Source organism: Brachyistius frenatus, unplaced genomic scaffold, assembly GCF_029030835.1.
Source record: "Brachyistius frenatus isolate BFR_SWC_R1_liver_20210118 unplaced genomic scaffold, ASM2903083v1 Contig_297, whole genome shotgun sequence".
Classification (NCBI taxonomy): domain Eukaryota; kingdom Metazoa; phylum Chordata; class Actinopteri; family Embiotocidae; genus Brachyistius; species Brachyistius frenatus.
This window is the reverse complement of record NW_027210896.1, coordinates 154,728-298,906: the sequence shown is the minus strand read 5'-3', so window position 1 is coordinate 298,906 and position 144,179 is coordinate 154,728. Positions and strand designations below refer to the sequence as shown.

At 43.5% G+C, this 144,179-nt stretch overlaps 4 protein-coding genes across 6 annotated transcripts in view; all 4 read left to right on the top strand.

Moving 5' to 3' along the window:
* The first annotated feature begins 47,246 nt into the window (after positions 1 to 47,246).
* Positions 47,247 to 77,384, top strand: prkx (protein kinase X-linked). Its single transcript, XM_069722604.1, has 8 exons — positions 47,247 to 47,857; positions 56,661 to 56,829; positions 58,876 to 59,139; positions 62,587 to 62,706; positions 64,648 to 64,743; positions 67,590 to 67,647; positions 74,805 to 74,882; positions 75,996 to 77,384. The coding sequence occupies exons 1-8, from the start codon at positions 47,710 to 47,712 to the stop codon at positions 76,119 to 76,121; spliced, it is 1,059 nt and encodes a 352-aa protein (XP_069578705.1). The 5' UTR covers positions 47,247 to 47,709; the 3' UTR covers positions 76,122 to 77,384.
* Positions 77,385 to 93,574: 16,190 nt separating this feature from the next.
* mxra5a (matrix-remodelling associated 5a) lies at positions 93,575 to 107,164 on the top strand. Its single transcript, XM_069722607.1, is given in 9 exon segments — positions 93,575 to 93,722; positions 93,957 to 94,173; positions 94,262 to 94,391; positions 95,010 to 95,400; positions 96,947 to 98,675; positions 98,677 to 100,943; positions 101,931 to 102,813; positions 103,605 to 103,931; positions 104,804 to 107,164. Coding segments are annotated over 8 exon segments (7,485 nt in total). The 5' UTR covers positions 93,575 to 93,722; positions 93,957 to 93,979; the 3' UTR covers positions 106,368 to 107,164.
* A 10,048-nt stretch (positions 107,165 to 117,212) lies between these two features.
* Positions 117,213 to 131,146, top strand: cd99 (CD99 molecule). 2 transcript variants are annotated; one of them, XM_069722605.1, is made up of 13 exons: positions 117,214 to 117,389; positions 119,292 to 119,324; positions 119,408 to 119,467; positions 119,614 to 119,652; positions 120,170 to 120,223; positions 120,323 to 120,364; positions 120,778 to 120,840; positions 121,016 to 121,093; positions 122,660 to 122,692; positions 123,139 to 123,159; positions 128,440 to 128,559; positions 128,757 to 128,810; positions 129,612 to 131,146. In XM_069722605.1, the coding sequence occupies exons 1-13, from the start codon at positions 117,311 to 117,313 to the stop codon at positions 129,638 to 129,640; spliced, it is 705 nt and encodes a 234-aa protein (XP_069578706.1). In that variant the 5' UTR covers positions 117,214 to 117,310; the 3' UTR covers positions 129,641 to 131,146. The 2 variants fall into 2 exon arrangements, with proteins under 2 accessions (XP_069578707.1, XP_069578706.1); XM_069722606.1 differs by lacking the exons at positions 128,440 to 128,559; positions 128,757 to 128,810; positions 129,612 to 131,146 and adding an exon at positions 124,533 to 126,561 and having other exon boundaries at positions 117,213 to 117,389.
* A 3,113-nt stretch (positions 131,147 to 134,259) lies between these two features.
* The window catches only part of gyg2 (glycogenin 2), a 10,781-nt gene continuing 861 nt past the window's right edge, over positions 134,260 to 144,179 (top strand). The window contains exons 1-8 of one of the 2 annotated variants that reach the window (XM_069722602.1): positions 134,260 to 134,376; positions 135,329 to 135,467; positions 135,554 to 135,728; positions 137,895 to 138,057; positions 139,380 to 139,506; positions 139,984 to 140,164; positions 140,601 to 140,696; positions 141,165 to 141,269. In XM_069722602.1, the coding sequence (XP_069578703.1) occupies positions 134,370 to 134,376; positions 135,329 to 135,467; positions 135,554 to 135,728; positions 137,895 to 138,057; positions 139,380 to 139,506; positions 139,984 to 140,164; positions 140,601 to 140,696; positions 141,165 to 141,269 (993 nt within the window). In that variant the 5' untranslated portion in view covers positions 134,260 to 134,369. Of the gene's footprint in view, positions 134,377 to 135,328; positions 135,475 to 135,553; positions 135,729 to 137,894; positions 138,058 to 139,379; positions 139,507 to 139,983; positions 140,165 to 140,600; positions 140,697 to 141,164; positions 141,270 to 144,179 lie in introns of those variants that run through there. The other variant, XM_069722603.1, reaches the window with a different exon arrangement.

Genomic DNA, 144,179 nt, shown 5'->3' with positions numbered 1-144,179 from the left:
TACCTGCTCACCTGGTTACCTGCTTCCCTGGTTACCTGGTTAACTGCTCCCCTGGTTAACGGCTCACCTGGTTACCTGATTACCTGCTCACCTGGTTACCTGGTTAACTGCTCCCCTGGTTACCTGCTTCCCCAGTGACCTGGTTACCTGGTTACCTGTGAAGTAGAAAACCCGGCTGTTGACTGGTGTCACTTTATTAATAAAACATATGAGCCTCTGATTTTCTGCCACTTTCATGTACGTCCATGTACAGTTTGGCACCAAATGAAAGATGATCTTGGACACTTTTATTTAGTCAAAGTATCTCTCGGAGGACAAAGGATGGAGAATATAAACCCTTCTCAGCTTCTTCTTCGTCTGAACGTGCCGTGTTCTCACTGCTGATAAATATAGTTTCAGAATGATTTTAAGGTGTTTCTTTCCTCTGGATGTTTCCAGGCCGAGACCTCAAAAACAAACCGCCGTCTCCTCCACGACGTGTTGACCCAGCGTTCGGTCCGGAGCTGAAGATCACAGCTGCTCCACCAATCACGGCTCGTTTGAAGCCATAAAGACACAATTGACATGCAGAGAAGTTGCTGTTTTTCTTCCACTTCCTCCTTCCTGCCTCAGATCTGTTATCTGCAGCGAGGCTATGTGTGGCATCAGTCCACGGAAAACCAGAGAAGGATGAAAGCGGGAGACGTGTGGTCATCGCTCTCCCTCAGGATCTCCTCTCGCCTGGTTATGAGGCAGGTAGCTGCACGCACTCATTTTCCACAAACGGTTTGATTCTCAGTGGCTTTCGATGTCAAGATCCATCATCAGCATGCCAAGCAGGAAGGAAGAGGAAGTCCTGCCTGGTAATTCATCTGCAGCATCGTCGGTGTCCGAGGGGATTGTTGGATGTATCTGTGAATATGAATCAGCTTTATATCTTTCATGAATTATGTCATTCATCACATGTTTGTTTGTCAGATAAATGATTTCAGAGCACTTTGTATGCGTTCATCAGCATGCTGCGTCCGCATGGAGACATCCAGCTCCACGCAGTCAGGAATCATAATCACAGTCTGCTGCAGCGCTTTAATGCAGCAAGGAGGAGCAACACTGTTAAACACCTGTTATATGTACAGGTAGTAACATGTTATCACTCACACACCAACAGCTGATCCTCATGAAGAGCTTGAAGCTGCAATACCAGCGAGTGCCACTAGAGGTCGGCTCCAAAAAGCCTCCGGCTCCATAGACTCCCATTCAACTTCTCTCATCAAATCCAAAGTGAATAAAATGTGTCCATCAGTTATCTCGGTGTTGTTAGCTAAAGTCACTCCTTCTTCTTAGTTTTCTGGAGGTCCATCTGAAAATAATCCCTCATTCATTAGAAAAGAAGATTCAAGAAGACCTGTTATTACTTGTATGTGCTGCTATAATGATGTAAGACTTGTAAAAGAGCATTCTGAAATCACAATGACATTTAATTCAATCAAATTCAGTCATTAGGAAAATAAATATCATTTCTAAAATTATTTCAAAAATAATTAGTTCATGTATATATATTATACACTTTATTTGCACTTTTAAATATGACACACTAAGTTTTCACATTTGTCAGCTGTGAGTGTAAATAAATGAATTATGTTAACAACAACAATAATTTAAACAATGTAAACAACAACAATAAAGACTAAAACTAGGTAAATAACAACAATAATAGTGTAAAACAACAACAATAATAACAACTTAAACAATGTCAACAACAACGACAATAACTACTAAAACCATGCAAATAGCAACAATAATATTGTAAAACAACAACAATAATCAAAGCAATGTAAAACAACAACAACAATAACAATGATTTAAACAATGTAAACAACAATAACTACTAAAACCATGTGAATAACAACAATAATAGTGTAAAACAACAACAATAATCAAAGCAACGTAAAACAACAACAATAATGCCTCACCCTGATTGGCTGATCAGTAACGATATCACTGCTGACTCAGCATCAGTCCCTGAGGCCCCGCCCTCAGCTTCATCTCCATGGCAGCGGGCCGCTCTGGTGTCTCTAACCCTGTTAGAGATGAAGATGTGATTCCTGATCTTTCCTGGATGTCGTCTCTTTTCTGCTCCTCATGTCACCGTCCTCCGAGCGTTGAGCATTGAGAATAATCTCACTCTCTACTACTCACTAGGACCATGTGTGAAACCCTCTCGTGTTCGAAGGGATTCCTCTCACTCCTCGTCTAGAGGAGGGTGAAGGAGGCGCGTTTATGTGCAGCAAATATCTGAAATATCTTCATTTGAAGCAGCTGCTGATAATGTTTTCATTAGAATTAAATATTAATGCCAAGAAAGCCACAGCTTCTGGTTTAAAACACCATTACTGGTACATACTGGTGCTTTATGTTAAAAAATGATTAAGTCTCTGGAACATTGTGTTTTGTCTGGTAGTCACATGGACAGACAGGTCACTCACTGATTGGACAGTTTGGAACTGCATCGTCAGCACTTTTTAAACTAGCAGGTTATTCGTTACCAAACCCGATGTGTTTATGTTCTCTAACTTCACTGATTGATCAGCATGAAGCCCTGCAGCGGTACAGTACAGGTTACCACGGTTACCAATGTACTCAGCATCATTTTATACGTCCTTCACTGACAGTCGTCATCATCTGAAGATGGGTTTAGTAAATTAATTCATAGGAATTTATTCACAAACAAACATCTGCTGTACATGGAGCTGAATTTAATTTTCCAAAATAATGAACAAACATATTGACTCTGTATCCATGGCAACAGCATACTTCCTGTTTCTGGTAAAAAAAATTAAAAAAAATACATTTAATCAGACATGTTGAATTTTAATGGGATATTTCCCAAAATGCACGTAAAAAGAAAACAACTTTAATAAAAGCATCGGGATGCTGGTTGCTAACTTAGTAATGCTGGGGATCAGTCACACTGTAAAAAATGTCAGTGAAATTAACAGTGGAGTGCTGCTGTCAAGATCTCTGTCTGACCCTGTGGTCACCTTTTGATCACCTCCTCATGTGAGTGAGTGAGATGAGGAGGATGAGGAGGGACAGAGGACACAGGAGGAGAGAGACAGGGAGGATGAGGAGGGACAGAGGACACAGGAGGATAAACTCTCAGGTTTTGGGTCCTGACTGTTCAGGAGGGTTGAAACCTGTACAAAAGCCTGCCATCCTGTGTCGGACCAAGGGAACCACGCAGTCCATCCTGCCATCTGTCCGGTGTCGGTCCACGGGGACACCCTCCCGACAGACACCTCGACCGGTCGTCCGCCGGTTCGGTCCGAACCCACGCAACCCGGTGTTGAGCGCGGGGGTGCGCACACCTTCCAGCTCGGGTGAACCTGCCCGAACTAGTCCCCTGTCCCAAAATAAAGACTGTTCTGTACCTGATTCCTGTCCTGTGGTTGCTGTTGGGTCCTGTCCCGAACTCTCATGACACTTGCTGTGAAGCACTTTGAGCTGCATTTCTTGTATGAAAGGTGCTCTACAAGTACAGATTATTATTATTATTATTATTATTATTATTACTATTATTATTATTATTATTATTAATGCAGTTTTCTGTCTCACTGACATTCTGACATTTGAAATACTGTCCTGTAAATTCCCCGACAGGAAGTGACCTGAAACCCCTTTTTCCTTGTACTTTATCCTGATTCCCAGAGTTCTGATGAAGAAACTTGTTATGATGTTACTTTGAGACACTGTGATGCAGTTTAATGACTTATTTCAGCTTCTCGCTGAATTAACGCTGTTTTTGAAACACTATGTAGTGACTTGAAAAGGCTTTTGCCATATAATTTATCTTAATTCCTATAAATCTGACCAGGAAAATTGTTTGTAAACACTTAGGCCCTGATTTAATAAAGGCTTGCAGGTTCAAACTCCACATCACCTGCAAACAGTATGTCCAAGCTGATCTACTGACGACGTGCAGCAAGGATTGCATCTTTCAAATCTGCCATTTTAACACACCTTGTCCATTTTGCGTGTTTGCCTGCATGCATATGAAATATTGGACGTTTCTACTCGAACGTGCAGAATATTGAGAGGAAACATGCAAATAGAACAATTTATCACCTGCAACGATATTTACTGAACCAGGAAGTAGAAACAGGAGAAGTGATTGTTGTGTATTTTAGTACAACTGAAGGTTTTAATCAGATGAACATCAGGAGAGACGGCTGCTCTTATTGTGAAGGAGACACAGGAAACCAGAGAATATGTAGAAATTACATTTTGGTGGTCAAAGGTCTGTGTGTGTGTGTGTGTGTGTGTCACCTCCCAAAATGGACTCCGTACCAAGAGGAGTGTTGGGCTGAGGACAAAGTGACACGTGAGACAAACTTCAGCATTGTTGTTTGTGGGAAAATGAATGATGGAATAATATTTGTGATGAGTCTTGGAGGAACATTGGAGATACCATGTGAGGGAGCAACTGAAAATCTGACGGTCCAGTGGTTGCAGGAGGATCAACGATTTTGGAGAAGAGTTATTAAGGACAGTATGACATTGTTGGTGAACAGTTCACAAGAAACAATCCAAAAGGTGGAAAATACATCAACTCTTCGTGTATCCAACATCAGAAACAAGAAGATCTACATGTGTCTGGTGATGAACCAACAGCAGTGTGTCAGCAGTCAAACTGTCGTGTTGTCCATGGTACCAGAGAAAATCATTCACTCAGTGGAAGAGACAGCAGCATTCACCCAGATTCATGAAAATAGAGCCTTCTGATTCAGTTAACTGAACTTTGCCAGTGAACATAATCCAGTCAGCAGCTAAATGCTGCAGAAGGTGATTTTTCCTTGTTTTAGATGGTTGAAGATTTGAACCTTCAGCGTTGGAAAATGTGTGATTGTGTCTCAGCTGCAAGGCACCTCGTCATGAATGTAATTCTTTATCCTCAAGAGTTAATGGGGAAGCTTTTATCTCTCAACATCATCAACTCCTTCATGTTCTCACAGAACAGGACGATCTCCGCGGAAACTTTCTCATATTCCTTCACTGTGAGGGAGGTAATGAAGTCAGGCAGCAGGTTGCATTTTCAACATGTTCCATCTGGTATTACACATGATTAAATCAAATAAGTGTGCTGGGAGGAAATGTGTTGCAGTGACAATCGAGGAGATAAAGGAGCCTCTGGATGACGGAGGACTCGTATTTGTGCTCAGGCTTCCTCACCTTATCTGACGCTCGCTCGTACCGGAAGGTTTTGGAAGAAAGTGGGGCAGGTAGACTTACAAAGGCCCGTCACATTCTTTATATAGTTCACAGCCCGTCCAGAATATAGATCAAGTTGCGGCAGCGAATCTGCTGCTTTCCTTCCGTCCTTGAGACGAGGAAACGGAGACGCGAGGATCTGTTCCATCGTGGACTTCTGCAAACGTTGGTCCATCTTCACAGCCACATTTCCAGAGCATTGATTGGAGGCAGATGGAGGAAACTGAATATCCATTGAGACCCAGCTTCTCAGGGAGCAAATACATGTCCTTGAAATATTATTTTCATATAACATCATTGGATTGTACCACAGGACAAGTATTCTGACCTCTTTCAGACATCGGAAATCAATATCTCACCTTCTCAGAGCTTTTCTTAAACGACTTCATCGAACATTTCTTCTTCAAATCTCATGTCAGTAAACTAGAAGAGGCTGATGGTCTTCTTCTATGACGTGGAAACCTGCAGCTACAACCACCATATATGTCTGGAAATACATTTCATCTATTTGTAGAATTGCCTGTTTTTTACACCTTTTAACTTTACTACCATCTCCTGGCCTCAGAGGGTAAATGTCTGGTCTGGCTATGTGAAGCTCCCTTCATGGGCTCTTCTCTGGCAGATGCTACAACATGTCACCAAGTTTTATGAAAAACAACAAACACCACCAAAAGTAAAATCAGCATACTAAAACTAAAACTAATTTTTGTACAATTTCATTTTGAATATACCGTAAGATACAAGTTTTAGATTGTATATAAAGATGAAAAAGTTAGTTGGTCAGTGCTGTTGACTGCAGAAGAATCATTTTGGGTTTGAAACAATTATAAATCACATATTTCCTGCTTTTTTTCCAGAAGTATTCAAAATCACCGGGATCATTTTACAGATCCAAATAAATGAACATTCAGCTCTCTTTACTTCATTTCTTCTCTTTTAAAAAAAATAAAAATAAATTTAAATCCAGACTGAAACCAAACAGATGTTAAAGTCCTGTGATGTCCGTGCTTTGGTTCACAACACTCCCACTGGTTGCGATTGGATTTTCCACCACTGAGGGTCCACTGGAGCCTCTCAGGAGCCATCTGACTGCAGTTGTATGTGATTTAATATATAAATGTTTACTGACATAATGTAATCTGATTCCTTCCTAATCAGCTCCATAACAGTAAACTATCATGGGGGGTAAAACTGTGAAATTATAGCATGTTAAAGTTTACCTTTTGGAGGACAGAGAGCTAAAGTATCAACATGAATGAAGGCAACACATTGGATTGAATTTCTGATATTAAGTGTTATTATTATGTGCAAACATGTTTCCCCGAGATCAATGAAGAAGACCTTCAATAAGCATCGTGTTCCGAGGAACAGAAACTAGAGGATTGTGGGTAGACAGGAAGTGATGTCAAGGTCTGAGCTCTCTATCTTATCTCATTGAATGCTTTGCAGGAATTCACAATGTATATTAGCAATGTTTGAGAAATTCTATCATGCCAAAGGTGCAGCATTCAAATAATGTGAATGAATAATGTTATCAGAGTAGAGCATGCGTGTGTGTGTGTGTGTGTGTGTGTGTGTGTGTGTGTGTGTGTGTGTGTGTGTGTGTGTGTGTGTGTGTGTGTGTGTGTGTGTGTGTGTGTGTGTGTGTGTGTGTGTGTGTGTGTGTGTGTGTGTGTGTACTGACTCCACAGACTGTTTATAAAAAGAGTTTGTATCTTCAGGTCTGTAAAATGGTTCTGATCCAGAAGTGTCTTCAGCTGCAATACCAGCGAGTGCCACTAGAGGTCGGCTCCAAAAAGCCTCCGGCTCCATAGACTCCCATTCAACTTCTCTCATCAAATCCAAAGTGAATAAAATGTGTCCATCAGTTATCTCGGTGTTGTTAGCTAAAGTCACTCCTTCTTCTTAGTTTTCTGGAGGTCCATCTGAAAATAATCCCTCATTCATTAGAAAAGAAGATTCAAGAAGACCTGGTTTGGGGGTGTGTCTGTTTGATTGACAGGCCTGTGGTGCAGTCAGGTTACAGCTATCGGTGGGCGGGACGTAGTATTGTCGGGTTTCCAATCAGATCGGTCAGATCCATCGCTGGCTCCTCCCCCAGCTTGTCCAAATATGGTCACTTCCTGCTCCAAACCACTCCTAAAAGTTTGATATGTTGGTTGTTTATCTCGAACAATTAAAAACAAAATGTCATTATTGCTGTTCTGTATGAAAATCAAAAAGAATGATTAGTTTCTGTTATGACTGCGTCACCTCGTCAGACTTCATGTTTCGGTACCCGTCAGAGATTTTACAGAACGGGCATCTTTTCTTCTTCCTCAGACAGCTTCCCTTCATGAGGTTCAGGAAGAAAGTGACCTTGCTCTATAATCTCTGTTGATGGACCACGTGGTGTTGCGGTCTTCTCTCCTCTCCGATCAGCAGGTCAGTTTTCCCTCAGAAGGAGATGAAGGTGGAGCCAGCAGAGGTCTGGGAGACGTCCTGATAACGCCGCAGCAGCGTTATCTGTCCGTGTTGGAGTCCCTGGCCTTGTTAGCATGTTAAATGATGGATGATCCTCCTGGAGTATTCGGGGCCTCCGGACCCCCGCGGCTCGGAAACCCCGGCGCCCTGCGGCCCGATGATAGATCACCGCGCCGTCTCAGCGGGCTGATTATTCCTCCTCTATCAGCCACTCGGAGGATGTGGTCACCTCCTAATGTGGCCTGGAATTATCCTGCGGTTGGTTTTCACCGTGTTATCAGCGTGGATTACACTCCTCAGTCTGTCGGTCTGTCGGCCTGTCGGCCTGTCCGTCTGTCGGTCTGTCGGTCTGTCGGTCTGTCCGTCTGTCGGTCTGTCCGTCTGTCCGTCTGTCGGTCTGTCGGTCTGTCGGTCTGTCCGTCTGTCGGTCTGTCGGTCTGTCCGTCTGTCCGTCTGTCGGTCTGTCCGTCTGTCCGTCTGTCGGTCTGTCGGTCTGTCGGCCTGTCGGCCTGTCCGTCTGTCGGTCTGTCGGTCTGTCGGTCTGTCCGTCTGTCCGTCTGTCGGTCTGTCGGCCTGTCCATCTGTCCGTCTGTCGGTCTGTCGGTCTGTCAGTCTGTCCGTCTGTCCGTCTGTCCGTCTGTCCGTCTGTCGGTCTGTCAGTCTGTCAGCCTGTCCGTCGCCACGTCATCACTTCCTGTCGCCGGCATCGTGCACTAAATATAATGAGGTGGATGAATCCGTAACATCAGGAGGATGAAGTCAACCGTCTATCAGCGCTTTATTAAGACAACAATCACTCACACAGGAGGACACTAATTAGCAGACACATTTCAGAGGAGGGCGGAGCCTGCTGTCAGATTATTACTGTCATTATTAATGAGCACAGCTGGACTGAATTAAACACTCGTCCTCCTGCTGGTCATCACTGTGGTTTCACTTCCTGATTCTTCTGTGTTTCAGGTGTTTTCTCACCTCAGTGACCCGGAGGAGGCTGACTGCTGCAACATGAAACAGCTTCATGTCATCACTGCAAGGCTGCTATAACGGATCATTTATCAGCTATTGTTGACCTGGTACAGAAGGAAACCTGGAACATCAACATGTGTGTTTCTGTGTTGGTCCTGTGAAGGACAAAATATTTCAAACAGGGAACGTGGACACCATAAAGTCATGAATAAAACAGTCATCAAAGGACAAAAGAGGAGCTTAATGAGGCAGTTTTTCTTAAAAATGTTGATGTAATTTGTAGAGTTTTGAATGAGTTTTTTGCTGACTTGTTGAAAATTTTAGAAAATTCAAGCCAATGAAATTTTTTTTAATTTTGTTGAGAACTACCTGCTAAAGACTAAAATGTGGTGACTTCCTGTGATAATATTCCTGTTGCACATCACAGATTTAATTCAGGTCTAATATTGTTTTGATTTTTTTAAGTGAACCATCACAGAGCTTAAAGTGATAAAAGAGTGTAAAAGTGAAGTATCTTTCCAGAACAGACCGTCTGTGACTAATATAAAACAAAGAATGCATCTGCCTTCAAAATAAGAGCTTTAGACTGGAATATAGAAACAAAGAATACATCTGCCTTCAAAATAAGAGCTTTACATGCTTTTAAATCACATTCATTCAACACTAAAACAAAATTCAGTCTCTTCCAGCTGGAAGTGGAGAAAACTCATTTAACATGTTCCTCGTTCCATCAGAAGACCACATTTCCCACAAACCCTGTCACATCCTGTTGTTGCAGTTACTGAGCAGCAGTTTGTTGTGATGGTGAGAGAAGGGGGCGGAGCCTAATTATTGGAAATGAACACTTATCTTTGGTAATAAAGTCAGTTTTATTTTGAAAGGAGACTTTATGATGTCATACTTTCAGCAGAGCTTCTGTTCATGGTGTTTTTTTCAGAAAAATCAAGGGAATTCTGGACGAGACTGCTTGAATTTCCATTAATTATTTTAATTAGAAGGTGGAGAGACTGACTTAAATAAATCTAGATGACAAACCGTAGGTGTTGCAAACAATATTTACACCAGACAAAGAGTAAAATTCCTTTGGAGGAAGAACAGGAAGCAGAAGTCTTTTGAATACTTCAGTAGATGAACTTCAGTCTATTTCCCTCCAGTCTGGAAGCGCCGTCATCAACTGGATGAATCCGATCAGATCTCCGCCTGCTTCATGGAGGAGGCTGACGGAGACCAGGGAGACTCTCACAGAAAAGTCTCGCTTCATCCAGCGTGACTTTCTTCATAAATCAGGTTCACGCTCCAAAATCAGGAAACAAATGTGTTGCGTCATCGTTGGTCAGAGAGCTGACGATGCAGTCTGATGATTACAGGCGTGTAACGACCAGAGCAGACGACAGACTGTCTGTACGAACACCGAGGAAACATGTAAATGTCTAATGAGGTAGGATGGACTCTTCACTCAACCTGACACGTTATGATGACGTGTAAAGAACAACAGAACATTTCATGTCGCTAAGATACAGCAGCTTTGAGTTTACGTCCTTCAGGTTTTATTTCTTTTAGAATATGATCAGAATTCATTTCAAGTCAGAAGTGAAATTATTCTGAGGGTGTTTATGGGGTACATGTTGGTGCACATGTGGTTACGTTGTAACCTTGGTTCTCTGAGTTAAAGGAGCTGCTCTCAGAGGTGTTCAGGAGACCTGGTTACTGGACTCTCAGGCCCTCGAGTCCCACCATCAACTTCTATTTAATGAACTGTTTCATGTTAAAGACTAAAGACAGGTTAGTTCGGCTCCACACGGTCACTAACCTACGACATGTGCTGTCATGTATATTAATACCATAATTACAGGATAGTGAGAGGAGTGCTATGATAAAGAATAAATGTAAATAAATGTGGAAATATAAAGGGGAATAATAAAGTAAATGTGGAAATATAAAGACCAATAACAAAACATAAAAGAGTAGTGTCTTTGCTTTTACTTGAAGGGACGAGCTGTCAATCAACTGGCATTGACTTCCAGTTTCTATGCTAGCGACAAATACCTGGAAGATTGTGATGTACCATCATTACATCATCAACAACATTCACACGTTCACCTGCAGACAGCAGACACGTTTCATGAAACCAGACTGGGAGCACGAGGCTTTTAGGAGCACGTCGTTTTTATTGTTTCGTGAAGTTAGTGTGACTACAAAGTGAACATGTGACATCACTGGTGACCAATCAGAACTCAGACTTTGTGGTAAAACAATAAATTATTATAAAATGAGGACGCATGTTACTGCCAGCAGAGAGAGAGAGTGTGTGTGTGTGTGTGTGTGTGTGTGTGTGTGTGTGTGTGTGTGTGTGTGTGTGTGTGTGTGTGTGTGCGTGTGCTCCGCCTCCTGTCAATCAGGTGATTGGCTGCACCTGATTTCAATCAGGAGCTCCAGATAAAAAGCTGGAGCATCATGCCAGAGCTTCCAGAGGGACATTTGTCACGTGGTTTTGTGTGTTTGATTGTATTTTTTTTAAATGTATTAGTTGAATTTTTTTTCTTCTTCTTTGTTAGCTTTTGGATGAATTAAACTCTTGAGTTTCCTTTTAAACATCTGGTACAACGTTCCTCTTTGTATTTCCCTGGTTTCTTTTTTTTAATTTTGTGACTCCCCCTCTTCTCTGGGAATGTAGCAGTTATTAAAATGAATCACAATGTTTATTTCCTGGTTAGTTGAATCTGGGTCCTAATAAAGCCACGCCCACACCACACCTGTCTAATCTATGATACAAGCAGAGGTCTGCAGAAGGCTGCAGTGATGCAGCAGCAGAGAATCTGGATATAGACCTCAAAGATATAGATGATATGTTTAAAAGGAGAAGCTTCTATTTGAATTCATGATGTTCATAAAAAGCACAAAACAAAACGTGTATAATTTATAAAAGTGTCAGTGTTCATTTATCACATCTCAGATTTAGTTAAAGATCCGCTCTGCACATTTCTTATTGGATCAATCATGTTGACACATTTCAGATTTTTTCAATCAGGCAGAAAGACAATATATATTTTCAATTAATTAAAATAACCTGTTTAATCTTTGTGGTGAATCTATATTATGCTTACAAATATGGAGTATTTAACAAGAAATTTAAATTATTTAATTGATCAACTGACAAAGGTACTTCATCACAAATTTAATCATCATTCATGAAGTAAAAGTACACACAAATATTTCAGCTCCTCAAGTTTTTGATTTTGTGAATTTGAATGGGTAATTAAATGACAAAACATGATTTATAATATTAAGAAGTTTTATATTTATTGTTGTGTCTGCAGCAGCTTCATGTGTTCAACATGTAAGAGCAGGTGAAACAAATAACAACACACTGCACATTATTTCAGCTGAGATGAGACGTGTCAGGAAAAAAAAAATGTCCATTTATTTTCACACACACACACACACACACACACACACACACACACACACACACACACACACACACACACACACACACACACACACAGGCCTCCAGTTCCATTCAGGACCCAATAACAGTCATTTTCGTCCCGTGTTTATCTCGTGTGCCTCCGCCGGCACCATGATTGCATGTACGGTGTTTTCTCTCCGAGCTGCACGTGTGTGTGTGTGTGTGTGTGTGTGTGTGTGTGTGTGTGTGTGTGTGTGTGTGTGTGTGTGTGTGTGTGTACAGTGGGGTGAAACATAAAGCCACAAAGTGAGCTGTAATAAAAACAAGCAGGGGTGAAATCTATAGAATTATTCATTGCATCGTGTTTCTGTCGAACGGAGAGCTACAGTGACACAAACACACATACACACACGCTACATTTGTAAGATGAGAAATAAAGTGAATCAATATTGCTGCCGTTGATTCAGAGATTGATGCTATGAAATATGCATGACCTTCTAAATCTTAAACTATTGTTTCTTTGTCCTGCTGCAAACTTTTAGATTGTGTTAGACTTCTGTCGGTCTCTGGTTGAATCACTGGATGAGTCACTGGATGAATCTCTGGTTGAATCACTGGATGAATCACTGGATGAATCTCTGGTTGAATCACTGGATGAGTCACTGGATGAATCTCTGGTTGAATCACTGGATGAATCACTGGATGAATCTCTGGTTGAATCACTGGATGAGTCACGAGATGAATCTCTGGATGAATCACTGGATGGATCACTGGATGGTTCACTGGATGAATCACTGGATGAATCTTGAGAAATCACTGGATGAATCACTGGATGGTTCACTGTATTAATCACTGGAATAATCACTGGATTAATCAACAGATGAATCAACGAATGAATCACTGGATTAATCACTGCTGTGATGCTGCTATCTCATGATGACTTCAAAGATGGAAGAACATCAGCAGTACTAATAGATTCTCAATTAGAATCCAACTCACCATTTTGAGCTATCCTTTCATAAGCAGGTACATTTTGACCTTTAACGACCTTCATTTCCAATCATTTTACAAACATGAAGATGTGAAGTTCTGACAATTTAATTATTTAAAAAATAAATCACCTTTAAAAGGTCTTTTTGATGCAAAACTGTCATCAGAGGATCGTCAGGTAACGTTGGTCCTGTTCACACCTGACATCAACATGTGACCTGAGTCATCCAATCACAAGACCCCCTGAGATCTGATCAGCTGGTCTGGGACAAGTTTAGACACATTCACTCAAGTCAAGAGTTTAGACATGTAAAAATGTGAAATAGGTCATACATTTATAGTAAATGGAGTATTAAAATGACTATAGCGAGAAAAGATTTTTTTTCTGAAAAACCTGTTCCTTCGAATCCTCATGTTTCTTCCTCACGTCCTTATTTACTGGTTTATTTAAGTTATGTACTTGTTTATTTTATTTTATTTTATAGAGCAGCGAATTTAATTGTTGTCCCAAAGACTCATAAATTCAGCTGCAGATGCAAACTTCAGCTGACTTTGAGTTCAATATTATCTGAATTTCAAAGTATGAAAGCAATTTTGTAAAATAAATTAATTGGATTTATTACAATTCACAGATTAGACTCCAAATATCTACTATATTCTATCCATTTTGGAGCAGAAGATTGACATTATTTTTTAATCTGTCTAAAACCACCTGTCAGACAACATTTCTGGTCCAACTTGACCGTAATGTGATTGGGTTGAGTTAATGAGTGAATAATGGTGAATTAATGGTGTGTTCACTTCCACATTAGATTGCTCCACATTCTTCACTCTTCTTCTTTTTAAAACGGTAGTTATGTTCAGCACATTCAGGCTATAAAGATCCTCACAGAAACAACTTTATTTATTAAGTACAACTCAAAATAAACGAAACAAATCACAGAAATACAAACCTAGAACTGACTGTGTCATCAGCAAAGAATAAATGTAATACAAGTAAGTCAGTCTTCATTAAGGGGGAGGGGATAAATACACGACAAGCTGTGGGACGCCCTCACCTCTCGACAACAATCACGTAACCATGGAAACAGGAGGATGTAGGTGAGATGCAGCAGCAGATGATATAGAGCCAGCATTATTTTTCTGGTTACATCACATTTGGCAGCATTGTAGTTGACTTTATGCAGGCAGAAATATGTGTCAGCAAAAACTGAATTTTAATCATTTATATTTGAATTTGGATTGCTCAACTTGAAATTTTAATTTTTAGTTTGAAACTGAATTTCAATAAACTTGAAAGTGAACGTTTTTAATTCTGAAGTTTAAATGTCACAGAAAATGCAGCTCTCTATATTCAGTTCATGAAATTAAAATTCAGTTTGTGGAGTTTTTGAGAGTGATGAGATGTCATTCATCACAGAATACAACATTTATCTTCTCTATAGAAAAACAAACACGTGTCACCAACATCATTTTAAACTGGTTTACTTCTTCAACAAACTCCACAACATGAACATGAAATGTTTTAATAGTTTTATAATCTGGATTACATAAGAAATTTGAATTCATATTTTCACGTTCACATTTCACATCCAAGATCTTCCATGTAACAGCTTTAAGTTTGCATGTTTACATTATTATCATATAATATTGATATTAAAACCAGTATGAGCTTTTTAAGACGTGCCAGCATTCGTTGGATTTGAACACGTGTATTCCCTAAACGATGCAGTGTGTCCTCGTTTCTCTCTCAGCGTGGATGTTGCACGGTTACCACGGAGACATGACAGAATAAAAGACAAGGAGGATAACCTACAAACTGACAACTTTATCGTGGAGAGAGATGTCACAGGGGGCAGAGTCCTGGGCTGAAGTCCAGCATGCCACTTGCACTGCCTCAGGTCCGCCATTCCCCTGCAGGAGAACGTCCCCTGTAGCTCTGCGATGGGACCCGACCTATCCTCTGTTCCCTTGGAGTACGCTGATCTTGGGGAGACTTTTAGTAAGGAACAGGCCCTTTCACTACCACCCCATCAGCTATATGACTGCGCCATCGAGCTGCTCTCTGGCACCCCGTTTCCCACTAGTCGCCTCTACAACCTGTCCCGACCCGAACGAGAGGCAATGGAGCTGTATATCACAGACTCTCTTGCCGCAGGTATCATCCACCCCTCATCCTCACCACTCAGAGCTGGTTTCTTCTTCGTGGCAAAGAAGGACAAGACCCTTCGTCCCTGCATTGATTACCGTGGTCTCAACCATATCACAACCAAGAACAAGTACCCTCTACTGCTGCTAGGAGCACTGCCACCACGTCCGTCAGGTCCTTCAAAGGCTCCTGGAGAACCGGCTTTTTGTGAAGGCAGAGAAGTGCAAGTTCCACGTTCTGTCGGTCCAGTTCTGTCGGTCCAGTTCCGTCAGTCCAGTTCCTGGGTTTCATCATGGAGGAGGGCCAGGTCAGAAAGGACCCTGAGAAGGTCAAAGCCGTGACCGAATGGCCTGTGCCCTCCTCCCGAAAGAGACTCCAGCAGTTCCTGGGATTCGCCAAGTTTTACTGGCAGTTCATCCGGGGTTACTGCTTCCCCTAACTCGACTCACCTCCACCAAGGTGGACTTTATCTGGACCCCTGAGGCCAACAAGACTTTTCTGGCTCTTAAGGAGCAGTTCGCCTCGGCTCCCATCCTGGCTCATCCCGACGAGAAACTTCAGTTCGTAGTCAAGGTGGACACCTCGGACACCGGAGTCGGGGCAGTGCTGTCCCAACGTTCTGCTCCTGATTCAAAGCTTCGTCCCTGTGCTTTTTTCTCCCGAAGACTCTCCCCGGCCCAGCGGAATTACGACGTGGGTAACCGCAAACTGCTGGCGGTAAAATTAGCCCTAGAGGAGTGGAGGCACTGGCTAGAAGGATCAGTGAAGCCTTTTATCGTCCTCACTGATCACAAGAACCTTGAATATATATATACACACAGCCAGACGCTTAAACTCCCGCCAGGCCCGCTAGGCACTATTCTTCGCCCGTTTTAATTTTTCCATTACCTATCGTCCAGGGTACAAGAACACAAAGCCCAACGCCCTGTCCCGTCAGTTTGCCCCGGACGATGGAGACTCAACCACTGACAACATCTTACCCCCCTCCTGCGTGCTAGGAGCGCTAACCTGGGAGATCCAGACAACAGTGCGTGAGGCCCAGCGAACCCAGCCTGACCCCGGAGGGGGCCCCCTTGACCATCTGTTCATTCCTCCGTCCATCCGTCCGTCCCCAGGTTCTGCAGTGGGCCCATGACTCCCGGCTCTCCGGCCACCCGGGTATCCGTCGAACCATACGCTGGCTTCGCCGCACCTTCTGGTGGCCGTCCCTCGAGGAGGACTCACGAGCCTACGTGTTGGCCTGCACTACTTGTGCCCGCAATAAGGCCTTGCACCTGTGGGGTTACTACGACCACTCCCTATTCCCCAACGTCTGTGGTCTCATATAGCCCTGGACTTCGTCACTGGTTTCACACCGTCCGACAGGAACACGGTCATCTTGACCATAGTAGACCGGTTCTCTAAGGCGGCTCACTTCGTCCCACTCCCCAAGCTTCCGTCTGCCCGGGAGACCGCTGACCTGCTGACCCTACATGTCATCCGACTCCATGGCATCTCCGCGGACATAGTGTCAAATCGGGGTCCGCAATTCACCTCTCAGGTCTGGAAGGCTTTTTGTCGGACCATCGGCGCCCCTTCCACCCTCAGACAAATGGACAAACGGAGAGGCTGAACCAAGAGCTGGAGGCCATCCTTCGTTGTGTAACCACCGCCAACCCCGCATCCTGGAGCCATCACCTCCCATGGGTGGAGTATGCCCACAACTCGCACACCTCCACTTCTATCCCCCTTCGAGGCCTCCCTGGGCTATCAACCTCCCCTGCTCCCTAGCCAGGAGGTCGAAGTGGCAGTTCCTTCAGTCCAGATCCATGCCCGCCATTGTAGGCGGGAGTGGAGAGAGACTCGTGCCGCCCTACCCCGCACAGCGGAGCAAAATAAGAGGGTGGTAGATCGACGCCGGGTTCCCGCTCCTGTGTACCAGCCTGGACAACAAGTTTGGCTCTCAATAAGGGACATCCCCCTTCACACAGAGTCGAAGAAGCTGTCCCCGAGATTCATTGGCCCCTCCCCTATCACTGCAATAATCAACCCTGTCACAGTCAAGTTACAGTTACCTACCTCCATGAGAATCCACCCTGTCTTCCATGTCTCTTTCCTGACACCCGTAGTCACCAGCCCATTAAACCCTCCGGCCGAACCCCCTCCACCCCCCCGAGTCATCGATGGCGGGCCCGCCAATACGGTAAATCGCCTCCTAGATGTCCGCCGAAGAGGTAGGGGGTTCCAGTATCTGGTGGATTGGGAGGGTTATGGGCCTGAGGAGCGGTGCTGGGTACCACGCTCCCGGATCTTGGATCCAGAGATGGTACGCACGTACCACCGACAGAACCCTGACAAACCTGGCGGTTCACCAGGAGGCTCCCATTGAGAGGGGGTACTGTTAGAATTCCTTTCTGATCCTAGTGTGTTTTCCTCTGTTTTACCCCCGATCACCTCTCCTTCGGTGTCCTGTCATTCCCCTGTCTGTTTGTTATTGTCTGCCATGTGCTTCCGTTTGTTTTTGTCTCTCCTGTAGTACCCTCCTCCGAGTTCCGTCATTGGCCACGCCCACCTCCATAGATCCAGCTGGATCGCATTCGACTAATCATCTCCAGCTGGATACAAATACTCCGGTCTCCCGTCTGTTCGTCGTCAGTCCATCCGTTTACCTACCCAACATTCCGTCTCGTAAGTCTGTCCGTCTCCTTGTCTGAGATTCCGGTTCTGATTCCGTCTGTTTCCTGTTTCCTGCCGTTCAGTGTCGAGCCACGGGCATTCACCTGAACGAAGAAGATTCCAGATTGTTCCACGGAGATCATCTGCTGCAATCTTGGCAATCCTGTGTCGAGCTTTGAGCGTCACACAGTCAACCCTGCCTTTCCGTCCAGTGTTGAGCCTCGGGTATCACCTGTACGAAGAAACCTTCCAGTTCGTTCCTCGGAGATCAGCTGTCGAAGGTTTGGCCATCCTGTGTAGAGCCTCGGAAGTCACACAGTCGACCCGGCCAATCAGCTGTGCTGGTGGAGAACCGCGGGATTCCCACCAAGCCACGTCAGCCTGCCACTCGCTGTGGAGAAGCCTCAGGATTCCCCAGCAAAGCTCCGCCCACCCAGCTACGTCAGCCTGTTGCTTGCTGAGGAGAACCATGGGATTCCCCCAGCAAAGCCACGCCCCGCTGCGTTCTGCCTGTCCGTCCGTCAGCCTGACAGCCGCATTCACCAACTTCCGGCTCGGTTTTGGACTCAGACTCTTGGTGTGTTTTCCTGTTTGCTCTCACTGCCGGGGAGAAATAAATACCTGGTTCCAAAGAGACTTTGCTGTGTGTCTGCATTTGGGTCCGTTTATCTACACACCCCATAACAGTTTTAACTGCAAAATTCTAAAGATCATTTGGTGATGTTTTTCAAAAAGTTATTTTGTAAAAACATCTTCACAATGTTACATGATAAAGAAAGATTGTTCTCAATGCAACATTCAGAAAGTGCTTTCAGGATGTTACTAAAGTGTTTTCATAAACCGTTCCCGTAATGAAATACCTTAACAGAGGTTGAATGTTTGGCTGCAACATACTGAGGATGTTTGAGGAGGCATTTCTAAGGAAAGCGATTGAATGAGTCATTCATATTAGGGATCGTCATAGAATAAGAAATGAAATACATGTCCAGGTAATGTGTTGGATCCAAGTTATTCTGACCTGAACAAGAAGACATCCAGTCTGATGCCTGAAAAACATGTTTTAGTGCAGGTTTGACATATTCTTCATGCTGTGAAATACAAATGTTTGTTTGATCATGATAAAAAATTAAAATCATATAATTCTAACTCACAGTCCGAATAATAAATGTGTCAATCTCCGTCATCAGGACAAGTGAGAACACCATTATCTGTAACTTAATTATCTTTATCCATAGCTGTAATCGGAGGGGGCGGGGCTTAATCCAGAAGTAAGTCGGAACTAACCGGAAGTTGTTCATTTAAATCTGAAATTTATAGGAGTTGATCATTATTGCAATATGTATTGTTTATTGTAAAACTATTTCCAGAACGGCCCCAGAATTGAGCTTCAAAGCAAAGATTGTATCCCAAGAGGAAGAGAACTATTTAGACAAGGTTTCATTTTATAAAAGTTACTATATTAATGGTTCTTGTTGAGCTATAGTGAGAAAAAAACAAATAAAATAAAATAATAATGTACTTTACTTTGCATTTTGTTCAGCAAATATTCTCGCTGAAAGCAGTCAGTCGAGTGAAGAGATGTTAATGATGTCAGAGCGCGACGACGGAGGAAAATAAGCAGTGAGTCACCAGCTGAAAAAAGTTCTCAGAGTAACTTGGCTGAAGATATTTTATACAAACCTGATTGAAATGAGCCGATGACAGCAATGAACCAGAGAGCTGCAGCCGTAGGAGGAGGCGGGGCTCTGTGTAGATGTGTGCATACAGCTAGTGTTTGTTAGAAGCCTTCATCAACACGGATATTGACACAATTACTCAGATGATACTCGTACTCATTAAAAGTCTATTATCTGTACAGGATGCTGGTTTCAGCCGAGTACTCGTCTCATCGAGTGAACAAACAAGAACACAAACAGGTACGAGAGGAGAGCATTTAAAGCTGCACCATTTTTTTTAATGTTTAAGAAATGTATGACATATTTCAAGTTGATAAATGTCTGAACACAGTTTTTGTCAGCTGATCTCCAACTTGAGGGGAGATTATTCAGAACTTTGCACAGCTGATGTTCGTCAGAAACGACACAACAGGAACTCAAAGTGTTTTTCAGAGAGGTGATGGGAGGCATGTTACATGTCAAATTAAACATCTACTTCAGATATAGAAATACAGAAAATACTTCCCTTAAGAATCAAGTTATATAATTAATTTGATAAGATAAAAAAGAGTCCATTATTCAACCACCCTGACTTAAATATAAACACAAATTCATGTCAGTAACATCTGATATTTGAGATAAGAATTGATGTCTGATAATTCGTCAAATTGGAAATAAATCGGGGACGTACAAATTTAAGTATATAAGCAGTGCTTCGAAACATCAATTATATCCTCAATTCACATAAAGATTTACATGGAAAACAATCACAGAAAAAAAACAGGAAGACCGTGAATCTACATTCATTTTCTTTTGTCTCATTTTCATCGTGAGGAAGAGAAATACATCCGTAAAGTCAGGCACATCACCGACGGCACTACGGTCACGTTCGAATGACGGGAACTCGCCACAATCTTAAAACCACCGTTTAATAAAGGCAATCTAAATAAATAAATATGGTTATGAAGTTTGTACTGTAATAAATAAAAGCCACAATAAAAAGGTATGTAAAGCAAATTATTATTAATTAAGTCCTGATGCTGAAACAGCTGTTTTATTGCTAATTACTCTCCAAGTTTTAATATTTAATTAGCTACTTATTCCATAAGCAACAAACGGTACCTACTAAATGCACCAACGAGCAGCCGATGTTTATTGTCCCAAACACATTTGAAATCTGTAACAGAGGTTTCCAGTGTTTTCAGTCACCTGCTGGCCACGCCCACCTCAACTGCTGACCACACCCTCCTCACCTGTATCAGTTCTCTGATCAGCCTCAGCTGCCCTCACTTACTGATCACCAGTCAGTATACAGTGAACCCTCGCTATAACGCGGTTCACCTTTCACGGTCTCGCTGCTTCACGGATTTGCATCGTGCATTGAAATCACATTACGACTATATGTAACGTAGATATATTTAATGTCCAGTTCTATCTATTTCAATTGTAAAATAAAGGTTACTACTTCACGGATTTCGCCTATCACGGTTTCTATTTGGAACGTAACCCCCGCGAAAAACGAGGGTTCACTGTATATCCTTACTGTCTCCTTTCCTGTCCATCCGTCCGTCCATGTGTCTGTGAGTCTGTCCATGCGTCCGTCCGTGTGTTCGTCCATGTGTCTGTCCATGTGTCCGTCCATGTGTCTGTCTGAGTGTCCAAGTGTCCGTCCGTCCCTGTAACCTTCAGTGTTTAAATTCTGTGTAAATCAGTTTGTCTCTTCGTCATCTGTTTGGTTTCCTGTTGTCTTCATTTAAAGGGACGTATTGTTTTGGATTTTTGGACTTCGCCCTGTTTCCTGTCCACCAGGTCGTTGTTCCACTTCGTGCTTCTCATTCAGCCGTTCCTTCCTGGTATTTTCCTCTCCTGGACTCAGTCTTCCTGGTGTTTGATTGATTTTTTGTTATCGCTGCCTCACCTGTTCTTCTGCACTTAAATGATTTCAGTCGAACACTTTGCTGTTTGAGAACACAAGTTGTGCTTTTAGGAAATGTGTTATGAACCCATTTAAACATGAGAACATGTCTTCTACACACTACGGGGAGACGCAGTAATGGATGTTACGATGAATGAACTTACAGGAACACAGTGTGATGAACAATCTATATATAATAATGGATCAGAGGAAAGACACATCCAACCGCAGAAGCTCTCAGAGAGGCTTCGTTAGTGGGCGGCGGCTTCACCACGGACATCCTGAAAATACTAGTGAGGAAGACCTCGGTCCAACTCTTCATCAGCAGTTTCACTTCTGTCTCCTTCACTGGAAACATGTCGATCAGCCGGTGACCCGTCTGTGTGGAAACACTGAAGAATATGTTTAAACGTGGAGAAATTAGGATATTTATAAGATTATCAGACTTTTTATTTACAAATATTATTATAATTTCATAAATTAACGGGGACCAAAAACCAAACTGTAATTTCAGCCTCAAAGGTGTGTTCGGTTGTAGGTGTTAGTATGAAAGACGTGGATGTGAGGTGGGACTCCAGTTCCTCCAGGACGTCCTCTGAGCTCTGAGGTCTGCTGCGTCCTCACTAGTCAGACAAGGATCTGTCTTCCAAGACAAACAGACATAAATACTGTTTCTTCAAATCTGTGTTTCATGAATTTCCATAACCAAGGAAAATGTCCAGAAAGCTCCCAGAGGAAACGGTTGTAGTTAAATAACGAGTCCTGGCTGATCCTCTTCTAAACCCCCAAACGCAGCATGCTGGATATTATTATTATTATTATTATTATTATTATTATTATTATTATTATTATTATTATTATTATCCAATGGGTAGTGTGAAGCAGATGGGAAAAGGACAAATACACATAAAGACATACATTCAAATGTCTGAAATTATACCTATATATATATATATATATATCTAACACCTCTCTAACACCCCAGCAACATGAACACGTCTCTCTAACACCCCAGCAACATAAAAACACCTCTCTAACACCCCAGCAATATGAAAACACCTCTCTAACACGCCAGCAACATAAAAACGCGTCTCTAACACGCCAGCAACATAAAAACGCCTCTCTAACATGCCAGCAACATGAACACACCTCTCTAACACGCCAGCAACATGAACACGCTTCTCTAACACGCCAGCAACATAAAAAACCTCTCTAACACGCCAGCAACATTAAAACACCTCTCTAACACCCCAGCAACATAAAAACGCCTCTCTAACATGCCAGCAACATAAAAACACCTCTCTAACACCCCAGCAACATGAACACGCCTCTTTAACATGCCAGCAACATAAAAATGCCTCTCTAACACACCAGCAACATGAACACGCCTCTCTAACATGCCAGCAACATAAAAACACCTATCTAACACGCCAGCAACATGAACACGCCTCTCTAACATGCCAGCAACATAAAAACACCTCTCTAACACCCCAGCAACATAAAAACGCCTCTCTAACATGCCAGCAACATGAACACGCCTCTCTGACACGCCAGCAACATGAACACGCCTCTCTGACATGCCAGCAACATGAACACGCCTCTCTAACACGCCAGCAACATAAAAAAACCTCTCTAACACACCAGCAACATAAAAAAAAACCTCTCTAACACGCCAGCAACATAAAAACACCTCTCTAACACGCCAACAACATGAACACGCCTCTCTGACATGCCAGCAACATAAAAACGCTTCTCTAACATGCCAGCAACATGAACACGCCTCTCTGACATGCCAGCAACATGAACACGCCTCTCTGACATGCCAGCAACATAAAAACGCCTCTCTAACACCCCAGCAACATAAAAACGCCTCTCTAACATGCCAGCAACATGAACACACCTCTCTAACACGCCAGTAACATGAACACGCCTCTCTTACATGCCAGCAACATAAAAACGCCTCTCTAACACGCCAGCAACATGAACACGCCTCTCTTACACGCCAACAACATAAAAACGCCTCTCTGACAAACCAGCAACATGAAGCATGAGGATGCATGTTGTTGCCGTGTTCATGCATCTCTTGCGTGTTGTTGCCATGTTCATGTGTCTCTTGCGTGTTGTTTCCATGTTGATGCATCTCTTGCGTGTTGTTGCTGTGTTCATGCGTCTCTGGTGTGTTGTTGCCGTGTTCATGCATCTCTTGCGTGTTGTTGCCGTGTTCATATTTCTCTTGCATGTTTTTGCCATATTCATGTGTCTCCTGCGTGTTGTTGCCTTGTTCATGTGTTTATTGCGTGTTGTTGCCGTGTTCATGTGTCTCCTGCGTGTTGTTGCCGTGTTCATGTTTCTCTTGCGTGTTGTTGCTGTGTTCATGTGTCTCCTGCGTGTTGTTGCCGTGTTCATGTTTCTCTTGCGTGTCGTTGCCATGTTCATGTTTCTCTTGCGTGTTGTTGCCTTGTTCATGAGTTTCTTGCGTGTTTTTGCCATATACAGGTGTCTCCTGCGTGTTGTTGCCGTGTTCATGTTTCTCTTGTGTGTTGTTGCCGTGTTCATGTTTCTCTTGCGTGTTGCTGCCGTGTTCAAGCGTCTTTGGCGTGTTGTTGCCGTGTTCATGTGTCTCTCTTGTGTGTTGTTGCCGTGTTCATGTGTCTCTTGTGTGTTGTTGCCGTGTTTACGTGTCTCTCTTGCATGTTTTTGCTGTGTTCATGTGTCTCTCGTGTGTTGTTGCCGTGTATATGTTTCTCTTGCGTGTTGTTTGCCGTGTTAATGTGTCTCTCTTACATGTTGTTGCCATGTTCATGCGTGTTTTGCGTGTTGTTGCCGTGTTCATGTGTCTCTCTCGCATGTTGTTGCCGTTTTCATGTTTCTCGTGCGTGTTGTTGCCGTGTTCACGTATCTCTCTTGTGTGTTGTTGCCGTCTTCATGCGTCTTTTGCGTGTTGTTGCCGTGTTCACGTGTCTCTCTTGTGTGTTGTTGCCGTGTTCATGCATCTCTTGCATGTTGTTGCCGTGTCATGTGTCTCTTGCATGTTGTTGCCATGTTCATGCGTCTCTTGCGTGTTGTTGCCATGTTCATGAGTTTCTTGCGTGTTGTTGCCCTGTTCATGCGTCTCTTGCGTGTTGTTGCTGTGTTCATGTGTCTCTTCTGTGTTGTTGCTGTGTTCATGCGTCTCTTGCGTGTTATTGTTGTGTTCATGTGTCTCTTCTGTGTTGTTGCTGTGTTCATGTGTCTCTTGTGTGTTGTTGCCGAGTTCATGTGTCTCTTGCGTGTTGTTGCCATGTTCATGTTTCTATTGCGTGCTGTTGCCGTGTTCATGTGTCTCTCTTGCGTGTTGTTGCTGTGTTCATGTGTCTCTCTTGCATGTTGTTGCTGTGTTCATGCGTCTTTTGCGTGTTGTTGCCGTGTTCACGTGTCTCTCTTGCATGTTTTTGCTGTGTTCATGTGTCTCTCGTGTGTTGTTGCCGTGTATATGTTTCTCTTGCGTGTTGTTTGCCTTGTTCATGCATATCTTGCATGTTGTTGCCGTGTTCACGTGTCTCTCTTGTGTGTTGTTGCCGTGTTCATGCATCTTTTGCGTGTTGTTGCCGTGTTCATGCGTCTCTTGTGTATTGTTGCCATGTTCATGCGTCTCTTGCGTGTTGTTGCCGTGTTCATGTGTTTCTTGCTTGTTGGTGCCCTGTTCATGCTTCTCTTGCGTGTTGTTGCCCTGTTCATGCTTCTCTTGCGTTTTGTTGCCATGTTCATGTGTTTCTTGCGTGTTGGTGCCCTGTTCATGAGTCTCTTGCGTATTGTTGTCATGTTCATGTGTCTCCTGCGTTTTGGTACTGTGTTCATGTGTTTCTTGTGTGTTATTGTCATGTTCAGGTGTCTCCTGCGTGTTGTTGCCGTGTTCTTGTTTATCTTGTGTGTTGTTGCCGTGTTCATGTGTCTCTCTTGTGTGTTGTTGCCGTGTTCATGTGTTTCTTGCGTGTTGTTGTCATGTTCTTCTTTCTCTTGCGTGTTGTTGCCGTGTTCATGTTTCTCTTGCGTGTTGTTGCCGTGTTCATGCGTCTCTTGCGTGTTGTTGCCGTGTTCATGTTTCTCTTGCGTGTTGTTGCTGTGTTCATGCGTCTCTTGTGTGTTGTTGCCGTGTTCATGTGTCTCGTGTGTTGTTGCTGTGTTCATGCGTCTTTTGCGTGTTGTTGCTGTGTTCATGTGTCTCTCTTGTGTGTTGTTGCCGTGTTCATGTTTCTCTTGCATGTTGTTGCCGTGTTCATGTTTCTCTTGCGTGTTGTTGCCATGTTCATGTGTCTCTTGCATGTGGTTGCCGTGTTCATGCGTCTTTTGCGTGTTGTTGCTGTGTTCAGGTATCTCATGCGTGTTGATGCCGTGTTTAGGTGTCTCCTGCGTGTCCGTGGGGCATTCAGGCACCCTGCGAACATTTCCAATTCAGTTTTGAACCTCTGTGGATGATTAGCGGCAGAATAACGATGCTAATTGTTTAATAAGCACTTTTCTCCTCATCAAAGGAGATTTTTCTGCATAAATTCAAAGCTGCTGAACGAGCGTCCGGCTGTGAAGCTTCTGAACGAGCGCTGAGGACACGTTCATGTGACGGCGTAATTAAAACGAGGTTATCAAAGTGGGAGCAGAGCGGTTTGTCATGTATTTGGCTGGTAAAGAGCTATAGGCTCCCGGTGCTGCGGGCCTCACATCTTAATTGGGTGCCGGTGTCGAGTACTTAGGCGATATCTAATGTGATTTAATTTATTCACTTTCTTCTAGACACAAAAACCCCCGGCGACAGCAGGAAGTCCTGCGATTGTCTTCTTTCAGATGGAGAGTTTGAGCTCTAATCGCTCTGCTTTTTGTCTCCTTGAAGTTCAGAGTAAAAACCGCCTCTGCTGCTACCTGCTGTGCAGCGTCTCCTGGGGGGGGCGTTTTTTTTTTTGGCGTGACAGAAGGAAGTGGAAACCCCTCAGAGGTCTGAGCTGACTGGCAGCTCATCGACAAGGTCGCGGCAGCAGAGGTGCTGCACGGCTGCGAGCCACGGCAGTAATCCTCTCAGTCCGCTGCCGTGACATCATCCGGCCCTCCAATGGAACCGAAGCACAAAGGAGCTGCAGACCACGTTCAGGATGAACTCTGACCTCTCAGAAAACCCCAAACCTCACCTTTAACTGCTGATGTGGTCACCTGCCAGTGGTTCATGCACAGTAGCATTATGTCACATTTTAAACAGAGAGGAAGTCCACGTTTCATGAATAGGATCTCTGTCATGTTTCTTGAAACCTCCACCTGCAGCAGCAGTGTGGCTCCACAGCGCCCTCATATGGCAGTGAGTAGAATGTCAGAGACGAGTCTGAGGAGGTGAAAGATGCTCTACATGTTTAGTTATTATGTAAGATGTCATCACGCTCTTCTGTGATTGACAGCAGGGGGCCTTCCTTCATCCTCTCGTTGATCCTCATCATCATCATTATCATCATCATCATCATCAGTCTCTCCTGCCAACATTAAACTGACAGTAAACATCAGTGATGCTTTTTTATCTTCTTGAAGATTATTATTATTTTTATTTAAGATGATCCATCATCCACCTTCCTACTTCTTCTCAAGTCTCTTAATTCAAACTGATGAACTGTTTCAGTGTAAAATCACTGACGAGCTGGTGGAGACCAAACCAGAGATAACGGGAGCCGGATTATTGATCAAGCAGCTTGGAGCACAACACGTGCCTTTTATCAGCTTCTCTGAATACATTTGGAAAACCTGCAGGCAGAACTCAGGGATGCAGAACAATGAGGCTAATATACTTTTACAATGAATATGCTTATTATTATTATTTAGTGTTTCCTTAAAGTGATGCAAGGATTGGAAGTCGAGTAAAGCTCCAAAATAATGAGAAAGAATCAGGAACTAATAAGGATATCTGTGCATGTAGAGCCCACAATCTTTCACCCTTTCACAATAAAACAACCACAGGTTGGGGATGGGTACCACCTGTGAACCACCTAAAGACCTGAGATTAACCAATTAACCAATTAACCAATTAAATCACACTTTTGCCAGATCCAGTATGACCTAATCAACACTACAATTTATCCATAATTATTTTTCATCTTATTTTGAAGGTTAAGATGTGACAGGGGACTTTTATGGAACATTTCACAGACCTGATTTCTGGGAGGTTCAGTGTAACATCACAACATCCTTTAACAATAAAACAACTGAGACATTTAATTTGTAAAAGATGACACTTAATGCTTTTAATTTGAAACTCCAACACGGAGCAGAACTATCTCCCTGACATTGGTCACCATCCTCCTGCTGCAACAGAGAAGCAGATAAAAACAGCTGCTATCTTCATCTTCTTCATCACTCGGACAACTTCCTGTATCGAGTGGTGCTGCAGCAGAAGAAACTAATTTCCTCAAACACCTGTTGGATATCTTTATCTGCCTTCTCTCAACAGGAAGTCTGCTTGTGTTCAGAGCTTTTAAATGCAGGGTTAGTCCTGGAGGAGGCGGGGTTAGTCCTGGAGGAGATGCAGGAGGTGGAGATAGCACTGAAAGAGATGCAGGAGGCGGAGTTAGACCTGCAGGAGATGCAGGAGGCAGGGGTCGTCATGAAGGAGATGCAGGAGGTGAGCACTGGAGGAGATTCAAGAAGCGGGGTTAGACCTGGAGGAGGCGGGGTTAGACCTGGAGGAGGCAGGGTTAGTCATGAAGGAGATGCAGGAGGTGAGCACTGGAGCAGATTCAAGAGGCAGGGTTAGATCTGCAGGAGACAGGGGTTAGCCCTGTAGGAGGCGGGGTTAGTCCTGACGGATATGGAAGAGGCGGGGTTATCCATCAACAATTCAACCAACCCAGGACAACCAAAGCACTTTATATAAAGGTTTTAAACTATACAGTGGGTATGGAAAGTATACAGACCCCTTTAAATTTTCCACTCTTTGTTTCATTGCAGCCATTTGCTAAAATCAAAAAAGTTCATTTTATTTCTCATGAATGTACACTCAGCACCCCATCTTGACAGAAAAAAACAGAAATGTAGAAATTTGTGCAAATTTATTAAAAAAAGAAAAACTGAAATATCACATGGTCATAAGTATTCAGACCCTTTGCTCAGTATTGAGTAGAAGCACCCTTTTGAGCTCGTACAGCCATGAGTCTTCTTGGGAATGATGCAACAAGCTTTTCACACCTGGATTTGGGGATCCTCTGCCATTCTTCCTTGCAAATCCTCTCCAGTTCCGTCAGGTTGGATGGTGAACGTTGGTGGACAGCCATTTTCAGGTTTCTCCAGAGATGCTCCATTGGGTTTAGGTCAGGGCTCTGGCTGGGCCAGTCAAGAATGGTCACAGAGTTGTTCCGAAGCCACTCCTTTGTTATTTTAGCTGTGTGCTTCGGGTCATTGTCTTGTTGGAAGGTGAACCTTCGGCCCAGTCTGAGGTCCAGAGCACTCTGGAAGAGGTTTTCTTCCAGGATATCTCTGTACTTGGCCGCATTCATCTTTCCTTCAATTGCAACCAGTCGTCCTGTCCCTGCAGCTGAAAAACACCCCCATAGCATGATGCTGCCACCACCATGTTTCACTGTTGGGATTGTATTGGGCAGGTGATGAGCAGTGCCTGGTTTTCTCCACACATACCGCTTACAATTAACGCCAAAAAGTTCAATCTTGGTCTCATCAGACCAGAGAATCTTATTTCTCATAGTCTGGGAGTCCTTCATGTGTTTTTTGGCAAACTCTATGCGGGCTTTCATATGTCTTGCACTGAGGAGAGGCTTCCGTCGGGCCACTCTGCCATAAAGCCCCGACTGGTGGAGGGCTGCAGTGATAGTTGACTTTGTGGAACTTTCTCCCATCTCCCTACTGCATCTCTGGAGCTCAGCCACAGTGATCTTTGGGTTCTTCTTTACCTCTCTCACCAAGGCTCTTCTCCCACGATTGCTCAGTTTGGCTGGACGGCCAGGTCTAGGAAGAGTTCTGGTCGTCCCAAACTTCTTCCATTTAAGGATTATGGAGGCCACTGTGCTCTTAGGAACCTTGAGTGCTGCAGAAATGATTTTGTAACCTTGGCCAGATCTGTGCCTTGCCACAATTCTGTCTCTGAGCTCCTTGGACAGTTCCTTCGACCTCATGATTCTCATTTGCTCTGACATGCACTGTGAGCTGTAAGGTCTTATATAGACAGGTGTGTGCCTTTCCTAATCAAGTCCAATCAGTTTAATTAAACACAGCTGGACTCCAATGAAGGAGTAGAACCATCTCAAGGAGGATCAGAAGAAATGAACAGCATGTGAGTTAAATATGAGTGTCACAGCAAAGGGTCTGAATACTTATGACCATGTGATATTTCAGTTTTTCTTTTTTAATAAATTTGCACAAATTTCTACATTTCTGTTTTTTTCTGTCAAGATGGGGTGCTGAGTGTACATTAATGAGAAATAAAATGAACTTTTTTGATTTTAGCAAGTGGCTGCAATGAGACAAAGAGTGAAAAATGTAAAGGGGTCTGAATACTTTCCGTACCCACTGTATATAACCACTATCATGTCAGATGATGAAGAATGTCCTGATTTAAGCTTTAAACCTTTGAGTGAAAGAAGACCAACATTTGTGACATTGTATTTCCCCTATCGGTGCAGCAGATTCAGGCCAGCGGCAGCAGCTTTGCTCTCCATGGAGAACACTATAGAAGACTTGTTTAGCACGAATCACTGCTGCTGCTGCTCTGCCTGGTTTCAACACGCTGACTCTGGAGGCTGTGATGCTGATGTAGCACCTTCTGATGTCTGCCAGGTGACTGAACGGTGATGAGCTCTGCTAGTGTGGCTTTAAGGTTTATTCAGCTGCTTGTGGACACTTATAACAACTATTACTCCTTCTTTTCCCAGACATCCAAAAGGATCTCACCAATGAGCAACACTGGAGCACAGACTGGATATAAGTGTTAAGTGTTATAAGTGTTCGAAGCTTCAGGTCTGCAAAATGGTTCTGATCGAGAAGTGTCTTCAGCTGCAATACCAGCGAGTGCCACTAGAGGTCGGCTCCAAAAAGCCTCCGGCTCCATAGACTCCCATTCAACTTCTCTCATCAAATCCAAAGTGAATAAAATGTGTCCATCAGTTATCTCGGTGTTGTTAGCTAAAGTCACTCCTTCTTATTAGTTTTCTGGAGGTCCATCTGAAAATAATCCCTCATTCATTAGAAAAGAAGATTCAAGAAGACCTGTTTTTGGGGGCGTGTCTGTTTGATTGACAGGCCTGTGGTGCAGTCAAGTTACAGCTATCGGTGGGCGGGACGTAATTCGGTCAGATCCACTGCTGGCTCCTCCCCCAGCTCGTCCAAATATGGTCACTTCCTGCTCCAAACCGTCTGAACTAGCAAAGATGGTGACGGACAGAATCTGAATCCAATAGGAGCGGTAATGCACTTTGAAGTTGGTCTGCCAACCGCCAAAAAATCCTAGAAGAAGACGAAAAGAGGATCTGGACTTGGCAAGACGTATCAACATAAAAAAGCACATTGAACAGGTGAAAAATAACCGTGAACTTCTGCTGCAGCTTTGTTCTTTGATACCAGGAGATATTCTGGTTACATCACACTGGCTGAATAAGAAGCTACTGATTTTTTTCAGCATTTTTCTGCAAAAAATAAAATGGATCAGAGGTCTTGTTTCACTTTGCTTCCTCAAATATTTTGCCCAAAATAAAATAGAGTAATTCGACATTTCGAATCTATGTTTGTTCCCTAAATGTAACAGCATTACTGAGAGACAGCAGCCGCTCTGCTGTCATGTATTACTCAGGAACACGTTCCTGATAAGAGCTGAGAATTAAACATGATTCTGGGATGTGAAGAGGCGACAGACTCATTCAGCGTCTTCCCAGATGCCTTTGACCTTTGTGCTTCAGTCTCAGTTTATCTCCACTCACCGCCAGCCTGCACAATATGTCTTTCACGCCACTCTGGGCTCTCCACGCCTTATCAGTTGGTGCGCAGAATAATGGTGCCAAAAAAAAAAAGGCTCTCTGTTTGAGATTGATAAAGGAAGGGAGACGGTTTTTCCCATCAAACACTCGGGGCTTATCTGAGAGGTGGCGGGATGGCGGGTACGCTCCGAGGAGCACGGAGGCTGAGCGCTGGAGAGAGGAGATGCATTCAGGGCCCATTCATTTAACATCAGGATGGCTGCATGATGATCACTGTGTTACTGAAACAACGAGTGGTGCTGGTCGGAACCAGGCCGACTCAGATTGGCCCTAAAACGACCTGGAGAACTGTTATTGTGCAGCGGAGTGCTGAGATCACATCTTCACATCAGTGCAGGTGTCCTGCTGTTTTCTACAGGTTTCATTTTTCTGCTCACATCCTCCATTTCTAAGGACGACCTGCAGCTGGACGGGAACACAGATCGTTTCCAAGAACGTACAGACACAATTTAGACTCCATGATTAAAATTGTTTACTGCCACAATATCTGTCAAAAGAAACAGTTGCGGTCATGAACAGGTTGACCTTTAATAGCTGATGTTTGACTCACTCATGGGTTGCTTTCTTTAGTCTGCACCAATCATGGAACTTTAAATGGAACCGGGCTAAAGCGTGCAATTCAACCGTCAGTGGCGTGAAAAGGACAGAAGAAGAAATAAAATAAAATTAAAGGACAATCTGTGACATGTTTGGTTAAAACGTTAAAAAAATTTACGAAACACTTTCAGCCTTTCAGTACGGTAAAAACAAAGACAATACGGTCAAATCAAAGACAGTACGGTCAAATCAAAGACAGTATGGTCAAATCAAAGACAGTACGGTCAAATCAAAGACAGTACGGTCAAATCAAAGACAGTACAGTCAAATCAAAGACAGTACTGTAAAATCAAAGAAAATTTGGGAAACATAAAAAAAAAGTAAAACCAATACAGGAAAAGCAAAGCAATATGGTAAAAGCAAATGCAATACTCTTTTTAACTTTGTTATTTGTCTTTATATTTCATCAATTAATTGATTGCCCCTTTATATTTCCACATTCCTTATTCTTTATTTTGGCACTGCTATCACTCCGTACTGAGAAAACTCCCACGGTAATATCTGAACATGAAGGCGGAGCAGCAAATCAAACACCCACATTAGACTGTAAAGGTCTCTCAGTGAGGTTAATTGAACCTGGATGGACTTAATGTTTGCATGATATCCAGATGTTGACTTCATAGACTCTAATAGAAGTGAAGAGATGAGGCCTGTGTAATAGACCCCTCACTGTGCTTTCCTATGTGATCACAACGGTCCACTGCAGGAGGAAATCACTGCTTCTTTTATGAACACATTCACATTTGTGTGTGTGGGCGGCTGCTAATTCTTCAACACAATTAACCTCGTTTAGATCCAGAGAACGAGGCTGTGAGAGGGCAGCGCCACTCATCATTTCTGTCAGACCCCTATTAATGAAAATCACATTTTTAACCTTGTCAACATGTCATTTGGGGTTTTTATTCCTCTGCAGCGAACAGACACAACAATAAGTATCATGTTTGTGTCTGTCCGTCCACACGTCCTGTTCTGCGGAATAATTTATTGACATTTGGCACCAACTTTCACTTGGTCCCGGGGGGTCAAAGTTCAAATTGACCTGAAAGCATTATGTAGGGATTGCCTTTTGGTAACTTATTCCTTCATATTTGGAAGATTTTGGTGGTCAGAGGTCAAAGGTCACTGTGACCTTATATCGGTTTCAATTCAGATATTTCAAGAAGGCCTTGAAGGAATTTCTTCACATTGAGAACATGTTTACTTGGACTGCCATGCATACTGAATCCAGTCAAATATGGAAAACTACATAGAAGTCACATTTCTTTCATAGAAAAACTTTTATTTATTTAATTTTAATGAAAGGAAGGAATTCCGCATTTTCGCATTATACATACAAAGTCCTAAGAACTGACTTGGACAGACTTAATTTGACCTCCAACATACCGACATTGGTATTTCTTTACTCTGACTGTCAGGGTCGGAGGTCAGCCGCCATCCTCATCGATCTGAACTTGTTCATCCAGAAAAGATGACAGAACTGTAATCTAATAGAGGTTCATTCATTCCTGTTTAATTGTGTTGCAGTAATAAGTCTTCATTGGTCTGTCTGAATCCCTCCAAAATGAATTAACCGTGGTATCAAGAGGTTTGGAGGATGTGCTGGTGGTTGTGGGCATGGCTAACAGTCAGCAGGTTTTTAATAGTTGTGTGTAATATTGTTTTCTCTTTACCTCACTAGACACTGAAAATGGAAATGAGCTTGTAGCGACATGTGGTACAAACCACCTCTCTTTTTGAGATGAATGTATTCTGCACATGGTCCCGACTATAAATATACTTTAACTTAAACTAAACTTAAACTTGTTCCAGTCATTTTTGTAATAAAACTGGACTGACAAATTTAACAATAAAGTAAACATTCAAAAACACACAGTTGACATTCAGTGACTACTCTCGTATGAACATAATCATCTCGGTTATTGGTCTTATTAGGTCTTTGAGTTTATCACAGTGTTTATGTAGGCAAATAACTATATTATTTTTGTATACTTCAGTCTCTCCCGTACTGAGGATTTAGGGCACTGAGTACGTTTACAGAAAGCTGGATCTGATATATTTAGCTTATTTACTATGCAGGTGATTCTGTGATAGACAACAAAATAAAGAAGCAGTAATAAAATAAAAAGTGTGTCTGATGAAGCTGCAGGGTTTCGATCCTCTTGGCCTTGTGTCTTACATTAATACAGATCTTACATGGTATAGTCATTATGAGTTATGATGTAAAATCTCTTCAGTGCATGTTGAACTAGGAATGTTCAGTTGGTGCTGGGACGGTTTCTAACACTCAGAAACAGGTTGGTCCCAAACTGAGGCTCTTAGACAGAACCAGCAGCAGCAGCAGTTCTTCAGAACATCTCTCCTCCTGATGGTAGAAAATATCAGGACAGTTTGTTCTGCACAGCGACGAGCTGAACAAAGTCTCTTATCGGATCAACACTGACAACAAGATGCACATGTACGTAAAGCAGAGCTGCAGGGAGGACGGTCCTAAAGAGGCTGCAGCTCCAAGTGAGCACGATGTCCTGAACACGGCGCTTGTCGCTCTGAAGTCCTCCCTGAAGCTGAGTCATCGTCGGTCTCTGAGGACATCAGCCGCTGCTGGAGGACGTGGGAAAGGAAAACACTGTCAAAACCTCCATAAAACAGCAAAATATTTTCTCCTTCTGTCAGATTCTCTCACATCTTTTAACCAGCTGCTCGCAGGCACCAAACGCTTGGCCTGAGATATTAAATTATTGGTAGGGAACATGCAGCTCGATGAATTTACCAGCAGAGGACTCGTCTACAGGAAGAATACGGCTGATGGAGTCTTTCTGTTACATATATTTATATTCAGGAGATTACTATCTAATGAAAGAGGGATTATTTTCAGATGGACCTCCAGAAAACTAATAAGAAGGAGTGACTTTAGCTAACAACACCAAGATAACTGATGGACACATTTTATTCACTTTGGATTTGATGAGAGAAGTTGAATGGGAGTCTATGGAGCCGGAGGCTTTTTGGAGCCGACCTCTAGTGGCACTCGCTGGTATTGCAGCTGAAGACACTTCTGCAACGTCCTCATTAAATATATAGATTAAACTACATCCTCTTCCTGTCATGTTGCACTCAGAGCAGACTGAAAGCTTTGTTTTTACCGTGCTATCTTTGTTGTTACCATGTTGTCTTTGATTTTACCGATTTGTCTTTATTTTTACCGTACAGTCTTTGTTTTTACTGTACTGTCTTTTTTTTTTACCGTATTGTCTTTGCTTTTACTATATTGTCTTTGAGTTTACTGTACTGTCTTTGTTTTAACTGTACTGTCTTTGTTTTTACCGTAGTATTTTTGTTTTTACAATACTGTCTATATTTTTACCGTAGTGTCTTTGGTTTTACGGTATTGTCTTTATTTTTACTGTATTGTCTTTATTTTCACCGTACTGGCTTTATTTTGACTGTACTGGCTTTGTTTCTACTGTACTGTCTTTCATTTTACAGGACTGTCTTTGTTTTTACCGTACTGTCTTTGATTTTACTGTATTTTCTTTGTTTTTACCATAGTGTCTTTGGTTTTACAGTATTGTCTTTGTTTTTACCGTACTGTCTTTGATTTGACTATATTGTATTTGTTTTTCACTGTAGTTTCTTTGAATTTACCGTACTGTCTTTCCTTTTACTATATTGTCTTCGATTTTACCGTATTCTGTTTTTACTGTACTGTCTTTGTTTTTACCGTACTGTCTTTGTTTTTACCGTACTATTTTAGTTTTTACTGTACTGTCTATATTTTTACCGTAGTGTCTTTGGTTTTACATTATTGTCTTTGTTTTTACCCTTCTGTCTTTGTTTTTACTGTATTTTCTTTTAATTTACCGTATTGTCTTTCCTTTTACTATTGTAGCGAACCCGCTTTGTAAAGTATCCCTGCCAGCACCACATCTCCTCACCGTTATCTCTGTGACCTTAGCAGTACCCACCAAGCTGATTTCAACCCCCACATGGCTGCAGGATGTGAACTTTTGGCAAATTCCTCTGGCCTCCTTTAGCACCCTTTTTCCTCATAAAAACCCAAACTTCTACCACAAGTGACGGTATCCAACCCTTTTAGGTCTATAAAACCTGTCACTTTGGAGATCACGTCCAGCCAGCCTTAAACCAAAGGATACCTCCTTTTAATCCCTTTTGGTCAAATACACTAAACCCAGAGTTGACACTTTCCAGATGCCAGATGACCTCGAGTATTGATCATCCCGGAAGATCCACGTCTTCCTCATGTGGTCAAATGTTACCAAAAACTCACAAACTATCAGAACAAATTATGGACTTGGTGATTCATAACTACATATACTGCTGTCCTGTATGCTATGATATTCTTCTACTAACAGTGATGTTAATCTGAAGTTTAGGTGTCACTAAAACTATATCCTGAGTCTAAGAGATGTGAACATTGTTTAACTCAAATTCTCTACCTCACTCTCTCTCACCTCTCTACCAGAGTAATTAGGTAAAATGACCTCATCATTTTAAATATGATCTGTGATAATAATAAACATCATAATACGTTGGTGAAGTGAAATAAGGTACTTCTTTTATACATAGTTTGAATCAAATCGTGTTGAACGTGGGCCCTCATGACACCTCCTCACGACATCTCCTCCTCTCCTGAGATAGGGTATCGACAAGGTGAAATTCGACACCCCGATCCTGGTTCATCCTCCCCACTTTAAAAGAGGGAGACTCGAGCTGATCATCATGATTCGCTGCAAGATTCACTAAAATTATTTTTTTCTTTCTTCAAGATTCGGTTTATTCTCTAAAAGATTTATTTTAAATTCACCTCAGATTCACTTTGAGATTCGTTTTAGTTTCAGTTATTTTTGAGTTTCACTAAGTTTTGACTTCGTCATTATTTTGATCTACCTTTTTGTTAAGCTTTTAGCGCACATAATAATCAAAGTCTCAGAGTACGTCAGCAACTTCGCTGATCACGTACTCAATTCAACCCATTTTGACGAGCCTGTATCACTATCAGTAATTTTGTTAACCCTATGAGCGAGGCCAGCTCTAAGCGCTCATCAGAGTTACAAGTAGTGACAATTAGTGAATCGCCGACCCAAGTCTCAACTGGCCGACGGCAGGTTGACCGAGACATTTTCCGCCTCTCTGCCTGGCGACCTCCACGCGAAGGAGTAGCGCCTCAACTCCAAGTTCCCTCCTGATGTCCGAGCTCCTTACCCGATCCCTAAGGCTGAGCCCGGCCACCCTACGGAGGAAATTCATATCAGCCGCTTGTAGCCGCAACCTCGTTCTTTCGGTCACGACCCAGAGCTCGTGACCATAGCTGAGGATCGGAATGTAGATCGCCCGGTAAACTGAGAGCTTCGCCTTACGGCTCAGCTCCCTTTTCACCAACACGGTTCGGTGCAGCACCTGTTGTACTGCTGCAGCCGCACCGATCCGCCTGTCAATCTCCTGCTCCATCCTCCACCCTCCATCCTCCATCCTCCGCCCTCCATCCTCCACCCTCCATCCTCCATCCACTCGTGAACAAGATCCCGAGATACTTAAACTCCTTCACTTGAGGCAGGCACTCTGTCCCCACCTGGAGGGAGCAATCCACCGGTTTCCAGCAGAGGACCATAGCCTCAGATTTGGAGGTGCTAACCCCCGTCCTTGCCGCTTCCCACTCGACTGTAAACCGCCCCAGTGAATGCTGGAGGTCGTGTTCCGAAGAGCCCAACAGGACCACATCATCTGCAAACAACAGAGATGCAACCTCGAGACCCCCGAACCCGATGTGCTCCTCCTCCCGGCTGTACCTAGATATCCTGTCCATGAAGGTCACGAACAGGATCGGTGACAAAGGACAGCCCTGGTGGAGGCCACGCCCACTGGAAATGAGTCTGACTTATTGCCGATTATACAAACACAGCTCCTACTGTGGTTGTACAGTGCCCCGGTTTCCCTGATCCGGGCGAGGTGAACTCAAACCTTGGGCTGCGCTTCATCAGGGTTTTGTGAACCACTCTTTGTCTGGGCTCTCACCTGAGACCAGTTTGCCTTGGGACACCGTAACAGGGCCCGATGCCCCAGACAATATAGCTCCCAGGATCACTGAGCCACTCAAACCCCTCCAAATCATTAAGGTGGCAATTTGTTTGCAGTAACATGCAAAACTGCACAGCAATACAATAACAAAGACCACAAGTTAGCAAACACGCATGCAAGAAATGAAGCATTGGTGCCAAATCCGGCATATGTCATACAGAAACAGCTGAACATCCATATTGGCCAATTAAAAACACAAATACATACAATCCTGATCAAACCTCAGGTCATGTATGTGATCCCATAATTCAACCACTTTCTGCTTGATGTGTTTAAAAACACTGCTGGTGTTTCATTTTTAAATATAAGCCTGTCACGGTCTTCATACATGAGCAGGCATTAGTGAATAATAATTAAACACTCCATGAGTTAATGCTGAATCACTGCTTCAGTAAAGTCACACAAAGATGTGAAATGAGTCTGTGATTAGTAAAGTGAGTATGAAGCATGAAGAGAAACTAATTCATAATTTATTTATAACACTGATCAAATATAGGACTAGTTAAATAAATCATCTCCAAAAACAGTTATTAATCTAATTCCGTCTAATCTCATGAGGTGACTGACAGGTCAGTCAGTGGGTTATTTACCGACTTCAAAAGATTAGAAGACAAAAAAAAAAACATACAAAGAAAGAACTGTATTCTTATTTTCAAATGTATTTTATCAATTTCAACACGTTAGATGTTATTATTTTTTGAAAGGAGTGGGGATTTATTATGTCGAGTAAAAGAGGCTCATTTCCTGCTCAAACACCCTGAAAAGAGAAAAGCTGAGCTGATGTTGGAGCTGCTCTCCGTTGTGTAATTCGTGGTTTAATTTGTGGTCTTGTTCAGTCATAGACTCCAGCAGAGCCTAGGGGTGCATATTTATTCATGTGAATCAGCAATTAAATCCTCCATTTAACACTTCCTGTGTACTAGTTTTTCCCTCGAAGGCTGAACAAGAATAAAAGTGGTGCCAGTACCAGCATGCAATGACTGAATCCAACAAACCTGCAGATGAATGACCCGGTTTTCCACCTCTGACCAGGTTTAACCCCAAACAGGTTGTTTTCTTAATTAGGTTTATGTCAGGAGTCCTGTTTTCTTCTGTTTTCCTCTGTTTTCCTCCCGATCTCCTCTCCTCCTGTGTCCCCTCAGTCCCCTGTCTGCTTGTTCTGTGTCCTCCTCTCCTCATCTCCCGTGGCCACGCCCCTCACCGGTCCCAGCAGCTGCAGTCACTCACCCCGGATCACCACCTGCAGGTGTGCTGCATCTCCCTGATCACCTCCCCGGACTATATGTACCCTGCCCCTGCACTCCTCTGGTTGTCGGTGCATTAGTTAGTATTACTACTACTAGCAACAGCTAGACGACGGCGAGTTACTGCGAGTTGTGCACCGCAAGGACCGCCAGTCACCCGTCCGTCCCCCGTCCGTCCCGTTCCCATTCCTCTGGCTCCTGTTCCACCTGCAGAGCTACCTGTTGGAGTCACCAGTCGGTTGAGTTTCCCTCCCGACTCGGAGGATATAGACTCTGTTTTTCCAACAGTCCTGTCCGCTGTTCTGTCCGATGTCCTGCCGGCTGTGTCTCCCCGGATCTGTCGGTTGAGTTGCCCTCCCGACTTGGAAGCCAAGTGACGTTGTAGGTACCGCTTTTTGTTTGTTTGTTTTTGTTCATTGAAATAAAGACTGTATTTTGGAACTGATACCTAAGTCTGTGAGCCTGTATTTGGGTCCTGGTAAACACCACCACATAACTGAATGCACCGACCCAGGAAGGACCCAGCGACCACAGACTTGGGTCCGAGGTACATGACTTTATTTCAATATTTTGTCAGTCAGGCCTGAATTCACGGACCATGGACGGGTGGGTCCATAATCCTAGAGCGGGGGAGCCAACATTGTTCTTCTGGACCGTAGCCCTCCCAGTCCACCAGGTATTGAAATCCACGACCTCCACAAGGTGACGAATGGAGTATACCGGACTGCCGTCGATGAGCCGGGGAGGGACGAGGGGGGACGGCCGGAGGGCTCAGAGGACTGGAAGTTACGGGTTTAAGCAGCAATACATGGAACACAGGATGAATTCTCATATCATTAGGGAATCTGAGTTTCACAGAGACCGGGTTGATGATTTCCAACACAGGGAAGGGACCAGTGTAGTGTGGGGCTAGTTTCCTTGACTCTATGCGGAGGGGAATATCCCGTGCGGAGAGCCATACCATCTGCCTAGGCTGATAAGCTGGAGCGGAAGCCCGCCGACAATCCGCCAAGCATTTGTTTTAGTCCGAGGTTCGGAGGAGCGCGGCACAAGTGTTCCTCCACATCCTCCTACAGTGCTGTAGGTTGTGCTGCACCGAGGGCACAGCAATCTCAGTCTCATGACTGGGAAACAACGGTGGCTGGTAACTGAGGGAGGCTTCAAACAGTGACAGTCCAGTGGCGGAGGATGTGTGGCAATTGTAAGCATATTCAGCCCATGGTAGGAGCGAGCTCCAGGATAACGGATGAGAGGCGGTGCTACAGTGGAGGGTGGCTTCCAATTCCTGATTCAACCGCTCAATTTGAACCATTGGACTGAGGATGGAAACCCAACGTGAGGCTGACTGTGGCCACTACGGTGAGGCAGAAAGTTTTCCATACTTGTGAAGTGAACTGGGGACCCCTGTTGGAAACGATGTCCACCAGGATGTCGTGCAGGTGGAAAACATGGAGCACCAGTAGGTCGGCAGTCTCATGGGCTAAGGGCAGTTTGGGCAGGGTAACAAAGTGGGCGGCCTAAGAAAATCGGTCAACTGAGTTGTTATTAGAGGGTAATCCGGTGATAAAATACAGTGCAATGTGGGACCATGGACGATGACGTACAGGCAGGGGTTGCAAAAGTCCAGCAGGGGGCCTATGAGAAGCCTTGCCTCGAGTGCAGATTGAACAGGCAAGAACATAGGCTCGAACATCAGCCTCCAGTGAAGGCCACCAAAAGGACCGGCGAAGCATGTTGATGGTGCGGTGGATTTCTGGGTGGCAGGAGATGCGAGAGTCGTGGGCCCACTGGAGCACTCGGGAGCGGGATGTAGGAGGCACGAACAGGCGGTCCACCTCCAGGATCCGGTTGAGTGCGTTGGACCTCATGAACTGCGGACTCCACTTACCAAGTGAGAGGACACAAGGTGAGGGGATGATGGTGTCCAGAATAGCGTCTTCGTTGTTTGGAGCAAACTGGATTGATAGAGCATCGGGCGTGGTGTTCTTTTGTCCTGGATGGTAGGTGATGGAAAAGTTGAAACAAGCGAAGAATAGTGCCCAATGGGCTTGACGGGAGTTTAGAAGTTTGGCAGTTTGTATGTATTCCAGATTTTTGTGATCTGTCCAGAACTCCACCGACTTCTCACCGGGGAGTGGGGGGTTGGTGCGACCACGCACTCAGCTCTGGTCTGGGCAGGATCAGGTGGGAGCCAGAGACACGGCAGGCAGGCTGGCAGGCAGGCAGGCAGGCAGGTAGCAGACTGGAGTGACTTGTGTGGTTTTCCAAGGTCTGGCACAAGAGGGCAGCAGACTGGATCACTTGTGTGGTTTCCCGAGGTCCAACACAAAAGGGCAGCAGACTGGATACTTGCGACACAGGTTAGCAGGCAAGATGAAGTGTGTGGTAGTCCACGACACGTTGCCAGCACAGAACGGAACGGAACAGGAACGGACGGATGGCCTGCTGGTAGCACTGGCGACAGGTTGTGGGTGAGGGGATGTAGCTGAGAGTATGGACCAACGCCTAATGACTGCAGGACCAGGGTTGATATAGTCTAGGGAGGTGATTAGTGAGATGAGCAACCTGCAAGTGGTGATCAGCAGGATTGGTGGCAGCTGCTCGGACTGATGAGGGGCGTGGCCATGGGAGGTGACTAGGGGCGGGCAGAGGAGGACACAGAACAACTCCAGAGGACGACTGTGAGGCAGGACGGACTTGAGGAACCTCTCCGGAGGACGACCACGAAGCAGGAAGGGCTTGAGGGACCTCTCCGGAGGACGACCGCGAGGCAGGATGGGCTTGAGTGACCTCTCCGGAGGACGACCGCGAGGCAGGACGGGCTTGAGGGACCTCTCTGGAGGACGACCATGAAGCAGGATGGACTTGAGTGACACCTCCGGAGGACTCAGTCAGAAGCTGGTGGCCTGGGGTTGGCGACTCGTCCTGTGACAGGAACAGGAGGGTAGCAGGCAGGATGAACTGTGTGGTAGTCCATGACACATCGCCGGAACAGTAACAGGAACGGACGGATGGCTGGCTGGTAGCACTGGCGACAGGTTGTGGGTGAGGTGATGTAGCTGAGAGTATGGACCGAGTCCAAGTGAAGGTTATCTTGGAAGAGGTGAGTCTGGTAAGGGGCATGGCAGTCTTGCTGTAGTTTCTGATGAATCTCCAGTAGAAGTTGGCAAAGCCCAGGAATCGCTGGAGTTATTTACAGTTTGCAGGGACGGGCCATTCTAACTCTGGCCACCTTCTCAGGGTCCGTTCTGATTTGTCCTTTCTCCAGAATGTACCCCAGAAACTGCACTGAAGTTACGTGAAATTCACATTTCTCAACCTTAACAAATAGCTGGTTTTCTAGTAGCCATTGTAGGATGAGGCGGACATGGTGGCGGTGTTCTTGGAGGCATGCAGAGTAGATCGGGATATCGTCGAGATAAACAAACACAAAGCGATTTAGAAAATCACGGAGGACGTCATTTACCGGCACCTGAAAAACTGCGTTGGTTAATCCAAAGGGCATAACCAAGTATTTGAAATGTCCAAAGGCAGTTTTCCACTCGTCTCCCTCCTGAATGCGGACGAGATGGTAGGCATTGCAGAGATCCAACTTGATGACTATTGTGGCATCTGAAAGGGGTTCAAAAGCAGACCTGATCAGAGGAAGGAGATATTTGTTCCGAAGCGTTATCTTGTTCAGTCCTCGGTAGTCGATGGAGGGGCGAAGACTCTTGTCTTTTTTCGACTCAAAAAATAATCCAGCTCCGAGAGGGGATGAGGAGGGACGAATGATTCCAGCAGACAAGGAGTCCATGATATACTTCTCCATAGACACCCGTTCAAGCTTGGAGAGGTTATATAGGCGACTGGAGGGAAACGTAGCACCAGGAAGTAGATCCATGGGGCAGTCATAAGGTCTGTGGGGGGGGTGGAAGAGATAGAGCACGTTCCTCACTGAACACCTCCTTGAGGTCCTGATACTCTTGAGGTACTGTAGCGAGGTTGTGGAGTAGATTCTGAAGCTTCGGGAGAGGCGTACACTACGCGGCGAGCAGAGCGAAGATAGCGAGGATGACAGGAGCAGCCCCAACCTGTGATTCTTCCTCCCGTCCAGTCCAATTGGGGGTTATGTTCCGCGAGCCAGGGGTGTCTGAGAACCAAAGGAGTCTTGGGTGAGGGAAAAACTTAAAAAAGGTCCTGGAGGTGAGCAGAGGCAGGGGACAGGTACGATGAGTGAGCTGGGCCAGAGAATTTCCATCGAGCACACTCACCAGGAGAGGACGATCCAGGACCTCAACCGGTATCTTGTGTTCCTGTACGAATGAAGAGTCCAGGAAACTTTGCTCTGCTCCAGAGTCTATGAACGTGGACAGGGAACCGGATGATAAACACAGGGTAGCCAGAAGTAACAGGTGAGACGGAGGATGGTGTGAAGTTTGTGGTCCGCTCGTCAGTATCGCTACTGACGAGCTCCCTCTTTTGGCCGGAAAGCGCAAGACGGGATGCAACTTCTGGGCTTCCCACAATAAAAACAATCTCCGGACCAAAAACGTCTCTCTCTCTCCTCCGAAGATAGATGGGCCCGCCCTAGTTGCATTGGCTCCTCCTGAGAGGTGGACGGAGTAGAGGAGACGAGGGAGGAAGAGAAAACAGGCTACTTGGTCGTGACGGGATCGGAAGACGGGATCGGAAGACGGAAGCGTGGAGCAGAGAACGTTGGAGGAGTTGAACTGTAGCTCTTCTTCCTCCGACACTCTCCTATCCGATTATCAAGTCTAATAGATAGCGAAATCAGTTCGTCGAGGGAATTGGACTCATCCCGCACAGCAAGTTCATCCTTGACATAATCTGAGATTGTTATGAAACACGCTCCTTAGAGCCATTTCATCCCATCCGGAATTCACCTCCAGAATCCGGAAATCCACCGAGAAGTCAGCTACACAGATGAAACCCTGTCGTAGCAGAAGCAGATGTCTCCCTGCGTTACCAGCGTGATCGCAATGATCAAGCGTCTTCTGTAGTTCCTGAACAAAGTTAGTGAAGGCGATTGATTCCTCTCGGGCGATCCTGGCCTGGGCCCAGTCCAAGGCTTAGTCACGCAGCCATCCCAACATGTAGGCCATCTTGGTACTGTCTGATGCGTAGGCGCGGGGCTGCAAAGTGAACACATGAGTGCACTGGAGCAGGAACCCTTTGCACGTCACTCGTGCTCCATCGAAGGGTTCCGGCGTGGGAATGCAGGCTTCTCGAGATGGAGAAACCAACTCCAGAGAAGGAGGCTGAACCGTAGGTCGGCTGGCGGAGAAGTCCTGCATCATCCAGCCAAGGTCTGCCACCTTAGACTGAAGGGATCACTGGTTTTCCAATAGCTCTTGGAGCAGATGGTGGTGTTGCTCCAAGAATCCACCTGGCCCCGCGAGTGTCCTCTGCAGCTGATCCACAGAGGGGCTTGTCGTGTCGCCTGCTGGGTCCATAATGGTCAGTCTGTTCTGTCACGATATGTGGTGAGAGTGGATCCAAATGCAGCACGGACAACAGTTGGATTATCGGTAAGAAGATTTATTTCCAAACAACAGGTTATCCGGTAGGTTGACTGTATGGTTCCCTTGGGTTAGGGTTAGCAGTAACACTACAATATCCTCACACATCACTTTAAGCACTTAAATAATTGTTTACCTCCTGATCACTGGAGTGATTTTAATAAACAGAGTGTCAAATGTGAGATCATTGGTTATCATGTGAAGATAACTCCTTCTGTGCCAGTAGGTGAAGCCCTCTAAAGCCTATCTGAGGTTGAGCTCTGCCTCCAGCCCTCTTTGTCTGTTTGACAGGTAGCTTCAGAGCAGCCAAATACTTTCACAGCTTAAGGATGGGAGTGCAAATGTTGGCCACCTCTGTCTAAATCAAACGCATCACTATTCCCTTCATGCTGCAGTTTGTGTGGAAAAAAGCCATCTGCACCATGAATACTAATCGCTCTCACTCTGCTTTGCATCGCTAATGTGGTCCGAAAACTTTCAAACTACCTGAATGTGCAAATCAGGAAATCTGAATTGTGTTTGATTAGAATTAATGTCCTCTCGTTACACACACTAAACTATTCAAACAGCTCTGATATGCAGAATGAGCTGGATTTATCCGGGCAGGTGTCACTGAATGAGAGTTATGTCGGCGTGAAACTCAGTTGAACCTCAGATGCTCCACCTGCAGCCACATTTAAATGATGAGCTCCCAGCATGCACCATGACGGGAGGAGGTGCAGGAGCCCCGAGGCCAGCTGACTCAGGACCGACTATTTTAGGTTGGTGGCACATGTGTCTTCAGTTTCCTCTGCTGCCCGCTGATAACTTTAACCTCCTGTAAGAACAGCCGCTCAGACACGAGCTGCTTCAATGACGCTGACTCACTCGGTTTGGAGGAGCAGCGCTGGTCTGAGATCAGCAGACACACAGAATCAGCAACTCTGCAGCTGCACACAGCTGTTAGAAATCTACACCGCAATCAGTTAAATCCTCATTTAGAAGCATTAATATTATTATTAATTACTGTTTATGGGTGATAGGACTTTTATTATTCAACAGTTTAAGTGCTATACGTGAATCCATCAGCGGTTTGGAGTAGGAAGTGATCATATTTGGACGAGCTTGGGGAGGAGCCAGCGGTGTATCTGTCTAATAGATAGCTGATATCTAGTCTGTAGTTTCATATCCAGTCTGTAGTTTTATATCCAGTCTGTGGTTTCATATCCAGTCTGTAGTTTTATATCCAGTCTGTGTTTTATATATTACATCTTTATTATTACCAGACACAAACACAGTTTGTCACTCCGTTAACCAGTTAACACCAGAAACGTAGAATCAACTGTGCTGAAACACTGAGCACGGTTACACCACCATTTGCACTATTTCTATCTGTATATGTGTATTTATGCCTCTTTTGCTGCACGTACATTGAGAGCAAGTTACAACCAGATAGAATTCCTTCTATGTTTAAACATACATGGTAAATAAAGAAGATTCTGATTATTTTACTCTTGTTACCTTAATTTTATTATTAATGTATTAATGTATTGTTATTTGGCTGTTTTATTCTCACCTGAATGATATTTTTTTTATTTTTTTTATTTTATTGTTTATACCTTTTACGTTTTACCTTCATATCCAATAAAATTGATAGATCGATTTTGTTTGTCTACTTTAAGCAGCCTGATTTCATTTGAATTTATTGTGATAAATTTGTTAATCAGAATTTTCCTTTGTATGTCTCCATACAAGTTTTATTTTTACATTACATTTCATTTATCTGACTCTTTTATCCAAAGCGACTTACAATAAGTGCATTTCAACCATGAGGGTACAAAACCAGAACAACAACAATTAAGAACTTTTTTTTATTTTGAACTCTGTTCCACAAATAAAGTTCATCACGTGAATGTCAGAACGTTTACAAGCACGTTTAAAATGTATTTTACGTGAGATGTCATTTGATCGTTTTAAAACGATCCTCGAAACTGCAGTATTTTTGTTTTTTCTCCTTCCTCTGTTCATTCTACCGGTAACTATAACCACGCCCTTCCTCACACGCTATTGGTCAAACTTCCGGGCAGCTTCGTTCTCATTGGCTGTGTGTTGTCAACATGCAGTCGCTGTCTTTAGCTTCCGTCAAGGTTCTAACAGTCAGACAGGACAGACAGGAAGTTGGATAGTTTGGCACAACATATATTTCTTCTTTTTCCATTCACAACATTTTTTAACAACAATATTAATTGAATTTCGACTGGAACAAACGTATCATAAAAGAAAACAATGACATTATCTCGGTGACTTTGTTATCTCCGAGTAGACTGAGCAGTTATCGCTTTTGTTTTGAAAGTCCGGACAGGAAGTGGATCGACCGCCGATCCGGTGTCTCTTCCTGGTTGATGTGGACAGGAGGACGGAGCAGCTGGGTGAGGTCTGTTGTTGTAGCTGAGCAAATAATGGAGGAAGTCGGTAAACGTGAGTCCGAGAAGCGGTGGAATGTATGATGTTTTTGCGGGCTCAGAGTCTTCCACCCCGGGGTACACTCCTCGCTTCCTCCGCTGTCGCCGTGCCGTTAGCCGCCTGTTAGCCGCTAGCGCCCCACGCCGGTGCACCTGTCTCCGGCTTCTTTGTCTGAGTGTCGGTGACTCCGCGCCTCATTCTCCGGTAGTTATCTGAACCGGTGAGCTCCTGTCCTACTCTCTCTGGTCCCGACGTGTGGAGACAAAGACGCCGACCTGTGGCTCCCTCCGTCCAGAAATGTCTGATGTGACCTCGGCCGGTGTCCCGCTGCAGAGTTCAACACCCGAGTAGACACCAGCTGGTCCCCAACTCAGACATGGCGGCTTCCAAAGCCAAGACAGGAGGCAACAGTGAGACCAACTCCCTGAAGGAGAGCAGGAGCCACGGCAGCACCTCGGCCGGAGAGGCGCCGCCGAACAACCGGAGCTACAGCCTGGATGAGCTGGAGACCATGGCCACCGTGGGTGAGTCCTCAGCCCGCCGCACGGGGCTTCTGTCCGGCAGGGACGCACACAGAGGAGCCGGTCCCAGGACCAGGGTTAGAACAGGTGGGACAGACCGGGGTTAGAACAGGTGGGACAGACCAGGGTTAGAACAGGTGGGACAGACAAGGGTTAGGACAGGTCGGACAGACCGGGGTTAGAACAGGTGGGAGAGACCGGGGTTAGGACAGGTGGGACAGGTCGGACAGACCGGGGTTAGAACAGGTAGGACAGGTCGGACAGACCGGGGTTAGAACAGGTCGGACAGACCGTGGTTAGGACAGGTTGGAGAGACCGGGGTTAGGACAGGTCGGACAGACCGGGGTTAGAACAGGTGGGACAGACAAGGGTTAGGACAGGTCGGACAGACCGGGGTTAGAACAGGTGGGACAGACCAGGGTTAGAACAGGTGGGACAGTTAGGACAGACCAGGGTTAGAACAGGTGGGACAGGTAGGACAGACCAGGGTTAGAACAGGTAGGACAGACCAGGGTTAGAACAGGTGGGACAGACCAGGGTTAGAACAGGTGGGACAGACCAGGGTTAGAACAGGTGGGACAGACCAGGGTTAGAACAGGTGGGACAGGTAGGACAGACCAGGGTTAGAACAGGTAGGACAGACCAGGGTTAGAACAGGTGGGACAGACCGGGGTTAGAACAGGTGGGACAGACAAGGGTTAGGACAGGTCGGACAGACCGGGTTAGAATGTCTGACAGCAGCTCAAAGAGGATTTTAATCAGTGAATGATGATATAATCTGTTGATCAGTGTTTTCCATCATCTCTATGAACAGCTGTTTCGGCCTTCGGTTACCGTGGCGATGAAGTTATTAACAGAATCTGCAGCAGAGAACGGTTAAAATAAGAACTGACGAAAAGCTAATGACTAATAAACGTATCAGTGATTTCTCTCATTTTGTTTACATATTCTTTGACCAGATTTTTGTTTTATTAAACTAGATAACTTTTTAACGTGAGAAAAGGTGTTTTTTTTACAGGAGCTGCTTGTGTTGAAAATCAAACTATTGTTATCAGAAGTTAAAATATTAAATACAATGAATAAAACATTTATTTTTAGATAATCAGTGATTACAGTTGTGTTAAAACTGGTACTTGGTGTTACAATGTGTTTTCTGAAGCTTCTTGAAGATGTTTGACTGACAGGATGTTAACTTCCTGTGGGGTTGTTACCATCTTAAATATCTGTGATTATTAACATGTGAAGTTTTCTGTCGAGCTGAGTAACGTTGACAAAATCAAACATCAAATCAAACTGTTTCTATAGAGCTTCACATAATGGATATGAAAGATTAGTAGGTTGGAAGAACAAACTGTTTCTAAAAGAGTTCGTAGCTTCAGGTCTGTAAAATGGTTCTGATCCAGAAGTGTCTTCAGCTGCAATACCAGCGAGTGCCACTAGAGGTCGGCTCCAAAAAGCCTCCGGCTCCATAGACTCCCATTCAAGTTCTCTCATCAAATCCAAAGTGAATAAAATGTGTCCATCAGTTATCTCGGTGTTGTTAGCTAAAGTCACTCCTTCTTATTAGTTTTCTGGAGGTCCATCTGAAAATAATCCCTCATTCATTAGAAAAGAAGATTCAAGAAGACCTGTTTTGGGGGCGTGTCTGTTTGATTGACAGGCCTGTGGTGCAGTCAGGGGCATAGTATCGTCGGGGTAATCCTGTAGCATGAATCCTAACACCTACAGCCGAGTGTGAAAGCAGTTCATCCTCTCATTAATTCCACATCATGTAATGACACATGAACTCCTTCACATGTCTGGAGATAAACAAGCAGCTGACAGAAGAATTCTCATATCAGGACGCCGGGACCTTATCAATATGTCAGCCGCTTCCAGCTGACCTACTTCATCCATTATCATCCCTCCTCTCAGCACGGTGTGTGTGCCTCAGACCAGCTGCAGGGCTCACACACACACACACACACACACACACACACACACACACACACACACACACACACACACACACACACACACACACACACAGTCTCTCACACACACTCACAGTCACACACACACACACACAGTCACACACACACTCACAGTCACACAGTCACACACACTCCACATTAAAACACTGTAAATATTTAAACGTGTGCACTGTCATCACAACATTGAGCCATTCAGACTTTTAAACATGGTGATTGTTAGTTTGAACTTCATGATAAACTGTCCAGCAGAGTTTGGTTGTTCTGAGTGAAACAGAAACTCCATGAGGAGGCTGCTCATGTTTTCTCTGAACTCGGTGCTTGTGGATGAGTTTTCATCGCCATGACGATGATGGTGTCAGAGAAACACGAGGTCATGCTCCAAACACGAGAGGTGTGTTCGCGGAGGTTCAGGCTTAGTCATCTCGGTCTGACGGGTCACCACCCGCTTCATGAGAACATACACCATGTTACTCAATCAGACGGCTTCCTTGAAAAATAAGAATCATAAAGTAAATATAAAACTAGAATATGCATTTATCAGCTTGCACTCCATAAAATGTCAGAAACAGGGACACTTCACTCACAGGTGACCTGAAGTTAATCGTACTGAGTGTTCAGTTCACAGTGTGCTCTGTAAAGGCCCTTTTGGAAGGATAATGTACAATTAAAGGGGCATTTCACTGATTTTGCACATGAAGTCGATGACATTATCTGCATCATGTTTTATGTTATCATGGAGACACCAAGGACTCTTGTTTTAAGGATCCTACATGAGTCACCAGACTGATGTTCAGTGATAAATGGACTAGTTTCAGCTCAGAGTTTTGTAGCAGATGATTTAAAATGAAGAGGACATGTTGTACTTGGCACCGACCTGAATCTACACGTCTCATCCTGAGTTGCTGCTACACACCCTCATGTCTGTGGACAGATCACATTGGCTCTTCATTTTCAAATAGTCATTGTCATAAAAAACGGATAGTTCAGGCAACTAGTATCTTGTCTTAACAAAAACGATTGTCTTGTCTTAACAAAATAACTGTTTCCTTGTTTTTATCTGCATTGTGTAGTAATGTGTTGCTGCTGCCAGCAGGGGGCAGTAATGTGGATAAGGGGGTGTTGATAGTTAAATATCAGTCATTATCAAACAGTATTTTTCCTTCGTGAATATTTTCTGATTCCACACGACAGCCGTTGAATCTCGTGTTTAAATCACAGCTCATGCAGGTGGCTGTGATGTTTTCACAACAGTCTTGAGTCCGACCCCTGTTTGACCCCTGTTTGAGTCCGACCCATTTGAGTCAGACCCTTATTTGACCTGTTTGAGTCCGACGCCTGTTTGAGTCCGACCCCTTTTTGACCCGTTTGAATCTGACCCCTGTTTGAGTCCGACCCCTGTTTGACCCGTTTGAATCTGACCCCTGTTTGAGTCCGACCCCTGTTTGACCCGTTTGAATCTGACCCCTGTTTGAGTCCGACCCCTGTTTGAGTCCGACCCGTTTGAGTCTGACCCCTGTTTGAATCCGACCCATTTGAGTCTGACCCCAGTGAGTCTGATCCATGTGAGTCTGACCCCTGTTTGAGTCCTGTTTGAATCCGACACCTTTTTGACCCGTTTGAATCCGACTCCTGTTTGAGTCCGACCCGCTTGACCCGTTTGAGTCCAACGCCTGTTTGACTCCTGTTTGAGTCCGACCCGTTTGAGTCCGACCCCTTTTTTAATCCAACCCCTGTTTGAGTCCGACCTCTGTTTGGATCCGACCCCTGTTTGAGTCCGACCCCTGTACGTTGGTGCATTCTCGGTTTTCCATCATGTTTTCTGCGGTTCTGATGGATTAAGCTCTGGTGTTGGCCTGATGGACGCCCTCCACATGGTACTGGTCACCTGTCGGTCTGCCATGGCAGGACGGCTGCAGACCGACAGGTGACCAGTAAACCGGTCCTGAAGTGAACTCCATTTCCTCATAATCCAGATTGAATCCTGTCTGACCCACCAGATTTTTCTCCTAGAATAAGACCTGGTATGAAAGTCCAACTGTGTCCGACCCGTCTCCAGATGCAAACCATGACATAACCGCAGCTCTGCCCCCGCTCCGCTTTGTTTACATACTGTTATTGTAATTATTCACATCAAGTTCATTATTGGATAAATAAGTCGACATCTGAGCGACAGGGATTTTTTTGGGCTCCTCTTTTTAATTTCCATTTACAGTGATGATTTCTGACCACATGATGTGGATGATTTCAGATTCAGAGAGTCCTGGTCCTCCTCCAGCTGGTGAAACACTGCATTTACATGTATTCAGCTATCCAATCAGAGAAATGTTGACTAAAAATTTAGAAACTGAAAGAAGACCTGCTTTCACTTTATTTATTTTATTACAAAATGTAAATCATAATATATTTACAGCTGAACTCACAGTTTATAGCCTTCAGCCTGAGCTGCTGGGAGGAAACACTCCAACGCTCGCAGCAGGAATCCAATTTGCTGATCCATTTTGTCTGATGAGGGATTTGCTGCCTAAAACAAACCAGCTAAAGCTCTTTATCTGCTGCTGCTTTAATTGTTATTGAAATCATGAGGCGGATCTCCTCCATCACCATTCTCCACCCAAACACATGAAACCATCACCATCCTCCATCCAAACCTATGAATCCATCACCATCCTCCATCTAAACATATGAAAACATCACCATTCCCCATCCAAACCCATGAAACCATCACCATCCTCCATCAAAACCCATGAAACCATCACCATCCTCCATCAAAACCCATGAAACCATCACCATCCTCCATCCAAACACATGAAACCATCACCACCCTCTACCCAAACCTATGACACCATCACCATCCTCCATCCAAACACATGAAACCATCACCACCCTCCACCCAAACCTATGAAACCATCACCATCCTCCATCAAAACCCATGAAACCATCACCATCCTCCATCCAAACCCATGAAACCATCACCATTCTCCACCCAAACACATGAAACCATCACCATCATCCACCCAAACCTATGAAACCATCACCATCCTCCATCCAAACACATGAAAACATCACCATTCTCCATCCAAACCCATGAAACCATCACCATCCTCCATCAAAACCCATGAAACCATCACCATCATCCACCCAAACCTATGAAACCATCACCATCCTCCATCCAAACACATGAAAACATCACCATTCTCCATCCAAACCCATGAAACCATCACCATCCTCCATCAAAACCCATGAAACCATCACCATCCTCCATCCAAACCCATGAAACCATCACCATCCTCCACCCAAACCCATGAAACCATCACCATCCTCCATCCAAACATATGAAACCATCACCACCCTCCACCCAAACCCATGAAACCATCACCATCCTCCAGCCAAACCCATGAAACCATACCATTCTCCATCTAAACACATGAAAACATCACCATTCTTCATCCAAACCCATGAAACCATCACCATCCTCCATCAAAACCCATGAAACTGTCACCAATCCTCCATCCAAACACATGAAACATCACCATCCAAACCCATGAAACCATCACCATCCTCCACCCAAACCCATGAAACCATCACCATCCTCCATCCAAACCCATGAAACCATCACCATTCTCCACCCAAACACATGAAACCATCACCATCATCCACCCAAACCTATGAAACCATCACCATCCTCCATCCAAACACATGAAAACATCACCATTCTCCATCCAAACCCATGAAACCATCACCATCCTCCATCAAAACCCATGAAACCATCACCAATCCTCCATCCAAACACATGAAACCATCACCACCCTGAAACATCACCATCAAAACCCATGAAACCATCACCATCCTCCATCAAAACCCATGAAACCATCACCATCCTGCATCCAAACACATGAAACCATCACCACCCTCCACCCAAACCTATGAAACCATCACCATCCTCCATCCAAACACATGAAACCATCACCATCCTCCATCAAAACCCATGAAACCATCACCATCCTCCATCCAAACACATGAAACCATCACCACCCTCCATCCAAACCCATGAAACCATCACCATTCTCCACCCAAACACATGAAACCATCACCATCCTCCACCCAAACCTATGAAACCATCACCATCCTCCATCCAAACACATGAAAACATCACCATTCTCCATCCAAACCCATGAAACCATCACCATCCTCCATCAAAACCCATGAAACCGTCACCAATCCTCCATCCAAACACATGAAACATCACCATCAAAACCCATGAAACCATCACCATCCTCCATCAAAACCCATGAAACCATCACCATCCTGCATCCAAACACATGAAACCATCACCACCCTCCACCCAAACCTATGAAACCATCACCATCCTCCATCCAAACACATGAAACCATCACCACTCTCCACCCAAACCTATGAAACCATCACCATCCTCCATCCAAACACATGAAACCATCACCACTCTCCACCCAAACCTATGAAACCGTCACCATCCTCCATCCAAACACATGAAACCATCACCACCCTCCACCCAAACCTATGAAACCATCACCATCCTCCATCCAAACACATGAAACCATCACCACCCTCTACCCAAACCTATGAAACCATCACCATCCTCCATCCAAACACATGAAACCATCACCACCCTCTACCCAAACCTATGAAACCATCACCATCCTCTATCCAAACCCATGAAACCATCACCATCCTCCATCAAAACCCATGAAACCAACACCATCCTCCACCCAAACCCATGAAACCATGACCATCCTCCACCCAAACCCATGAAACCGTCACCAATCCTCCATCGAAACACATGAAACATCACCATCCAAACCCATGAAACCATCACCATCCTCCATCAAAACCCATGAAACCATCACCATCCTCCGCCCAAACCCATGAAACCATCACCACCGTCTACCCAAAACTATGAAACCATCACCATCCTCCATCCAAACACATGAAACCATCACCACCCTCCACCCAAACCTATGAAACCATCACCATCCTCCATCCAAACACATGAAACCATCACCACCCTCCACCCAAACCTATGAAACCATCACCATCCTCCATCCAAACACATGAAACCATCACCACCCTCCACCCAAACCTATGAAACCATCACCATCCTCCATCCAAACACATGAAACCATCACCACCCTCCACCCAAACCTATGAAACCATCACCATGCTCCATCCAAACACATGAAACCATCACCACCCTCTACCCAAACCTATGAAACCATCACCATCCTCTATCCAAACACATGAAACCATCACCACCCTCCACCCAAACCTATGAAACCATCACCATCCTCCATCCAAACACATGAAAACATCACCATTCTCCATCCAAACCTATGAAATCATCGCCATCCTCCACCCAAACCCATGAAACCGTCACCAATCTTCCATCCAAACACATGAAACATCACCATCCAATCCCATGAAACCATCCTCCATCCAAACCCATGAAACCATCACCATCCTCCATCCAAACCCATGAAACCATGACCATCCTCCACTCCAACACGTTACACTCTAAAGCTCTTATTTTGAAGGCCGATGTATTCTTTTTTCTATACTACAGTGTTAAGCTCTTATTTTGAAGGAAGACTTATTCTTTGTTTTTATAGTATATTCTAAAACTCTTATTTTGAAGGCAGATTATTTCTTTGTTTGTATATTACAGTCACAGACGGTCTGTTCTCAAAAGATTCGTTGCTTTGGAGAGGCTGGAGGAGATCCTGGAGGGAGATCCTGGAGGGAGATCCTTTATGTGTGAATAATATTCCCAGTCTGACAGTAGATGCCATCATCAGATGTGTTGCAGGTCTGACATGACTCTACATTTAACACCTCAGAAGTTGGATATAGAGATAACAGCTGTTCACCTGGCTGTTTCTTTGTTGCTATGGCAACAGTAACAAGAAGGTTGTATTTAAAGCAGCAGAAGCCGTTTCATTAGGAAGTTCACGTTGTCTTCAGACACTCGTCGTCCTCCTCGCTGCTCATCAGCTCTGCAGGAAGGAGGCGCAGAGCGCTCCCCCTCGTCTGCAGGAGGAGAACCGCTACGAGCCTCCGGCCATTACTGCCCACTCTCCCATCATGCACTCTGTCTGCCCTCCTCTGGCTGCTCGTCCCACAGAGACAATGATAGTTAGCTTTCATCTCACAGCACCAGTAAACACGTTTGAATGGAAGTAGAAATGAGAAGCATCTCCTCCTGTTTGTTTCTCATAGATCAGATCAGAGTTCATATCATGACATCATGACAGGAGACCAGATATCTTCTTAGATCTGTTCATCATCATATCTTGATCAGACATTGTGCCAACGATGACATTGAAAGACCTCCAGTCTAATATCACCATGATACGACATCTAAATACAACATGGAGTCCAAATGTGTTCACGTGGAGCAATTCACTCTCAATATTAAAACTCCTCCTCTCCCTCCTCCCTTCCCCCTCCTCCTCCTCTCCTCGCCTTCTCCTCCTCCTCTCCTCTCCTCTCCTCCTTCCTCCTTCCTCCTCCCTCCTTCTTTCCCTCCTCCTCTCCCTCTCTCCTCCCTCTCCTCCTCCTCCCTTCTCCTGTCCCTCTCTTCCCCTCCTCCTCTCCCTCCTCCCCTCCCTCTCCCCCTCCTCTTCCCTCCTCCTCTCCCCCTCCCTCCTCCTCTCCTCTCCTCCTTCCTCCTTTCCCTCCTCCTCCCTCCTCCCCTCCCTCTCCTCCTCCTCTCCTCCTCCATCCTCCTCTCCCTTCTCCTCTCCCTCTCCTCCCCCTCTTCTGTCCTCTCCCCCTCCCTCATCCCTCCTCCTCATCCTCAGGTACGGGGACCTTCGGCCGGGTCTTCCTGGTGCGGGACAAGAAGAGCCGGACCTTCTTCGCCCTGAAGCAGATGAAGATCCCCGACGTGATCCGCCTGAAGCAGGAGCAGCATGTCCACAACGAGAAGGAGGTGCTGACGGAGGTCAACCACCCCTTTCTCATCCGACTGTGAGTGCCTTAGCCAGGGGGGGGTCAAAGGTCAGCGTGTGGTCTGAGTCCCGACGGGCGGACTCCCATTATAAACACAGGTCCACAGTTCTGAGGGATTTATCTCCTTCAGCGTTAATGAGATATCGATCCAGTCAGACGATGTCATCAGGGTCCTGAAACAATATCACAGTCCTCTTGAAACGATGTCATCACAGTCCTCCTGAAACGATGTCATCACATTCCTCTTGAAACGATGTCATCACAGTCCTCCTGAAACGATGTCATCACAGTCCTCCTGAAACGATGTCATCACATTCCTCTTGAAACGATGTCATCACAGTCCTCCTGAAACGATGTCATCACAGTCCTCCTGAAACGATGTCATCACATTCCTCTTGAAACGATGTCATCACAGTCCTCTTGAAACGATGTCATCACAGTCCTCCTGAAACGATGTCATCACAGTCCTCTTGAAACGATGTCATCACAGTCCTCCTGAAACGATGTCATCACAGTCCTCCTGAAACGATGTCATCACAGTCCTCTTGAAATGATGTCATCACAGTCCTCCTGAAACGATGTCATCACAGTCCTCTTGAAACGATGTCATCACAGTCCTGATGATTCATCAGAGCTGCATTCAAACAGCTGGACTCCCGTATCAACACATTCTTCTCGTGGCACCAACACGTGATCTCAGAGTTCATTTCGTTTTACGAGTACGAACTCAGACAGGAATGAAGGTCGGTCTCCACAGGACCAACTGATGAGTCAGCATCGTGTAGATAAACTCTTTCAACTATACTTCAGAATCGTTTGATGGACAGTTGTACGGGTTTCCATGGTAACACAGTAAGACAGCTGATCACGTTGTTGGATAGTGGAGCTCGGACCAGCGCTGTTATGGAGTCACCTGCTGAGGATAAAACTCATCATCAAATAAATCTGACAGAAAGTTAAATGATATAAATCCAATATAATTTGCAGACTGAGAGAAATCATCAGAACTTGACTTGTGTAATAAAATATTTCATCTGTATCTATATCCTCCCCTTCCCTGAGGAGGAAGCAGTTTAATGTCGTCCTGTTTCCTCTTCTGAATACGTTTCTTTATTTCTGCTTTTATTTCTTGATTCAGTCTTGAACCGTGTCTGAGTTTGTAAATTTATTAATTTAAATCTAAAAACAGTTGTTGAATAATCCTGTAAAGATATTATTGTTTTTTTAAGCTGTTTATATGAAACTAAATATAATCCGCTCATTTCAATAGAAAAGCTAAGTTTTATAATTAATTTAGCTAAAAAACAACTGAAGTGAAGTAAACAACTACCAGCTAACAACTACCAGCTAACAGCTAACAACTACTAGCTAACAACTAACAGCTAACAACTAACAGCTAACAACTACCAGCTAACAACTACTAGCTAACAACTACCAGCTGCCAGCTAACAACTACCAACTAACAGCTAACAACTACCAGCTAACAACTAACAGCTACCAGCTAACAACTAACAGCTAACAACTACCAGCTAACAACTAACAGCTACCAGCTAACAACTACCAGCTAACAACTAACAGCTACCAGCTAACAACTACCAGCTGCCAGCTAACAACTAACAGCTAACAACTAACAGTTACCAGGACTCGGACGGTAGAACCAGTAGAACCTGAACAGGAACCGACTCTGGATTTATGGATCAGTCTTCATATTAAAGTGAACGTTGTTGTGATGTTGTTCCTCCCGGGTCTCATCCTCTCTTCCTCACTGATTCAACACACTCTTGTCTCGCCATATCTATTTTCTGCTTGACATGTTTTCCAAATATTGAACGTGGAGCGTCTCCTGTGACGTATGATTGATTGACAGCTCCTGCTGGCGCAGCGTTGAGCGGAGGATAATGAGTTGTTGGTAACCACAGAAACAGGAAGTGGAGAGCGGAGCTGTGGTCGTCGAGGTAACCCTAGCGCCCCCTCCATCTCCATCAGGGACGGAGCGTCCCGTTTCCTTCCTGCAGACCTCAGCGAGGGTGAGACAGATGTCTAACAGGTGTCTCTGCGCTGCAGGTTCTGGACTCACCATGACGAGCGCTTCCTCTACATGCTGATGGACTACGTGCCGGGCGGTGAGCTCTTCAGCTACCTGCGCAGCCGCGGCCGCTTCAGCAACGCCACCGGCCTCTTCTACACCTCCGAGATCGTCTGCGCCATCGAGTACCTCCACTCCAAGGAGATCGTGTACCGAGACCTGAAGCCCGAGAACATCCTGCTGGACGGGGAGGGACACATCCGCCTCACCGACTTCGGCTTCGCCAAGAAGCTCTCCGACAGGTGAGTCCCATAACACCTGTTCACTCCGAGTTCGTTCTTATTCCAGTACGAAATAAAACAACTTCAGCAATGAAGCTTTCTATACATCTGGAGAGAATTCAAGCCAAATCTTTTCTGTCCAGACTGTTTAAAAGGAGCAGTTTGTCTGGTAGTTGGACTGAAGTCACCTTGTGATGGATCTTCACCAGCAGTCACATGTTGTATCTCCACACACCTCTAGGGGGAGCTGTTGCTGCCATCATGTCACATTGACCTCTTGTTCAGCAGCTCCAGGACTCACTCACAGCACCATTATCTCTGCTTCCAGTTCATTTGGACTCACGGACCAGTAAAACTCAACATGTGCAGACGGAGCTGACGTGACAGGATTATTTCTACATTTTCACAACTTTTCTTTATTCAGTTTGCGTGTAAGAGATTTGAATTAAGAGACACATTCAGTACACTGAGGAAGAAATGAAATGAGATGAACATCTAAAGCTGTGTACTTACCGTGCAGCTGCCTCAGTGACAGCTGTCTGAACAGAACCTGCAGCAGGTCGGACCTCATCGTCAGCATCACCTGTTGTTGTACATCACACGGGAAGCAGTCCGCCTTCCTCCTCCTGGCTGCTGATGAGTGACAGGCGGGGTGGCGGGCTCTCAGCTCCGCGTGGTGGACGGGTGATTGACTGTCAGTAGAATGTGAATGACAAATCAGCTGTCACTCTCCACTTGTGCACACTGTCTGCCTCTCAGCTGCACTGTGTGGAGTTGCACAGAATACATCTCCATGGTAACCAAATCAAGGCCGAATTCAGCCAGGAAAACGTCTCAATCCCTTCTCCAGGTTGAGTGAATCAGCCCTCTGATATCTGTTGATTGGACATCTTGACACATATGGGTATGATTGGACGGTTATGATGTCGTGGTGATGGCCGTATAAAACCTTCCTCTCCTTTCTGTGTTTCTCTGACAGACCAGAGATGTTTTACATGTTTCTGTGTTGTGAGCAGCTTTTCCTTAATTCCAGAGGTTTGTGTCTGCACAAGTGAGATTACAAAGAGCAGCACAAAGCCTGTCCTTGTCTCTGCAGCACGGCCCCCTGCTGGCTCTCCGTTCACGTCTCAATCCCCGCTAAAGGCCCTCAGCAGGTTTCACATGATGCTCTTAGGGTGTGTGGAGGTGTGCTGGTACAGAGGGTTTAAACATCCAGCTCTGACAGAGGAAGTGTGTCATTTGTTCAGTCTGTCATCTCCAGACTCCAGAGACAGGAACGGTGATGAGCTGCAGAGATCAGGGAGGCTTCTCCCTCTGTCTCCGAGAGAGGACGCTCATCTGCTTCACGGGATTCCTAGAGAGCCCCGGAGTGGCCATAGAGAGGAAAAAAATGTAGTACGAAACACTAAATCGAGACCACGAGATGCTAAATCGCGCGCTGGATTTATCTTGTCGTGCACACGATGAGAACGTTTTTCTCTCTGTGGCCACTAGGGGCTCCGTACCTCCCCGTTTGTTGGGAGCTACTGAAGCTGCTGACCTGATGGAGGAGATCTGCTGCTGGTGTGTAGTTGGTTCAGTCCTGCACTTCACGACAGGATGTTACAGAGCTGATATGGACATGAGTTCAGTCTCATGTCGTCCTCTGGGAGTTTCAGCAGCAGTCTGAAGGACAACACTCGTCTCTCAGTGAATCAGAAAGATGCTCATTGGAGGAGGACATGTTTTTGTGAGTGCTGCAGTGTTTCTCCCAGCGCTGCTCTGACCCCCGCTGACATGTAAACATAATGGAGTAAGATTACATTTCCCCTCAGATAGATACCTCTGTGATGTGCGACTGACCCACTTCTATAAATGGAGGGCAACAGAATAGGAAGACAAGCGCCTCGTTGCCACCAGCTGTCTCTCGTACCCTCCATGTTCAGGATGTGAACGCTGCCACACTGCCCCCTGCCGGCAGACACACACCATGACACCCTGAAGAGATCCTCTCCATGGATGCCACGCCCCCACCCTGCACCCGGCAGTCCCCTCATCCTCCGCCAGGACCAACATAATTTCCATACAAATTACCGTCGCCATGGCAACTGGCCGAAAGAGGTCATTACCCAGGTGATACCAGTGACAGACGATGAAAGGCTGGCGCTGGGCCAAGTGCACTTCATCAGAGGACGAGTGTCTGCACGGAGAGCGGTGTGGTGGTGTTAGTCAGCTGTCTGTCAGGAAGCAGAGCCACATCATCTACTTCCTGTTTGTCTCCTTTGTCCACACACACCCTCATAGTGATACAGAGAACGGGTCGGGGGACAGAAGCAGATCACTTTGCCTGCAGATGATCACCTCAGATCACGTGACACGAAATGACAGTGGAGGATGTGTCTGAGCCCTCAGCATCACTCTTTAATGAAGGGAACTACTTCATCTGGAAAACAATCGACCAGAAAAAGACTCGGCAAACAGTGAGTTTAAACCAATCAGCAACCAGCAGTGATGTCATCATCCATCAGTGATGTCATCGTTGGTTTGTGAACGTTATGAATCCTCCAGTTCAGATTCTGTCCATCACCATCTTGTTAGTTCTGAGCGGTTTGGAGCAGGAAGTGACCATATTTGGACGAGCTGGGGGAGGAGCCAGCGGTGGATCTGATTGGAAACCTGACAATACTACGTCCCGCCCACCAATAGCTGTAACCTGACTGCACCACAGGCCTGTCAATCAAACAGACACGCCCCCAAAAACAGGTCTTCTTGAATCTTCTTTTCTAATGAATGAGGGATTATTTTCAGATGGACCTCCAGAAAACTAAGAAGAAGGAGTGACTTTAGCTAACAACACCGAGATAACTGATGAACACATTTTATTCACTTTGGATTTGATGAGAGAAGTTGAATGGGAGTCTATGGAGCCGGAGGCTTTTTGGAGCCGACCTCTAGTGGCACTCGCTGGTATTGCAGCTGAAGACACTTCTGCATTACCAAGAGTAAATACTTTTAATCGTGTAGAAGAGAACAACTCTTGTGGTCAAACTGGTTTGAAAAGTATCAAATAAATTGTTCTAATATCAGATTTAATTAATAATTTTTGGTCCAGCTGTAAATGTAGTATTTATATTTTTGACCTGATGTTTTAAAAAGTAAAGCTCATCCTCACCTCTGACTGCTGCAACCACAGAAAGTTCAATTTAGTATTCAATAAATGCTGGAAAAACTATTGGATCAGTTGGCTAAATATATATATAACTTTAAAAACCAGAAGTTCTGTCTGTAGCAGTTGAAATGGAGCTAAAAGTGACTCATAAATGTTGAAGTCCAGAGTGATCAGTGCTTTGATCCCTGCAGGTGTAAACTGGACCAAACATGTCACGTTAAAATCACTTCATCTCAACCAATAAATGGGATCAGTGAACAACTCGAGATAATGTTTCATACATGTGCAGCGTGTTTTAACATCCCCTTGTCCCCCCCCAGGACGTGGACCCTGTGTGGGACCCCTGAGTACCTGGCCCCCGAGGTCATCCAGAGCAAAGGACACGGCCGGGCGGTGGACTGGTGGGCTCTGGGCATCCTCATCTTTGAGATGCTGGCAGGGTGAGTGGTGCAGGGAGCAATGTACACACAGGGGGGCGCTGTCCTCCAGCACAACACACACACACACACACACACACACACACACACACACACATCTCACACACACACAGATCTCGCACACATTCTCTCACACACACACTCAGAACACATTCTCTCACACGCGCACACACACTCACACGCGCTCACACACACACGCACACTCACAGACTCACACACACACACAGATCTCACACACACTCACACAGATCTCACGCGCACACACACACACACACAGATCTCACACACATTCTCTCACACACACTCACAGACACTCACACACTCACTCACACACTCACTCACACACAGATCTCACTCACAAGTATTTGGACAAGCAGGACAGATTAGATTCACAGACTGGAACCTAACCCTAGCTATATCAAACTATATCAAACACAGACTGGATATAAACCACAGACTGGATATTAAACTACAGACTGGATATAAAACTACAGACTGGATATAAACCACAGACTGGATATAAAACTACAGACTGGATATTAAACTACAGACTGGATATAAAACTACAGACTGGATATAAACCACAGACTGGATATAAAACCACAGACCGGATATAAACCACAGACCGGATATTAAACTACAGACTGGATATAAAACTACAGACTGGATATAAAACTACAGACTGGATATAAACTACAGACTGTTTCTAAAAGAGTTCATAGCTTCAGGTCTGTAAAATAGTTCTGATCCAGAAGTGTCTTCAGCTGCAATACCAGCGAGTGCCACTAGAGGTCGGCTCCAAAAAGCCTCCGGCTCCATAGACTCCCATTCAACTTCTCTCATCAAATCCAAAGTGAATAAAATGTGTCCATCAGTTATCTCGGTGTTGTTAGCTAAAGTCACTCCTTCTTCTTAGTTTTCTGGAGGTCCATCTGAAAATAATCCCTCATTCATTAGAAAAGAAGATTCAAGAAGACCTGTTTTTGGGGGCGTGTCTGTTTGATTGACAGGCCTGTGGTGCAGTCAGGTTACAGCTATCGGTGGGCGGGACGTAGTATCGTCAGGTTTCCGATCAGATCAGTCAGATCCACCGCTGGCTCCTCCCCCCAGCTCGTCCAAATATGGTCACTTCCTGCTCCAAACCGCTCCTAAAGGGTCTAATGAGAGTTATGAGGAATATAAAATAATATAAAATGATATAATCTGATGTTTCTGTGTTCATCGTTTCCTGTTCAAACACAACTAAAGTCAGAAACACTCTCATCTCATCATCTCACATCCTGCTACACTGACCCAGATTCCTCAGCTGTGACATCATCAGTGTTGGAAAGCACACACACACACACACACACACACACACACACACACACACACACACACACACACACACACACACACACACACACACACACACACACACACACACACACACACAGAGTGGAGTCAGTGGTGTTCCCAGACGTCCCACAGTCTCCAGTCTCTGGTGATGTGTGTCTGTGCCTTCAGAGGCTGCTGCCATTATGTAATTTGTGGGTAATGACTTGTCCAGACACTCTCACACACACACACACACACACACACACACACACACACACACACACACACACACACACACACACACACACACACACACACACACACACACACACACACACACACACACACACACACACACAAAGTGAACAAAGGCAACCCTGTCTGCAGCAGAAAATGATCACAGACACATTCCAGATGGATGGAGGCCTCTGCACATGCTCAGTCTGCATCCTGTCCACAGGTGTGTGTGTGTGTGTGTGTGTGTGTGTGTGTGTGTGTGTGTGTGTGTGTGTGTGTGTGTGTGTGTGTGTGTGTGTGTGTGTGTGTGTGTGTGTGTGTGTGTGTGTGTGTGTGTGTGTGTGTCCTTGCGTCATGCTGCAGCTCCGTAACTGATGTCTCTCATGTCAGATATCCTCCGTTCTTTGATGACAACCCGTTCGGGATCTACCAGAAGATCCTGGCTGGAAAACTGGAGTTCCCTCGACATCTGGACTTCTACGTGAAGTAAGCAGCAGACACACAACTACACTACTACACTACCACACAACTACACAACTACACTACCACACAACTACACTACCACACTACCACACAACTACGCTACTACACAACTACACAAATACATTACCGCGCTACTACACAACTACACTACTACACAAATACATTACTGCACTACTACACAACTACACTACTACACAAATACATTACCGCACTACTACACAACTACGCTACTACACAAATACATACACAACACTACTACACAAATACATTACCGCACTACTACACAACTACACTAACAAATACATTACCGCACTACTACACAACTACACTACTACACAAATACATTACCGCACTACTACACAACTACACTACTACACAAATACATTACCGCACTACTACACAACTACACTACTACACAAATACATTACCGCGCTACTACACAACTACACTACTACACAAATACATTACCGCACTACTACACAACTACGCTACTACACAAATACATTACCGCACTACTACACAACTACACTACTACACAAATACATTACACTACTACACAACTACACTACTACACAAATACCGCGCTACTACACAACTACGCTACTACACAAATACATTACCGCGCTACTACACAACTACACTACTACACAAATACATTACCGCGCTACTACACAACTACACTACTACACAAATACATTACCGCACTACTACACAACTACACTACTACACAAATACATTACCGCACTACTACACAACTACGCTACTACACAACTACGCTACTACACTACTTCACAACTATACTACTACACAACCACAACTACACTACTACACAACTACATTACCGCACTACTACACAACTACACTACTACACAAATACATTACCGCACTACTACACAACTACGCTACTACACAAATACATTACCGCACTACTACACAACTACACTACTACACAAATACATTACCGCACTACTACACAACTACGCTACTACACAAATACATTACCGCGCTACTACACAACTACACTACTACACAAATACATTACCGCACTACTACACAACTACGCTACTACACAAATACATTACCGCACTACTACACAACTACACTACTACACAAATACATTACCGCACTACTACACAACTACACTACTACACAAATACATTACCGCGCTACTACACAACTACGCTACTACACAAATACATTACCGCGCTACTACACAACTACACTACTACACAAATACATTACCGCACTACTACACAACTACACTACTACACAAATACATTACCGCACTACTACACAACTACACAAATACATTACCGCACTACTACACAACTACACTACTACACAAATACATTACCGCACTACTACACAACTACGCTACTACACAACTACGCTACTACACTACTTCACAACTATACTACTACACAACCACAACTACACTACTACACAACTACATTACCGCACTACTACACACCATGTTCTATGACTTTCAGAAATCACATGTTTTCCTGTGACTGGAGGAAGTCTTGTTTGTGATTGTTTTGATCTAAAATGTTTCATTTTGCTGCGGATTTTTAAAAAAAGAATTCAAAGTAATTTATGGAGTTTTAAGTGAGTTTTTTTGCGTTAAATTGCAGGAATTAGAAAAAGTTGCAAATTCAAAAAGAAAAACGTAAACAAGCTTCAGATGCTGTTTAATTCATGTTCATTCAACACATAGACCTGCTGGATGAAACAAACAAAGAGACGTCTCTGACAACTGGACATGTGGAGAAAACTCATTTAACATCCAGTAATATGGAATCACTTCCTTTGATCACAAACATTTAATCATCATTTTAAAGTGAAGAACACATTTCCCACAAACCCCGTCACTTCCTGTATAATTTGGTGATGAAAACATGAGCAGAGACTTTCTGGTTGTAAATGAGGAGTTAGTTTTGTTAATAAAGTCAGTGTTGTTTGAAAATATTTACTTTATGTTTTAACACTTTCAACACAGATTCTTTCTTTTTTTTTTTTTTGTGGAAAAATTACGGGAATTAAAAAAAATTACTTGTTCCCGCAAATATTGCAGACTTTGCTTGAATTTGAGTTCATTATTTAGATTTCCTGAAGGAACTGAATGAAGTCAAAGCTGAGGAGCAGATCAGAGTGATGATCATGTGACCAGCAGGGAACTCATCCAGATGAATGGACAGGACTTAACATGAGGACTTGCAGCTCAGAGCAGATGTGATGTCATACACAGTGTTTACAGAAGAAACAGCTGAAACAGCAGGTTATACTTGTGAAAATACACACCCTGAAACACACACAGTTCAAACTGCAGCCAGCTGTGAGTTTGTCTTAAAAAGGTTTGATTAGTTATATTATTTAATAAATAGTATTTTTGTTGGACTGCAGGAAACAACGAGGCTTCATGTCACTGAAGATAAAGATGGACATTTAATATTGAAAAGACAGGAAAACTGGATAAAACAAACAGAAAGTGAAAAACTTTGATTTCAAATTGACGAATTGAAAGCTTCATGAGCCTGATAGGAAATGTAAAATAACAACAGGGCTCATGGATTCATGTTTCTCCTGGATGTGATGATGTGGTTCCTCTGTGATCCAGACAGGAACATCTGGTGATGTGTTTCTTATGATGTCAGCAGAAAGCTCAGTGTTGATGAACAAGAAGTGTCCGCTCGTCCTCGTCCCTCTCAGGATGTCTTCATGTTCACATTTATAGTCTCATGATGAAAACATCACTTTCCTAAATCTGCTGACGAAGCATTTATCACTTGAACAGCTGGGACACTTTTCAGAGACGCACTCAGTCCCTCACGTGTTTCTTTCCCCTCCAGAGACCTCATCAAGAAGTTCCTGGTCATCGACCGAGCCCGACGACTCGGCAACATGAAGGTGAGTCTCTGCTAACACAGCAGCTCCTGTTCATCAGCAGACCGCATTAAACCACTGGGACACTGGAACACATCACTGGAGGAAGAAATCCAGCTGCAACGTCCAAATATGGTCACTTCCCGCTCCAAACCACACCCACAGACAGAATCTGAACTGGAGGCTTCATCACCTTCACAAACCAATGATGACATCACTGATGGTTGATGACATCACTGATGTTGTAAATCTCCTTTCAAAAAGAAGCAGTTTCTGTCCTGTAACTGAGCGACAGCTGTTCATAATGTCTGTTTATAACTGAAGGAGTAAAAACAGATGAAGGTCGGTCGTCTAAGAGCTCCAACATCACGGAGGAGATCTGGAGGAGATCTGCTGGAGGATCAGACAACAGCCTGAGTGAGTTGTGTGATGGTGTTGGCCCTGCTGGGCCTCCGTACGTCCCTCGATCAGTGATGAGTCACTAAACGAGGTTTTCTGTTGTCTAATCCTCCTCCAGATCTCTGATAATAAATGATAATAGATGATAATACTGATAATAGATAATAATACGGATAATAGATGATAATAGATAATAATACTGATAATAGATGATAATACGGATAATAGATAATAATACTGATAATAGAGTATAATACTGATAATAGATGATAATAGATAATAATACGGATAATAGAGTATAATACTGATAATAGATGATAATAGATAATAATACGGATAATAGATGATAATACGGATAATAATACTGATAATAGATGATAATAGATAATAATACGGATAATAGATGATAATAGATAATAATACTGATAATAGATGGTAATACTGATAATAGATAATAATACTGATAATAGATAATAATACTGATAATAGATGATAATACTGACAATAGATGATAATACTGATAATAGATAGTAATAGGTGATAATAGATAATAATACTGATAATAGATGATAATACTGATAATAGATAATAATACTGATAATAGATAATAATACTGACAATAGATGATAATACTGATAATAGATGATAATACGGATAATAGATAATAATACTGATAATAGATGATAATACTGACAATAGATGATAATACTGATAATAGATAGTAATAGGTGATAATAGATAATAATACTGATAATAGATGATAATACGGATAATAGATAATAATACTGATAATAGATAATAATACGGATAATAGATGATAATAGATAATAATACGGATAATAGATGATAATAGATAATAATACGGATAATAGATGATAATAGATAATAATACTGATAATAGATGGTAATACTGATAATAGATAATAATACTGATAATAGATGATAATACTGACAATAGATGATAATACTGATAATAGATAATAATACTGATAATAGATGATAATACTGACAATAGATGATAATACTGATAATAGATAGTAATAGGTGATAATAGATAATAATACTGATAATAGATGATAATACTGATAATAGATAATAATACTGATAATAGATAATAATACTGACAATAGATGATAATACTGATAATAGATGATAATACTGATAATAGATGATAATACGGATAATAGATAATAATACTGATAATAGATGATAATACTGATAATAGATGATAATACTGATAATAGATAGTAATAGGTGATAATAGATAATAATACTGACAATAGATGATAATACTGATAATAGATGATAATACGGATAATAGATAGTAATAGGTGATAATAGATAATAATACTGATAATAGATGATAATACGGATAATAGATGATAATAGATAATAATACTGATAATAGATGATAATCAATGATAATACTGATAATAGATAATAATACTGATAATAGATGATAATACTGATAATAGATGATAATACGGATAATAGATGATAATACTGATAATTGATGATAATACTGATAATAGATAATAATACTGATAATAGATGATAATACTGATAATAGATGATAATACTGATAATAGATGATAATACGGATAATAGATAATAATACTGATAATAGATGATAATACGGATAATAGATGATAATACGGATAATAGATGATAATAGATAATAATACTGATAATAGATGATAATCGATGATAATACTGATAATAGATGATAATAGATGATAATACTGATAATAGATAATACTGATAATAGATGATAATACTGATAATAGATAGTAATAGGTGATAATAGATAATAATACTGATAATAGATGATAATACTGATAATAGATGATAATACTGATAATAGATGATAATACTGATAATAAATGATAATACTGATAATAGATAATACTGATAATAGATAATAATACTGATAATAGATGATAATAGATAATAATACTGATAATAGATGATAATACTGATAATAATACTGATAATAGATGATAATACTGATAATAGATGATAATACTGATAATAGATGATAATAGATGATAATACTGATAATAGATAATAATAGATGATAATAGATAATAATACTGATAATAGATGATAATACTGATAATAGATAATAATACTGATAATAGATGATAATAGATAATAATACTGATAATAGATGATAATACTGATAATAATACTGATAATAGATGATAATACTGATAATAGATGATAATAGATGATAATACTGATAATAGATAATAATAGATGATAATACTGATAATAGATAATAATAGATGATAATAGATAATAATACTGATAATAGATGATAATACTGATAATAGATAATAATACTGATAATAGATAGTAATAGATGATAATAGATAATAATACTGATAATAGATGATAATACTGATAATAGATAATAATACTGATAATAGATGATAATAGATGATAATACTGATAATAGATAATAATACTGATAATAGATAGTAATAGATGATAATAGATAATAATACTGATAATAGATGATAATACTGATAATAGATGATAATACGGATAATATATGATAATAGATAATAATACTGTTAATAGATGATAATAGATAATAATACTGATAATAGATGATAATACTGATAATAGATAGTAATAGATAATAATACTGATAATAGATGATAATACTGATAATAGATAATAATACTGATAATAGATGATAATACTGATAATAGATAATAATAGTGATAATAGATGGTAATACTGATAATAGATAATAATACTGATAATAGATGATAATACTGATAATAGATAGTAATAGGTGATAATAGATAATAATACTGATAATAGATGATAATACTGATAATAGATAATAATACTGATAATAGATGATAATACTGATAATAGATGATAATCGATGATAATACTGATAATAGATAATAATACTGATAACAGATGATAATACTGATAATAGATCATAATAGATGATAATAGATAATAATACTGGTAATAGATGATAATACTGATAATAGATAATACTGATAATAGATAATAATACTGATAATAGATGATAATAGATAATAATACTGATAATAGATGATAATAGATAATAATACTGATAATAGATGATAATACTGATAATAGATGATAATAGATGATAATACTGATAATAGATAATAATAGTTGATAATACTGATAATAGATAATAATAGATGATAATAGATGATAATACTGATAATAGATGATAATAGATAATAATACTGATAATAGATGATAATAGATAATAATACTGATAATAGATGATAATACTGATAATAGATAATAATACTGATAATAGATGATAATACGGATAATATATGATAATAGATAATAATACTGTTAATAGATGATAATAGATAATAATACTGATAATAGATGATAATACTGATAATAGATAGTAATAGATAATAATACTGATAATAGATGATAATACTGATAATAGATAATAATACTGATAATAGATGATAATACTGATAATAGATAATAATAGTGATAATAGATGGTAATACTGATAATAGATAATAATACTGATAATAGATGATAATACTGATAATAGATAGTAATAGGTGATAATAGATAATAATACTGATAATAGATGATAATACTGATAATAGATAATAATACTGATAATAGATGATAATACTGATAATAGATGATAATCGATGATAATACTGATAATAGATAATAATACTGATAATAGATGATAATACTGATAATAGATCATAATAGATGATAATAGATAATAATACTGGTAATAGATGATAATACTGATAATAGATAATACTGATAATAGATAATAATACTGATAATAGATGATAATAGATAATAATACTGATAATAGATGATAATAGATAATAATACTGATAATAGATGATAATACTGATAATAGATGATAATACTGATAATAGATGATAATAGATGATAATACTGATAATAGATAATAATAGTTGATAATACTGATAATAGATAATAATAGATGATAATAGATGATAATACTGATAATAGATGATAATACTGATAATAGATGATAATACTGATAATAGATAATAATACTGATAATAGATGATAATAGATGATAATACTGATAATAACAGATGATAATAGATAATAATACTGATAATAGATGATAATACTGATAATAGATGATAATACGGATAATAGATGATAATAGATAATAATACTGATAATAGATGATAATACTGATAATAGATAATAATACTGATAATAGATATATACTGATAATAGATGATAATAGATAATAATACTGATAATAGATGATAATACTGATAATAGATAGTAATAGATAATAATACTGATAATAGATGATAATACTGATAATAGATAATAATACTGATAATAGATGATAATAGATAATAATACTGATAATAGATGATAATACTGATAATAGATAATAATACTGATAATAGATGATAATACTGATAATAGATAATAATACTGATAATAGATGATAATATTGATAATAGATAATAATACTGATAATAGATAATAATACTGATAATAGATGATAATACTGATAATAGATAGTAATAGGTGATAATAGATAATAATACTGACAATAGATGATAATACTGATAATAGATAATAATACTGATAATAGATAATAATACTGATAATAGATGATAATACTGATAATAGATGATAATACTGATAATAGATCATAATAGATGATAATAGATAATAATACTGATAATAGATGATAATACTGATAATAGATAATACTGATAATAGATAATAATACTGATAATAGATGATAATAGATAATAATACTGATAATAGATGATAATACTGATAATAGATGATAATACTGATAATAGATGATAATAGATGATAATACTGATAATAGATAATAATAGTTGATAATACTGATAATAGATAATAATAGATGATAATAGATGATAATACTGATAATAGATGATAATACTGATAATAGATGATAATACTGATAATAGATAATAATACTGATAATAGATGATAATAGATGATAATACTGATAATAACAGATGATAATAGATAATAATACTGATAATAGATGATAATACTGATAATAGATGATAATACGGATAATAGATGATAATAGATAATAATACTGATAATGGATGATAATAGATGATAATACTGATAATAATAGATGATAATAGATAATAATACTGATAATAGATGATAATACGGATAATAGATGATAATAGATAATAATACTGATAATAGATGATAATACTGATAATAGATAGTAATAGATAATAATACTGATAATAGATGATAATACTGATAATAGATAATAATACTGATAATAGATGATAATAGATAATAATACTGATAATAGATGATAATACTGATAATAGATAATAATACTGATAATAGATGATAATACTGATAATAGATAATAATACTGATAATAGATGATAATATTGATAATAGATAATAATACTGATGATAATAGATAATAATACTGATAATAGATGATAATACTGATAATAGATAGTAATAGGTGATAATAGATAATAATACTGACAATAGATGATAATACTGATAATAGATAATAATACTGATAATAGATAATAATACTGATAATAGATGATAATACTGATAATAGATGATAATAGATAATAATACTGATAATAGATGATAATACTGATAATAGATAATACTGATAATAGATAATAATACTGATAATAGATGATAATAGATAATAATACTGATAATAGATGATAATACTGATAATAGATGAGAATACTGATAATAGATGATAATACTGATAATAGATAATAATAGATGATAATAGATAATACTGATAATAGATAATAATAGATGATAATAGATAATACTGATAATAGATAATAATACTGATAATAGATGATAATAGATGATAATACTGATAATAGATGATAATACTGATAATAGATGAGAATACTGATAATAGATGATAATACTGATAATAGATAATAATAGATGATAATACTGATAATAGATAATAATAGATGATAATAGATAATAATACTGATAATAGATGATAATACTGATAATAGATAATAATACTGACAATAGATGATAATAGATGATAATACTGATAATAGATAATAATACTGATAATAGATAGTAATAGATGATAATAGATAATAATACTGATAATAGATGATAATACTGATAATAGATAATAATACTGATAATAGATGATAATACTGACTGATAATAGATAATAATACTGATAATAGATGATAATAGATGATAATACTGATAATAATAGATGATAATAGATAATAATACTGATAATAGATGATAATACTGATAATAGATGATAATACGGATAATAGATGATAATAGATAATAATACTGATAATAGATGATAATACTGATAATAGATAATAATACTGATAATAGATAGTAATAGATGATAATAGATAATAATACTGATAATAGATGATAATACTGATAATAGATAATAATACTGATAATAGATGATAATACTGATAATAGATAATAATACTGATAATAGATGATAATACTGATAATAGATGATAATACTGATAATAGATAGTAATAGATGATAATAAATAATAATACTGATAATAGATGATAATACTGATAATATTTGGAGACTTTAACGTGTGGAGACTTTAACGTGTGGCGACTTTAACGCGTGGCGACTTTAACGCTTTAACGTTTGGAGACTTTAACGTGTGGAGACTTTAACGTGTGTGTTTTTCAGTCTTCATGTACACTTCCATGTTCATCTGTTTCAGAACGGAGCTGACGACGTGAAGAAGCACCGCTGGTTCAAGACCATCGACTGGGAGGCCGTTCCTTTGAGGAAGCCGAAGGTACACCTTCATCATAACATACAACACACAGCAGTCTTCATCATAACATACAACACAAAGCAGTATTCATCAGAACATACAACACGGAGCAGTCTTCATCAGAACATACAACACGGAGCAGTCTTCATCAGAACATACAACACACAGCAGTCTTCATCAGAACATACAACACGGAGCAGTCTTCATCAGAACATACAACACACTTCATCAGAACATACAACACACAGCAGTCTTCATCAGAACATACAACACACAGCAGTCTTCATCAGAACATACAACACGGAGCAGTCTTCATCAGAACATACAACACACAGCAGTCTTCATCAGAACATACAACACACAGCAGTCTTCATCAGAACATACAACACACAGCAGTCTTCATCAGAACATACAACACACAGCAGTCTTCATCAGAACATACAACACACAGCAGTCTTCATCAGAACATACAACACACAGCAGTCTTCATCAGAACATACAACACACAGCAGTCTTCATCAGAACATACAACACACAGCAGTCTTCATCAGAACATACAACACACAGCAGTCTTCATCAGAACATACAACACACAGCAGTCTTCATCAGAACATACAACACACAGCAGTCTTCATCAGAACATACAACACGGAGCAGTCTTCATCAGAACATACAACACACAGCAGTCTTCATCAGAACATACAACACACAGCAGTCTTCATCAGAACATACAACACACAGCAGTCTTCATCAGAACATACAACACGGAGCAGTCTTCATCAGAACATACAACACACAGCAGTCTTCATCAGAACATACAACACACAGCAGTCTTCATCAGAACATACAACACGGAGCAGTCTTCATCAGAACATACAACACACAGACCAGTCTTCATCAGAACATACCACACAGAGCAGTCTTCATCAGAACATACAACACGGAGCAGTCTTCATCAGAACATACAACACGGAGCGCTCTTATATTAATCGGTGACTAACTGTTTTTCAGGATTTTCTATCTGTGACATCGATATTTCTATTCGGGTTAAATTATTGTCATAAAAGTTGAAAAATGTGCCAAGAGTCACCTCTGACCTTTAACCTCTGACCTCTGTCCTGTCCCTGTCCTCAGCCTCCCATCGTCCCTAAAGTTTCCCACGATGGCGACACGTCCAACTTCGACGTGTACCCGGAGGAGGACTGGAAGAAGGACCCCCCCGTCCCTCCCAAGGACCTGGAGGTCTTCCACAACTTCTGAGCCGCTTTATTTATGGACCAGCTGCTGTTTATCAGACGCTGTGACATCATCACCACGAGACCCTTTGTTTTATTTATCTGACTCCAGTCAAACCTCTTCTTCTTTGGTTTTCTTCTTTTGTATCATGTTTTTCTCTGAACCTGCTGATATGCAAAAAGAAGAACAGACTGTTAGTTTGTGGGTTCAACCAGAGAACATCAGGTCTGTTTTTATAGCTCATCTTTTATATCCTTCTCTTTAAAACTCTTTGATTGACATACGCTGGTGCTGCTCGGCCCGCCGGCCTCGGGTCGACCCGGACCGGCTCCACTGTCTGCAGGGCCACGCTTTATTTTGAAATGCGTGACAGGAAGCACTTTGTTAAAAGGTGCCTTACATCAGTGTGCAGCAGAACCCCTGGTCTGCAGACGACATCCTGTCTTCATCTTCATCATCATCATCATCCTCCTCCTCACTGAGAGCTTTAATATTAACTCCTCCCACTGCAGTCTCCCCCTTTCAAAATAAAACTTCCTGTCATGTGACGTGTGCCTCACCGCTCCTCCAAAGCCGTTTAAATACGGCAATATGTATTATTATTATTAGTCATTTGATCAATTTGAACTTGTGATTGATGCATTGTGTTTCCGTGGTGACGACCACATGTCAGACACTGATGACGGCAGCATGCTCTGACAGTTCATCCTCACCGTCGGCTCTCTGCACCTCCTCCACCTGCACCTCCTCCCTGGAACCCAGAAACACCTGAAACGCTCCAACGGTCCACCCTGATGACCTCACCACACCCCATCATCCAATCACATCCACCCTGATGACCTCACCACATCCCATCATCCAATCACATCCACCCTGATGACCTCACCACATCCCATCATCCAATCACATCCACCCTGATGACCTCACCACATCCCATCATCCAATCACATCCACCCTGATGACCTCACCACATCCCATCATCCAATCACATCCACCGTGACGCCGTCGACCGACACGCCTCCTCCGAGTGATTTTATCATCTGATTAACTGACTGATCTTCTTCTTTATCTCATTATAACATAAATTATTATAAAAAGACATTTCACTGCTTCTAGTAAACAAACTGCATTCTGTGACCAGCTGCCATCATTTTTCAGCTCCGTGTGATCATGTGATCTCAATTGTTAACACAAATCCAAACAATTTTTTGCAATATTTGCAGGAGTTTGTAATTTTTGCTAAATTCCCGCCATTTTTCTGCAAAACGTCAACAGAAGCAAACAAAAATAACTCCTTTACAATCATTTATAATTCATCTGTGCATGCATTTTATTCTCTGCAAAAAAACTCACGTAAAACATGAATTTATGATGAAAACAATCCCAGAAGAACTACAGTCATGTCTTCATGCTAGTTTGTACAGAAGTGAGTCAGAGCTGCTTCACATGATGATGCTTCCACTGACCAATCAGAAAGCTGCTGACTCGGCAGGAAGGTCCGTCAGCTGAACCCGTCCGACGACATGACGGCAGCTCGTCACTGTAAATACATCACCTGTCTCATGCTGCTGCCTGTGATGTCACACCACCTGTCAGCCAATCGCCATGTCCCTCTGTCGCGGCTTTTTCTTCCTTGTTCCAACCTGATGCCTACATTACCCACAATGCACCTCCTCCACTTGCAGTGTAACCATCCCCCTTTAAGACTGTTAAACACATCCTGAACTGTTAAATGAAGCCTGAACTGCATTTAGAATAAATGTTTATACCGACATATGATCATGTCAATCAATAATATAAATAATATCGATCATAACATTTAAAGTATTGGTACAGAATTTAAACACAAACCTGTCTTTATACCTGAAGCTTTTTCCTGCTGAGTCGACCAACATGCTGCTTCGTTTTGTTTGTGTCCTGTCAATCATCATCGTTTTCTAGCCGGTACATAACGATGCCTTTTAATACCCACGGACTCCCTTTATACTGTAACCATGGTAACCATGAGCAGTGACATGTTTGTATGAAGACTGAAACCTGAAGAAAAAAACACATCCTGTCTCTGGTCCCGCCTTGTCCTTTCACCCTCCTCTTCCTCATAGCTCCTCCTTCCAGCTCCGCCTCCGCCTTGCTCCTCCTTCTAGCTCCTAGCTCCCCCTTGTCGTAGCTCCTCCTTCTGTCTCCTCCGCTTCCTCGCTCTGCCTCCTGCCGTCACCTGAGAGCCCCTGAAGGTCGGCCGCCCTCCTGAAACCCTTTTTATTTATTATTCTTTAATGATGAGCTATAAGAGGAAATATTCTCTCATCGTTTTCCACATAACAATGATAGAAACATTCCTGCAGTGACCTTTATTTGACCTTTATTTGACCTCTATCTGGTATTCACAGTTACAGACCAAATAAAAGGCTTTAAAATGACATGATTGGAAACAGTCAAAACGTTAAATCATTATTGGATTGGTAGAAATTAACTGCCATTATGAGTAATTAATTCATTGTTTTTGTCATTTTTAAAGTGAAAATATGAACAGTTCTCGAGGTCATTTGATCCACTTTTAATACAAAATATTAATCCATGCAGCTTTAATTTGTCTCAGAAGTTTTCCGTTTCTTGTTTTCATCTACATACATTCAATAAAACAAAGTTTCCTGGAAAATAAATGTTTTAAATTTCTATCCAATCAGATTCAAAGACATCCTGCCCCATTGTGACACGTTAGCCAATTAGCTGTCAGTACTTCTTACACCAGCGACACAGCAACATCTGGGATATTAGCCGGCTAGCAAACATGCTACGAATTTAACAAAGAAAAGGCAGAAAGGATTAAATTTGTATGAAAAATGGGAAACAGTTTTATTTCACGACTGTAAATGACGTTCCCCGTTAACATTCACGATACGTTTGGGTTTTCAGGTCTTTCCAGCCGACTGTCCCACCGGCTGATCAGCTGACTGCTCCTCTCTTCACAACGTCCATCACTGATGTCCAGCTGATGTTCTGCTACCTGGTTCACTGAGGAACCATCTGACGCTGCAACACGTTCGTTATGTCCAAACAACCAAACCTCATCCAGGTTCAGATCAGCAGCTCCTCCCATCACCCGCCAGGTTTCTCCATCCTTGAAGTCTCCCACCGACTCCTCCCACCCACTCCTCCCACCCACTCCTCCCACTCACTCCTCCCACCGACCCCTCCCACCGAGGACTCTCCCGAGACCATCTTTTCTTGGGAGGCGCGACCAGGAGCTGATGCCCCGACAAAACAATCGAATAAAGTTTTCTTAAACAGCAAATGTGTTTCAGACAAAGTTCATGTTTCATCTGAAGTGTCTGAGACGCTTTAACAACATTAAGAGGTCAGGAAAACAGACGAGTGGCTCAAAGCTGGAAGGAGGAGTTCCCTTAACTTTTCCCTGAAGTATCGAATCAAAGCTGACTTTGAAAACTTCCTGAAACTGGTCGCTGTGTTTCTTCTCTCTGAACACGTTCGGACCTCTGAGTTGAGGAGGAAATCATGAGTCATCACTGCTGCTGCAGTTCCTGTGACGGCCAGGAGGGGCTGCCAGAGAGCAGCGCTGCCTCGTCGTTCCAGTCCAGCTCAGATGGTTGATATTAGGAGCTGTTGGTCTTAATTAAGAAGGAACGGTGTTGGTGGTTGTTTGGTTAACCGCCTCACCAGGAAATACCGACTCTGCGTTTTCCAGTCGTTAGAGGTGAGACCGTCTCCATCCTTCAGTTCGATGGTGTTAATGAAGTCGTTACGTTTCCAGTGGAAACATGAGTCATGTTGTGTCTGGAGTGTCTCCGTCGCGACCGTCTGACTAATAAAAACCCTCTGTAGAGCCTTCAGGCAGCGCTGAGCTACCGCTGGCCTATAAGGCCTCACTGACAGGAAACGCCAATAAAAAACTTTAAACGTTTTCTCTCCTGAACCCGACTCGTCTGAACTTTTCCTTCCAACGATGCACAACAGGAAGAATCCATCACTGTTCTGATGACATCACGTTTCAAGAGGGGCGGAGCTTCACTGTCTGAGACCGGAGGAGGATCGTGAGCTCAGGAGACACCAGCTGGGACCGTCTGAGGGGAAACATCCACTGTGGACCAACTCAACTGTGTTGCCATGGCAACAGGCTCCTCGTTCTGCCTCAAACACGGCCTGTTTGCAATTTAGGATACAAACTAAAACTCTGTTTCCAGAAGTCCACTGACGTGTTTGTTTGGAGTTGTTTTTCTTTGATGAGTTATTTCAAGATGTTAAAAAGTTGATCTGATCCAGTCTTACTCAGTCTGACCCAGTCTGACCCAGTCTGACCCAGTCTGACCCAGTATAACCCAGTATAACCTGCAGGTGAGATTAAACCTGGAGAACATCAATATAAATTAAAACTGCAAACAGTGATGTACGGGCCCTCGCACTCCGGCACGCCGCCTCCCCGAAGCCGCCTCCCCGACGTGCAGCACGTGAGGGACCGCGTATACCCGCTTAAGGTTGCTATTTTTGTCTCGTTTCCTGTCTCCAGCAGGGGGTGCTGGCGAGCCGTTTGGCCACGCCCACTCGCAAAACACACCAGATGTATCGTCTCTCCACGCCGGATGTATGTGACACGTTTCATGAGGTTTCAAACATCCTTTGACCTTAAACATCAACTTCCTGTGTCACGGCGAGACATCAAACTTTGCCGCATCGTCACGGTGACACCCATTGACAAAGTCGAACGCATGTCTCAATATATCATCAGCTACATGTTTAGGTTATTGTGACCCGACTTTACGTTCATGGGATCAACCAGCTAGAATGTGAAAGTATGAAAAGTGTCATTTCCAGTGGCCAACAGGGGGCGCTATGACTATGAGCGAATATTACCCCACAGGGGTCTTCAGGGCGGGGCTGTTATCATACCTGTGATGTTTGGAGAAGGTCGGTCCATATACAGTGGGTACGGAAAGTATTCATACCCCTTTAAATTTTTCACTCTTTGTTTCATTGCAGCCATTTGCTAAAATCAAAAAAGTTCATTTTATTTCTCATTAATGTACACTCAGCACCCCATCTTGACAGAAAAAAACAGAAATGTAGAAATTGGTGCAAATTTATTAAAAAAGAAAAACTGAAATATCACATGGTCATAAGTATTCAGACCCTTTGCTCAGTATTGAGTAGAAGCACCCTTTTGAGCTCGTACAGCCATGAGTCTTCTTGGGAATGATGCAACAAGCTTTTCACACCTGGATTTGGGGATCCTCTGCCAATCTTCCTTGCAGATCCTCTCCAGTTCCGTCAGGTTGGATGGTGAACGTTGGTGGACAGACATTTTCAGGTCTCTCCAGAGATGCTCCATTGGGTTTAGGTCAGGGCTCTGGCTGGGCCAGTCAAGAATGGTCACAGAGTTGTTCCGAAGCCACTCCTTTGTTATTTTAGCTGTGTGCTTCGGGTCATTGTCTTGTTGGATGGTGAACCTTCGGCCCAGTCTGAGGTCCAGAGCACTCTGGAAGAGGTTTTCTTCCAGGATATCTCTGTACTTGGCCGCATTCATCTTTCCTTCAATTGCAACCGGTCGTCCTGTCTCTGCAGCTGAAAAACACCCCCATAGCATGATGCTGCCACCACCATGTTTCACTGTTGGGATTGTATTGGGCAGGTGATGAGCAGTGCCTGGTTTTCTCCACACATACCGCTTAGAATTAACGCCAAAAAGTTCAATCTTGGTCTCATCAGACCAGAGAATCTTATTTCTCATAGTCTGGGAGTCCTTCATGTGTTTTTTGTCAAACTCTATGCGGGCTTTCATATGTCTTGCACTGAGGAGAGGCTTCCGTCGGGCCACTCTGCCATAAAGCCCCGACTGGTGGAGGGCTGCAGTGATAGTTGACTTTGTGGAACTTTCTCCCATCTCCCTACTGCATCTCTGGAGCTCAGCCACAGTGATCTTTGGGTTCTTCTTTACCTCTCTCACCAAGACTCTTCTCCCACGATTGCTCAGTTTGGCTGGACGGCCAGGTCTAGGAAGAGTTCTGGTCGTCCCAAACTTCTTCCATTTAAGGATTATGGAGGCCACTGTGCTCTTAGGAACCTTGAGTGCTGCAGAAATTGTTTTGTAACCTTGGCCAGATCTGTGCCTTGCCACAACTCTGTCTCTGAGCTCCTTGGACAGTTCCTTCGACCTCATGATTCTCATTTGCTCTGACATGCACTGTGAGCTGTAAGGTCTTATATAGACAGGTGTGTGCCTTTCCTAATCAAGTCCAATCAGTTTAATTAATACAGCTGGACTCCAATGAAGGAGTAGAACCATCTCAAGGAGGATCAGAAGAAATGGACAGCATGTGAGTTAAATATGAGTGTCACAGCAAAGGGTCTGAATACTTATGACCATGTGATATTTCAGTTTTTCTTTTTTAATACATTTGCACAAATTTCTACATTTCAGTTTTTTTCTGTCAAGATGGGGTGCTGAGTGTACATTAATGAGAAATAAAATGAACTTTTTTGATTTTAGCAAATGGCTGCAATGAAACAAAGAGTGAAAAATTTAAAGGGGTCTGAATACTTTCCGTACCCACTGTATATAAGATTTAAAGCAACTCCCAGTTTCATGGCGAGACATTCAAAATGGCCCCCTCTTACGGGCACACACATCGACGAAAACAAATTATTTTGATAACTTTTAATCCCAAACACGTTTTCTATCCAGAGAACCTAAATTCAAGTCGGTCCGACAAAGTACAACGTGTCAGAATCGCCCAAAATGGTGACTAAATTCAAAATGGTGGACTTCCTGTCAAGTTAACATAACGGTGCAATGTAACTTTTTTGTGCGTCTAGGTGTGATACACGTGTCCACCGGATTTGGTGAATTTAGGTAAATGTGGGCGCCGGGGCATCTCTTTAGGGGGCGCTCTCGAGACGTTTGGCCACGCCCACTCGCGACTCCACCAGAATACGAAATGTTTCACCGGGAGACAAATGTGTTTCCACTTTCATGAGCTTTTGAATATGATGAAGCCTCCAAAAAGGAAAATCACTTTACGTAAGAAGAAGAAGAACGACCAACATCCTTACAAAATACAACAGGGCTTTCGCACCGATTCTCGGTGCTCGGGCTCTAATAAAGTGGAAGTGAGCTTTGATTGACAGCATGATGTCTGTCTGAAGGTTGAACTCGTGACATCACATTAGAAGGAATGTACAGACTGTGAATCAGCTGAAGCTCCACCTGGCCAAACAACAGCTTGTTTGCGTGTCCTGTGATGTGTCGTAATGACAGGTCAGCAGCGCTCGTGTTCGCAGCGCTCGTCGGGGTTCCTGTCATCAGTGGGGGTCCTGAAGGCACCACACCCTGCTGGGGGAGGAGAGGACACTGAACTCACACACCCAACCATAGATAGTCCGCCACCCGCCTGGCCTCCTGCAGTCTGGATGAAGAAGATTCAGAAGGTTTCACTGCATTCAAACATTAACGGCCTGTTTTCCTCCCAGTATGTTTTGAAAACATCAACAAGTCACCAGTTAAAGCTCCTGGTGGATCTGCTGTAATCTGCTCTAAAGACTAATGAGAGGGACGACAGCGTGTGCTGAACCCGCCCGGCCGGTCGGTGACGCCCTGGGGGGTCCGATGGTGGGACACCTGCACAGGTACCTCAGACTGCTTCTACCTGCAGGCATCTCTATTGTAAAGGTTTGGTTGAAATCTCCTCTTTCAGTTGGATAACTGCATGACCTTTCACCTCAGCGCTGGGCCCGATGACCTTTCACCTCAGCGCTGGGCCCGATGACCTTTCACCTCAGCGCTGGTCCCGATGACCTTTGCATGTTTTACTCATAAGTCATGAGTCAGCAATTCTGATTCTTTCCACCGGGTCCGAACATGTTCACAAATGTTCTTTAGAGTTCATTTAAACCTATTATCTTTTTATAAACTAAAAACACATCCTGGAAAACACAAGATACAAAACAACATGTGACAGTATGTTTATTTTAGGAGCAGAAATAAAGATGGTGAATTTAGTGACGTAGTTAAACTGGTTAAATGTCGCGAAATTACACAATGTTCCTTTACTTTCGGCTCCGTGCTCTGATTGGTCGGTTAACAGAACCAGGCTCAGAGGTGGGCGGAGCATCTGTTACCAGAACCAGGATCAGAGGTGGGCAGAGCATCTGTTACCAGAACCAGGATCAGAGGTGGGCGGCCATCTGCCTCCACTGGTTGGTGTGAGAGGAGAGCAGAGACAGAAAAGGACAGCATAGAGATAGAAGAGAAGAACTGTTGGTGGAGACGACAAGCGCAGAGCAGAGACATGCAGCTCCATGACGGGACATCTGGAAAAGAAAGAACAGAAACTATACGAGCGAAGGAACTGAATGGAGACAACAGACAATAAGAAGAAACTATGAGAGAGAAGAAGATGGTGAGGTATGAGTCAGTTAAAGAGTAGGAGGAAAGAAAAGAAGCTCAGCATGTAACGAGGTCCTCCAGCAGCCTCGGCCTATAACAGCATAACTAAGGGTTGGTTCAGGTCTACCTGAGCCAGCCCTAACTATAGGCTTTATCAAGAAGGAACGTTTTGAGTCTAATCTTAAAGCTAGAGAGGGTTTCTGCCCCTCCAACACAAACTGGGAGCTGGTTCCACAGGGGAGGAGCCTGAACACTGAAGCTCCGCCTCCCATTCTACTTCTGGAAACTCTAGGAACCACAAGTAGACCAGCGTACTGAGAGAGAAGTGCTCTGCTAGGATTATATGGTTCCATAAGATCTCTAAGATATGATGGAGCCTGGTCATGTAGAGCTTTGTAAGTCATCAAGAGAACTTTAAATTATATTCTTGATTTCACAGGAAGCCAGTGAAGAGAAGATAAAACTGGAGAAATATGATCTCTCTTGTTAAATCCCATCAGTACTCTTGCTGCAGCATTTTGGATCAGCTGCAGGTTTTTAAAGAGTAATTTGGACATCCTAACAACAAGGAATTACAATAATCTAGTCTAGAAGTAACAAACACATGAATGAGTTTTTCTGCGTCACGCTGAGGAAGGATTTTCCTGATTTTATTAATATTAAGTAGATGAAAGAAGGCAGTTCTGGAGATTTGCTTTATATGGTGTCTAAAGGACAAATCCTCATCAAAGATGACTCCAAGGTTCCTCACAGTTTTGCTGGAGGCCAAGACAATGTCATCTAGAGTAACTAAGTGATTACAGAAAGAGTTTCTGGGGTGTTTAGGACCAAGTACAAGAACTTCTGTTTTGTCTGAATTTAGAAACAGGAAGTTTTTGGTCATTCAGGCCTTTACGTCTTTTAGACAGGCTTCAAGTTTTACTAACTGATTAGTTTCATCTGGTTTTATAGAAAGATATAGCTGAGTGTCATCTGCATAACAATGGAAGTTGATGCAGTGCTTCCTGATGACATCTCCTGAAGTTTATGTAAGTGTAGATCATGTAAGGACTTTACATTATAGTTTATATAAATTTAGGTCATGTAAGGACTTTACAGTCGTTTATATAAATGTAGGTAATCTCAGGACTTTACAGTCGTTTGTATTAATGTAGGTCATGTAAGGACTTTACAGTAGTCTATATAAATGTAGGTAATGTGAGGATTTTACAGTGTAGTTTACATAAATGTAGGTCATGTGAGGGCTTTACAGTGTAGTTTATATAAATGTAGGTCATGTAAGGACTTTATAGTGTAGGTTATGGAAATGTAGGTCATGTAAGGACTTTACAGTGTAATTTATGGAAATGTAGCTCGTTTAAGGACTTTACAGTCGTTTATATAAATGTAGGTCATGCAAGGACTTTACAGTCGTTTATAGTCGTTCTATCTAACCATACTGGTTAGGTACTTGTTAGATAGTGGTTATAAAGTGGTTAGATACTGGTTAGATAGTGGTTAGATACTGGTTAGATACTGGTTATACTTTCTGTCCCTTGCAAAATTATATCAGTTGGTAGCGCCCCAGTAGTATTGGATTTAATCTCTCCATCTCTTCCGCTGTCTTCCTCTATTTGTTTTGCCTTCTATTGGTGTCCATGTAGTGATTTCTGTACTCCATCTTCCATCCGTTCGCCTCGCCAAATGACCTGCCCAAGTCCACTCTTTGTTTTTGATGGTTTTCATGATGTCTAGCACTTTAGTTTGTTCCCTTATCCACCTGTTTGTTTTTCTATCTTTGTATGTGATACTTAGTATGCTGCGTTCCATATTGTGTTGAGCTGAGGAGAGTTTATTTTCCATTTTAGTTGTCAGTGTCCATGTTTTTGAAAGATGTCATGACCGGTATGATGCACTGGTTGAATATTTTTCCTCTTTAGACATATTGGGAGGTTTCTCTTCATGATTGCACTGTGTCTCCCAAATGCTTGCCATCCTGCTTTTATCTGCCTTCTTATTTCATTCTCCTGGTTTTTCTCAGTTAAGGTGAATCTTTGTCCCCAGCAGATGTATTCTTCCACGTGTTCTCGTTGTATAACAGTTACAATTATTGTCTTGGGTGTCGTTACGGTGCCTGCCATAACGTTGGTCTTTTTAGTGTTCATTTTTAAGCCGCATTTCCTGCTTGCAGTATCAAGGTTTGGAGCATTGTTATCTGATACTAATAGCATATCATCAGCAAATTTGAGATAATTAGATACTGGTTAGATAGTGGTTAGATACTGGTTAGATACTGGTTAGATATTGGTTAGATACTGGTTAGATACTGGTTAGTTACTGGTTATTAACTGTTAGATACTGGCTAGATACTGGTTGAATACTGGTTAGATATTAGTTAGATACTGGTTAGTAAGTGGTTAGATACTGGTTAGATACTGGGTAGATAGTGGTTAGATATTGGTTAGATATCGGTAAACTGATCCTTCATCCCTCCTCTCAGCTGCAACTGAAACAAACTAAAGTGTTTGTGAATCAGCCTGCAGCTCTGCACTGCAGAATACGCGCTGTTCTCCTGCAGCTGCTCTGGAGTGCTGAACGTGATTCTCTGGAGAGCGATCCTCCGCTGATGGAGACTAATGGGTCTGGCTGCCGGCCTCTTCCTCAGCTGAGGAAACAGAGCGTCTGACTGCAGCCCAGGAGGACGCTGCTCCGCCAGGAGGACGCTGCTCCTCCAGGAGGACGTTGCTCCGCCAGGAGGACGTTGCTCCGCCAGGAGGACGCTGCTCCGCCAGGAGGACGCTCAGGGAGGGAGATTTAACTGTGGCTTTGACACTGAAACCTCGGTGGGACCAGCAGGAGCAGCGATGTCAGTAGAGAGCAGGAGTCATCCTCTACACATCGCTGTTGTTCAGCTGTCAGAGGAACCAGGAGATCATTCAGGAACATGACAGAGAGGAGCAGGTGGTCACCATGAAACTGGAGCCTCCACGTCCTTATTACCATGCATAGTTTCATCATGATGGAGCTCCCTACAGCTCATCTGGTACAGAGATCAGTGCCTGTGTCACTCTGCAGCTGAGTCCTCTGGATTCATAGAGACAAAACATTTCATAATACACAATAATTAACACAGATATTTGTAGGAGGTTGCAATTTTGGTTGAACAGAGGAGCAGCTAGATGTCCTTTTTCATCTTGTATATAAAATCATCCAGGATTTCCAACAGCTTTCAAACTTTTATTGTTCAGGTCTTAAAATAAAAGTAAGTTTCTCTAGTTTATCAGCAAATGTAACTTTTATATATTTTGTATGTGTATTTCTTCCTCGTTGAATAAAATCGAGCCTCTAATCTGACACAGGAAGCTCTCAATGTCCCTCTACAGGTCTGCTGCACACACGTGTGTGTGTTTAATGCATGTGAGCCGTCCACATCCCTGTAATTAGTATGTTTAATGTTCCTGTGGTTCTCCAGCTGGCAGCCAGTCGCTCCTCTCAGCTGCTATTAGTTTGTTACTGTCGGCTGCATGATGCTCTTCTCTTCTGACCAGCAGCCAGCTGACAGGAGACAGAGTCCGTCTGCTGCACAGCGGGAGAGAACAGTTTGTTCTCTTCGGAGAACAGTTTGTTATCTGGAGTCGGAGAACAGTTCATAATCTGGAGTCGGAGAACAGTTTGTTATCTGGAGTCGGAGAACAGTTTGTAATCTGGAGTCGGAGAACAGTTTGTTTTCTGGAGTCGTAGAACAGTTTGTAATCTGGAGTCGTAGAACAGTTTGTAATCTGGAGTCGGAGAACAGTTTGTAATCTGGAGTCGGAGAACAGTTTGTTTTCTGGAGTCGGAGAACAGTTTGTAATCTGGAGTCGGAGAACAGTTTGTTTTCTGGAGTCGGAGAACAGTTTGTAATCTGGAGTCGGAGAACAGTTTGTAATCTGGAGTCGGAGAACAGTTTGTTTTCTGGAGTCGGAGAACAGTTTGTTTTCTGGAGTCGGAGAACAGTTTGTTATCTGGAGTCGGAGAACAGTTTGTAATCTGGAGTCGGAGAACAGTTTGTAATCTGGAGTCGGAGAACAGTTTGTAATCTGGAGTCGGAGAACAGTTTGTTTTCTGGAGTCGGAGAACAGTTTGTTTTCTGGAGTCGGAGAACAGTTTGTTATCTGGAGTCGGAGAACAGTTTGTAATCTGGAGTCGGAGAACAGTTTGTAATCTGGAGTCGGAGAACAGTTTGTAATCTGGAGTCGGAGAACAGTTTGTTTTCTGGAGTCGGAGAACAGTTTGTTTTCTGGAGTCGGAGAACAGTTTGTTTTCTGGAGTCGGAGAACAGTTTGTAATCTGGAGTCGGAGAACAGTTTGTTTTCTGGAGTCGGAGAACAGTTTGTTTTCTGGAGTCGGAGAACAGTTTGTTATCTGGAGTCGGAGAACAGTTTGTAATCTGGAGTCGGAGAACAGTTTGTAATCTGGAGTCGGAGAACAGTTTGTTATCTGGAGTCGGAGAACAGTTTGTAATCTGGAGTCGGCCGCTGGCTGGAAGAACACTGAAGGTTTAAAATGGAGGACGATGACCCGACAAACTGGGACTGAGCAGGTTTGTTGGAGTATCAGATGTGTGAATAAATCCTACCTCACCTCTGTCTGGAAACAGACTGAACAAGGATGAAGCGTTGATCTCTTCACCTCCTCCTCCTCCGTCTGCATATGTCCAGGTCTTCACCTCCTCCTCCTCTGTTCTGCAGATGTTCCATGTGTCCATCGGGAGATCAGGAGATCAAGAACCACATGTACAGGGAGCCTCTTTCTCTCCTTCTTTTACTGCCTTGAGTTTATTTTCAGCCGGGTCTCGGTACCGGTCGGGTGCAGAGGATCCACATGTTACAGAGACCAGCTTCCACGGAGAAAAATAACAGAATAAAGACTGAATAATAACGGAATAATGACTGAATAATTACGGAATAATGACTTAATAATAACTAAATAAAGACTGAATAATAACGGAATAATGACTGAATAATAACGGAATAATGACTGAATAATGACTGAATAATGACTGAATAATAACTGAATAAAGACTGAATAATAACTGAATAAAGACTGAATGATAACTGAATGAAGACTGAATGATAACTGAATGAAGACTGAATAATAACGGAATAATAACTGAATAAAGACTGAATAATTACTGAATAAAGACTGAATAATAACTGAATAAAGACTGAATAATTACTGAATAAAGACTGAATAATAACTGAATAAAGACTGAATAATTACTGAATAAAGACTGAATAATAACTAATAACTGAATAAAGACTGAATAATTACTGAATAAAGACTGAATAATAACTGAATAAAGACTGAATAATTACTGAATGAAGACTGAATAATAACAGAATAATGACTGAATAATTACTGAATAAAGACTGAATAATAACTGAATAATAACTGAATAATGACTGAATAATAACTGAATAAAGACTGAATAATAACAGAATAATGACTGAATAATTACTGAATGAAGACTGAATAAAGACTGAATAAAGACTGAATAATACTGAATAAAGACTGAATAATTACTGAATAAAGACTGAATAATTACTGAATAATGACTGAATAATGAATACTGAATAAAGACTGAATAATAACTGAATAAAGACTGAATAAATAAAGACTGAATAATAACTGAATAAAGACTGAATAATGAACTGAATAAAGACTGAATAATGAATAAGACTGAATAATAACTGAATAATGACTGAATAATGACTGAATAATGAAATAACTGAATAAAGACTGAATAAAGACTGAATAAAGACTGAATAATAACTGAATAAAGACTGAATAATTACTGAATAAAGACTGAATAAAGACTGAATAATAACTGAATAATAACTGAATAAAGACTGAATAATAACTGAATAAAGACTGAATAATGACTGAATAATTACTGAATGAAGACTGAATAATAACTCAATAATGACTGAATAATAACTGAATAAAGACTGAATAATTACTGAATAATGACTGAATAATGACTGAATGAAGACTGAATAACAACGCAATAATGACTGAATAATAACTGAATAAAGACTGAATAATGACTGAATAATTACTGAATGAAGACTGAATAATAACTGAATAATGACTGAATAATTACTGAATAAAGACTGAATCATTACTGAATAATAACTGAATAAAGACTGAATAATAACTGAATAAAGACTGAATAATTACTGAATAATTACTGAATAAAGACTGAATAATTACTGAATAATAACGGAATAATGACTGAATTATTACTGAATAATAACGGAATAATGACTGAATTATTACTGAATAAAGACTGAATAATTACTGAATAATAACTGAATAAAGACTGAATAATAACTGAATAAAGACTGAATAATAACTGAATTACTATATAACTCTGATTCAGATCTTTGATTCAGATCTCTGATTTTAGGAAGTTGACTGTTTCCAGAACTTGTCCAGTCTGATGAGAAGTGTTGTTCATCATCATCTCCTTCTCACCTCCTTCTAATTCTCTATTTAATTAAATAATATTAATTACTGTAAAATCTAAAAACACAGTTCCAGCAGCTGAAACTCGACCTCAGTTACAGAAGAATAAAAGTCAGACTTACAGAAACGGATATTTCCACATCTTCAAAACGGTTCCACGTGTGTCGCTGCATCATCTGGCAGGATGAGAGATGCTGAAACAGCGTTTACAGTCGCAACTATTATTAGAAACAGACGTACAACAACCATCAATCAGCAGCTGATCAACAGCATGCTGCGCTTCACACCAACTCAGAGACCAACATCAGGACAAACCTCAGAGAGTGAGTGAGTGAGTGAGAGTGAGTGAGTGAGAGTGAGAGTGAGTGTGTGTGAGAGTGAGAGTGAGTGAGTGAGTGAGTGAGTGTGAGAGTGAGTGAGTGAGTGAGTGAGTGTGTGAGAGTGAGTGTGTGAGTGAGTGAGTGAGTGAGTGAGTGTGTGAGTGAGTGAGTGTGTGAGTGAGTGAGTGAGTGAGTGAGTGAGTGAGTGAGTGAGTGAGTGAGTGAGTGAGTGAGTGAGTGAGTGAGTGAGAGTGAGTGAGTGAGTGAGTGAGTGAGTGAGTGAGTGTGTGTGTGTGAGTGAGTGAGTGAGTGAGTGAGTGAGTGAGTGAGTGAGTGAGTGAGTGAGTGAGTGAGTGTGTGTGTGTGTGTGTGTGTGTGTGTGTGTGTGTGTGTGTGTGTGTGTGTGTGTGTGTGTGTGTGTGTGTGTGTGTGTGTGTGTGTGTGTGTCAGAGAGTGATTGTGAGTTGGTTGTGAGACTGGTTCTGGTTCCGTTCTGGTTCTGTGTGTCTGTGTGTGTGTGTGTGTGTGTGTGTGTGTGTGTGTCTGTGTTCTGGTTCTGGTTCTATTCTGGTTCTGGTTCTAGTTCTGGTTCTGTTCTGGTTCTGGTTCTGTCCTGGATCTGGTTCTGTTCTGGTTCTGTTCTGGTTCTAGTTCTGTTCTGGTTCTGGTTTTGTTCTGGTTCTGTTCTGGTTCTGTCAGCAGGAGTTTCACGTCCAGAAACTGGAGTTAAATGAGGTTTCAGGCTGCAGAACTTTGATTTCCTCTCTGCTGGAGGAAGTGTGTCCTGTTCACCCTCACCTTCACGTTCATCTTCACCTTCACCTTCATCTACCTTCACTTTCACCTTCATCTTCACCTTCACCTTCATGTTCATCTTCACCATCACCTTCATCACCTTCACCTTCATCACCTTCACCTTCACTTTCACCTTCATCTTCATCTTCACCTTCACCTTCACCTTCACATTCACCTTCCCGTGTTCATATTCATGTGTTCATAAAGTGTTTATGTTCATAATCATGTCTTCATATTCATGTGTTCATATTAATGTGTTTATCTACCTTCATCTTCACCTTCACCTTCATGTTCATCTTCACCATCACTTTCACCTTCATCTTCATCTTCACCTTCACCTTCACATTCACCTTCCCGTGTTCATATTCATGTGTTCATAATGTGTTTATGTTCATATTCATGTGTTCATATTCATGTGTTCATATTCATTTGTTTATGTTCATATTCATGTGTTTATGTTCATATTCATGTGTTCACATTCATGTGTTTACAGTCATGTGTTTATGTTCATATTCATGTGTTCATATTCATGTGTTTATGTTCATATTCATGTGTTCATATTCATGGAGGTTCCTGCTTGAACAGTCTGTCTGATTTAGATCGATTGTGAAGCTGAACCTCCAGATTCAGTGATTTGAGGTCTGAGATGTCGACATGTTTACAAGAACTGAGTTTACTGTCACAATTACAGTACGAGTTACTTTACACTTTTCTGCTGTTTTATGGAAATGATGCATTTCGATAGCTGAATATTTTCTATATAATTAAATAAACTACATTTGGCCATTATAGATCAGAGCAGGATTTCCCCGAGGCAGCAAAACTCATCACGACCCTTAAACTTCCCAACTAGCCCAAAAATACTTTGTACATACAACGTTTGTGTCTCGTTAATTAAAGGAGCTGAAGTTCAGGCTGCAGTGGACCGACGTGTCCTCTCAGTGTTGTTAGGTTCTTTGTCCTCTCAGTGTCCTCAGGTTCTTTGTCCTCTCGGTGTCTTCAGGTTCTTTGTCCTCTCAGTGTCTTTAGGTTCTTTGTCCACTCAGTGTCCTCAGGTTCTTTGTCCTCTCGGTGTCTTCAGGTTCTTTGTCCTCTCGGTGTCTTCAGGTTCTTTGTCCTCTCGGTGTGTTCAGGTTCTTTGTCCTCTCAGCTGCTCCTGTTTTCATCTTTTCTTTCCAGTTTATCTGACTCAGCGTTTACAGTCTCTAACTCATCGTTCCTCCGGGGAATGTTTGACGGTATCTCAAGAGTCATATTGTGAGTCAGTCCCCCTCCTCCAGCTCCTCCTCCAGCCTCCTCCCGCTACTCCTGCAGCCTCCTCCAGCCTCCTTCAGCTCCTCCTGCAGCCTCCTCCCGCTACTCCTGCAGCATCCTGCAGCTCCTCCTTCAGCTCCTCCTGCAGCCTCCTCCAGCCTCCTCTCACCGGAGCAGCGCACTGAGCTCCTGAGTTCGACCCAAACTTCCCTCCTTCTGGATTCTGCATTAAATGTGTTCAGTTCTGGACTGTGATCGTTTCCAGTCTGAAAGTCACCGTCAGAAGTTCCGTTGAGTTTAGTTTTTTTGTCTTTACGCGCATAGAAATGGAGCACGAGGAGTTCAGTGCGGGGAGGACATCAGGCTTTTAAGGTAGGAGCGTCTGTATTTTACTGCAATGATTTAAGAGGAAGTTCATGGAACATTTCGAGAGCTCTCAGGCTGAAACCTGCCCGGTTTACCGGACTCATTCACCGGGATGGAGTCGGCAAAGTTTCCGCCGGAGCGCTGCAGAGACCAAAGTTCTTCATAAAACTTTCACGAAGACGTATTTTTAATTCCTAAATTCCAAAATCCTGAAGTAAAGCAGCCGCGTTGTGTCGGTAGTTCCTCCACATTCAGCTCCAGGGATGACGATGGATCCTCCTCCCGCCCGCTGCGTCCTGCACACTCTGCTGGTTCTGGTTCTGTTGGACCCCGGCTCAGCCGCCCCCTGTCCCCGGCCCTGCTCCTGCCCGCAGCCCGCGGAGCTCCACTGCACCTTCCGCTCCCTCCTCACCATCCCGGCGGCGCTGCCCCGGCACGTGGAGCGCATGAACCTGGGGTCAGTCCGCTTTCATTTCATGTGTTATATTCGGTTTATATTTATATTTCATGTTTGGCAGCGTGTCCTCTGGTTTCGTGGTTTCCAGCTTCAACAGCATCCAGCAGCTGACAGACGGATCTCTGGCCGGTCTGAGGAGGCTGGAGCTCCTGATGGTTCACGGCAACGACATCCACAGCCTGCCGGATGGGGCGTTCAGGGACCTCAGCTCACTGCAGGTTGGAAGGAAACTGCTCACATTTATTGGCTTCAAGCACAATATGGAGGTTTCCATCAAAAATGTTTGAAATACGGCGGATTTTTATTTTTTAAAAATTGCGATTTAATTTGGTTTAAGTGAGTTTTAAGTTTGAATTATTAAAATGAAAAACTTACAATTCAGAGAAAAGATTCAAGAACAGAAAACATTTAATTTCTTCTCTAATTTTTTTTCTCTCATGACTTTTACATCCTTTACTTTACTTTGACATCTTGAATTGTAACGTTTCAATGCTGAAAATGAACCTGAAATCCGATCTCATTTCTAGAAGTGAAAGACATCTTTCAATGTGAATCTAAAGGAACGTGTAAAAGGATCTTTGGAATAAAGACAACAATAGAATCTTAATGTACATTTAATCTCTGCTCTCTTTGTAAAAATGATTGAAGTTTAAACAGATTTGATCCTCTGAAATGTAAACACAACAACCACATACACGTGTATGAATGAAACATCACACTAAGTGTAATATTCTGTGTTTTTGAACAAAAGATAAAAGGATCTTCTAGCTAAGATGTGATTGGTGATTAGGTCGATGATGTCATCACCAACACGGACTGTCTTCTTGTGTCTTCAGATGCTGAAGATGAGCTACAACAAGCTGCAGGAGATCAGCCGTCTGTCCCTGCAGGGTCTGTGGTCTCTGACCCGGTTACACCTGGACCACAACCGTCTGCGGTTCATCCACCCGGACTCCTTCCAGGGTCTCACCTCGCTGCGGCTGCTGCAGCTGGAGGGCAACCGGCTGCAGCAGCTGCACCCGTCCACCTTCTCCACCTTCACCGTGATGGGAGTCTTCCACGTCTCCACCCTGAGGCACCTGCACCTGTCTGACAACGGGCTGACGTCGCTGCCCTCCGGGCTGCTGGAGGCCATGCCCCAGCTGGAGAACCTGTACCTCCACGGGAACCCGTGGACCTGTGACTGCAGCATGAGCTGGTTCCAGGACTGGAACAAAGCTTCTCCAGGTGACTTCGTTCATCTGAGCCCTTTGTTCTGAGCCGTCTTCACTTTGCAGCTCTAAATGGGTCATTTATACAATCCTGTTTACAAAACAGCAGTGACGCTTGAACTCATATTTAATATAAAACAGACCAAAAACATCTCAAATGTTGAAACTCAGACATTTTATTGTTTTATTCAAAAATCTGCTCATTGTGAATCTGATGCAGCAACACGTCTCTATAAAGTTGTTCCAGGATCATGTTCACCACTGAGCTGCATCAACTCTTCTTTCAACAACACTCTGGAAACTTTTGGGAACTGATGAGACCAGTTTCTGGAGTTTTGAAAGTGAAATGTGGTCCCATTCTTGCCTGATAGAGGGTTTCAGCTGCTCAACAGTTCAGGGTCTCCTTTGTTGTATTGTTCATGTCCTGATGCTCCAGATGTTTTCAATGATTGACAGGTCTGGACTGCAGGAGGCCAGTTTATCAGCGGACTCTTCTACTAGAGAACCATGCTGTTGGAATACGTGCAGAATGTGGTTGGACGTTGTTCTGCTGAAATAAACAAGACCTTCCCTGAAAGAGACGTTGTCTGGATGGCAGCATATGTTGCTCCAAAACCTGAATATATCATTCAGCATTAATGCTTCCTTCCAGATGTTCAAGCTACCCATGCCATGTGCACTAATGAATCCCTGTACCATCACAGATGCTGGCTTTAGAACTGAGCTGATAACAAGCTGGATGGTCCCTCTCCTCTTTAACCTGGAGGATGCAGCGTCCATGATTTCCAAACAGAATCTCAGATTGTGATCCATCAGACCTCAGGACAGTTGTCCACTTCACCTCAGTCCATCTTCAATGATCTCGGTCCAGAGAAGGCGGCGGTGTTTCTGGATCATGTTTCTATCTGGTTTCTTCTTTGGAGAGTTTTAACATCATTTGTGGACGCAGCGATGAACTGTGTTCACAGACGATGGTTTTCACAAGTGTTCCTGAGCCCATGCAGTGATTTCCACTCCAGAATAGTGTGTTTTTAATGCAGTGCTGCCTGAGGGCCCGAAGATCACCACCATCCAATATTGGTTTCCAGCCTTGTCCCTTGTGTTCAGAGATTTCTCCAGATTCTCTGAATCTTTTAATGATATTATGAACCGTAGACGATGAAATCCACTAATTCTTTGTAGTTTTACGTTGAGGAACATTATTCTTAGATTGTTGAACTATTTTCCAACACAGTCTTTCAGAGTGGTGAACCTTTCCCCATCTTCACTGCTGAGAGACTCTGCCTCTCTGAAATCATCTTTTATACCCAATCATGTTCCTGATCTGTTGCCATGGTAACCTCATTAGTTGTCAAATGATCCACCAGGTGGGTTTTTATCTTTACACAACTTTTCCAGTCTTCTGTTGACCCTTCCCAACTTTTTAGAGACGTGTTGCTGCATCAAATTCAAAATGAGCCGATATGTTACATAAAACAATAAACTATGTGATATGTTGTCTTTGGTCTATTTTAAATCAGGACATGTAAATGATCACGTTGTGTTGGTCTCTTGTGTTCCAGGTGTCCTGAAGTGTAAGAAGGACCGTTCCCTCCCCGGTGGTCAGCTGTGTGCTTCCTGCTCGTCTCCCCGACACCTCCTCATGAAGGAGCTCCAGGAGGTGGAGGACCTGGTCTGCAGCGGCCCGGTCATCAGCTCGCCCCACCAACCCGACCCCCCTCCTGAGGACGCTGACACTGAGCTGCTGACCCTGCAGCACTTCAGGGCGCCGCTGGGCAACGTGTCCTTGGGTCTGTCTGACGAGCACGGGACGGAGGTGGAGGTGGAGTGTTCTGTCGGGGAGCCCAGAGCGCCGAGGAGGAGCTGGGAGCAGGTCGGTCCGGGTCAGCTGCTCGCCAACATCAGCGTGTCCGTGGACCTGCAGTGTCCCGTGGACAGACAGAAGTACGAGCGGCTGTGGAGGCTGGTGGCGTACTACAGCAGCGTGCCGGCCCACCTGCAGAGAGGCGCCGTCCTGGGGGCGGAGCCTCAGCTCACCTACGTGTACCGGCAGGACTCTGAGCGGGACGCCCGGTACTACACCGGGGTGACGGCGACTCTGAGGGCGCGGCCGGCCTGGCTGATGCAGCCGTCAGCAGAACTGCAGCTCAACCGGCTGCAGTCGTCCGCCAGCGCAGTGCAGCTGGTCCTCAGCACGGCGCTGACGGAGACGCTGGACACGGAGCTGCAGCGGAGACGGACCAGGACCTGGGTCCTGATCCGGTCCAACAACACCACCCACACACTGCTCACCACCATGCTGGGAGCTCCGGCACACATGCACTGTCCCGTGCACAGTTCTGGACACGCGGTCGTCCACTGGAAGCTGCCGGACGGCTCCAGAATGGACGTCCCCAGGGAGGACGTCCCGTCCAGCCGTCAGGGCAGCCGGGTGTCTGTCTCCTCTGACGGACGGCTGCTGGTTAAAGCTGTCAGCCACTCAGACTCAGGAGTGTATTACTGCATCGCCGCGGTCAGCAGAGACCTGGCTGTCCTGGCCGTCCACCTGAGCGTGCAGGAGTCCTCCAGTCCTCCTCCAGGAGAGGAGACGCCCGCCCCGCCTGTGGAGGGGCATGCTGGTGACCCCGTGTCTCTGCCCTGCGCGGCGTCCGGCGTCCCCGACGCTCAGATCAGCTGGATCCTGCCGAGCGGCAGCGTTGTCAGCGTCCACACCAACTCGTCCAGAGCGTCGGTGTCCTCCAACGGGACGCTGCTCCTCAGACAGACTCAGAGGACGGACAGCGGCTTCTATAAATGTGTCGCCATCAATCAGCACGGCGTGGACACGCTGGCGACTCAAGTCTCCGTTGTCAGGCGTCGAGGACTCGTCAGACCTCTGAGGAGGTTCCCGTCCAGACCTCAGTCCGCCTCCGGGGTCAACACCCAGATCTCCATCCCCACAGGGGACACAGAGGACACTGAGGACGCATCAGGGGACAGTGATGTTCCTCAGGAAGAGGCTCCACTCAGGAGGAGACTTCCTGGAGGCGTGGCCCCAGGTAGGAGGGGCCTCCATCTGTCCAGGAACATGTGGCGGAGGCCGGCGTTGCTCCGGAGACCGACGGGACCGCACGTAGAGGACAGGAGGAGGACTAACGTGTCCAAGAGTAAGATAGACCCCGAGAGGTGGGCCGACATCCTGGCGAAGATCAGACACAAAACCGCCCACAGTACCGTCACACCGGCACCGGGTCGGATCACACCGGAGGAGACGAGGGAGGAGACGACAACAGAGGAGACGACGGAGGAGACAGGAGACAAGGGAGGAGACGACAACAGAGGAGACGAGGGAGGAGACAAGGGAGGAGATGACAACAGAGGAGACAAGGGAGGAGACGACAACAGAGGAGACGACAGAGGAGACAACAACAGAGGAGACAAAGGAGGAGACAAAGGAGGAGACGAGGGAGGAGACGAGGGAGGAGACGACAACAGAGGAGACAAGGGAGGAGACGACAACAGAGGAGATGACAACAGACGAGACGAGGGAGGAGACAAGGGAGGAGACGACAACAGAGGAGACAACAACAGAGGAGACGAGGGAGGAGACGACAACAGAGGAGACAACAACAGAGGAGACGAGTGAGGAGACGACAACAGAGGAGACAAGGGAGGAGACGACAACAGAGGAGACAAGGGAGGAGACGACAACAGAGGAGATGACAACAGAGGAGACGAGGGAGGAGACAAGGGAGGAGACGACAACAGAGGAGACAACAACAGAGGAGACGAGGGAGGAGACGACAACAGAGGAGACAACAACAGAGGAGACGAGTGAGGAGACGACAACAGAGGAGACGACAACAGAGGAGACAACGGAGGAGACGGCAACAGAGGAGATGAGGGAGGAGAGGACAACAGAAGAGACAACAACAGAGGAGACGAGTGAGGAGACGACAACAGAGGAGACAACGGAGGAGACGACAATAGAGGAGACGAGGGAGGAGACTGTAGAGGGGTCATCGGAGGGAGGGACACAACAGGAGTACACAACAACACACACTCCTGTACAATACACACAAACCAACACACCAACAGCTCAAGATACACAATCACACAACATACATGCAACAACACACCGTGTGTTCTTCCTGCTACGCTCCACATCTGGACCTGTGCACACCGGCAGCACATCTTCTCTACAACAGAACCAGAACACCGTCCAGAACCAGGCAGCTGATTGGTCCAGAGCGTCGGAGAGGAGAGAACCTTCAGACAGACTGAATGTTTCCAGCTCTCATCACGACAGAGAAGACTTTTGGAGTCCAATTATTCCCAAAGAATCAGAACCGAGCCAAGAAGAAACTGGAACATATCAGAGTGCGACTGCAGCAGAACCACCGCTGGACTCCGCTCTTCAGGGTTTAAAACCCAAAGCGACGCTCCCGACAGCACCTCCCAGAACCACGTCCCCCCCGCCGATCCGACACACCGACTCCAGGAGGAGGAGCGGGGGTCGCAAGAGGAGGCCCAACAGGAGGAAACAAAAGCTGAACAAGCCCACCACGCTGGCCGACGGTCTCCTAGCAACGGTCCGGAGCCCCGCCTCCACGCAGGTAAAAATAGACCCAGTAGAAGTCCCTGTCAGCGGCAGCAGACTGGGTCACAGAGAGAGCTCAGACGTCTCCAGGCCCGACCCGGCGCCGTCCTCCCCGCCGGCACCACCGCGGTCCGAGAGCATGTCAGAACCAGCTTCCTCTCCAAACACGACTCCTCACACAACCCTGCAGCTGTCGGAGAGCGGACCTCCTTCCTCCAGCACCGGCCCGCCTCCTGCTGGACCTGCAGAGGACACTCAGAGTCCCACAGGAGACATCCGACCCGTTTCACATTCACAGACACCAACAGATGGTCATCGGTCCATCCGTCCGTCCTCTGAGCCGGACATCAGAACCATCTCTGGATCCTCCAACAAGCTTCTTAAGGATAAAGAGACCAACACTCCTTCAGTGTCCAGAACCTCAGACCGGACTCCCGGACAGACTCTAAACATGGGAGGAGATGTTGAGGCTCCTCCCACAAGCACCGTCCAATCAGCAGCTCTGTCTGCTGCCTCATCAAGACCGCTACCAGAATCATCCTCCACAGGAGCCACACTGACCCCCGTCACGGTCCAGAGTCAAGACCGACAGATCAGACCAATCAGAACCACATCAGAACCAAAGACAACCTCTAACGTCCAGTCTGCAACACAACCAACAAGCCCAGCTGTCCCAGGGATGACCGGTACCGGCGGTCCGATGTTAACCCAGACCCCCTCTCCTGCTCCGGTCCGGTCCGATGCCTCCTCACACACACTGCCAACAACCACTCAGGATGTTTCCAGACAGCACCGTCCACCCGGACCAGATCCGCCTCCCAGAGGGAAGCCCAGGATAACTCAGAGGAACTTCCAGACGGTTACCGTGACGACTGGAACAGACGCTCAGCTTCCCTGTGAGGCTGAAGGTGAGCCGCTGCCCTTCCTGTCCTGGACCGCCGCCGGTGGGACGTACGACTCCACCCACAACTCCTCTGGAGGTATGTTTCCACGGCAACAGCACTTCCTGTCTCATACTTCAATATGTTGTTCATGTGTTCTCCATATGTTCTTCATTTGTTCTCCATATGTTCCTCACATGTTCTCCATATGTTCTCCATATCTTCTTCATATGTTCTCCATATGTTCTTCATTTGTTCTCCATATGTTCCTCACATGTTCTCCATATGCTCTTCATATGTTCACCATATGTTCTCCATATGTTCTTCATGTTCTCCATATGTTCTTCGTATATTCTCCATATGTTCTTATGTTCTCTATAGGTTCTTCATATGTTCTTCATATGTTCTCCATATGTTCTTCATATGTTCTTCATATGTTCTTCATATGTTCTCCATATGTTCTTCATATGTTCTCCATATGTTCTCCATATGTTCTTCATATATTCTCCATATGTTCTTATGTTCTCTATAGGTTCTTCATATGTTATTCATATGTTCTTCATATGTTCTCCATATGTTCTTCATATGTTCTCCATAGGTTCTTCATATGTTCTCCATATGTTCTTCATATGTTCTCCATATGTTTTTCATATTTTACGTATAAAGTTTAAAACCTACTTTCTCCACTTGAGCAGGGATTTATTCATATTTGACATCTTCAAGTTCAGTTCCAGAGTTCCTGAATAAAAAACCCAAACAGACAAGAACATGAATAAACACGGTTCAGTCCTTCTCAGCTTTTTTATGATTCTTGCACTCAAAATGTTTTATTTTGCAGCAGATTTGAAAAAAAATTGTGACGTAACTTTGGAGTTTTAGTGACTTGTTTTTCAGTAAAGTGTGAAAGTGGTGAATGTGAACCTGGTCCTGTACTGAGCTGCCGTGTAATAAACGTGTTTACTAAAGGTTCTGTTTTAGACCGTTCAGATTCTTCATTGCGGATCAAGAATTCTGTTCATGTTCTTCATTTCTCACCTTTAATGTGACAGAAGACTAAAATCTAAACTTTGTCTTTTGGATCTTCAGGTTCTGCTCAGAACACGCGGGTCCAGAGATTCAAGGTCCATCCCAACGGAACGTTAATCATCAGGAAGACCCAGCTGGGGGACCGGGGCCAGTACCTGTGCCGGGTCCAGAACCGGTACGGGTCGGCCCAGACGGTGGTAAACCTGCTGGTTCTGTCCCGGCGTCCCAGTCTCAGAGACGTCACGGTGCCCCTCGGTGGGACGGCGGATCTGGAGTGTAACGTGGAGGGACAGCCGGCATCGCTGGTCACATGGGTCCTCCCCAACATGGTCCACATGACCGCCGCCTCAGTGGGCATGTCCTCTCTGCAGCGCGTGGTCGTCCTAAGCAACGGGACGCTGCGGGTCCACCGGGCCGGCTACACGGACCGAGGCCTATATGAGTGCAGCGGGGAGGACAGCGTGTCCGTCCATCTCTACGTCCTGGCGCTGCCGCCGGTCATCCACCAGACTCCACATGAGAACTCCACCCTCCCAGAGGGAAGCTCCGCCTCCATCCACTGCTCCGCCTCAGGGGCCCCGCCGCCCGTCATCCGCTGGACCGCCCCCGACGGCGTGCAGCTCACCGCCTCCCAGCTGGTGACAGGACGGAACCTGGTGGTCTTCCCCAACGGGACGCTTCACATACGGGGGCTGGGCCCAGGGCATGCTGGGAGATACGAGTGCTCAGCCAGTAACGCCGTGGCGTCCAGCAGGAGGACGGTGACTCTGAACATCAGGAGGAGTCTGTCCTCCTCCAGGGCCCGTATCACCTCCTCGTCTCCTCAGAGAACCGATGTCACGTATGGAAGTAAGCTGCTGCTGAACTGTGTGGCAGCAGGAGATCCGGCGCCGCGGGTCATCTGGAGGACGCCGTCCAACAAGCTGGTGGACGCTCAGTACAGGTGAGACGAGGACACCTGGATCAGCTGATCAGTGTTATTGTTCTACAAACTGTTTACTAAAGAGGTAGGATGCTGTCTAACATGTAAATACATCATTTTAAACCCATATTTAATTAAAATAGACCAAAGACAACATCACGTGTTGAAACTGAAACATTTAATTGTTTAATAAAAAATATCTGCTCATTATGAATTTGATGGCAACAACACATCTGAAAAGTTGTGACAGAAAACAGTTTATCAGCGGACTCTTCTACTAGAGAACCATGCTGTTGGAATACGTGCAGAATGTGGTTGGACGTTGTTCTGCTGAAATAAACAAGACCTTCCCTGAAAGAGACGTTGTCTGGATGGCAGCATATGTTGCTCCAAAACCTGAATATATCATTCAGCATTAATGCTTCCTTCCAGATGTTCAAGCTACCCATGCCATGTGCACTAATGAATCCCTGTACCATCACAGATGCTGGCTTTAGAACTGAGCTGATAACAAGCTGGATGGTCCCTCTCCTCTTTAACCTGGAGGATGCAGCGTCCATGATTTCCAAACAGAATCTCAGATTGTGATCCATCAGACCTCAGGACAGTTGTCTACTTCACCTCAGTCCATCTTCAATGATCTCGGTCCAGAGAAGGCCGCGGTGTTTCTGGATCATGTTTCTATCTGGTTTCTTCTTTGGAGAGTTTTAACCTGCATTTGTGGACGCAGCGATGAACTGTGTTCACAGACGATGGTTTTCACAAGTGTTCCTGAGCCCATGCAGTGATTTCCACTCCGTCTTGTTTTCCAGTTTCGAGCCGAGGATCAAAGTGTTTTCCAACGGATCTCTGACAGTCCTCTCTGTGACGGACGAGGACAGCGGGGACTTCCTGTGTGTGGCTCGCAACAGGATGGGGGACGACTACGTCCCCCTGCGGGTCAACGTGCTGACCCGACCCGCCAAGATCGAGCAGAAGCAGCAGCGGTCCAGGCAGGAGGTGGTGTATGGGGGAGATCTGAAGGTGGACTGTGTGGCCTCTGGGCTCCCCGACCCGGAGATCAGCTGGGCCCTGCCGGACGGAACCATGGTCAACCCGGTCAAACAGAGGGACGGCACCAGCGGGGGGCGGAGCCGCAGGTAAAAGCTACTTATTAAGAACTTCTGAATTTGAATCCTCCGGTGTGATCGTTTCAAGTTTAGTTTTGGTGAAAGTTTTTTGATTTTGTGGCCCTTTTTCTCCAAAATTGTGATGTAATTTTTGGAGTTTTACGTGAGTTTTTTGGTGCTAGAATTGCAGAAATTGGAAAAAAATTGCAAGTTAAGGAAAAATATTTCAATTATTGTTATGAAAACTCCCAGACAAAGAATAATCTCTGGTGATTTAGTTTGATAATAATCTGTGGTGACTTTCTGTGTTAATAATCCTGAAATATTCTCCCTGTAACGTGTTTTCCTGTCTGTGCTGAACTCAGAGAAACATCACGAAGCTCAAAGGGATAAAAAAAAAAAAAGAGTCTAAAAGTGATGAATCTTTCCAGAACAGACCGTCTGTGATAATATAGAAACAAATAATGCATCTGCTTTCAAAATAAGAGCTTTAGACTGTAATATAGAAACAAAGAATACATCTGCCTTCAAAATAAGAGCTTTACAGGCTTTTAAATCACATTCATGCAACAGTAAAACAAAGTTCAGTCTCTTCCAGCTGGAAGTGGAGAAAACTCATTGAACATGTTCCTCGTTCCGTCAGAAGACCACATTTCAACAATTGTGGAGATTTCTTGATTTTTGGAGGAATCTATCGAAACCGTCATGAGGTTTAATCTTTAAAAGCAGGTTTTAAATCCAAACATGTACATGTAAGGTCGGTGGAACAGCGTCCACCGTGTTTGTTAGACTTTTTGAATCGATATCGGATCGTTCAGGTGAAGATGGGTTTGATTGTTGAACCCGTCCCTGAGTGTTGCACCTCGTGGTCTGACCTCGGTTCCTCTCCTGATTCCTCGTAGGTATGTGGTGTTTGACAACGGGACGCTGTACTTCAACGATGTGGGCGTGCCAGAAGAAGGTGACTATACCTGCTACGCCCAGAACCAGCTGGGAAAAGATGAGATGAAGGTCCGAGTGAAGGTCAAGGCTGCGACGGCTGCGCCACAGATCCAGCACAAAGACCAGAAGACGGTCCGAGTGTTCTACGGCGAGACGGTCACTCTGAGGTGTCTCGCCAGAGGTGACCCGGTCCCCAAGGTCAGCTGGATGTCCCCCACCAACCGGCTGATCTCTCCTGCATTAGATAAATACCAGGTCCTGGACGACGGGACGCTGGTGGTTCAGAAAGTCCAGCGCTTCGACGGCGGTAACTACACCTGCACGGCGAGGAGCGCTGCAGGACAGGACCACAAGGTGACCAGGCTGGAGGTCCTGGTGACTCCTCCCACCATCAACGGCTTCACAGGAACCGCCAACGCCGTCAAGGTGACGGCGGTTCCGGACCAGAGGAGGCTGCTGGACTGCGTGGCGAAGGGAACCCCGCCCCCCCGTGTCATGTGGGTTCTCCCGGAGAACGTGATCCTTCCCGCTCCGTACCACAGCAGCAGGATGTCGGTCCACCCCAACGGGACCTTGGACATCCGCTCGGCCAGGAGGGCGGACTCGGGCCAGCTGGCGTGTATCGCCCGTAACGAAGGCGGCGAGGTACGGCTGCTGGTGAACCTGCTAGTGGAGACGCCCAGAACGGATCGCCGGTCTCTGACGGTGGGGAACGCCATGACGCTGAACTGCTCCTTCGATGGCTCGCCGCTCCGTCATGTCACCTGGATCTTACCCAGCGGCGCGCCTTTACTCAGCGGCACTCGCTCCTCCAAGTTCTTCCACCGGACCGACGGCTCTTTGGTCATCAGCAACCCGTCGGTAGCCGAGGCCGGCGTGTACCGCTGTCTGGGACGTCACTCTGCAGGGCTGCTGGAGCGCAGCGTCACGCTGTTCCCGGGCAGGAAACCGGACATCACCAGCAGGTACGGCTCTCCGGTCCACATCATGAACGGGGAAACGCTTCTGCTTCACTGTCAAACCTCCGCTGAACCGTTCAAACTGTCCTGGACTCTGCCCAGCGCGGTCGTCCTGAACCGGCCGCAGAGAGCCGGGCGCTACGCTGTGCTGCCCAACGGGACGCTGGCCATCCAGCAGGTGTCGGTGTACGACCGCGGGCCCTACGCCTGCAGAGCTGCTAATGAGTACGGCAGCGCTCTGCTCTCCGTGTCCGTCGTCGTGACAGCGTTCCCACCGCAGATCACCAGCGGCCCGCCCTCCGTCACTTACGCCAAACGTGGAGTGGCTGTCCAGTTAAACTGTGTGGCGACAGGGGTTCCTAAAGTGGAGGTGGCGTGGGAGACGCCGGATAAAACCCGGCTGGCCGTCAGCGCGTTGCCTCGCCTGTTTAGGAACAAGTACCTGCATCCACAAGGTTCCCTTGTTATCCAGAACCCGACTCACCAAGACTCCGGCGTCTACCGCTGCACGGCCAGGAACGCCATCGGCAGCGACTTCAAGGACACATTTCTCAATGTGTTCTGAGGTTCACGGCCCATCGGTGTACTGTACGCCCAAAAACTGCTGATTAAAAGCAACTTGTGTTTTTAATTTCAAAATGTACTGAAAACTGCTGTCACAACGATGAGTTGACTTATGGCTGCAGTGGTATGAGGCCAAAAGATGATGATATTATGTGTCTACTATTCTGTATGTAAATAAAAGCACAATGTGATGATTTGTAACTCATGTAAACAAACTTTTTATTGAAAATAGACCAAAGTCAACATTTTATTGTTTTATGAAAAATATCGGCTCATTTTGAATTTGATGCAGCAACACGTCTCTAAAAACTTGTGACAGGATCAACAAAAGATGGAAAAGTTGTGTAAAGATAAAAAAAAAAAAAAAAAAAGTTACCATGGCAACAGATCAGTAACATGATTGGGTATAAAAAGATGATTTCAGAGAGACAGAGTCTCTCAGCAGTGAAGATGGGGAGAGGTTCACCACTCTGAAAGACTGTTGGAAAATAGTTCAATAATCTAAGAATAATGTTCCTCAACGTAAAACTACAAAGAATTAGTGGATTTCATCGTCTACAGTTCATAATATCATTAAAAGATTCAGAGAATCTGGAGAAATCTCTGAACACAAGGGACAAGGCTGGAAACCAATATTGGATGGTGGTGATCTTCAGGCCCTCAGGCAGCACTGCATTAAAAACACACTATTCTGGAGTGGAAATCACTGCATGGGCTCAGGAACACTTGTGAAAACCATCGTCTGTTACACAGTTAGTTTGAACATGTTTACAGAGTGTTGTTAAAACAAGAGCTGATGCACCTGTCACAATCTTATTGAGTTTACAAATCATCACATTCTGTATATTTTACATTTTAAACAGCATCACAACGTTTCTGGAAACATGGTTGTACATTTTTATGTATTCATCACTTCAACATGAACCTAAAAGCTCATCAGCTCATATCTTTGACTTCAAACACGGACAACATCGGACTGACTGAACTTCTTCCTCAATATTAGTTTTGATGAATGACAAGACATCATCTTATAAAGATGGCCGGATGTCTCCAGACAAATCAATCTACCACCAGTCATTTCTGATGTCACATTTGTGATGGAGGAAATATTTAAATATTGATCAGTGGCTCAGTTTCAGAGAGGCATCTTACTGAAACAGGAAACACAGGCTTGAATATTGGAGTCAACAGGAAATGCAGCGTATTGATTGACCATAAAAAGCATGTGACCGTGACTGACCCAATCACAGCGTGAGTGTTCCCTCTGATGGGATCCGTCACAACTGGACCACAGATGTGGAAGTAATAAAACGTCTTTGTTTGTTATCACTCAGTGAGATGGGAAGTCAATCTGGATGAATCAATATCTACTATTGTATCATTAATCATAGAAACTCATTCATTCATCTGGGGGGAGGGGGGTCATGTTCTGGTTTCAGGGTATTTCTGACAGCCTCCTCCAGCAGCCTCCATCCTCCTCCAACCTTCTCCAGCCTCCTCCAGACTCCTCCAGCAGCCTCCATTTTAATTTTAATAAATATCCTGGTGCTTTAAGGGTTAATGCCAACATTATAGAGTCAGCTCCCAGGGGAATAAGACTGATCATGTCAGGTAACCGCAGGGAGGCTCCTAAATCTGTTAACACTGAACAAATATGTGCTGAGTGATGTGAATTCCATCGACCACTAATTGTTCTGTTTGTTTTGACGTGTTTTCATCAGGATTATTAAAAATATGATTTTGTAACGACCCTCCATCAGACGGACACACCCAGTCCGTCCTTTAAAAGAAGCGTAACTGTCTGAGGACTGTTTTGTGTTGAGAGGTTGACATGATGTTGGGTCTGAAGACGTCTGTCCTTCTGCTGCTAGCTGCTCTGACAGTCAAAGCTGAACCTCATCCAGGATTTGATCTGAGTGAAATCTTCGATAATGATGGTGAGTGACCTTTGATCATCTTTAATATGTTCCAAAACGTCATATCTCAAACTCACACAACAATATCAAACAGGCGAAGTTACACGACGTTTTATTGCAGTTTGTGACTTTGTTAAAATATTTCAGTCTGTCTATGAAATTGGAGATAAACATGTTTTCTTTACACCTGTTTCCTAAAAGCTGTAAAATGTAAATAAACACATAATGAAGTGATTTTTAAATCATTTCTAAATTACAAATAGACCAAATACAACATATCAAATGTTGAAACTGAGAATTTATTGTTTTATGAAAAATATCTGCTTTTTGAATTTGATGGCAGCAACACATCTGGCAGCAAAGACTGGAAAAGTTGTGTAACACTAAAAAACACCTGGTGGAACATCTGACAACTGATCAAGTTACCATGGCAACAGATCAGTAACATGATTGGGTATAAAAAAGACGATTTCAGAGAGACATAGTCTCTCAGCAGTGAAGATGGAGAGAGGTTCACCACTCTGAAAGACTGTGTTGGAAAATAGTTCAGCAATCTAAGAATAATGTTCCTCAACGTAAAACTATAAATAATTAGTGGATTTCATCGTCTACGGTTCATAATATCATTAAAAGATTCAGAGAATCTGGAGAAATCTCTGAACACAAGGGACAAGGCTGGAAACCAATATTGGATGGTGGTGATCTTCGGCCCTCAGGCAGCACTGCATTAAAAACACACTATTCTGGAGTGGAAATCACTGCCTGGGCTCAGGAACACTTGTGAAAACCATCGTCTGTGAACACAGTTCATCGCTGCGTCCACAAATGATGTTAAAACTCTCCAAAGAAGAAACCAGATAGAAACATGATCCAGAAACACTGCCGCCTTCTCTGGACCTGTCCAAATGTTTTTTATTAACTGTACTTGTCATTTTAATCAAGTGCTAAATAATATTTAAATGACAGCATGTCCGTGTGTACGTAGGATTTTCACCTGTTTACATCCAGACATGAGAGTGGTATCAATGAGTCAGTAGATAATGAATCAAATGTTGAACTGTTCCTTTAAGGTGTGATGAAATCACAGGTAGAGAAACATGTCTTCTGTTAATGTTTCACTATTTTATCTCCTCAGGACCTGAAACCACTGAATCCACTGCAGGAGGCTTCGATCTGTGGGAAGCTCTTGGTTTGGGTAAAACTGTGTTTATAGTTATAAAGTTATAAACGGTGTGGGACTGAGCACACTGCAGAGTGTTCGTGTTCATGAAGGTCATGAAGGCTGCTCGGTGTGTTTTTATGTGGAACAACTTGTAGAGACTCGTTGAGTCAGAAGCTGCAGAACAACAAACATAGCATGTCGTTATTGTTGTGTAACTCTGAACTCTTCTGCAGGACGTGATCTGATCGATGTGTTCACTGACGGTGAGCGAGCTGTAACAGACCAGCAAACATTACATCCTGGATATCAACTAAACCACAAGCAGGACTCACATGAAAACACCATGAAGTCTTTCTGTGATCAGAAATCTTCATCTGTCTGTTATTATAAAAACGGAAAGTGTTCACATTTTTTTTTTTTTTTTTGCCAATTAATCAACAAGTCAAATTCAATTATTTGGAAAGATTGTTATCTTATCAGCATTGCGTTCCCAGCATGTATTTCATTAGATTTAAGGATTATATATTGTGAAATATTATGCTGCTTAAATTAATAAGAAAAAAAAGTAATGTGAGCTCATTTAAACTGAAATGTGAGATGGAGGGTGGGCGGAGCCAGAGGCTGGGGGTGGGTGGAATGAAAGTCATTCCAACAATGTAATTATTAATTATCAGCATTTCCACTAAACTTTGTCTCCGCGGCAACAACTTCAACCAAATAAAAGAAGTTACAGTTACAAACAGATATTAAACTCACTCTGTTGATTTGAGATAATCTGACATCATCTTCTGTGTCTGTGTTCTCACGATGAATACATATTTCTCGTCACAGATCAGCAGGAAGAAAAGGCAGCGAACAGACTGAAGCGCGGCATCGGTGAGTCGTATCCTTCATCTCATTAGTGACTTTTACTTTTTTATTACGTGGATAATCATCTGCTCAGATATAATAACAGGGTTGAAATAATAACAATATTAAAGGAGAACATTTCTGATTTTAGTTCTAAACACAAACTTTCATGAAGTGACTGGACTGATTTCCCTGCAGGATGCAGCACATCTTCTGATGTCATACATGTAATATAATGTTTACATGTTGTAACGGTGACTGCGTTTTATCCTGTGGTTTCTTCCTGCAGGCTACGGCCTGTATGACCTGAGCCGAGGGAAAGGTGAGTGACCTCTGACCTCTGACCTCAGAGCCTCCACACTCCTTTAATATGTGAGAGCAGCTCAGACTGAGTTTATGACTTTCAGGACAGATGTGGAATAAACCAGATGAAATACAGTTATTTAAATGTATTTCCCTTTTCATCGTTGTCCTTATTTAAATCTACATCTTTTTTAAATGAATTGCTTTTTATGAATATTACAGTTTAAAAAAACAAAACAAAAGCAGAGGTTGAATTTATTTAATCCAATAAAAACATCTTCGGTGTGATGGTGAACATGGTCTTTACTTAAGATAAAGAATAGTTTTAGAGTGTACATTTTTCTCATATAAGAACAAGTCCTGAATGTAAACTCTCAGTTCAGGGGGAGTGGACAATAGTGGTTCCCAAACTCAGGTTGGGCCCATTTAATGGGTCAGTAGATGCGTCTGAGGGGTCCTGAAATGATTCATGTACTAAAAAGACGACACGAGACAAAATGTTTGTTCAGAACAGGTTTAATCCTCATTAATGCACTTTATTTTATTAGTGTTCAATATCTTAATGTGAGGGACTGACTATTTCAAATCATGTCAGAAAGGTCAGAAATACAATACTGGTAATGTTTCTTGCTGCGTCAGCATGTCTCTGTGTGTAAGAAGAGCAGGAGGCGCTGATAACAAGCTGGATGGTCCCTCTCCTCTTTAACCTGGAGGATGCAGCGTCCATGATTTCCAAACAGAATCTCATGTATTTCACATCATGTTTATGTTGCAGGCGTCTCCTCCTCTACACCCAAACCGACTCCACCCACAAGAGGTGAGTCACACACTTCATCTCAACTTCACTGACCTCTTTATTCTATTTAAAACATGTTTATATTCTCCATGTTTTTAAAAATATGAATATTATTGTATTGTTTCGATGTCTTCGGTCTCATGTTAACGGACACTAATGAGAACAGTTCTCAGAAGATGAAGTGTCTTTGAATAAGAATATTTTCTGTTGATATGTGATGCTGTAGAATAGATAAACATGAGGAGACACTGACGTCCATCTTCTACTGATCACAGATCCCAAACCGTCCAGGAGCGCAGGAGGAGGTGAGTGCTGCTGCTCTTCATCAGCTGCCGACAGGAGACGCATCACAGAGAACATTTATCACCTGGACTCAGACAGAGTTCCCAGAGAGGAACCCTGAGACATGAGTCAGAGACATGAGTCAGAGTCAGAGACATGAAAGACAATAAGGCTCGAACTCTACCGCGAGCTCACAGGCTGATCTGATGCCAGAGGGTCTGCAGGTGAGCTGGTGGGGAAGCTGGGAGCAGGTGAGGTGGGCGGGGCCAGCAGGTGAGGTGGGCGTGGCCATCAGGAGACTGACGACTTCACCTGCAGCTGCTGTTCAGAATAAACTGGATGGTCGGTTGTTTCTGAAGGAGACATTCATGAAGCTGAGCTGGTTTGAACTTGTGTGGTTCTGTGTGTTCCTCTGCAGATGCAGTGTTTGACCTGGAGGATGCTCTCCGTCCAGGTAACGCTGCCACTCATTAAGATGACCTTATGTATATTATTATACATAATATAAATAGTTTGTGTTTCAACAAATACATCAGAATTATTGGATGATTTCCCTTTAATCAACTTGGATTAACTTTAGGCCCCATGAAGGGCCCAAGTCCCAGATGAGTGGTCGTTGGTGGAGAGCGCCCTCATGTGGCCAAAATGAACAGTGTCTGTTGTAAAATATTTTCTGTTCTGATTTTGTTGCACAGCTATGAAACCCACAGATGAACCCAGAGGAGGAGGAGGTGAGTCACACACCTGTCAGTCAACTTCTTTCATTATTACACAACATATCAGGAGGATTTCAGTCCAATAAACATGTATGTTGTCCAGTAAAGGTCAGCCATGACCATGTCGTCCTGAAGACTAACAGATCTACAGCTCAGAGCACATTCATCATCCTCAGGACTCTCAGGAGGACTTTAACATGAAAGAAGTTTACACATCTGAAAAAAAAAACATGTTTACCACATTCATCAAAACTGTCAATCAAAGAGGAAATAACAGCATTTATCTGGTAAAAAAAAAAAAAAAGCCTTCAAATAATATTTCCTTAAAAATCCAGACTCTATGAATGTAAAACAATATTTGAGTCGTAAAGTTGAACATGTTAGACACCAGAGTGGACCAGGATCTGTGATGTCACAAATCCTGCTGGTAGCCCCGCCCCTTGAGATCAGATTTCCTGTCCTCCTCCAACAGATGGATATGAAACCATCCGTCAGCTGGAGGAACCAGAAGGATTTATTCCTGAGTTAAAGGGGACTTTAAGTTCCCACCAGATATAAAACATGAATTGATCATCTATAAATGAATTCTGTTTTGATCAGAGTGCCAGAACACCGTGGTCCAACAGCTGAAGACTGTGATGGAGAACCAGAACCAGCAGCTCCGCCTGCTGCGGCAGCTGATTGGTCGATCCTCGTCAGGTCGCTTCAGATCAAAGTGACGTCTCAGGTGAGAATAAAAACAATAAACTTCTTCTTTATATGTCTGTGTTTATAATATTTTAATATCCTCTCATCTTCTGTCTGTTGGTAGATGAGAAGATGGACGGATGAAGACTTCCTGAATGCGTCTCGTGTCAATCATCCTTCATCCTTCATACAGTTAACATATTAAAATCATATTAAAAACACATCTTTATCATGGATTTATTGTCTAAATGTTCAGATGTAAATGTAAAGTTGTGATGCAGAGCAGCAGGACGTCTGGTGGAGGAAAATACTTCATAGATTATACTACATCTGAGACTGTCCCCTACAGACTGTTTCTGACAGACTGTCCTCTACAACCTGTCCCTTACAAACTGTCCCCATCCCCTACAGACGGTCTCCGATAGACTGTCCCCTACAGACTGTCCCCGTCCCCTACAGATTGTCTCCGACAGACTGTCCCCATCCCCTACAGACTGTCTCCAACAGACTGTCCCATCCCCGACCGACTGTCCCCGACAGACTGTCACCCACAGAATGTCCCCGACAGACTGTCCCCTACAGACTGTCCCCACAGAATGTCCCTGACAGACTGTCCCCTACAGACTGTATGTAATGTTCAATCGTGAAAGTGTTAAAGGATGAACAGGACATTATATGATATAAATAAACATTTCAATCATACAGTAAAAAGACATGATGACGATACAACTGTTCATTATTAAATACTAAATTCAAGAAGTAAAACAACGTGTTTCCTCAGTGAGACCGAAACGAGCAGAAGGATCCAAAATGTGGAGAAATAAAGAGGCAGAAAACCTGAGGTACAATTTTCCTAATTTATTTTGCTGCTTCCTCAAACATAAGAACTTAATAAGGACATCCAGAGATAACCAACAAATTAATAAGTGTCTTCTATTAAATCAGATGTCACATCATCTCCAGAAAATACATGAGTAACATAAACACATAAATACTTAAATACTGAACATGAACCACTTGAATGTCTATAAGTGTTACATATTTACATATTATACACCATATTCATACATGACTGCTCATATCAACCTGCTCGGCTGTATGTTCGTCTCCAATAGTCTCAGCAACAATAAAAGTAAAAGTCCTGCTTCAGTAAAAGTCCAGAAATATCAGCAGCAAAATGGAGTTAAAGTATTCAAATAATAGAGTCCTGGTTTGATATATATCACTATACAGTATTTGACATCATCATCATCATTCATAACCATAGCAGTAACTTCCGGAAGTTACCCCGGTTCAGCCCCGGGGTCCTAAAGACCTGCGCCGTCCAGCTGGCTGAGGTCCTACAACACCTCTTCAACCTGAGCCTGAAGCAGGAGGAGGTCCCGGTGCTGTGGAAGACGTCCTGCCTGGTTCCTGTCCCCAAGAAGACGACTCCATCTGGCCTCAACGACTACCGACCGGTTGCCCTCACATCTCATGTGATGAAGGTGCTGGAGAGGCTGGTCTTGGCCCACCTCAGGCCGCTGGTGAAATCTTCTCTGGACCCGCTGCAATTTGCGTACCAGCCTCATGTGGGAGTGGACGACGCCATCATCTACCTGCTGCAACGAGCTCAGTCTCACCTGGATGGAACCGGTGAATCTGTGAGAATCACTTTCTTTGATTTCTCCAGTGCATTCAACACCATCCAACCACTGCTGCTGAGTGAGAAGCTGCGGGTGGTGGGGGGGTGGAGGAGGTGGACACGTCCACCGTCTCCTGGATCACTGACTACCTGACAGGCAGACCACAGTTTGTCCGTCTGGGCAGTGTGCTGTCTGATACGGTGGTCAGTGGTACTGGAGCTCCTCAGGGAACTGTTCTGTCTCCTTCCTGTTCACCTTCTACACCACTGACTTCCAGAACAACTCAGAGTCAAGACATCTGCAGAAGTTCTCTGATGACTGCAGTGGACGGTGTATAAGGGATGGACGGGAGGAGGAGTCAGTGGACGGTGTATAAGGGATGGACGGGAGGAGGAGTCAGTGGACGGTGTATAAGGGATGGACGGGAGGAGGAGTCAGTGGACGGTGTATAAGGGATGGGCGGGAGGAGGAGTCAGTGGACGGTGTATAAGGGATGGACAGGAGGAGGAGTACAGGGCAGTAGTGGAGGACTTTGTGGAGTGGGCTGGTAGAAATCACCTCCTCCTGAACGTGGCCAAGACCAGAGAGATGGTGGTTGACTTCAGGAGGAAGACGACGGCTCCACAACCGCTGAGAGTTCTGGGAGAGGAGGTGGACATGGTGGAGGATTACAAGTACCTGGTGTCTCCATGACAACAGACTGAACTGGAAGACCAACATCAACGCTGTCTACAAAAAGGGGATGAGTCGACTCTTTTTCTTGAGGAAACTTCGATCCTTCAATGTGTGCAGCGAGATGTTGGAGATGTTCTACCATCTGTTGTGGCCAGTGAACTGTACTTCTAGTAGTCTGCTGGGGGAGAGGTGGAGGAGGGGGGGGGGCAGCATTGGAGCCGGAGACACCAACAGACTTAACAAACTGGTGAAGAAGGCCGGCTCCATCATTGGCTGCAAACTGGACAGTCTGGAAAAGGTGGTGGAGAGGAGGACGCTGAACAAACTATTATCCATATTGGATAATTCTGACCACCCTCTCCACCTGCTGCAGGGACAGAGGAGGACATTCTCCAAAAGACTCCTCCAGCTGCTGTCACAAGGACAGATACAGGAGATCATTCCAGATACAGGAGATCATTCCTGATACAGGAGATCATTCCAGATACAGGAGATCATTCCAGATACAGGAGATCACTCCAGATACAGGAGATCACTCCAGATACAGGAGATCATTCCTGATACAGGAGATCATTCCTGATACATGAGATCATTCCAGATACAGGAGATCATTCCAGATACAGGAGATCACTTCAGATACAGGAGATCATTCCTGATACAGGAGATCGTTCCTGATACAGGAGATCATTCCAGATCCAGGAGATCATTTCAGATACAGGAGATCACTCCAGATACAGGAGATCATTCCTGATACAGGAGATCATTCCAGATCCAGGAGATCATTCCAGATACAGGAGATCATTCCTGATACAGGAGATCATTCCTGCCAACCGCAATAAGACTGTACAATAACTCACCTCTGGCAAAATCCATCACACAACAATAATACTGTTGTCTGTGTTTCTTGGTTGTTTGTATATAATATATATATATAGATATATACTGTACTGTATATACTGTGCATCTTATATTTAATATTTTTTACTGCTATTTTATTGCATTCTATTATTTCTATTATTATCTTATTGCTTCTGTATGCTGCTGTAGCGAAAAAAGAAATGTCCCTTTGGGGATTAATAAAGTAACTACCTACCTACCTACCTACCTACCTACCTACCTTACCCGTGCTTCAGACTGCAGACTGGTTTCCACCCACCAGGTGGCGCTCGGGCTCCAGTAGAACCAGTTTGTGGGTCGTGTCGGGTCAGCTGGGCCACACCTCTGGACCGCCCTGCAGCTCCTCTGGGTGACTCACCGCCTTTGTTCACATTTAATCTCCTGATTTTCCCGGCACTGATAAAATATAATGGAAAGTGAATGTCTGAATATCATTTGAAAATCATCCATGTTTAATGAAGCCTCGAGTCTGAACAACCAAACACACATTTAAGAATACACTTCACCTCCTCCCTAATAAGGAGGCTCCTCTGAACTTCAACCCTTCATGTCCTTTATTTAGAGATTTAAGTGAACTTACACGGATCCAGTTCTGCAGGTTGTTCTGTTCCAGAGACTAAAACCTCATTAACGAGGTCTCAGTGTCCCTGAACACACCGACACTATTGTGAGTGCTCCTGTGTGCTCTGACGTCAGCTGGGTGTATGCTCTGACGTCAGCTGGGTGTATGCTCTGTAGGTTTTGTTTAAAGGCAAGAAAACGTGAAAATATTATGAACAGAGTTTGGCTTGAAACGAACGGGCGTTATTGGGGTCTTTAACGGAAGTTGTCCAGTGCAAAGTTGTTGTTATCTTTGTGTCCATGGATGATGATGATGATGATGATGATGGAGGAGTGAAGGATCTCCGAGCATGTGACGCCCTCCGGCGGAAGGACACGCCCAACCGCTCCGCTGCGTGTAAGGAGACACTCCGAGGAGACACACCGACTCCACGAAGCTCTGCCGCCGACTCACACGGACTAAAACCGGCTGCACATGCAGCTCTTTCCCGCCAACATGAGGCTCGGTGTGACGGTGGTTCTCCTCCTGTTCGTTACCGGAACTTTATCACAGGGTGAGTCGGTTCAGTTATTACAGAAGTTGTTTGTTGTATAACTGGTACTTTGTTGTTGGGTGGACTTTTCGTTTAAGTGACGTCATAGAGATAATTATGGAGCGCGAGCAGCTGGAAGTTGTTTTGAATCCGTTAAAGTGACTTTAAACATTTAGTTCGTCTTTTAGTTCAGAGTTAGTGTGTAAAGAGGTGGTGGACGGGATTGTCTGACAGCAGGGGGCGCTCTGAGGAGGCGCTCTGACAGCAGGAGGCGCTCTGACAGCAGGGGGCGCTCTGAGGAGGCGCTCTGACAGCAGGAGGCGCTCTGAGGAGGCGCTCTGACAGCAGGAGGTGCTCTGACAGCAGGGGGCGCTCTGAGGAGGCGCTCTGACAGCAGGAGGCGCTCTGACAGCAGGGGGCGCTCTGAGGAGGCGCTCTGACAGCAGGAGGCGCTCTGAGGAGGCGCTCTGACAGCAGGAGGCGCTCTGACAGCAGGGGGCGCTCTGAGGAGGCGCTCTGACAGCAGGAGGCGCTATGACAGCAGGAGGTGCTCTGACAGCAGGGGGCGCTCTGAGGAGGCGCTCTGACAGCAGGAGGCGCTCTGACAGCAGGGGGCGCTCTGAGGAGGTGCTCTGACAGCAGGAGGCGCTCTGACAGCAGGGGGCGCTCTGAGGAGGCGCTCTGACAGCAGGAGGTGCTCTGACAGCAGGGGGCGCTCTGAGGAGGCGCTCTGACAGCAGGAAGCGCTCTGACAGCAGGGGGCGCTCTGAGGAGGTGCTCTGACAGCAGGGGGCGCTCTGAGGAGGTGCTCTGACAGCAGGAGGCGCTCTGACAGCAGGGGGCGCTCTGAGGAGGCGCTCTGACAGCAGGAGGCGCTCTGACAGCAGGAGGTGCTCTGACAGCAGGGGGCGCTTTGAGGAGGCGCTCTGACAGCAGGAGGTGCTCTGACAGCAGGGGGCGCTTTGAGGAGGCGCTCTGACAGCAGGAGGCGCTCTGACAGCAGGGGGCGCTCTGAGGAGGCGCTCTGACAGCAGGAGGCACTCTGACAGCAGGAGGGGCTCTGACAGCAGGGGGCGCTCTGAGGAGGAGCTCTGACAGCAGGGGGCGCTCTGACAGCAGGAGGCGCTCTGAGCTCCGACAGCAACATGTTCTTCATCATTTATTTAACGTTTACATCATGAATGTCTGAAGAGACTTGATGTCCACAGCTGGACTGGTTTAAATCAGCTGTCACTCACAGAGCTGCTGCTGAGGATGATGATGATGAAGAAGGGATGATGATGATGATGGTGGTGGTGGTGGTGGTGATGATGATGATGATGATGATTGGCTGTCCTGTCTCCTAAATGGTAGAATGAGCTCCCCAACGACATCAGGACAGCAGAAACTCTGAATATCTTCCACCACAAACTAAAAACACACCTCCTCCTCCTCCTCCTCCTCCTCTCCTTTTACCTTGAACAGTAGAACTTTAGTATCTTAAAATAGAACTTACTGATAGAACTTTGTAGTTTGGCTTTCTGGAAGAAATTGTATTTTCTTGATTCTTGTTGTTCTGGTTTTGAACCCTCATGGTTGAAATGAACTTATTGTAAGTCTTTGGATAAAAGAGTCAGAAAAATGAAATGTAATGATGATAAAGATGATGATGGTCTGACATCAGACGTAGAGGTGGAGCTACTGACTGCTCCATGTGTCAGTCAGTGTTGCCATGGCAACCAGTAGATACACTGCATGACTCCCTGCAACATTCAAACATGTGTTTCTACTATGAAGTAAACAGGAAGCTGTGAGTCTTCACGTGTTCTTCACGTGTTCTTTGTGTGTTCTTCACGTGTTCTTCGCGTGTTCGTGTGTTCTTCACGTCTTCTTCACGTGTTCTTCGCATGTTCTTCACGTCTTCTTCACGTGTTCTTCTTCCAGAGTTTGACCTTGGAGACGCCATCGGTGATCCCTGTAAGTCTTTTTCTCTCCATATCATTTTTTACCATCAGACATCGTTGATTGTTCGTTGACTGTAACTGTGTTTGTTCCTTCAGTACCAACACCTGCTAAACCCAAAGAGCTGCCCAAGACCCCGGACAACCCTCAGCCCGACGGTACACACACACACACACACACACACACACACACACACACACACACACACACACACACACACACACACACACACACACACACACACACACACTCACACACCTTGTGTATAATGATGTGTTCAGTGTGTAATGTGCGTGTTCCCCAGGTGGTTTGAGCTTTGATCTGGGAGACGCTGTGGATGAAGGTAATAATTGTGTTTAAACAGAACTTTCAAAATAAGGTTACAGTGTTTAACATAACTACATCTTAATAATAATTTATATTATTATTAGTATTATTAGATTTTCAAAATAAGGTAACAGTGTTTAACATAACTATATCTTAATAATGATTTATACTATTATTATTATTATTAGGAGATTTTCAAAATAAGGTAACACAGTGTTTAACATAACTATATCTTAAATGATTTATATTATTATTATTATTATGAGATTTTCAAAATAAGGTAACACAGTGTTTAACATAACTATATCTTAATAATGATTTATATTGTTATTAAGAGATTTTCAAAATAAGGTAACAGTGTTTAACATAACTATATCTTAATAATGATTTATATTGTTATTGTTAGGAGATTTTCAAAATAAGGTAACACTATTTAACATAACTATATCTTAATGATGATTTATATTATTATTAGGAGATTTTCAAAATAGGGCAACAGTGTTTTACGGTGTTTAACCTGAGTCTCTCTACAGGTAAGCCAAAGACTCAGACTGAGAAACCAAAGAAGCCCAGTTCAGGAGACTCTGGTGGGTGTCTTCATGTTACTGATCTCATGTTTACAGACAATGATCTGAACGTGAACATACATGTAACATGTGTACCGTGTGTGTGTTTCTGTGTCTCAGGTGATAGTTTTGGATTCGATCTGGAGGACGCTCTCAAACCAGGTAAAGACGACTGAAATACTCTGATATAAAACTAACAATGGTTCTGACCACTGTTACTACGGTAACAAGTTTACACACAACAGTCAGTGATACATATTTCCATTGTTTTCATTTAATAAAGTGAGAATGTCTGATTTCAGTCACAACACGTTCTTGCAAATGTTTCACAATAAAAGCCTTTTTTTAGAAATCAAAGTTTCTCTCTAATAAACTGTTAGAGGGAGCTTTTAATTTGAAATCATACAAGATCATTCAAATCAGTTCAAATAATGATTTCAGACAGTTTCCATCAAAAAATAGAAAATAAAACCTTCTCTTGTCTAGTTTTAAAGATTAAAAAGTTAAATATAATTCTAACTGTATCACTGCATCATAACTCATTCTTATTAATGAAGCTCATCATGTCTCCTCAGACCCCAACCCCAAACCTGACAAACCTGCAGTCAACCCACCGAGGGAGGGAGGGGGAGGAGGAGGTGAGTCTCTGAGCTTTCATCACTTCCTGTAATAATCTGCCCACTGATTGGTTCCCACAAACACCATCACTTCCTGTGTTCATGTTTCCTCCTGTCGTCCTGTGTGTAGTTTGATATGAAGATGATGATGATGATGATGAGGATGAGGATGATGAGGATGATTGGTTCTTCTCAGGTGGAGGGACATTCGATGACTCGGATCTGGTCAACGTTGGAGCAGGAGACTACAAACCTGATGGAGGGAACTCAGGAGGTGAGATGGACAGACAGAGAGACAGACAGAAAGACAGAGAGACAGACAGACAGCAGCTCTATGTTCTGTAGACACTTAGTGACTCCTCATCGTCTTCTTGTTGTGTTGTGTTGTCCTTCACTACTGCTGACTCAGCAGGCTCAGGACAACAACTCTTTATTTATATCGTCATGGTAACGACTTCTGATCTGACTGTTGGTGTTCATTTTGCGTCACATGACGCGGTGACTGTCTTCTCCCTTCAGTCCTGGAAACCAGCGAAACACACAGATGAGCTGTTGGACTGAATCACTGAGTCACATTAAATAAGAACAGTTTGAAGTGCGTTCTTATTATTTGATGTTGTTGAATTGTTTGTGATGCTGAGAGACGACTGTTGATGTCACTGAGTTTTGGTTTGTAGTTTAGAGTGATTTCTTATTTTTTGTAATCAAAGGAAGACTTATAAAAGTGTTTCAGAGGTGTTTGTATTCCTGTTTGTGTTTGATGGAACAGAATAAGTGCTTCAGTCCGGCGGTGTAACAACTCATCAACACAGCCTGCAGTCGGTTCTCTGTAAAGACTGTAACTGCACCTCCGTACTGTCCCTGAACGCCTCCTGCAGCACGGTCACACGGATCATCCTGCACATGTAGAAAGAAAAGAATAAGTGGGCTTCAGCTGGAGCAGACAGAGAATCTGGAGAAATCTCTGAACACAAGTCTCAGGCAGCACTGCATTAAAAACACTATTCTGGAGTGGAAATCACTGCATGGGCTCAGGAACACTTGTGAAAACCATCGTCTGCGAACACAGTTCATTGCTGCGTCCACAAATGCAGGTTAAAACTCCCCAAAGAAGAATATGAGTGAATAAAACCTCATAATAAATGTTATTGTAGGAGTGAACTCTAAGTTTTAATCCACTCAGTTCCTGAATGTGTTTTCATAGTCGGAGATGTTGTTGATCATTTTTACAGACGTCTGTGACAGAGACAGAGGCTGAGTTCACTGGAGGGATGGAAGTCATTAGTTGTTCTTCTACCAAAGAAGAAAGCAGCAACAAAAAGCCACAGCAGGAATTAGAAGCACATGTTTCAGTGCAGCTAGTTAGGCTTTTATTGTGAAGGACTACTGTGAGTAGACTGGACTGAGTCAGGCTTTTATTGTGAAGGACTACTGTGAGTAGACTGGACCGAGTCAGGCTTTTATTGTGAAGGACTACTGTGAGCAGACTGGACCGAGTCAGGCTTTTATTATGAAGGACTACTGTGAGTAGACTGGACCGAGTCAGGCTTTTATTGTGAAGGACCACTGTGAGTAGACTGGACCGAGTCAGGCTTTTATTGTGAAGGACTACTGTGAGTAGACTGGACCGAGTCAGGCTTTTATTGTGAAGGACTACTGTGAGTAGACTGGACCGAGTCAGGCTTTTATTGTGAAGGACTACTGTGAGCAGACTGGACCGAGTCAGGCTTTTATTGTGGAGGACCACTGTGAGCAGACTGGACCGAGTCAGGCTTTTATTGTGGAGGACCACCGTGAGCAGACTGGACCGAGGCTCACTTCTTCTTCTGTATTAATGCAGGTAATGGAGGAGACCCTGGCTACGACCCGCACGGTAAACGCTTTACTCTTTTACTTCTTAAATCTTTTTATTCCAAACGTCTGTTTAACAGTTTTTAGTTATTGAAGAAGATCTGCGGTAATCTCAGAATCACTGCTGCTGGGTCATCAATCCAGAACAGTTCTGATTCCGCAGTAATATTCCTCATGCTCAGCGCTGATACCTCAGATCTTCATCAGCTTGTAGCCAACGTAGAAATGAACACGATGACGTCATCCGCTCAACATCAGCACCATGTTAGCATTAGCATTAGCATTAGCATTAGCCGAGTCCGGTGGTTCTGATCCGCTCTGAGTCCTCCAGTCTGATGAATGTGTCGGGGCAAATAACTAAAGCACCTCTCACCTATAAATGTGTATTAATTATTATAATAGTTGAAAGAATATGTGACTGTAATAATAATAATAATAATACTAATTAGAGTTGTGTTTTGTTGACAGGTGGTGCTGATCAGCCTCAAGGTAAATCTGACCTCTGACCTCTGCTCATGTTGCTCTGATGCTTGGTGGTTTTTTAAAGTTGGTATGATGTGAGTGTGTCTGGAGGATCTGGATCATAATTCATATCCTCATATATCAACATTCAGCCAAACTATGATATTTATCACAATATTTGAGTTGGTTGAATATACATTTGTAAGTCAAAGCTACATGTGAAATCTCACAAACACTTTCATTAACACACACTGATCACAATTTAATACAAAGACCGAACTTTGATTTGATGAAGAGGCAGAAACAACCAGAGCTCATCTGAAAAACACAGTTTACACGCAGAAATCATATTTCTACATAAAAAATAATGAAAACTAATAACAACAAAATGTAAAAACAACCACAGCAAAAACAATAAAGTCAATAAAAAAACTAAAGATTATAGAACAGCAGTTAAATGTTTTCCGAAGCTCCTTTTAAACATTTTATAGAGAAACAGCTTTTTATAAACGATCCCATAATTTGGTTCCACTATCGCACTGAAAATAACTTTCACTGAAAATATACCGCTGCAAAACATGGAAATGAAAACTTATATAATTTTAAAAGTTTATTTTAGAAAGTAAATCTTTCCGTGAGATGCTCCGTCAGTGTTTTTCACCAACAGGAAGTGTGCCCTCGTTTCTGTTTGCTGCTCTCAGATCTCTTTTCGGTTACAGGAAGTAGTTCTAAGTAGATAGACTTCCTGTCTGATCTTTCAGCGGTCTCGCTGATCAGTTTAGTGTTTCTATGTTCTGTATTTATTCAGTTGGAGACTAGAAATCCTCTCTGTTGCTAGGTGGTTGCTAAGGGTCCGACTACTTCCTGGAGTAGTAAACGTTGTGATGCTTCTAGTGTCTCCGGAGACGTCGGCCTCCTTCCTGTCTTTGTCTTCTGTCTCTGTGGTCCTCGTCTTCTCTGAGCTGACGTCCTTCACTTTTATTGCTACTTCCTGTTTCTTGTTGTGTTTCCTGATCCAGTAGTTTTATTAGTCTCAGGTGAGTCTCTGAGAGCAGGTAGCTGATTGGCTGGTTGGGTATGACCGTAATTAATATTTAGAGAAGGATCAGTCGGCGGGATGTTTCAGGCTCCAGGTGAGGTTGAACTCAGGTGAGGTTGAACTCAGGTGGTGAGGTTGATCTCAGGTGAGGTTGATCTCAGGTGGTGAGGTTGATCTCAGGTGAGGTTGATCTCAGGTGGTGAGGTTGATCTCAGGTGAGGTTGATCTCAGGTGGTGAGGTTGATCTCAGGTGAGGTTGATCTCAGGTGATTGATCTCAGGTGAGGTTGATCTCAGGTGAGGTTGATCTCAGGTGAGGTTGATCTCAGGTCTAAAAGCTGCTTCGATGTGTGTCGTTGCAGATCCTGACCTTCTGTGTGGACACATCCTGAAGATGCTAAATGCTAACATTCCTGAGGACCTCTTAATGTGGATGTCTCACCTGAAGCAGGTGTTATCTCCTCTGGTGCAGCGAGCCATGGAGCTGCTGCAGGCGCTGCCCTGAGACACCGAGGCTTCTGGTTGGCTCTCAGGCTGCAGCTCTGTTCTGGTTGGCTCTCAGGCTGCAGCTCTGTTCTGGTTGGCTCTCAGGCTCTATCTCTTGTGACTGGCTCTCAGGTTGTGATAAATTCTTTTGTAGGTTGTTAGCAGAGAGAGGATTCGTGTTTTCTGAGATAAAGAATGATCTTTATTGAGTTATGTTTTTTATTTATGGGGTACTTTTTTTATGAATATCTTTTATTTCCTTCAGTTATTGAACTCTTCTTGTTACACCTGTGTAAGGGACTGGACAAAATACCAGGAACACCTCCCACTGTTGTAGTAACACATACATGTGGTGGTGAGATTGTTTATTTGACTTTGTCTCCGTAGATCAGCAAGTATCATTAAAAACAGATGTTTATGTTTTATATTCCAATGTATCTGTTTTAACTGGTTTTATGGAGATGATGTTATTTATTGGGAATTTGTGTGTTGAGGTGATTTTGTGTTTCTGCCCTGTTCTGTATGTTTACACTGAGTTAATAAATTAATCCTCCTGGTGGTGAACACCTCTTTACTACAGTGACATCAGGACTGTTTAACACATTCATGCATTGTGCATGTATGAAGCTTATTTTGATTCGTTAAATCAAAAGACAGGAAATAACTATGTTTCTGATTTAGTGACACGAGCATAAAATATATCTAATCCAGCATCTGTCATCAGCCAATCAGCTCATGTTGACAAAGAGATTAGTTCTGATTTAAAACCAGGAGGACCTTCAGTCTGCCTGAGAGGACCACTGAGGTGTTCTGGTTATTTTGTCCACCCCTTCATGTTAGTGTCAGAATGTGACCAGAGTCCTTGACCTCTGACCTTTTACCTGTTACATGAGTTCAGCTGCTTCATGTCAGTATGAGACAGAGTTGTAGGCGTGTGTTAAAGTCGCCACAGTAACGCTGCTGTGGCCTCGACGTGCAGCTTGTTTCAGCTGCAGTCTCGGAATTTACAGAACCTCCCGGTACTGAACCGGCGTAGAATCATCTTCAGCTGCAATACCAGCGAGTGCCACTAGAGGTCGGCTCCAAAAAGCCTCCGGCTCCATAGACTCCCATTCAACTTCTCTCATCAAATCCAAAGTGAATAAAATGTGTCCATCAGTTATCTCGGTGTTGTTAGCTAAAGTCACTCCTTCTTCTTAGTTTTCTGGAGGTCCATCTGAAAATAATCCCTCATTCATTAGAAAAGAAGATTCAAGAAGACCTGTTTTTGGGGGCGTGTCTGTTTGATTGACAGGCCTGTGGTGCAGTCAGGTTACAGCTATCGGTGGGCGGGACGTAGTATTGTCAGGTTTCCGATCAGATCGGTCAGATCCACCGCTGGCTCCTCCCCCAGCTCGTCCAAATATGGTCACTTCCTGCTCCAAACCGCTCTGAACTAGCAAAGATGGTGACGGACAGAATCTGAACTGGAGGCTTCTCTCTCCAGGGTTACATTCCTCCATCTGTCTCCACCCAGCTCTCCTGTTCATGTGCTGACTCATCATGTGTTATTGGAGCCTGAACTCAGGTTTCCTCGAACTACATATAACTCTAATGTTAGGATTAAACATGAGGTGGTCTGATGAGAACCTTCCTGATTGGTTGTAGACAGGAAGTGAGAGGTTATTAAAGGCCCTGGCTTATGATTTTTTTTTTGGTTCATCCTCTTGTTTACTTTGTGTTGTTTCGTGTTTTCTAACTAGATTAAATGAATATTTCTGCGTGCTGGCCTGTTCTTCCCTCTGTGACACTCGGCTCATGAAACAGGCTTTTTTTGGATCTTTCTGGAAGTTTTATTATTATGAGTTATTGTGAGTGTGTAATGTTGCTGCAGAGGAATAAAAGCCGCTTGTGTTCAATACAGAATGTGACGAGTCATGATGCCAACATCTGGACAAACAGGATCAATGAACTGATCTCACTGGCACAGCAGAAACACAGAAAGATGGAATACCTGCAAATATTAATATTAATAATATGTCTGCAGAAGAAGTAAAGTACATGTGTGTATGTAGTATTAAACTGCACATATACAGATTTATATAAACACACTGTACACTAATAATACAGTCAACTGAAAAGAAAAGTATAATTAAATAAAATACACAATAATATAACAACAGCGATTATTATAGTTATAAACTCAGTGATGTCCGATCAAATAATGTAATAATGTGCTCAGTTTCTGTTATTATTGTCATATTTCTTATTATTAGACAGAAACTGAGTTAAGGTCATTTTTTGACAGCAAAAGCAGTTTATATGATAAAAAAGTGACAAGTTGTTCAAACAAGACATGTTTGTGTAAAAGCAGAAGAACGTTATAATCATAGTTATAATGAGGAAATATGATAACCTAACCTAACCTGACCTACCTAACCCTAACCTACCTAACCTAACCTACCTAACCTAACCTAACCTAACCTGACCTACCTAACCCTAACCTAACCTAACCTACCTAACCTAACCTGACCTACCTAACCCTAACCTACCTAAACCTAACCTACCTAACCTAACCTACCTAACCTAACCTGACCTACCTAACCCTAACCTGACCTACCTAACCTTACCTAACCTAACCTTACCTAACCTAACCTAACCTGACCTACCTAACCCTAACCTAACCTACCTAACCTAACCTGACCTACCTAACCTTACCTAACCTAACTTCACTCATCTATTTCTGTCCTGGAGGATTTTTAACACCTAAGATTGTTTATAAAGATAATAAAGTGAATTCAGAGAACAGAAAGATTCACATGTAAAATACATGATGAGAAAATATCCTGCAGAGAGGAGTGTGTGTGTGTGTGTGTGTGTGTGTGTGTGTGTGTGTGTGTGTGTGTGTGTGTGTGTGTGTGTGTGTGTGTGTGTGTGTGTGTGTGTGTGTGTGAGAGAGAGAGAGAGAGAGAGAGAGAGGAGTTTCCGTACATTAAAACTGTAACACCACAGCCGACTGGATGACTTACTGCCGGAAAATGCTGAGCATGTGGAGACACACACACACACACACACACACACACACACACACACACACACACACACACAACCACAATGAGTCATAACCCAGAGGGGTGTGTGTGTGTGTGTGTGTGTGTGTGTGTGTGTGTGTGTGTGTGTGTGTGTGTGTGTGTGTGTGTGTGTGTGTGTGTGTGTGTGTGTGTGTGTGTGTGTGTGTGTGTGTGTGTGTGTGTGTGCCCCGCCCAGGGTGTGTCCTCTCTCTCTCTTTGTTTTTATTCTTGTTGTTCGACTCGTTCTTTCTTTTTTTTCCATTTTAGTCTTCAGACTCCATCGTTTTCTCTCTTCGACTCGTTGTCTGCGTCTTCTTTAGTTTATTTTTTGTCTTTATGGTTTTTATGTTCCTGTATTTCCACCTCATGTTTTTCTTCAGTGTGTGATGGAACTTTTCTGTCTGTGCCAGCTCATCCTGGCATTGAAGGCTGTTGGCTGCCACCTAGTGGAGAAGTGATGTTATGACAGACTGAGCTCATTTATCTGTTAAAGAACTGATCTGAAGAGTTCAATCTTCTGAAAAGAAGCCACTGAATATGTGATCACATGATCCCAACCAGCCAATCAGAGACAAGCATTTACCAAAACATCTGTCACATCCTCAGCTGTTCATTTCAGTCGTTTATCCCAATTTGTCTTTTTTGAACCAGAATCACGTGATAAACAGAGTGGTTCTGGTTCTGGTTCTGTGAGCTGTGTTCTAGTTGTGTGAGCTGTGTTCTGGTTCTGCAGCCGGAGGCGGGTCCGGTCCGATCGCGGGGATCGTCAGCGCCGTGGGCGTCGCCCTGCTGGGAGCAGCCTCCAGTTACTTTGCCTACCAGAAGAAGAAGCTCTGCTTCAAGCTGCAGGGAGGTCAGAGTTCATCACCTCATTAACAATAACATGTTTATGTATCATCATGATAATAATAACACTGTGTGGCGTTCAGGTGCAGATCATGATAATAATAATAATAACACTGGCGTTCAAGTGCAGATTATGATAATAATAATAACTGTGGCGTTCAAGTGCAGATCATGATAATAATAATAACACTGTGTGGCATTCAGGTGCAGATCCAGAGAGTGGGAAAGGACACCACGGTACTCACTCAGAGCCTCAAGGTCAGTTTCTTTCATGGTTGATGCATCATTACATCTTTAATAACACATTATATTTGTATATATGTATGTATATATTATATTATATTATATTTATAACTGTCCTGCTGTGTGTCCCAGTTTAAACTCTTTAAAGTGTCAGAACCATCTGGTTCAGACTGCAGCTCCAGTTACAGTACAGTTTATTTTATTTATTTAGTTTATTTATTAGAGTCTGAACAGACAGAATCAGAGTCATTAAAAATCTGCATCACAATCTGGATCCACTGATTGTTCAGGTTTAATAATCAGCTGAGCCCACCAGTCTGTCTCAGCTCCGCCCATCAGTCTGTCCAAGCCCCGCCCACCAGTCTGTCTCAGCTCCGCCCATCAGTCTGTCTAAGCTCCGCCCATCAGTCTGTCTGGGACAGGATAAGATCAGCTGCTGCTCGTTAATAATCACAGACCCGGTTTAATGAAAATCAGTTAATAATTAAATATAAAGTGAAATATGAAGCTGCTGAAACGATATGAGAAAATAAATGTATTATGTTTTTTATAATGAACAGCTGAGCCAACAGTTTATATAAGAGTCTTTGTGTGTAGGCTGACCCCTGGTGGTGGACAGCAGGTAGTGAGCTGGACTTTATTCATACTCCCTGGCTATATATTTGACAGTAGTTTGACTAGATCAAATCATTTGAGTTATTTTTTTAAAAATGAGCAGGTTTGTAGATTTAATGATGTCGTATCAGAGATGGATGTGAAAGTCGTTAAAGTCTCAGGTTTGAAGTGTTTGATGAACTTTCTTGTTTTAAATTCCAGTTCTCAGCAACCTGCTGCGCACCAACTAGGATCCTCCTCTTCCTGCTGCACACGTCTCCTTCACAATAAGAGACTTCCTCCTCAGTTTTCCTCAGCGTGGTGTGTCTGAGCAGAACTACATTTCCCATGATCCCACTGTCTTCCTGTCTGACTTGTGTTTCATTGAGTTGCTCCATGTTTGGGTTTTGCTGAATAAGGTATTTTTTTAACTCAGAGAGAGTTTCCTGCCACAGACTTTCTCTGATCTGAAGGATCCTCAGAGAGGAGAGCTAGTGTTTTATTTTGAAATCTTAAAGAGTCAATTCATCCAAATCACCAAAAACACAACGAAACGTGTGAGACAATAAAAGCAGTGATGTCATCCTCACTTCCTCTTTAAATCCTAAAATCTGTTTTCTACTTTAGTTTTTTTTACCAGTTAAACCTCCATCAGTTAAATTCAATACTTCCTGCAGGCGTTTCAAAATAAAAGCCTGCAGGAAATAGAATTAGTAGTGAACTGATGGAGGTTTAACAGCTAAAAATTATAAATATGGCAATTTTAAATCATTGGAGATAATTAATGAATGAAAGCAGAGCTGCAGTGTGACAGAAAGTGGACTGATTCCTGTAAAACACACATATGTAACGTCTTTATTAGCCCCGCCCACCACAACGACTCCATGACGCCGCCCGGCCTCAGACTGTTGATCTGATCACCGTGAATCTGGATGGACGTCCAGCAGAAGGAGCTTTTTAATATAACGCTGATATTAAGGCAGCAGACGGTGTTTCTGATGTGTTCATCTTTGTGTTCATAGCTGTGTGTCTGTGGTGTGTGTGTGTGTGTGTGTGTGTGTGTGTGTGTGTGTGTGTGTGTGTTTGTGAGGTCGCTGCATCATGTAACATGTAAAACAGCTTAAAACTTAAATTAACGCACTGCAAACGTCATTTGTGTCATTTTGAGCCCTTAAAGTCTGATTTTTAATGATGCAGCTGCTGCTTTTATTTTGAAGAGTCCCAGGTGCAAGTGCTGCCCCCTAGAGGCAAACAGACAGACTGCAGCTTTACAAACAACATGAAACAAGCAAATCTGTTTCTAGAATTTTTTTGTTTTTTTTGGGGGGGGGGCATCTTTGCCGCACTGACATTTATAAATAAATAGATGAACTGTTTGAATAAAGTGAGATTTAAGGACAAAAGTGACCAGAGGAGACTTCCTGTTTGATTTCAGCTTCTTCTTTTAATGTCTGAGGTCGCAGCCGTCCTTCTGTCCTCCATCATCCTGATGAACATGTTATTAGGGATGTTTCCATGGCGACGCTTTATTACACTGCTTCTGGTCCTGATGCTGATAATGAGCTGTACATATTCAGATACTCGCTGACTTCTGCTTCACGCTGTTCACTGTCAACAATCATGATCTCAGCGTCAGGTGCAATCTGGGAGATTTTATATCCAGACTCGATGCAGGTGTTTTACATGATGAGATGAACGTTACCTGTGAGTGGATTTAAAGTGTGTTCATGTTCTCAATAAAGTCCGGTTGTACAGTTGGAGTCCTTCTGTCGTTGTTCACCTGAACGCCTCTCAAGCAACCTCAAACATTTAATTGAACATTTTTGTAATCTGAAAATGCAGTTTTTAGACTAAAAAAGTTATTTGTGGTTCCAACAGATTGAATGAAGCATTAACAGCGGGTTCTCTTCCATGAATTTAATATTCAAACTCCTGAGATTTACAAACTTATAAATAAAATGAACTCAGGAGAATTTAATGATTTTAAGGCCTTAATATGCAACATGGCGGAAGATAATTGGACACAGGTGAAAATAATCAGGTACTTAATCACACACGCTAGGAAGTGGCGTCAGATGACAGTGACCACGTGGTCTGAGCCGTGACCTCTTAGAATATTCACGCTGCCGGTGACGTCACCATGTGTTTTCTTTTCCCGCTCCTTCTTTCCAGAGTCGCGAGCGCAGCAGCAGCAGCGCTAACAGGTAGCTAGCATGCAGAGGAGGAGACATTATTATAACATTATAATATTATAGAAAACAGGAGAACAAGGAGGAACAAGAGAAGAGGGAGGAGCAGGAACAGCCAGGAGGAGCAGAGGGAGGAGCAGGAACAGCCAGGAGGAGCAGAGGGAGGAGCAGAAACAGCCCGGAGCAGCAGAGGGAGGAGCAGAAACAGCCCGGAGCAGCAGAGGGAGGAGCAGGAACAGCCAGGAGGAACAGCCAGGAGCAGCAGCGGGAGGAGCAGGTACAGCCAGGAGGAGCAGAGGGAGGAGCAGGAACAGCCAGGAGGAGCAGAGGGAGGAGCAGGAACAGCCCGGAGCATCAGAGGGAGGAGCAGGAACAGCCAGGAGCAGCAGGAACAGCCAGGAGGAGCAGAGGGAGGAGCAGGAACAGCCCGGAGCAGCAGAGGGAGGAGCAGGAACAGCCAGGAGGAACAGCCAGGAGCAGCAGAGGGAGGAGCGGGTACAGCCAGGAGGAGCAGAGGGAGGAGCAGGAACAGCCAGGAGGAGCAGAGGGAGGAGCAGGAACAGCCCGGAGCAGCAGAGGGAGGAGCAGGAACAGCCAGGAGGAACAGCCAGGAGCAGCAGAGGGAGGAGCAGGAACAGCCAGGAGGAGCAGAGGGAGGAGCAGGAACAGCCCGGAGCAGCAGAGGGAGGAGCAGGTACAGCCAGGAGGAGCAGAGGGAGGAGCAGGAACAGCCAGGAGGAGCAGAGGGAGGAGCAGGAACAGCCAGGAGGAACAGCCAGGAGCAGCAGAGGGAGGAGCAGGAACAGCCAGGAGGAGCAGAGGGAGGAGCAGGAACAGCCCGGAGCAGCAGAGGGAGGAGCAGGTACAGCCAGGAGGAGCAGAGGGAGGAGCAGGAACAGCCAGGAGGAGCAGGAACAGCCAGGAGGAACAGCCAGGAGCAGCAGAGGGAGGAGCAGGAACAGCCAGGAGGAGCAGAGGGAGGAGCAGGAACAGCCCGGAGCAGCAGAGGGAGGAGCAGGAACAGCCAGGAGCAGCAGAGGGAGGAGCAGGAACAGCCCGGAGCAGCAGAGGGAGGAGCAGGAACAGCCCGGAGCAGCAGAGGGAGGAGCAGGAACAGCCAGGAGCTGCTGACTCTGTCCAGTGACCTCTGTGTCAACATCCAGTGAGTTAGCTGCTAGCTGAACAGATTAGCTTCCTTGATGCTAACTATGAGAAATGTTTTGATATATTCTGATAAAATAATCAGTCAGGATGATTAATAATCTGTTAAAGTGTGTTTTCATCTCAGACTGGTTGGAGCTGGTCCATCAGGTGTTCTGGATCATAATGTTCTATAGATGGTGCAGTTCTGATCATGTCCACAAGGTTCACTGCTCCAGGTAACACAACCAACATGAAGATATTCAGTATTATTATTTATCTGTCCTCTTAGCGCCCAGACATCAGACAAACCTGCAGCAGTGTCACATGTCAACAGATCCGTCTCCATGACGATGGAACATGATGGAGGGACAGTCTGGGACCCAGATATGAGATAGCCTGCAGCAGAACCAGAACTAAACGTGAGTCCTCTGCTCACATCTCCGTCAGCTGTTCTTCTTCTACATCCAGATTAAACTCTCTGTATGTTTAAATATGTTGTTTCCATGCTTGTCTTTAATGTGAGGAACCTGAGATTATTTATTATTTAACTTCACCATGAATCCTCTCATTCATAAAAGCAGTCTGTCGATTAAAGATCACGCTTCACCTCTTAGTTTGAACTCCACTTCCTTTTTCAACCACTTCAAGGTGACGCTGCACGTCAAGGCCTGGAGGTTTATTAAACTCATAACAGCTGCTAACCTCACATGTCAACAGAGCCGTCTCCATGACGACCAACCATGATGGAGGAGAGACACAGATACAGATGGGATACAGATATCAAGTGAGTTGGGTTTGTTTAGTGACAGTAACGTGTCAGTGAGGTCGTCTCTGTCCTCCAGGTGGAAAGTGAACATCAGCCCCCCGTCGGATCGTACGGAGGGTCTCCACGTCGGATCGTACGGAGGGTCTCCACGTCGGATCGTACGGAGGGCCTCCACGTCGGATCGTACGGAGGGCCTCCACGTCGGATCGTACGGAGGGTCTCCACGTCGGATCGTACGGAGGGCTGCCTCTGAAGTCCTCTGAAGGCCCCTGAAGGCCTCTGAAGTCCTCTGAAGGCCTCTGAAGGCCTCTGAAGTCCTCTGAAGTCCTCTGAAGTTCTCTGAAGGCCTCTGAAGTCCTCTGAAGGCCTCTGAAGTTCTCTGAAGGCCTCTGAAGGCCTCTGAAGGCCTCTGAAGGCCTCTGAAGTCCTCTGAAGGCCTCTGAAGTCCTCTGAAGGCCTCTGAAGTCCTCTGAAGGCCTCTGAAGGCTCTGAAGTCCTCTGAAGTCCTCTGAAGTTCTCTGAAGGCCTCTGAAGGCCTCTGAAGGCCTCTGAAGGCCTCTGAAGTCCTCTGAAGGCCTCTGAAGTCCTCTGAAGGCCTCTGAAGGTCGGTCTGTTGCTCAACACTTGGCAGAACTCCCATCGACTAGTTGAATGACCAGTTGAGCAAACAGAGTAAAGAGAGAAGCGTCCTCTCTTTACTCTGGTCAGAAAAACAACACAGCAGATATGACATCACACTCACTCGCTTCCTGTCAGTATTTAGGGACCGTCCTGCTGCAGCCGAGGCACAGAGGCAGCTGTGAGACAGCCTGGGAGGACACCTGGGGACACACTGGAGATACTCTGTGGATCAGTACAGCTGCAGGACTTAAAGCATCAGACATGTCAGGTCAGAGACTTTATTATAAATATATTAGATGGATCTGAGGGGTTCTGTTCAACATTCATCAGACTGAGTTCAACAGAACCAGTCTGAACCTGAGAACATAGAAAACCTCTGATTATTATATCAGTATAGAGGTCCAGACAGAGACTCTCTAGAACACGGGAACTCAGCAGTTTAAAACTGGAGGCTTTAAAACTAATTCAGATAGAAGCAGAATAAAAACAACATGAGCAGAGCCCAAATTAATGACATGATGTCATAATAATGCTGATTTATGTTGTAAATCATTGTAATTGACTTCCTGTGAACCACACAGACATCAGCTGGTCTCTAGCAGGGATGTGTGGATCCCAGTTTAAAGTAGATGTTCCTGTTCAGGTGTGGATGATAACTGATCTGTAAATGAACTGTAGTGACACTCTGACTCCTGTATGTGTCACACTATATAATACATTTGCATCATGTCTCCCAGATATTACATCCCTGTTCAGATAACTAGTTCATGTTCATCTTGGACTCCTCAGACTGGATGATGTTTGAGTCTGCAGGAGGTGGATGTACAAACCCTTTGACCTTCACGCCACAGGTCAGAGGTCACATCCAGACTCCTGTCTGTGCATGAGCATGAGACGGCTCTCATTGCAGAGATCAAATCAGATTGCTGCTTATTAGTGAAGCCTTTAAATACTTGCTGTCATGTTTCATCTGATGGTGGTTCTACTTCATGGAGGAGGCCGATTGCAGCACCATAACTCCAGAGATGAGAGTCTGTCAGGTTCCTCCTGGTTAAAGTTTCTGCTCCTTCTCGCACTACAAACTGACACCACGCTGCAACAGAGGGGTTCAAAGGAGGAGACCATCTGATTGGCTGATTGAAGTCAGCTGTGACACCTCCTAATGATCTGATTCGTGTTTGTTCCTCTGAATGTCTCTCATGTCTCTCATGTGCCTGCAGCTACTGAGGCCTTCGTCACCCTGGCAACCACAGACTCCTACTGCCTGGGCGCCAGAGTGGTGGCCAAGAGTTTGAGGCGCCACGGGACGACTCGCCACATCGTCGTCATGGTGACGCCGAACATCTCTGAGCAGGCGAGGTGGGAGGTAGAAATCTTTCTGTTCGGGCTTTAATGCCACCCCCTGCTGGTAGTCTGAGGCAACGCAAGTGTGACTCCTCCCACAGGTCCGACCTGCAGAAGGTGTTTGATGAGATCATCACGGTGGACCTGATGGACAGCCGGGACCGCCTCCACCTTTCCCTGCTGGGACGTCCTGATCTGGGCATCACCTTCACCAAGGTCCACTGCTGGACTCTGACCCAGTACAGCAAGTGTGTGTTCCTGGATGCTGACACACTGGTGAGTCCCCTCAACACACAGGATTATCTATTTATATATTATATGAGTCCTCTAATGTAGAGTTGTGGGCTCCTGGGGGAGGAGCTTTCTGCTAAACCCACCTGAAGGAGATTCTAGCAGATACAATAGAACTGCTGTTATCTAAGTTATGAAGACGAACTCTGCATGATTGAAACTACAATATATCAGCTGAACATCCAACCAGACATGAACCTCCACAACCTCTGACCTTTCTGGAAACAAACGCATCACACCTGGTGAACTGGAGGCAGATGGAAGATGTAGAGTTGTGACGTGGTGACGACCACCAGAGGGCGCCGTTCATACGAACTCTCCTCTGAACACCATGGATGCGAACACAGGTGAACACCATCAGGACCATCACAGGTGAACACCATCAGGACCATCACAGGTGAACACCATCAGGACCAACACAGGTGAACACCATCAGGACCATCACAGGTGAACACCATCAGGACCAACACAGGTGAACACCATCAGGACCATCACAGGTGAACACCATCAGGACCAACACAGGTGAACACCATCAGGACCATCACAGGTGAACACCATCAGGACCATCACAGGTGAACACCATCAGGACCAACACAGGTGAACACCATCAGGACCATCACAGGTGAACACCATCAGGACCAACACAGGTGAACACCATCAGGACCAACACAGGTGAACACCATCAGGACCATCACAGGTGAACACCATCAGGATCAGGACCAACACAGGTGAACACCATCAGGACCAACACAGGTGAACACCATCAGGACCATCACAGGTGAACACCATCAGGATCAGGACCAACACAGGTGAACACCATCAGGACCAACACAGGTGGGAGGACACCAGGACAGGAAGTGAGCTCATCCAGGTGACCAGCAGTAGTACTGTACTGTAGTGCTGCATGACGCTCCACCATTATGTTTCCAGGTGAGTAAATATAATGTTTTCTTGATCTGGTTGAAATTAATTTCCATGTTTTGAGTGCTTGAAGCGTTTCATTCAAGAGAAACAACGAAAATACATCCAATTGGTTCATCCAAGATGTATTAATTGATTCACTGTTTGTCAAAGTTACTGCATTATCTGCTCATACACACTCAACACTTCCTGTGTTATTTCAAACAGCGTTTTATTAGACAGAAACACATCATTTCTTAAAAAGCATTTTATTGTGAAATGTTTGCAGGAACGTGTTGTGACACACTTAATGAAGAATCCAGAAGAATTACCAGGACCAGTGGTTCCACCCCAGAGGACCAGTAGAGGACCAGCGGTTCCTACTCAGAGAACCAGTAGAGGACCAGTAGAGGAACAGCGGTTCCTCCTCAGTGGACCAGTAGAGGACCAGTGGTTCCTCCTCAGCTGGTCCCTGCAGGCCTCCACATGTTCTGGGTCTGACTGGAGATTATTATCTGAGTCAACATGCTCCTGTCCTCTGACCTGTAGTTCTCTGATGTCACACATGTTCCCATCAGATCGATCTGCACACGTGTGTCCCAGAGCACACGGTGGTTTCTGTTGTCAGGGCAAACATGTTCCCATGTTATCTGGAAACGGCTTGTTTGGAGGCCGAGCCGAGCGCATAACGGGTCTGGAGGTCAGAGCTGAGCACACACATGAAGTTCAACCCAACAGACCTCAGACCTGCTTGAAGACCCCGCCTCCTCATCCCCAGTTGGCCCGTCCCGGCCCAGATGGATTATTAACTTAAATCAGGTTATTGTTTCTATGGAAACTTTGGCAGCAACTTTATTACCAGAACTACAAAAGTATGAAGCAATCGGGTCAGAGAAACATCTGGTGCACCAATCAGAACTCTGTACTCCGTGATCACAGTAAAACAACACTAACATTTATATTTTCACAGTAAAAAGTTTTCAGTAAAGCCGTTGGAGGGTGTTGAAGGATTAAAATGTGTGAAATCACGTTGGACTCTGGATCTTCTGCACCGATTCACCAGCTTTCAAACCGTCTGAGGTTCTGAGGACGCCAACATTGAGAAACGGTTCAGACATCTTCCAGCCTTTAACTCCTCCATCAGCTCAGAGTTCAAGTGACCTCTGGTTGATCTCTGGCTGACCATTGGCTGACCTCTGGCTGCCCTCTGGTTGACCTCTAGTTGACCTCTGGCTGCCCTTGTCCCTCCAGGTGCTGTGTAACGTGGATGAGCTGTTCTCCAGAGACGAGCTGTCGGCTGCTCCTGACCCCGGCTGGCCCGATTGCTTCAACTCGGGCGTGTTCGTGTTCAGGCCGTCCCTCCGCACCCACGGCAGGCTGCTGACCCACGCCCTGCAGCAAGGCAGCTTCGATGGTAACACCGCCGGGCTCATGACCACAGAGTGTTTCCATCCAGGCTGTGAGGCTGCTGGAGAGGAAGTCTGTCTGCAAGCTGTGAGCAGAGACAAAACATCAGCTCCAGCCTCTGGAAACCACTGGACAAACATCTGGAATACATCCACAAGTCTTTCTTTTATTACCTGAAAATGCAGATGTGTGTGTTAGAGCCAGATGTGTATATGTGCGTGTTAGAGCCAGATGTGTGTGTGTATGTGTGTGTTAGGTAAGTAGGTAGGTAGGTATTTACTTTATTAATCCCCGAGGGGAAATTTTTTTTTCGCTACAGCAGCATACAGAAGCAATAAGACAATAATAGAAACAATAGAATAAAATAATAGAATAGAATAGAATAATAGAAAAGCAATAAAATAAAATAGCAGTAAAAAATATAAATATAAATGCACAGTATATACAGTACATTATATATCTATATATATATTATATACAACAAACCAAGAAACACAGTCAACATATATATATATATACACAGTACAGTATATATCTATATATATAATATACAAACAAACCAAGAAACACAGTCAACAGTGTTATTGTACTGTGATGGATTTTGTCAGAGGTGAGTTATTGTACAGTCTTATTGCGGTTGGCAGGAATGATCTCCTGTATCTGGAATGATCTCCTGTATCAGGAATGATCTCAGCGGAGCAGGAATGATCTCCTGTATCAGGAATGATCTCCTGTATCAGGAATGATCCAGATGTGTGTTAGGAATGTGTGTATCTCCTGTATCAGGAATGATGTGTGTGTGTGTGTGTGTGTGTGTGTGTGTGTGTGTGTGTGTGTGTGTGTGTGTGTGTGTGTGTGTCTGTTGTTGGAGCCAGATGTGTGTTGTCCCTGCAGTGTGTGTGTGTGTGTTGAGCCAGATGTGTGTTATTAGAGTCATGTGTGTATGTGTGTGTGTGTGTGTGTGTGTGTGTGTGTGTGTGTGTGTGTGTGTGTGTGTGTGTGTTGGAGCCAGATGTGTGTTAGAGCCAGATGTGTGTGTGTGTGTGTGTGTGTGTGTGTGTGTGTGTGTGTGTGTGTGTGTGTGTGTGTGTGTGTGTGTGTGTGTGTGTGTGTGTGTGTGAGCCAGATGTGTGTGTGTGTGTGTGTGTGTGTGTGTGTGTGTGTGTGTGTGTGTGTGTGTGTGTGTGTGTGTGTGTGTGTGTGTGTGTGTGTGTGTGTGTGTGTTGGAGCCAGATGTGTGTGTATGTGTGTGTTAGAGCCAGATGTGTGCGTGTTAGACAGATGTGTGTGGAGGTCAGATCCAGATGTGTCTCCTTGTGTGTCCTCCAGGAGGAGACCAGGGTCTGCTGAACTCCTTCTTCAGCAGCTGGTCGGTGGACCACATCAGGAAACACCTGCCGTTCGTCTACAACCTCAGCAGCAGCTCCGTGTACAGCTACCTGCCTGCCTTCAAGCAGTGAGTGTGTCGGCTCGTTACCGTGGCGATCACATTACATTACATTACATTTATCTGACTCTTTTATCCAAAGACTTACAATAATTTAATTTCAACCATGAGGGTTCAAAACCAGAACAACAAGAATCAAGAAAATACAATTTCTTCCAGAAAGCCAAACTACAAAGTTCTATCAGTAAGTTCTATTTTAAGATACTAAAGTTCTACTGTTCAAGGTAAAGGAGGAGGGAGGAGGAGGAGCAGCGGTGGAGGGAGTGGCTGGGATGTAGGGTGTCACTTCAAGGTCCTCACTGTTTAGGTTTGTGTTTTGTGTCAGTCTGGAGCTGAAACATGATCTCAGGTGTCCTTAAATCATCTGTAACTGGCTTCATGAAGTCAGCTTCAGACAGGTGTTTGAACTGGAGGACGGTTGGAAACTAAACTAACAGGAGAACTGTTTGTTCAGGTGTTTTTGTGTTGTCCGTTGTGTTGCTGCAGGTTCGGACACAACGCTAAGATCGTGCACTTCCTGGGCGCCGTGAAGCCCTGGAGCTCTCGGAGGGAGGACGGCTGCTCCACGGAGCGCTTCCTGTCTCTGTGGTGGAAGGAACACCTGGGCCACGCACAGTCACCTGCTCCAGTGACCCGGCCCGGTCCAGACCGGAAGACATCCAGACAGGTACCGGCATCCAGCGGATCCCTGTCCTCTGACCGAAGACGCGCCTCCGATGAGATTCTGTTCTTCTGTCTCAGGAGAACTGCAACACCTCCGATGTCTGAAAGTGGTGAAACATGCTCATCATCCTTTCCTGAATCTCAGATGAAAATATTTCACTGTTTTTCAGCCAAAACCTCGACGTTTATAGTAACAATAAATATAATGATAATAACTCCTCCGTTCATGAAGTTTGTGATGTTGTTTTAAAAAGGAGTTTGTTGGACTTCATCATCATTTGTTGGTGTTTCTATTATTTTGTCCACCCCACTGACAACTTCCCCTCTTTAGCCAAAGGTTTGTCTCAGGTCTCAGAAGCTTCTGGAACAGGAACATGCAGATCAGGCCCGGTTCTGGTTCTGGTCATCGGCCCGACTCACCATCCTCTCCTGGTTTACAGATCCAAGAAGGAGAAGCCAAGATGGCCCTGAGAGGAAACCTGGACGGCTGCAGCTCCCTGCTCCCTCACTTTCCTAAAGAAGCTCTTCATCCAACGGTGAGCTGAGACCTCTTGAGCAGGAGGAGCAGGAGGAGGGAGCAGAAGGGAGCAGAGAGAGGTGCAGACCTGAGGAGGAAGGGTTCAACCTTTCATCAGGTGGTCACAGAACAAAGAAGGAACTCGCACAGTTTTAATGCATAAAGAAAAACCAGAGTAGTCATTAAAAATATTACACGAATCAATCCATTAATTATCTTAAGGAATGGATTGATTAGCATGGCTCCTTGTGTTTCTAATACAGCAAGCTGGTTATTGTGGCGGGTTATTAGCTCCAGTAGATGAGGCTGTTCGTTAGGAGGAGTTGTGCTTCACTGCTTGTGATGGACACACAGCCTGTTATCTCTGAGCCTCCGTCATTGTGTTTGTACGAGCTGGTAGATGATGAGACTGCAGCAGAGCCATGCTGTCTTCACACTCACTATACATGTCATAACACTGTTCAACATCTTCTGACTGTGTCTGTAGGCCTCTCCCACAGGGAGCTCCCTGCTGGAGGAGCAGTCGAGGACGGAGGGGAAGGATCCTCCTGCAGGAGCAGAAGGAGGCTCTGCAGACACCAGTGCTCATCCTGTATGTAAACTTCTCTATCTTCTTCATTCTTTATTAGAGAAGTACATAAGTTATTTTATAATAAACACTTCTGTTGAAAATGTCAACAGCTGAATGGACATCATACTCTGCTGGTTAAATCACCAGGGCAACGACAAGTAGCTGTTATTAACATGTTAAAAATACACGTCTCCCTCGCAAACAACACGTGAAATGCACGTGCAAAAACTCGTGATGACGTGAAGCAGGTGATTATGCATGTGTAACATCTATTTTGCATGTGAAACATTTTACACTTGACATGTATATTACACGTGAAACATGTGTTGTTAGATTTTCAGTGTTAAAAGTTTTTATAGATTTTCAGTGTGAAAGTTCCACACTGATTTGATCAAGTTTTCAGTCATTTAGGAGTTCTAGAATCCTGCAACAGTAGTTGTTTCAAGATTCTAGAACTCTTAAAAGAATGTTTCAAGTTTCTAGAACTCCTAAAAGAATGTTTCAAGATTCCAGAACTCCTAAAATAATGTTTCAAGATTCTGGAACTCCTAAAAGAATGTTTCAAGATTCCAGAACTCCTAAAATAATGTTTCAAGATTCCAGGACTTCTAAAAGAATGTTTGAGGATTCTAGAACTCTGAAAAGAATGTTTCAAGATTCTAGAACTCCTAAAAGAATGTTTCAAGATTCTGGAACTCCTAAAACAATGTTTAAAGATTCCAGAACTCCTAAAAGAATGTTTCAAGATTCTAGAACTCCTAAAAGAATGTTTCAAGATTCCAGAACTCCTAAAAGAATGTTTCAAGATTCTAGAACTCCTAAAAGAATGTTTCAAGATTCTAGAACTCCTAAAAGAATGTTTCAAGATTCTAGAACTCCTAAAAGAATGTTTCAAGATTCTAGAACTCCTAAAAGAATGTTTCAAGATTCTAGAACTCCTAAAAGAATGTTTCAAGATTCTAGAACTCCTAAAAGAATGTTTCAAGATTCCAGGACTTCTAAAAGAATGTTTGAGGATTCTAGAACTCTGAAAAGAATGTTTGAAGATTCTAGAACTCCTAAAAGAATGTTTCAAGATTCTAGAACTCCTAAAACAATGTTTCAAGATTCCAGAACTCCTAAAAGAATGTTTCAAGATTCTAGAACTCCTAAAAGAATGTTTCAAGATTCTAGAACTCCTAAAAGAATGTTTCAAGATTCCAGAACTCCTAAAAGAATGTTTCAAGATTCTAGAATTCCTAAAAGAATGTTTCAAGATTCTAGAACTCCTAACAAAAAAAAACAAAAAAAAATTTCAAGATTCTAGAACTCTGAAAAGAATGTTTCAAGATTCCAGAACTCCTAAAAGAATGATTCAAGATTCCAGAACTCCTAAAATAATGTTTCAAGATTCTAGAACTCCTAAAATAATGTTTCAGGCTTCCAGAATTTCTAAAAGAACCCTTCAAGATTCCAGGACTTCTAAAAGAATGTTTCAAGATTCTAGAACTCCTAAAAGAATGTTTCAAGATTCCAGAACTCCTAAAATAATGTTTCAAGATTCCAGGACTTCTAAAAGAATGTTTCAAGGTTCTAGAACTCCTAAAAGAAGCTTTCGAGATTCCAGAACTCCTAAATTAATGTTTCAAGATTCCAGAACGTCTAAAAGAATGTTTCAAGATTCTAGAACTCCTTAAAGAATGTTTCAAGATTCCAGAACTCCTAAAAGAATTATTCAAGGTTCCAGAACTCCTAAAATAACGTTTCAAGATTCTAGAACTCCTAAAATAATGTTTCAGGATTCCAGAATTTCTAAAGGAATGTTTCAAGATACTAGAACTCCTAAAAGAATGTTTCAAGATTCCAGAACTCCTGAAATAATGTTTCAAGATTCCAGGACTTCTAAAAGAATGTTTGAAGATTCTAGAACTCTGAAAAGAATGTTTGAAGATTCTAGAACTCCTAAAAAAAAAAAAAAAAAAAAAAATTCTTTTTTTTTTTTTTTTTTTTTTTTAAATGTTTCAAGATTCTAGAATTCTGAAAATAATGTTTGAAGATTCCAGAACTCCTAAAATAATGTTTCAAGATTCTGGAACTCCTAAAAGAACGTTTCAAGATTCTAGAACTCCTAAAAGAACATTTCAAGATTCCAGAACTCCTAAAAGAATGTTTCAAGATTCCAGAACTCTTAAAAAAAAATGTTTCAAGATTCCAGAACTCCTAAAATAATTTTCAAGATTCCAGGACTTCTAAAAGAATGTTTGAGGATTCTAGAACTCTGAAAAGAATGTTTGAAGATTCTAGAACTCCTAAAACAATGTTTAAAGATTCCAGAACTCCTAAAACAATGTTTCAAGGTTCTAGAACTCCTAAAACAATGTTTAAAGATTCCAGAACTCCTAAAACAATGTTTCCAGATTCTAGAACTCTGAAAATAATGTTTGAAGATTCTAGAACTCCTAAAAGAATGTTTGAAGATTCTAGAACTCCTAAAAGAATGTTTCAAGATTCCAGAACTTCTAGAACTCCTAAAATAATGTTTAAAGATTCTAGAACTCCTAAAAGAATGTTTCAAGATTCCAGAACTCCTAAAATAATGTTTCAAGATTCTAGAACTCCTTAAAGAATGTTTCAAGATTCTAGAACTCCTAAAAGAATGTTTCAAGATTCCAGAACTCCTAAAATAATGTTTCAAGATTCTAGATCTCCTAAAAGAATGTTTTATTATAATCTTTATCATTCATTCCAGTTGTACTCTGTTCTATTAATAAATTATCTATCAAGCATCAGTCAAAGGCTTATTAAAGGTGCCTGATTATCAGCTGGTGTCTTTCCTCCAGATTTATGGTTCTCCTGTTGAACTCAGATGATACTGAATACGAATAAAACACAGACTCGTTGTAAAACTCTTGACACCCTCCTCATTATCTTACATGAAGATAAGATGTTTAA

What these genes read in the sequence shown, in the direction of transcription:
- prkx (XM_069722604.1), top strand. Translation starts at nt 47,710, where the DNA reads ATGGCGGCTTCCAAAGCCAAGACAGGAGGCAACAGTGAGACCAACTCC. An exon ending in GGAGACCATGGCCACCGTGG is followed by an intron (nt 47,858 to 56,660) that starts GTGAGTCCTCAG and finishes CCTCATCCTCAG; the next exon opens with GTACGGGGACCTTCGGCCGG. An exon ending in ATCTTTGAGATGCTGGCAGG is followed by an intron (nt 62,707 to 64,647) that starts GTGAGTGGTGCA and finishes CTCTCATGTCAG; the next exon opens with ATATCCTCCGTTCTTTGATG.
- cd99 (XM_069722605.1), top strand. Translation starts at nt 117,311, where the DNA reads ATGCAGCTCTTTCCCGCCAACATGAGGCTCGGTGTGACGGTGGTTCTC. An exon ending in TACCGGAACTTTATCACAGG is followed by an intron (nt 117,390 to 119,291) that starts GTGAGTCGGTTC and finishes TTCTTCTTCCAG; the next exon opens with AGTTTGACCTTGGAGACGCC. An exon ending in TGATGGAGGGAACTCAGGAG is followed by an intron (nt 121,094 to 122,659) that starts GTGAGATGGACA and finishes GTATTAATGCAG; the next exon opens with GTAATGGAGGAGACCCTGGC.